General features: G+C 51.9%; 14 protein-coding genes, 1 long non-coding RNA gene and 3 other non-coding genes across 28 annotated transcripts in view; 12 read left to right on the top strand and 6 right to left on the bottom strand.

Moving 5' to 3' along the window:
* The window catches only part of ush1ga (Usher syndrome 1Ga (autosomal recessive)), a 6512-nt gene extending 5279 nt beyond the window's left edge, over positions 1–1233 (bottom strand). The window contains exon 1 of the mRNA XM_077618993.1: positions 711–1233. Coding sequence (XP_077475119.1) covers positions 711–874 — 164 coding nt within the window. The 5' untranslated portion in view covers positions 875–1233. The remainder of the gene's footprint in view (positions 1–710) is intronic.
* A 2043-nt stretch (positions 1234–3276) lies between these two features.
* On the top strand, positions 3277–8804 carry otop2 (otopetrin 2). The gene is made up of 6 exons (XM_077619729.1): positions 3277–3905; positions 3994–4130; positions 4203–4261; positions 5410–5624; positions 6036–6901; positions 7452–8804. The coding sequence occupies exons 1-6, from the start codon at positions 3446–3448 to the stop codon at positions 7620–7622; spliced, it is 1908 nt and encodes a 635-aa protein (XP_077475855.1). The 5' UTR covers positions 3277–3445; the 3' UTR covers positions 7623–8804.
* Positions 8805–9042: 238 nt separating this feature from the next.
* Positions 9043–12611, top strand: dnaja3a (DnaJ heat shock protein family (Hsp40) member A3a). Its single transcript, XM_077618031.1, has 11 exons — positions 9043–9304; positions 9729–9853; positions 9932–10015; positions 10091–10300; positions 10571–10723; positions 10828–10975; positions 11086–11150; positions 11597–11725; positions 11811–11926; positions 12013–12110; positions 12392–12611. Exons 1-11 carry the CDS (start codon positions 9061–9063, stop codon positions 12412–12414), a joined length of 1395 nt encoding a protein of 464 aa, XP_077474157.1. The 5' UTR covers positions 9043–9060; the 3' UTR covers positions 12415–12611.
* A 170-nt stretch (positions 12612–12781) lies between these two features.
* On the bottom strand, positions 12782–16852 carry hmox2b (heme oxygenase 2b). Of its 3 annotated transcripts, none has more exons than XM_077618034.1 (7): positions 16757–16852; positions 16203–16370; positions 15667–15769; positions 15470–15587; positions 14901–15392; positions 14284–14437; positions 12782–14130 (listed from the first exon to the last, which is right to left on the bottom strand). In XM_077618034.1, exons 3-7 carry the CDS (start codon positions 15735–15737, stop codon positions 14003–14005), a joined length of 963 nt encoding a protein of 320 aa, XP_077474160.1. In that variant the 5' UTR covers positions 15738–15769; positions 16203–16370; positions 16757–16852; the 3' UTR covers positions 12782–14002. The 3 variants fall into 3 exon arrangements, with proteins under 3 accessions (XP_077474160.1, XP_077474161.1, XP_077474162.1); XM_077618035.1 differs by having other exon boundaries at positions 16203–16270; positions 16757–16839; XM_077618036.1 differs by lacking the exon at positions 16757–16852 and having other exon boundaries at positions 12782–14127; positions 16203–16750.
* On the top strand, positions 16568–21197 carry tedc2 (tubulin epsilon and delta complex 2). Of its 2 annotated transcripts, none has more exons than XM_077618032.1 (10): positions 16568–17239; positions 17385–17508; positions 17914–17957; positions 18339–18687; positions 18817–18855; positions 18921–18999; positions 19082–19217; positions 19702–19797; positions 19927–20123; positions 20303–21197. In XM_077618032.1, the coding sequence occupies exons 2-10, from the start codon at positions 17405–17407 to the stop codon at positions 20444–20446; spliced, it is 1188 nt and encodes a 395-aa protein (XP_077474158.1). In that variant the 5' UTR covers positions 16568–17239; positions 17385–17404; the 3' UTR covers positions 20447–21197. The 2 variants fall into 2 exon arrangements, with proteins under 2 accessions (XP_077474158.1, XP_077474159.1); XM_077618033.1 differs by lacking the exon at positions 16568–17239 and adding an exon at positions 17271–17289.
* On the top strand, positions 17622–17695 carry trnat-agu (transfer RNA threonine (anticodon AGU)). Its single transcript has one exon. It is a non-coding gene; the product is annotated as a tRNA-Thr (tRNA).
* A 1709-nt stretch (positions 21198–22906) lies between the features above and the next one.
* Positions 22907–24683, top strand: LOC144088333 (uncharacterized). Its single transcript, XM_077618673.1, has one exon. The coding sequence runs from the start codon at positions 22907–22909 to the stop codon at positions 23471–23473; it is 567 nt and encodes a 188-aa protein (XP_077474799.1). The 3' UTR covers positions 23474–24683.
* Positions 24684–25888: 1205 nt separating this feature from the next.
* Positions 25889–33538, top strand: ccnf (cyclin F). 2 transcript variants are annotated; one of them, XM_077618030.1, is made up of 18 exons: positions 25889–26172; positions 26938–27089; positions 27164–27270; positions 27358–27425; positions 27730–27926; positions 28204–28257; positions 28381–28485; positions 28943–29020; positions 29118–29275; positions 29342–29506; positions 29586–29709; positions 30129–30309; positions 30446–30533; positions 31152–31251; positions 31310–31443; positions 31565–31725; positions 31860–32239; positions 32954–33538. In XM_077618030.1, the coding sequence occupies exons 1-17, from the start codon at positions 26160–26162 to the stop codon at positions 32207–32209; spliced, it is 2235 nt and encodes a 744-aa protein (XP_077474156.1). In that variant the 5' UTR covers positions 25889–26159; the 3' UTR covers positions 32210–32239; positions 32954–33538. The 2 variants fall into 2 exon arrangements, with proteins under 2 accessions (XP_077474156.1, XP_077474155.1); XM_077618029.1 differs by having other exon boundaries at positions 31860–33538.
* Positions 33539–33675: 137 nt separating this feature from the next.
* On the top strand, positions 33676–48040 carry abca3b (ATP-binding cassette, sub-family A (ABC1), member 3b). Of its 2 annotated transcripts, none has more exons than XM_077619355.1 (31): positions 33676–33952; positions 34705–34786; positions 36122–36368; positions 37815–37942; positions 38058–38223; positions 38370–38629; positions 38700–38816; positions 38890–39010; positions 39109–39282; positions 39387–39568; positions 39649–39795; positions 40459–40588; positions 40669–40823; positions 40884–41039; positions 41166–41376; positions 41530–41680; positions 41784–41882; positions 41954–42152; positions 42241–42547; positions 42618–42891; positions 42983–43187; positions 43272–43491; positions 43571–43729; positions 43869–44041; positions 44129–44272; positions 44477–44671; positions 44884–45071; positions 45160–45330; positions 45458–45666; positions 45743–45816; positions 46529–48040. In XM_077619355.1, the coding sequence occupies exons 2-31, from the start codon at positions 34733–34735 to the stop codon at positions 46658–46660; spliced, it is 5148 nt and encodes a 1715-aa protein (XP_077475481.1). In that variant the 5' UTR covers positions 33676–33952; positions 34705–34732; the 3' UTR covers positions 46661–48040. The 2 variants fall into 2 exon arrangements, with proteins under 2 accessions (XP_077475481.1, XP_077475483.1); XM_077619357.1 differs by lacking the exon at positions 33676–33952 and adding an exon at positions 34239–34522.
* A 435-nt stretch (positions 48041–48475) lies between these two features.
* LOC144088734 (cytochrome P450 2K1-like) lies at positions 48476–51253 on the top strand. The gene is made up of 9 exons (XM_077619358.1): positions 48476–48877; positions 48987–49149; positions 49310–49459; positions 49542–49702; positions 49774–49953; positions 50109–50250; positions 50323–50507; positions 50580–50721; positions 50897–51253. Exons 1-9 carry the CDS (start codon positions 48656–48658, stop codon positions 51082–51084), a joined length of 1533 nt encoding a protein of 510 aa, XP_077475484.1. The 5' UTR covers positions 48476–48655; the 3' UTR covers positions 51085–51253.
* Positions 51254–53636: 2383 nt separating this feature from the next.
* On the top strand, positions 53637–64841 carry LOC144088735 (SUN domain-containing protein 1-like). The gene is given in 23 exon segments (XM_077619359.1): positions 53637–53751; positions 54924–55021; positions 57540–57746; positions 58206–58456; positions 58542–58796; positions 58862–58999; positions 59082–59195; positions 59850–59933; positions 60240–60341; positions 60420–60539; positions 60635–60728; positions 60802–60851; positions 61049–61233; positions 61826–62064; positions 62067–62241; positions 62662–62738; positions 62822–62954; positions 63039–63296; positions 63398–63482; positions 63646–63761; positions 63841–64008; positions 64086–64178; positions 64574–64841. Coding segments are annotated over 22 exon segments (3147 nt in total). The 5' UTR covers positions 53637–53751; positions 54924–54938; the 3' UTR covers positions 64694–64841.
* A 3667-nt stretch (positions 64842–68508) lies between these two features.
* LOC144089078 (protein kinase C and casein kinase II substrate protein 3) lies at positions 68509–76258 on the bottom strand. 5 transcript variants are annotated; one of them, XM_077619929.1, is made up of 12 exons: positions 76175–76258; positions 75631–75720; positions 75305–75477; positions 72871–72941; positions 70832–70988; positions 70261–70496; positions 70033–70188; positions 69787–69962; positions 69416–69536; positions 69234–69307; positions 69079–69158; positions 68509–69000 (listed from the first exon to the last, which is right to left on the bottom strand). In XM_077619929.1, exons 4-12 carry the CDS (start codon positions 72931–72933, stop codon positions 68891–68893), a joined length of 1173 nt encoding a protein of 390 aa, XP_077476055.1. In that variant the 5' UTR covers positions 72934–72941; positions 75305–75477; positions 75631–75720; positions 76175–76258; the 3' UTR covers positions 68509–68890. The 5 variants fall into 5 exon arrangements, 4 of the variants coding, with proteins under 4 accessions (XP_077476055.1, XP_077476058.1, XP_077476057.1 ...); XM_077619932.1 differs by having other exon boundaries at positions 75305–75535; XM_077619931.1 differs by having other exon boundaries at positions 75305–75554.
* Positions 76259–76629: 371 nt separating this feature from the next.
* Positions 76630–77775, top strand: LOC144088850 (uncharacterized). The gene is made up of 3 exons (XR_013304949.1): positions 76630–76733; positions 77344–77399; positions 77605–77775. It is a non-coding gene; the product is annotated as an uncharacterized LOC144088850 (long non-coding RNA).
* LOC144089187 (small nucleolar RNA SNORD88) lies at positions 77183–77273 on the top strand. Its single transcript, XR_013305040.1, has one exon. It is a non-coding gene; the product is annotated as a small nucleolar RNA SNORD88 (small nucleolar RNA).
* Positions 77441–77530, top strand: LOC144089188 (small nucleolar RNA SNORD88). The gene has a single exon (XR_013305041.1). It is a non-coding gene; the product is annotated as a small nucleolar RNA SNORD88 (small nucleolar RNA).
* Positions 77776–78197: 422 nt separating the features above from the next.
* shank1 (SH3 and multiple ankyrin repeat domains 1) lies at positions 78198–98308 on the bottom strand. The gene is made up of 26 exons (XM_077619540.1): positions 97913–98308; positions 95492–95695; positions 95349–95420; positions 95051–95159; positions 94293–94447; positions 94060–94227; positions 93763–93879; positions 93597–93674; positions 93142–93208; positions 92902–93071; positions 92693–92817; positions 92437–92579; positions 92229–92342; positions 91916–91991; positions 87821–87903; positions 87622–87746; positions 87227–87362; positions 87084–87164; positions 86893–86901; positions 86729–86755; positions 86579–86635; positions 86267–86376; positions 85763–85883; positions 81944–85253; positions 80620–81480; positions 78198–79622 (listed from the first exon to the last, which is right to left on the bottom strand). Exons 1-26 carry the CDS (start codon positions 98306–98308, stop codon positions 79544–79546), a joined length of 6993 nt encoding a protein of 2330 aa, XP_077475666.1. The 3' UTR covers positions 78198–79543.
* A 5496-nt stretch (positions 98309–103804) lies between these two features.
* On the bottom strand, positions 103805–113744 carry kmt5c (lysine methyltransferase 5C). Of its 2 annotated transcripts, XM_077619539.1 has the most exons (10): positions 113157–113744; positions 112483–112735; positions 112104–112236; positions 111732–111897; positions 111361–111470; positions 111123–111286; positions 110611–110630; positions 110385–110521; positions 110138–110298; positions 103805–109707 (listed from the first exon to the last, which is right to left on the bottom strand). In XM_077619539.1, the coding sequence occupies exons 3-10, from the start codon at positions 112214–112216 to the stop codon at positions 104801–104803; spliced, it is 5778 nt and encodes a 1925-aa protein (XP_077475665.1). In that variant the 5' UTR covers positions 112217–112236; positions 112483–112735; positions 113157–113744; the 3' UTR covers positions 103805–104800. The 2 variants fall into 2 exon arrangements, with proteins under 2 accessions (XP_077475665.1, XP_077475663.1); XM_077619537.1 differs by lacking the exon at positions 112483–112735 and having other exon boundaries at positions 113157–113743.
* Positions 113745–114586: 842 nt separating this feature from the next.
* Positions 114587–121515, bottom strand: ppp1caa (protein phosphatase 1, catalytic subunit, alpha isozyme a). Its single transcript, XM_077618872.1, has 8 exons — positions 121321–121515; positions 121004–121102; positions 118700–118831; positions 118389–118619; positions 118207–118311; positions 117786–118009; positions 117584–117718; positions 114587–116971 (listed from the first exon to the last, which is right to left on the bottom strand). Exons 2-8 carry the CDS (start codon positions 121056–121058, stop codon positions 116855–116857), a joined length of 999 nt encoding a protein of 332 aa, XP_077474998.1. The 5' UTR covers positions 121059–121102; positions 121321–121515; the 3' UTR covers positions 114587–116854.
* Positions 121516–121896: the final 381 nt, after the last annotated feature.

Below are 121896 nucleotides of genomic sequence, written 5' to 3' on the forward strand. Positions count from 1 at the left end.
GCTAACAAATAAATAAGAGAACAGCGGGAATGGATGACCATTTTAGGCCGTATTCCTTGTTCAAGTTGTAACCTAAATGAAAAATAGCCCAACTTCTTTTTTTATATTTAACACCAAGTATCAAGATTTTTTTTAAACTCAATTTGGTAGATTTTGTGAAGGTGGTTGACTGAAAGAAGGTTAAACGTGCGCAATACTGTTTATTTAAATTTTTGAGGAAAAAAAACACCGCCAAAGTCATGTGGGCTGGTAGCCACTGAATTTGTGGGAATTGGATCAGAAAATTGGAGATAATTTCAGGTTTTTGCTAAAAATATGATTCTGAATGTCCAAATGTGACTTATCAGAGGGTGTTTTTTATGTGACTATTAGCAAAATGATGAATACTTGTGTCTTGAGGCTGGCATATAATTCCAAATAGTGAATGACTATTGAAAGGAAAACAATCCACACTTTGGATTTGGCAACACTCCTCCAGAATGTGGTTTTGGTTAGCCACAAAAAAACAAAGCAACTGCTTTACTCGCTTAATATTTTCAATGAAATGAACTCTGGGAGGGACACAACACATATTAAAGCGCTAATGATCGCCAAACCCGGTGTAAATTTGGTACTGGTCACGAAACCGCTGGAATGTAATGGGAGATTTGGCCAGTCCGATTCGGCAACCTCAGCCCGATTGGACTACCCATCCCGATTCGGCTACGTACCCCCTGGCCACGATGAGGCGCAGAGCCTCCAGGTTCCCGTGGTAGGCCGCCCATAGCGTGGGCGTCATGCCATCCTCGTCCGGTGCGTTGAGGTCCTTGCGAGTGGCCTCCTTCAACAGGTCCAGGTAGCCGTCCCGGGCCGCCTTGTGGTACCTGTCGTTCATGGCGACCCGTCAGTCCGCTCGGCTCCCATCGAGACCTCCACCGTCGCCGTCGCCGTCGCCGTCGCCGTCACCGCCGTTCCCCCTAACCCTAATCCTAACCCTCGCCCTCCCCCTCGCCCCTCGCTCTGACTCTTGCCCTCGCCCTCCCGTTCCCTCCGTCGCCTCATGGCGAACCGACGCTCCCTCGTTCGTTCGTTCGATCGATCGATCCCTCGGCGTCCAGACGTCCGTCCAGGTGTCCCGAGAGCCCGCTCGCGTGCACGCGCGCGCCCGCGTCGCCGGTATCCTAGGGACGCTGACAAGCGGGCGGGCGCGCGCACTCGCTCGCTCGCAAGGCAGTCGAGCGAGGACAGACCCCTCGTTCCAATCCAGCAATTAGGGCTGTCCCCATACTAGATCCAAATCGCGATATATCGCCCTGCTTTGGATCGCGATAGGCCCAATATTCGAAAGAACACCATTTCAAAGGGATCATTTGGGACCGGACTCTTTGCTAACATTTTTATGGCTTGATTAATATTGTTTTGGAGCTTTTACGTCTTTGCCTTGGATTTTAGAATCACTTTTCAATGTCTCTTGGTCCCATTTGAGTTATTTTTATGTTTTTGGGACACAAGGTGGATAAAATGTGGGCCTTTTTTCTTTTTTGGGAACGGAACACCACCGCTCCAGAGTTCTCTTTGTTCACATGTGAAATGAGCCAACCAGCCGGGCGCGTTTGGGTACTTCCTCATTGCGACACGCTCGAAAGAAAGAAAAGCGTCGGAGCATCTCGCGTTTTTTTCATTGTCTTCACTTTGAATCCGATCTCTCGCCTTCCCAGCATCAAGGAAGTGCGAAATCGCAATGTGGAAAAAGCACCCGCGTGGGCCTCACCCAAACAAACACCTTGCGCGATTGGTCCATTGAAACTCGCGTGACAATGAACGGAAAGCCACGGCCACTTTGCATTAAAAAGGCAAAAAAAAGCGTGGCCTTTTTGCGCTGCGGGGAGGATTACGTTCAAAACAAGAAAGCCGGTGTTGCCTTCAAGGGTGACTTTTGCAAAGAAATGCAAACGGGACCTTTGGGAGATTTTCTATCACGTTGAGATTGCCAAGTCAAAGGTCATGATAGGGCAGTCAGGGGTCAAATGTCCTCGTCCTTCCGGTTTCTGTCTGCCACTTGCAATTCAGCATTTATTTTTCAATTGACAGCTTATCTGATCGTCGCTAGGCTATTTATACACATTGATATTTGTCTCAATCTTCTTTTATTATCTCGTAAATTGGATTTCTTTTTAAAATGTCAGTTGTTTTGATAAAAATGGGGAAAACATGAAATATGTTATCTTTTCCTTTTAATGAGAAGGCAAAACAGTAACTATTCTATTTTTAGTGATTTATTTACGACAGAAAAAGGTAAACATTGTCCATTTTATTTGTTTATTTTTCTAAGTTATAGATTTTTTTTAAACATCAGTTTTTTTACATTTAAAAAATGTTTCTGTTAGAAAGGGAAACATTCCACATTTCCGTTTTTTAATCGATGCGTCTATATTTGAAAAAAGAAACCTTTTAAAAGGGAAAAAGAGTAAATATCTCTCAACTTGTTCATGGAACATGAAGTGGACCGTCACCATTGACTTTGGCGGGCTAGTTTTGGACCCCGGCCCGCCTCATGGACACCGGCCGGAGCAGCCAATGGCCAATTGGAATTTCCCAGCCGCAATCCCCAAATTTCAGCTTTGGGAAAAGACGTGGTGCGGCGGGATGGAAGCGCCTTCCGCAGAATTAGCGCAAAAAATCCATTTCCTGGAAAACAGGCGTTGAACTTTATGATTATTTTGCGCACAACAGGCCTTGTTTGGCCATAATAGGCTTTTCTCCTCGCAGCAGATTTATTGACCTTTATGGCCCCCGCGGCCATCTTCCGCAGGCCTATAAAAAGGGGCGGGGAAAGCCGGGCGTCCCACACTTGCGCTCAGGTCATCCTGCAGGTAAGACCTCCGACCTCCGCCTTCACCTTCTCGTCGGGAAGCCGTGGCTCTCGAGCCTTTTGATATTTTGGGGCTGGATGGAACAAATTTTGAAGAACGATGCAGGAGATAGTCCCAATTTCTTAAAGTTGGTCATTTTCAAGTTGAATCGTACTTTTTTATGATGTGAGTCTGTGATGAAATGCAGAAAAAGCGGCATTTTGACAATTGAAAATGTTTTTCCCCATTGAAAATGAATGCCACTTTTTGGGGGGATAAATAATAACAATAAATGGCGAGAGAACCTGCGCCGCTGAATTTTTGGAACATTGTGAAGTGCGTCCAAATTTTGATAGTGTGTTGCTTGATAAGGCCAGCCCCCCTCGGGTTCCGTCGTCGTGTGAAAATTGTGAAAATTTGGCAACGCGTGTCCACGGCAAAGCTTCAACAAAGACGATGGAAAAGTTTGAAGCTGGGCGGGTTCTTTCGTCAGACGGCGGGCGAGCTCGTAAAACCAGTCCCGAACGACGCCAGGCGAAAATCCGTCGGCTCGTTCGCTCGCTCGTTTGCTCACTCGCTTTCTCGCTCGCCTTCTGGTCGGGCAGAGAGCAACCATGTGCACGCTCGTTGACTCGTCGTTTCCTCGGCCAGAGATGTGCTTGAACAGCGGCTACCCGTGCCAGTGCCTGGATGGCGGAAAGCCCGGCCAGCCCGGCCACCCCGGCCACCCCGTCCAACCGTGCCAACCGTGCGTGGCGGCCAAAGGCGAAGACGCCCACCACTCGGCGCCCGAGCACCCGGACCCGGAGAAAAAAGCCAACCGGGAGCGAGACCGAAACTGGGGCTGGATCCTCTCGGGCGTCATCTTCATCAACATCCTGATGCTGGGGATCGCGCTGGTCAGCGGCAGCGCCTACCAACACGTGGACATCAGCCTGTCCGACCAGCAAGTCTTCCTGGTGGTGATCATCATCCTCACTTGCATCTGGATGGTCTACTACATCATCTACACGGCCAGGATAGAAAACGCCGTGGCGTACCGGGACCAGCACGCCGGGCCCGTCTGGCTCAGGGGTAGGTCGGCCCGGCCTCGAACCCGACGACTTCCGTCCGTCCGTCCGTCGTGTGTCGCGCTCACAAAAAGTTTTTGGGGCCGTCCCAGGAGGAATGGTGCTCTTCGGCCTCCTCAGCATCATCATGGACATCTTCAAGATCGGCAGCTACGTGGGCTACATGCACTGCGACTCGGCCATCAAAATCGTTTTTCCCGCCGTCCAACTTGTTTTCATCTTCATTCAGGTAAGAGAAGCGCCATTTTTTTTCCATCCGAGTCGCTCGGATTTGCCGCTCATTCGCCCAATGTGTCGGCAGACGTACTTCATGTGGGTCCACGCCAAGGACTGCGTACAGCTCCACAGGAACCTGACGCGGTAAGTCCCACTTGGACTTGAAGTCCTGCCTGAAAATGGCCAATGCCAACTCTTTACCTTCATTTCATTCTGTCTCATTAGAACTTTTTGCGTGTTTCCGTGTCACAGCTTTCCAAAAATGCTGCATTTTCCAGTGGTGGCTTTCATGTTGATCACGTGAATTTATACCACCATCGTTTAATATTACTACCAATTTTTTTATGACATTCTTCTTCGATTCATCCAAACAAAAAAACAAACCGAAAGCATTTCGGCAGAACGAAGAAGAGATGACGAGAAAATTCATGACGGTAACGCCAATCTGTAACTATTGCCGGCGTCGACTCTGGTTGGATGGCGTGAGCGCGGTTTTGAACCGGTTGCGTGACTCCACTCGTGTGTTTCCCCTCCGTTTGTTTTGATCGGATTCCCAAGGTTTGGCATGACGTAGGGCGTGAGAAAATTGTCAGCCCGTAAAACCCCCGGCAATGGTCTACCAGTCTTTCCAAAAAGCCTCGTAGCGGATTGGCACCGTAGACGTGGTGGCATTTTGGAAGGCGGTGGGATGGTAAAATTCAAATGCAAAAGGCAGTTGAAAGGTTCAGGCAGAAGCACTAATTAATCTCAAATAGTTTCCTTGGGAGTGCCTAGAACGCTAATAGGAGAATTCTTCGACACATTGTTTTTTTTATTGAACCTTTCTAGCTGTTAATTGATGCACTTCAACTCAAATACCATTAAATTTGACAGTCGTGCACCAGAGAAGCCTTCAATTTTGCTAAGTGTCGATTAGCTGGCGACCACTTTAGGGTGTAGTCCCGCCTCCCGGCCCCCCGGTCGGCCTGGCTAGGTTCCAGCGCCCCCGTCGCCCTCCAACAAGGAAGGTGATCTGACTGTACTTTGTGACTCAGAAGGTTGACTGGATTGCGAAAGTGGAAAATGTCAGAAGAAGCCCCAGGCAGAATAACAACGGTGACGACACCTCGTCACCGCGTTCCGGGAAGTCAAGTCCATCAAATGCTAGCCAGGACGCCATTGCGACATTGCATGGATTTTCACGCTCCGCTCCTCCTCCGCCATCTGGCGGAGGAGGAGCGTCGACACTCGGCGACGGACCCCGGCGTCCAATTGGCTGGATTTCAATGGAGATTGCGCTGGTCTCCTTTCAGGTGCGGCCTGATGCTCTCCCTCTCCGTCAACCTGGTTTTGTGGATGGCCGCCGTCACGGACGAGTCCCTCCACCAGACGGCGCACCCCGAGGGCGAGCACGGCGACGGCCATGGCGACGGCGGTCACGGCAACCACTCCGACGAGCACCACGTAGACGAGCACCACGGCAACGACTCGCACAAGCTTTACGGGCGGAACCTGTACATCAGTAAAGGTAGGCAAAGCAAGAGGAAGCCATCCCACTAATTAGGGTTAGGGGGCGACAATTGGGCCACGATAGGTGCCCCCTCCCGAGAGGGCAAAATGCCAGAAGAAAAATTCCGGCAGCCATGGACCCATCTGTTTTGACTGGGAGGGCTTGAATGAGCATCACTTCCTGTTGTTTTGGGGTCATTTACAAGTCACTTCCTGTTCTTTTTGACTCACTGTTGACTGACTATGTTTGGGACATTCCCCCCGTTCATTTTCTGTCCGGTGAGCCAAAGTCAAGAGGAAGCCACGCGAAAAGCCCCCCCAAATCAACAGGAAGTCGCTAGCAAGCGTGGCCCAAATAAACAGGAAGTGATCTGGTTGACACGTTGGGCTAACGCCTGGCTAACGCCTGGCCTTTCTGGTTTGGCGGCAGCGAGTTTCGGGCAGGACGAGTGCGAGTGCAGCCACACTTCCTGCGCCATGTTCAAAGAGGCCTACTTCTACCTGTACCCGTTCAACATCGAGTACAGCCTCTTCGCTTCGGCCATGGCCTACGTCATGTGGAAGAACGTGGGGCGCCTGGGCGAGGCCCACGACCCGCACGGCCACGGCCCCGCCCACAAGTTCCAACTGAGGGACGCGGTGGTGGGCCCGGTGGTGGGGGTCCTGCTGGTCTTCGCCGGCCTGGCCACCTTCATCGTCTACGAGATGGACATGAAGGAGGACAAGGCGGACGACCACGCCAAGAGGGACCAGGCGCTGCTCATCCACTTTGTGATCAACATCGTCATCATCAGCCTGATGCTGGTGGCCACCTTGCTGGGCGCCGTGGTCTACAAGCTGGATCGGCGGGAGCACGATTCCGAGAAGAACCCCACCCGCAGCCTGGACGTGGGCCTGCTGGTGGGCACCTCCATGGGCCAGTTCATCATCAGCTACTTCACCATCGTGGCCATGGTGGCGTCGGGGGCCCGGGGACACCTCAACAGGCTCAACCTGACCTGGGCCATCATGATGGTGCTCCAGATCGGCCTGCAGAACTTCTTCATCGTGGAGGGGCTCCACCGGGAGCCTTTCCACGAGGAGACTCACGAGCCGCCGCCGCCGCCGGCCACGGTGACCAACGTCTACGCCGTGGAGAGCTACGGCAAAGCCGGCGACGGCGACGACGCGTCCGGCGTGGGCTTCCGGACGGAGCTGGCCGTCTTCGGCCCGCTGGTGCACTACCCGCCCAAGCTCACCTGGAAGAGGCGGGTCCTCAAGGAGGTTTCCCTCTTCCTCATGCTGGCCAACATCATCGTGAGTAACGCCAAGACGCGTCCTAAACTTGAAAAAAAATCCTCATCATTTACGCAAAATGACGACATTCCCAAAAAAATACAGTGATACCTCGACATACGATCGTAATCCGTTCCGAGACTGAGATCGTATGACGAGATTCTCGTCACTCGAGCGGACGTTTTCCATTGAAATGAATGGAAAACAAATTAATTCGTTCCAGCCCTCTGTGCACAAGTATACTACATTACCCAGAAAGCCCTCTTTTTGCCCGCGCATGCGCGTTGTGCGTTTCCTGGTCGTAGGAGAAACTCGTCTGAATTGAATCTACGTGCTCGTAGATATTGTTATACACGAAAGATATGCAAAAAAGACAGTGCCATGGCCACCTGGCTTGGTCGCATCATGAAATTTTGATCGCATGACGGGCAAATTATTCGATCGAAATTTCCGCCGTAAGACGATAATTTTGTATGACGAGCGGTCGTATGACGAGGTACCACTGTAGTTGGAGAGAAAGTGAGCAGAAATGGCTAACATTTGCTCCTCGCGTTGTGCTTTTCTCCGCCAGCTTTGGATCATGCCAGCATTTGGCGCTCGGCCCCAATTCGACCACCCGGCGGAAACGGAATTCTACGACTTCAACATCTGGGCCGCCATTGTCAACGTGGGCCTGCCTTTCGCCATTTTTTACCGCATGCACTCGGTGGCCGCGCTGTTGGAAGTCTTTGTCATCTCGTGAGCCGACCGCTGGATTTGCTTTTTTTCCAATATGGGGGTGTCAGAAACGGATGCACGTTTTGGCGTGTATTTTTGGCTGTTTTGAACCATTTCTTGCAAGCCTGTCATGGCAACTTATGTTATGAAACACGACAGCAAGAGAAACTAAAATGACAGCCGACCGTATTTTAGATACAAATACAGGATTAACGATGAAATTACATCGCAACTAGTCTTTCTTTCTCAAATGTTTTGGCCCCGCCCACAAAAAAATCTCCAAAGGCCACAGATTTCTGCTAGCATGCTATCCGTTGTTGCCGTGTGAGCATTCTGTCAACATGTGTTAGCTAACTAGCTCGACATGTCACTAAAAATACGTTAAAAGTGTGCAATCCCTACATAGAATAACAATGAATGCAAAAAAAAAAGTGTTTTCAACACAGAATTGATCAGTGCAATCATTTTTTGACACGATCACTACTTAATATCCACTTTAATTAATACTGCTGCTATTTACTGCAATGCTATTTTGCTCTGACTCATCTCTTTCAAAGAGATGATTTTTTTTGCTCGTTTTACGCTATCTTGTGGGCTTCCATTTTTACATAGGCTTCCGTATCACCGGAAAAAGACTTGCGTACAACTAAATGATCATTTCTTTAAGACTGGGATAACTGGGAAATATTTTTCAGTCAGTCTGTATGATTAGTACCTGCTGGTTGGGGATCTGCTCTATTTCCCATTATCTTAACTCAGGGAAGCTTACCGCAGGTGAATTTAGGGACTCGACTAATTGCCATGCCGTTAATCGCAAAATACCATTCACACTCCTGATTTAAAGTGTTTACTTGACCTCATTTACACGAGAAAACCCATTCCTAGTACAGAAAAAACACGTCAACGTCTTGTTTCTGTGCCGCGTAAGGCTGACATGTAGCTGTTCTACCAATTTTTTTTCTTTGGTGTCAATGTGAAATTTGTGTTGATTTTTTTCTTTTTAAAAGACATTATCGTCCTGTGTTATAGTCGCGACTGATGTTATCACTGTAAATATTTTCAATTATTAGAAGTATTTCTATTATTGTGTGAATGTATTTGTGTGAGTGTAATATTCAAATGAGTAAACAAATAAATTAATTGCACTGTTTATAAGATTCAGCTCGTGTATGCAAAGAAAAATAAATAAAAATGATCATAAAAATGATTGCAGGTGGTGGGGATGGTTGTCTTTTTGAAATTGGTCATTTTGATGAAGCTACAAAGTTCATTTAGCCGAAGGATTTTTAAAAATCTCACCTTGTAAGAGGAGGAGGCTTCAGTTTTTGTGTTGTTTACGTTTTTTGTTCGGGCTAAAAAATATTTCAATGAAAAGAGGCATTGATAGCTTTGCAATATTAACAAACAACAGCAGGTGGCACAATTACACTCTCAACTCTGCTTGTATCAAACCACTTCCTGTCATGCGCAGTAGTCGGCAGAGCGGAGGAATGATGGCGTCTTCGGCTGCTCGCTGTTCCTCACGCTGGTTAACTGCGGTGGTTTCCTCCGGCCACCGGCGCCATGCGGCGGGCGCGGTTATCCCTCCCGCCCGTGGTTCCAGCCGGGGACTTTGCACCTTCGGAACCAGGTCGCTATGGACTGGTACCGGAGGGGTTTCGGCGTGTGGCGTGGCTGGCAAAGGGTTGACATTGAGAGGACTGCCGGGTAAGCGTTAGCATGATGCTAACTCGGGGGGTTTGAACATGGGCTAGAATTCTAGCCGTATTCCTTACGTCTTTATTGATATCATGACACCTTTTACGCGCTATGACAAATCTTTGGCTGTAAAGTTAAAGTAAAGCGTTGTTTTGCTTGTGTGGTTTCTGGGCTAAATGATCCCGGCATAGGTTTCTACATAATTATTTCATGCCAAAATTAAAATGTCACTACATTTACTGCTACTGCGATGTAGAATCACGATTATCCCTCGAAATAGCAACGCGACCATTTTCGATACAGGGGTCAGTAAATCTTTCGACTTTTTGTGGTATTCCTTTATTAAAGAGTGATCTCTTTTGAAAAGGATGTTGATGGGAGCATTGTTGGGATACAAAGTATGATAAGGATATATTGTCACCCGACTCCTCAGGTTTCAAAGCTCCCCTTTGCGCCTTTCACACGAGCTCCACTGGCAACAATAAGCAAGACTTCTACCAGATCCTTGGGGTACCTCGCACAGCAAACCAGAAGGAGATCAAGAAGGCCTACTATCAGGTGCGCTTTTGCCGGTTGCCTTCACCGCTTCCATTTTGACTCCTATTCTCACAACCTGAGCCTTTTGTTTTCTTCCAGATGGCCAAAAAGTACCACCCTGACACAAATAAAGACGACCCGAAAGCAAAGGAGAAATTTGCTCAGCTGGCGGAGGCATACGAGGTTAGGCCATCGTTTCTTTTTTTTCTTCTTTTTTCTTAAAACACACGAGCTTCCACGATTGTTCCGTTCTCTCAGGTCCTCAGCGACGAAGGCAAGCGGAAGCAGTACGACGCGTACGGCTCGGCGGGGTTCGATGCCGGGCAGGGCGGCGGCGGCGGGCGGCAGTACTGGTCCGGCCAAAGCGCCAACGTCAACCCCGAGGAGCTTTTCCGCAAAATCTTCGGGGAATACTCCGGAGGACGGGGATTCGGGGACTTTAACGCCATTTTTGATCAACCCCAAGAGGTCGGTGGCGTGCTTCTGCCATTTTAATATACCATTGTTGGCTTTTATTCATGCGTAGACCGTCTTGTTTTACCTTGTTTTGTCGCCGGTCTTTTGGTCGTCGGTCTTTTGGTCGCTTGTTGTCACGGTCGGAGCGACCAAAAGACCGGTCAACCAATCGACCGCACACGGAAATATGACACGCACAAGCCAAAAAGTGCATCATGAGGAAGAAAAAGCAAAATGGCCTCTTTGCTAAGACTTGGCGCTCTTTGTTTTTCCTCTCCACAGTACATCATGGAATTGAGCTTCACCCAAGCGGCCAAGGGCGTCAACAAGGAGATGTCCGTCAACACGGAAGCGTCCTGCCAACGCTGCGAGGGCAAGGGCCACGAGCCGGGCACCAAGGTCCAGCACTGCCACCACTGCAACGGATCCGGCATGGTAAAGTCCACAAAAGCTTTTGGAGATTTGGTCTCTGCCGCTCCCAAATATCTCCCCCTGAACGCCGTCGGCCTAACCATCCGTCTGCATTTTTCTCACGGCAGGAGACGGTCAACACGGGCCCGTTCGTCATGCGCTCCACGTGTCGACGCTGCGGCGGCAAGGGGACGGTGGTCTCCCACCCGTGCCACGCCTGCCGCGGGACCGGGCAGACCAAGCAGAGGAAAACCGTGGTGGTGCCCGTTCCCGCCGGTACGTGGCGCCGCAAAAATAGCATCATTTTCCATCCGGTCCCAACGGACCGGGCGCCCCGTGTCACCCGAACTCACCCAAAACCGTCTGTTTGACCGCTCGTCCTTCAGGAGTGGAAGACGGCCAAACTGTGCGAATGCCCGTCGGGAAGAAGGAAATCTTCATCACCTTCAGGGTAAGCGGGCGCCGACCACATTTCCTCTTGCGAGCTGCTTGACCTAACGAGGCCGGCGGGGGTGCCGGAGCTTCTCTCGGCTAACCGTGGGCTGGTGGTGTGGTACACTTTGAACCGGTTGTTAGCTAATCACGGGGCACGTAGACCAACAACCATTCACGTCTATAGACAATTGGGAGTGCTCAAATTCATATACATTTGTACGTGTCTATTTGTGTATTTATGTGAAAGAAATGACTCAAATTATATACGAGATTGGCTTCAACGCGTTCTCAGGTTTTCACTCCTGACCTCATGAAAAGGTATTGTTTAAATGATTAGCTCCCTCTAGTGTTAAAGATGAGAAGTGCAACAGAATGAGCTGAAATTGAACTTATTGTATTTCAATGTGATTTTGATTCCGACTTGTTCTAAATGGGTTGTGTTGAACTTGTTTGTGGTTTCAGGTCCAAAAGAGTCCGGTGTTCAGGCGGAACGGCGCCGACATCCACTCGGACCTCTACGTCTCTGTGGCGCAAGCCATCCTGGGGGGCACGGCCCGGGCCCCGGGCCTCTACGAAACGCTCAACATAGCCGTGAGACCATTATCGTTATTATTTTTTGACCGGGCGCGTCTCGTCTGCATGTCGATTTGACGACGCCGGGAATGTCTCGGGTCAGATCCCCGCCGGCGTCCAGACCGACCAGAGGATTCATCTGACGGGGAAAGGAATCGCCCGCGTCAGCGGTTACGGCTTCGGAGATCATTACGTCCACATTAAAATCAAAGTCCCCAGGTAAGACGCCAAAGACGGACGGGCAGAATAAGTGAGCGCTCTGCTCGCTTGCTTGGTCTCAAAAGCGCCCTCCCGCCCCCCTACAGGACGCTGACGGACCGGCAACGGGCGCTGGTCACGAGTTACGCCGAGGACGAGGCGGATGTGGAAGGAACGGTGAACGGCGTCACGACCACCGCCGCAGGTTTGTGCCAGTTGTCCACTACAACTTGGGCCTTTTCTGTAGCGCGTACCCTGACAAAGGTTGCGGGGGGTCCTGGAGCTTAGAGCTTATCCTGGCCGAACTACTACGGAATGTAGGTGGGGCACGCCTTGAATTGGTTGCCAGCCAATGGCGCAGTAGTATGCAGATGTCATTTATGTGTGCTTAGTTTTTGAAAGAGTGCAACTTGTGTTTTTGGACTCTCTTGAGCTAAGTAGTTAGCCATATCAGGTGATTGTGTTTTTTTCCCTTCCCTCTTGAAGGTAAAAGATCATTCTGGACATGAGCACTCCAGATGCCAATTTGTCTTCCCTCCCTCACCCTCTGTGCACACGTCCAAACGAGGCAAAGGAGGTGCGGCGCCGACCATCGGAAACGCTTCATTCATCCATTCTAAGACTGTCAAAGAAGGTGAACCAGGCAGTTTGCATACATGCGCGAATATACACAAAATACATTAAAGATTTCCTTGTCAGAACACATTGTGCTCGTCCCTTTGCTTACTTGGTAAACCTTGCATGCCACCTTTACTCTTGTCATGAAATTCATCATTTAAATTCAATTCAACATCTAAAACGTACAATTTTCTGCCCAGGTCATTGAAATGACACAATAAACAATAAATAACGTCGGTCACAGAAGCAAAGCAAAAATTGCTTTTGGGGTTTTATTTCACGATAGACAGTCTCGTTCAAGTTGTCCAGAAAGTCATAGTACACGTGTATAGTACAATATTCATGCAGACGTCTAGAAGCGTTTCACTTGTTGTCGAGAGAAAAGGTAAACGTTCAAAATGGTCAGGACTGGGCTTCAAATTCAAAGTGTGCCATTCCGACGTCTTAAAGGAACCGGCTGGGATCGGGATCGGGATGGGGAATCAATTCATCTTGGCTTCCCGCTTCCGCTTTCCGTTCCCATTCTTTATATATTTGTAGAAAAACAACCTCTTCTCATAGTAGTATTACAGTATTGGAAATATTTTCAAAAGTACTTTACATCCTTTGTGTTAAACACAGCAATCATTCAAACAATTGGCCGTTGCCACGGGATACCGCTTTGATTTGCTTGCATTGTTCCAAAATCGCGTGAACTTTTGCCACCATTGACGGCTATAGTAGACAAACTGCTCGTGTACTCCCCGCATTTGCATACATTTACTTGATAAAATTGAGCCAGATTTTTGTTGTTGTTGCCGCACATTAAGGCAGTTTCAAAGGACACAAGATTATATATTAGGGAAGGGAAAAAAAGCATTGCATTATTCACACGCATCTTCTTTCCTGAGTCAAAACGGAGACCCTGTACAGCCCCCCCCAAAAAACACATACGCATCGTGCATAGTATGTTTTACCAAGCAGCTTTGTGTGGCCATGCAGAAGGCCTACAGCACTTTTAAACCGTTGTTTCCATTGATTATTTGCCTTTTTTAAACAGTCATTAAAAAAACAAAGCTAGGTTTAAAGTCAAAGCTAAAACTAATAGTTTCAATTCTATTTACAAAAAGTTAAACTGTAGTCCTCACTAGAAGCAGAATGAGCTTTGAATGGCATACGACGAAAACAGTCGGGCAGTTTTTGGTTCCAATCCCCAAATTAAAATGGATCCCACCATTTCAAAAGCAAATACAATGTGATTGGGGAGCCTATGGGTTGAAGGGCAAAAGGAGCTGTAGCGCATAAACTTCAGTTACGAGAAGGTGGGAGAAAACCGGATGTGGGAGCAAATGGCGTCACGCGATGGAGGGATGGTGCGAAGTAAGGAGGTAGAAAAATGAAAATGTTGGCTTAGATGGGCGTTTTCCTTCAAATCCACACCTTGACTTTTTGGTCTCCTGAGAAGCTTTCCGGGTGTCCCGGCGGTTCCTCTGGCTCCCCTCACATGACGTACCAGGCCAGGAGGCCGGCCAAAAGGGCCACGCAGGTGGCCACCAGGAAGTGCCCGCTGGGGTGAGCCAGGACGGCCGCGGCCAGCTGACACGCCTGCGTGGTCCCGCCCGTCGCCGCTGAAACGTAGAAAGAGCCATTCAATGACTTTTCAACGTGTACAACGGCCTGGCTTATGTGAAACATTGCCGATGCGCCTCCTTTTTCTTTTGGAAATTTGGTCCCGTGAGGAACATCTAGCGGTGAAAAAGCACGAAATGGATGCGACGTACTCATTTTGGCAGCATAATAGGGGCACTTGCTGACGTCGCCTCCGGCGTCTCCGTGAACGGGCATTCCGCTTTCGGAGTCCTCCTCGTCCTCCTCTTCTTCCTCCTCTTCCTCTTCCTCCATGGCTTTGCCAATCTCCTCCAGCTCCTCAAAAACCTGACCAGACAGACGGCGTAAAACACGCATGATTAGAAAGTCTGCATATGCATCTACTGCCCATTCTGGATGTTTATTCTTGTCGATGGCGGAGCATATTTGGTCCTGTTTAGTTTTGGGGTACCCAAAGGTTAGCTTTCACATTTTGGCGATACGAGGTTCAGTTAATATGCTTGTTCCACAGCATGCTAGTTCATTTTGGGTCACTTCCTGCACATTTTGGATCATTCCCTGTTGTTTTGTTTCGATTGCTTTTTTGGGTCATTTCCTGTAGATTTGGAGGTGTTTTTTTCAGTCATTTCCTGTCGATGTCCCATCAAAAACGAATGGACCCATTTGATATCAATGGGGAGTTTTTGGGGACATTTTTGACAAAACCTAATGATTTTTGTGTGCCTGGATTTCCAGTACAATGTACGTTTAGGGTTAAGGCAAGAGGTAAGCGATGGGGGCGCGCCCTCACCTCCATGTTGAAGCGAAAGGCCTCCACGGCTTCTTCCACCACTCGCTTCTTGGCCTCGGCGTCCAGATCCAGCTGGTTCATGCGGCTGCGGTAGAGCTGCTTGAAGGCCTTGGCGCTGTGGATGGCGTCAAACTGGTAGAACTCCAGGCCCTCCCCCGTGGCGGGGAGCTTGAGGGCCCTCTGCGCCACCTTCTTCAGCACCTGGCCGCCGGACAGGTCGCCCATGTAGCGGGTGTAGGCGTGCGCCACCAGCAGGGCCGGCTCCTCCCGCCCCACTTGCCGGATGCGCTCCACGTAGCGGCGGGTGGCCGGGGAGCGCCGGATGCGGCCCTCCCACTCGCCGCCGTAGAAGAACTCCAGGTCGCGGGCCAGCGGCTCGTGGCGGTGCAGCTCGGCGGGGAAGTACAGCGGGGCCAAGTGCGGGTGCTCCTTGTTCCGTTCCATTTCCTCCTCCATGGCGCAGTACGTGTAGTAGAGGGCCACGGCGCCCAGCTGCCCGACAGAGGTCAGCGGCGGGTTTTTTCTCTGGCCCCCTCGCCGGGCCGCCGCCGTCACCGTCGCGCCCTCACCTTGAAGAGCTCCCGGCTGATCCGTCCCCGCAGGAAGTCCTTGACGAACCGGGTGTTCTCCGCCTTCTCGTGGACGTCTTTGGTGCCGGCGGCCAGCATCTCCGACAGATCCTCGGGTCTGGCGAGAGAGGGCGACGTTGCCGCGGCCTCAACCGAGACGTTCAAAAGAAGCGGAGATGTACGAGGGAGATCCTCACCTGAGGTTGTCCCCTTGCTCCTCGTGGACGGGTCCTTCTCCGTTGGACAGGCTCTCCGTGGCCGTGGCCATGATGTCTCGTTTGGGAACTCGGCCTAAGAAATCTTTACCGGATATGTGACAATGTCACATTCAAAAAGTGGTCACATTTGGACTTCTTTGCCCGGCGTTACGGCGCTCAAAAGTACCACAACGATGAATAATCACTTCAAATGAAGCCGTTGGCAAAAATAAAGAGGAAACGACAACAGGATGCCGCTTCCTTCGTTCCTGCTCATTTGGATTGACTTCTATACCTGTCATGGGCAGTAATAATACTATCGATAGTTCATTTAAAAAAAAAAAATCCCAGTTTAAGGAGTCTTACCCCATTTCAGTTGACTATAAATTGGATGTGTATTTATTTGTCTTCCTTCGTTCATTTTAGGGTACTAACGGGGTCACTCAAACAATGAATTGCAACATGAAGACGTAAAAAATCGTAGCCTCTGACCTTAACCCAGATTGCAAGCAGTTAAATCATCAATTCATATTTACCAAAGAGCCCAGGGAGGCTTTTATGGCCCGACTGGTGTTGTCGATGTCACCGAGGTTGCAGTGAAGATCTGTCAACGGATTGTGTTGAAAACAAGGGATCGGCGCTGGTTGACAAAAGTGCAAACTGATACGAGCAAGTCAGTCAGGTCAATGACACGCTCGATGATACTGGCACACACAAAAAAACAACAACACAGCAAACAAAAGGCCCTGTGTCATTTCACGCCGACTCCATGTGTCAGAGAGCTGCAATCGCGTCAGTTATTGTTCCAAAGAGGCTTTCAAAAGCCGTGGCTTAAACGCATGCGTATTGTTGTTTGTTTGTCAGAAAATCCTCGCGATGAAACGTTATTTGGAAAACAATAACAGCTAACTTGGCTTGCTAGCGGCACAGCGGCTAATTCCTAGCGAGCATTGGGGAAAGAAAGTTCCATTGGGAGTCGCTCGATGAATTTACAACAAGAATTGCATAGGACGTTGTTTTTGTTGACATGTCAAATTCCGATTTAAACGGCACAACGGTAGACGATCGGCGTAACGCAGTATATACTGACCTTCACTCACTGCGGCCACTACGCGTCGCTCGTCTGTGCGACGGCAGGCTAGATGCCCACGGCGCATGTCAGGCTCCGCCCCGATGCCGGTTTCGGCGGTCACGTGATGCAAACAACAAGCGCTTATGCGGGTGCTAATTTCCAACCTCGAAATGGTGCAAATGAGTCAAAATATTCAAATAAACACTTGGAACATTATGGCACGTGTTTAATGTCGACTCAAAAACAATGACCAGTACGTCGTACACGTCCAAATGTTATTTTATTTGACGGAGTCATTTATAAGGCTGAAATCTATGCATATGGAGTCAAACTCCGGAGCGCTAGCACCTCTCGCGAGAGTTGAGATACGTAGAAGAAACAAAGTCAAAATGTTTTTTTTTTATGTGGGGGAAAAATAGACTTATATTTTGTGAAACAGGCTCAACTCTTGGCCACGAGCAATGTAAAGAATGTCAATCACCACCGTCTTTTAACTTTTGGGTGAGGTTACACTTCCGTCTACGTCATAACTACGCGGGAGAAACCTCGAGGTCGATTTCAGACTAATTTAACATCAAATATAAGTAACCATGACACATTTGGACTCTTCTAATGGACTAATGCTGCTTTAAATGTTATTTTGAAGCTAACGCCGGTTAAAGAAACATGTCAGTGCTTAGTGCGGTGGAGGCAGCCATCAAGTTGTCCAAAGAAGAGCAGGCGAAGGTGAATGGCCGCATTCACTTTTACAAAGATTTACGACAAAGTCTGTAAGTACGATATGTTAGCTGACTGGCACTCATTTTTCATCTTTACAGTTTGGAAAAAGTGGGCTTAAGTTGTCGACTGTTGAATTCGCCCGAAAGCGTCAGTGCTGCCACTTGGCGCTGTGGCTTAGTTGGTTAAAGCGCCTGTCTAGTAAACAGGAGATCCTGGGTTCGAATCCCAGCAGTGCCTTTTTCATGTCGTCTTCAAGAATGAACCACGGACGTTTTAGTCTTCACGTTCGGCATGTTATTAGAAACGTTTCACGCTATCATGAAGGGAAATGCAATTTGAGCAAAGCAGAATCTTTACGCAACATCTTACAGTCATTGTAGTTTGAATTGTATTGAATGGATTTGTTATGTTTGTTGGCCTTATAGCATTGTAGAACTTGTTTCTTTTGCCCGCAGGACAGCTCCAGATGAACCAAAAGCCACCGACAATGCTGCAACTGGTAATTTCCCCTCTCGCATCACAGGGTTAAAGTATAATATGAGCATATACACATGCCACAGATGGATACAAGTCACATTTGGAGTCCAAATGGATTGAATATCGTTGTCTGTGGCAGCTACGGAATTAATGAACCGGTTGTTCATTTACTGTGAGCCGATAAATGTGAATCAATGAGGTAGGCTGCGTGGCATCGGAGACAGGAGAAAAAGAGGTTGTTTTTTCGGTGCACAATATTCAGTGGATGGACACCAGAGAGCAACAACTACTAGTTGGACACCGGAGGCCACTCTTTGAGGAAATACGCAAGTCATTAGATGGCGGCGCGCGAGCCTCATCTCTCCCCCGAACACGAGCTAAAAATTGACGTGTGTTTGTTCAGACTTGCCGACTTCATCATCCCCAGCGGAAAGGCGAGAAATCAAACTGCTGGAGCAAGCGTTAGAAAAGGCCCTGCACGTTCGGACCGGCCGAGAGCCCCCGAGGAATCCGGCCGCCGCGGCCCGGGGGAAGGGGCCGTCCGGCGGTGACCCTAAAGCGCCCAAAAAGCCCGGAATCTCCAGGTCCTCGGCGCCCCGCCTCGCCGGCGGGTTAAAGAACGGCACCGACGCAGACGCTTCGGCTCAACGACGGGCGCCCAAAAGCGGAAAAGCCACAGCCTCCGTTAGCTCGAGCGCCACGCAACGTCAGGCCCAAAGCGTGTCATCTCAAAAAGGAGAGGCGGCGACAACGTACGGACTTACTATTTTCATTCATTTTCCGAAAGTACTGCTTAGTGTCGTGGGATGCCGGAGTGGCGACGGGCATCTAACCGTCCCGACTCATCGGCCGCCATTGACCACGATTGACGTCTTTTTCAGATTGCGGAGCCCGATGCCCCCCGGTCGGATCTCTGCCAGGTTTGAACGCAACCGATGGGCCCAAACGCCGTACGTGGAGCCAAGTTGACTTTCTCTTTGGACAGAATGTGGGACAAAGTGAGCAGCTCTCAGAGGAAAGTGGCGCCCGGCAGGAGCGGCTTCGTGGAGCGAATGAGAGCCACGGTATGTCCTCCTTTGCGACAACGGCCCGGCCAGTAACTTCGGGTAAGTAAGTCTCGGCGCCATCTGTCCGCGCCGTCGGCAGTTTCCCGACGGCTGGCCTCGCGGGAGCCCGGAGAGGAGCGCGGCGCTGCTCGGCGACTTGACTCGCCGGGTGGACCGACTGGACCGCCGGTGCCGGACCGTGGACCGTCTGGGTCAGCTGAGCCCGGCACAAGCGGGTGAGTCAAACTGTTGGCCGGCCGCTTGGCTTTCCCAACGCAAAATGTCTGCTTCTCGGATAAAATAGGCGCTCGCTAAGCTAACGCGGACTGGAAACGCAAATGTACTTGTGTCCACGAAGTTCTTGGCTTGTACACCAGATGGGAGTTGCGTCTATTTCGGCGTTCTAAAGATGACCATTCTAATCCTCAAGCTTCCCAAAACTTGATCGTTTTATTTGATTAACGAAGTAACTAACAGCCAGCCTTAGTTTGGATATTTATGATGCCGTGAGCGCACCAAGCCTCGTCTTGCCAGAAACTGGGGTTGTTTTTAATTAACCTTGACTGTGTAGAGCGTGATTTACGTGCATCCGTTTGGAATTCCAATCAGGCCTTTTAAATTCTACTTTGGCTTACGAGCGTCCATTTTGAATTGGATTCCGACCTTTTTATTTCTACTTTGACCTTAAGACGACTTGTTTTTTTTTTTGAATGACTGCAGGGAGGCCAGAAGAAGACGGGTATTCCCGCCCAACGCTCCAGACCCTGCAAAAGACGGCCATGGAGCTGCGGGGCACGCTAGAGAAAGCAAAACAAGGTAGGCCAGAAAAATGGAGATTTCATTGGAGCGGAAATGATTTGGGGAAGTCTTCGCAGATGATGGGCGGGATTCATTGGATTCGTTCCGTAATTGGAGCCTCTCTCAATAGCCGTATTTTCCCACCAGAGTGGGAAGCGTGGGCCGAACGGCGGCCGGAAGGAGTCCCTTTTGACGCGTGGGACCCGCGCTGGTCCGCGGGCGACGCCCTCGTCGGCCGCGGACCGCCCGTGAGCGTGGCCTACGCCTCGGAGGACGAGCTGCGACGGCTGGAGGCCGTCAGGATGAGGGTGGCTCTCCTGCAGCAGGAGACGGACCTCCAGCAGGTTTGTCCCTTCAGATTCTTCCACTCGGAGCAAACATCAAACAATTTGGAAACGGCATTTTGAAGGGTTTGAAAGACAGCCCTAGCAAATTTAAGTTTAAGTGAGGTTTCCGCTGACTTTGACGATGTGTTCGAAAGCCCTGATTGATGGCGTTTCCTTTGACTCTGGTGTGGCGTCAGGCCCTGGTGGACGCTTTGGCCCCCGCGCTATCCTCCGGCCTCCCTTCCTCCGCCGAGCCCAGCGTGCTGAGAGACTTGTACTCCTTGCTGGGCGAAGGAGGTCAGCGCTTCCCCGCCGTCGTCCTGGACTCGGATTCCGACTGATCTGATGGTCGCCGACTTTTGCGTCTGGGAAAAAAACCCAACCCCGAATAAACGAGCATCGTTCCTTCGCCCTGGCTCTTTGCCCACTCGTCCGTCCGCCCGTTTCCGATGCCAACGCGTCCCAGGTGGACGGCCATTGGCCTCGAGCGGGAACTCAACCCGCACGCAAAAGTCAGGTGAGTGAACCACACACATTCGCCACAAGGCGGATGGGAACGTGAGGCCGTGACGTGTCATTTGAAATGTCAGTCGGGCAACGGCGCACAAATTAGCAAGCATTGACACTCACGCCAGCACGGTGCAAACATGTGCCGTATTTTTCGCACGACAAGGCGCTAGTCGGTGTGAATCTCATCATCCAGAGAAGTGGAAAAAAAACCCAAGTGGCATTGCAGCATTTGTAGGCGGCCATTTTTTGGGGAATGTATCCCTAAAAATCAGGAACAAACCAAGTATTCCTGGTCCAATGGAGAACGACATGCCAAGAAGGCCGCTGTTATCGCAACAACGAACGGACTGTTGACGAAACAACTGTTGAACTCTGGAAAAGTGCGGCTTATAGTCCGGAAGAAAGCGGTACATTTCTTATGCCTTCTTAGCCTTAGCTGGGCTTTAAACTTCAACCTAGACTGGGATGCCGGCGTGCTCAACTCGTCTCCCAATTAATGGTGGACCGTCATCAATCTTTACATTTTATATTCATGCTTTTGCAACAAAATAAAAATAAACGTCATTATTGGAGTACCCCAAAGTCATTGCAAAATACTATTGCCAAATGCAATTCACCATCTGCCATGTAAAAACTCATTTTCTCACCCAATGGGAGGCGAAGGAAGGGTGTACGTCGGGGGTTGGCGCCTGCCCGCCCGAGTCGCCATCGGGTCGGTTCGGGTCGGGCCCGGACAGACGAGGCGACAGGTGGCTCCGAGTTCAGCCAGCCGGACGTGGGTGTTTGGGGCCCGCCGAGACGATGCGGGCGGGGCGGCCATATGCCGGCCTCGGGAAATGCCAACATTTCCCCCCCCGAAAACTCTGTTTTCTGGACTGCGAGTCGCATTTTTGTCTCGCTTTGACTGGGCCTGCCCCAAATACTAAGGTTTCTTTGTATGTTTTTGCCCAGCGCTCGTCACCCTGAGATATAAAAACAACTGTTGGCCGCCAAGCGGAGACTAAAAAGAAAGCCACGGAAACCGAAAAGTTCCCTCAGGAATCCATGTTTTACGCTCGAACCGGTGGTTTTCTCCCAGAAAGCCCGTTTGCGCCTTTGTTTGGCTTTGCCTCCTCGAGAGTAACGGCATCGGCCGCTTAGTCACTCCAACCATCTGCTGGCCCGCATCGGGCCAGGCTTTGGTTAGCGGCGTTCCCCTCGTATCCCGCGGGAAGCGAAGCCGACAGAAGAAGACGCCATTTGCATACATATGAGAATATTAGCTCTCCAATGATCTCCCGCTATGGGCCTTTGAGGAGCTTTTATCTCATCACGATGAGACAGACAACGTCGGGTTATCGCTTGTTTTGCTGTCACGCGAGGTATCCACAACAGCAGAATGCCAAATTACGAGTCCGTAACTATCACTTATTTAGGTCTTTGCCGAGTAAATGCACCTTATGGAGAAGCACTACCAATTTCGTCATGCGCAGTTTCTGGGTGTGATGACAAGTAGGCTTTTGTTGTTGATGATGACGACAGGGCCTATGTCCCATTATTATTATTATTGTGGCCATTGGCTGTTGTGTTGTGGCTTGTTTGCAATCTTGTTTTTTTACAATTAGCCATCGTGTTGTGCGCAATTATTACCATTGGGGTTTGTGTTGCAGCTTATTTGCTTTCCTCTTTTTTTTCCAATTTGCAATCATATATAGCGGGATTTGTACTATGGCAATTTTTACTGGAGCTTTTTTCTTCCTTTTGCCAAGCGTTTCCACCTTCCACTCGTCTCGACACTTGTTTGCCACGGTGCATTTAGAGGAGACTTGAGGCCCTCGGAGGTTGCTTTTAATCTCCCATCTGGATTTCATCTGGCCTTTGCCCCGTTCTCCGCCGTCTTTCGACATTCTAAAGCTATTAGTGGGTTTCCTTTCATTTAGCAAGACGCGGCATGACCAGTGTTTGCGTGAGTGGGTGGGACGCCAGCGGGGGCGATCGCGCGTGGGTGAGAAGGCCCGGGTAGATGTCCACGTGCACCCCCCCCCCCTTCCGCTGCGCCGCTCTTCAGTTTACGAGCGACGGCTGACACACCTTTGTTATTGCAGCCCAGGGCGAGAGGGGGCCGCTGGGCTTCCCACGTATGGCACAAAGCCTTTGAAAGGAGGGCTGGCCTTTGCGGCACATCCCACTCCGTAACGTGGAAAAGACCACGGTCGCCGTGGAAGAAACGCAGGGAAGAAAGCTAGTCTCCCCTTCCCACTCTTCATCTTCCCCCGTCCTCTCCGATCTGACGTCAGCCGCGAGAAGGTCCAATGGGGGCGCTTCGACTCCCCCGGAGCCGCTCCTCCCCTCGTCGCTTTATATGCCAGCGGCCGCGGCGTCGGGTCTCAGCGCGCGACGTGCCGCCTCGGAGTCGGCGCCCGGAGAGACCCCGGTCGGGGAGCCCGCTCTCAGAGGCAACGTGCTGGGAAAGCTTCCCCCGCTCCGCTTTGGAGTCCAGTCGCCGGTCGGCGCTCCGCTCCGCCGAGGGCTTCCGGCGCCGATCCCGTCCGGGGCCCCTGGCGTGCCGGCCGCCGGAGGGCCGGTCCACGCAGGTCCCGGAGACGCTCTCCTCCTTGGAACGTCTGTCCCAGGCCACCGGGGGCATGGAGAAGTCTTGGTACCGTTGCATCTTTCCCTTCGGGATCATCTCCTTGGTCATCGGCGCGGCGGGCACGGCGGTGACCTACGCCTACCAGGACTTGCCCCAGACCAAGGTGGCGTCTCTGGTCCTGCTGGCCTCGGGGATCTCGCTCCTGCTGACGGCCGCCGCCTGCTGGACCGGCCGCCGGAAGAGGAGGAAGGAGAAGGAGGGCGGCGCCGAGCGCTGTCCGCCGTGAGATGGGAGGAAGGGCCGGGGGGCCTCGGAGGAACTCCGCCGACCCGGGTCCGGGAGTTGACCCCAATCGCCAGATCGCCTCCGCTCGTCCGGCCCGGGGGATGACGGACGGATCTGTTGGGTCCGGACCACCGTCCTCCTTTGGTTTTATCACGGGGTGTCCGTCCGGTGTCCAAACGGCCTCCGAGGAGACGCGGCCGAGGCGTCCTCCCCGACCAGGGACGGGTGACTCTCGACCCGGGTGGGAGCGGGGCAACCCGATCCGCCCGCGTCAGCGGACGCCGTCACTCCCGCGTCCTGTGACACCGCAGCAATGTGTCGGGGGGGTCGAGCTTCGACTTTTCTGACGCAATGGGAGAATGGAACACGCCGTCTCGGCTAACCGGGATCGTCACCCCCGGCCGATCCGGCCCCTCCCACCCGTACGTGAATGGAAAAAGGCTCGGTCCCGCTCGTATCTTTCCACTGGAACTCCCGCTCGCCCTTTTTTCCTCAAGCGACCCATCTCCATTCGGTCCCGAAGGAGATTGTCCGACTGGAGCAGAAAGGAACAAAGTTGTGGAAATAAGCTAGCCCCAAACGATGCATTTTCCTCTTTGGGGGGCGATGGGTGCTACACGCAGCATCTGGAAAGGACATTCTCTTGCTTGTGCTCTGATTTCCACACTTGTACTCTTTCACTTTCCAACTCAAGACCATGAGTTTTGGAAAGTATGTCAATTTTTGTCCCTGCTTATGCTGAACTGTAGTATTTCAAACATATCTAGGGCCCCCCAAAATCAGTCAGTTTATAAGTGACAGTTACATTTGAAATATTACATTGAGATATCCTCACAGAGGTTCAAATGTTATAGAAAAAAAGGCATCTTTTGCTTAACGAGTGTATTTGACAGGCAAGCTAAAAACGAACTACGACCGTCCGGTCTTATCAGCCCATAGACGGGACAAAGAGACCAGATATTTTTCTTCCTTTTGCCTTTATATATCAAAATGGAGGAAAAGTCTACCTCTATGCTCTGTGTTTTGGTGGGGGAACATTGTCATGTTTGTCCTTTTTACATTTTTTATTGTACTTTGGCACCCCCAAAGTTTCCTGCTTATGCTATCGGTCCAGATGTGCTTTACCCGCAGACTGTATATTTGGACTTTCCTGTTCCATGTGGGTGCCTCTTTTACAGTGGTGCAATTAAATGAATGTTCTGTTAAACACACGCTTGCTTCTTTATCTTCATTCATATCTGAATTGAAACTCTACTTTAGCAGCACTTTGTGTGCGGTCCAGATCAAAACTACTGCGAGTAAACCTCTCTCCCTGTGCTTTGAACTTTGGTTTGATGATTCTCTTGTAGTAATGTGCACTAAACACTAACGCAAGTTGATGCCGCGACTCGACGCGAACCGTTCTTAGCAGGCAGGAAAAATGCTATTGACTTGTCCATAAATCAATTAGAGTGGGCGCAATTTTTCTAGGCTGTGGTTAAATGCAGCAAATGACTCCCATTTCCCTCCAATGAGCCTTTTACTGGTCACTTTGCGTTTTCTCCAATGCACTGGGGCGGAGTTTCCATGGAAACTGTGGCCTCCACCGCATGGAGAATGTCACAGCCTCTGCCCACCTCAGGTCACTTGCTGAGTTTACGAGACAATTGGATAACAATACGCGCTGACAAGAATGACATGTCCAACACACCGACCATTTCATTATCACTTGCAGATAACCCGATTGTTCTTCCCCATTACACGTACGTTAACGTGAGGGATATCCCTTGCCCTCATGGCACACTTCAACCTTGTGTCACCTCAAATATGTTTACTCACCGTCAAAAATAATCTTTTTAAATCATCAACATGCTGCCAGCTCAGTCATGTACTTTTTCTAATCAGTATTAATGCTAATTTGATAAGGAGCCATTTTTTTTGTTATGACACATGATCAAAACTCCGTTTTTTTCTACTAAAGTAGACAACTTTTTGTGTATTACTTGGACATATTGAGTTCTCATAATTTTAACATGCTTTCTTGCTTTCTTGCTTTCTCGACTACTTGGTCAAGTTTAAAAGTAAAAAAAAAAACATTTGAGCTAAGGCAGTTTGACCATAGATAGCCGATGGTTTGCGCGTGTGTGTATCGCTTTAAATGCTGTACCTTTAAATCGTACTCTATTCGCGGAGCTATGTCTCCCACAGTCCTACCGAACCAGGTTGTTTATCAGTAGGCGTTCCCCTAAGTCAGATCAACCAATAGCATTTCCTCCTCGGCGAGCGCGTACTTCGAATTGTAATGACGCTATCCAGTCGCGTCGTGGTGTTTTGCAGTTTATACAAATCCGACCAATAGGAGTACTTTTAAGGGCGTTAGCCAACCCCGGGCGCTCTAGACACAGCCAATCGGGGAAGATGCCGTGTTTAAACTCTCCACGCAGGCGGTGCTTCAGAGAGTTTTGGGGCCTGACTAATTAGGGAGGACTCACGCTGGGATTTGAATTTGGCCAACAATTTCTAACACAAGTTATTTGTGTTGTTCTAACTTGGACTCGGAGCTATAATTTCACCACAAATTGTCTTTCGGGGTGTGTGTGTTCAAATATCTTCTTATTTGACGTCGTCGTGAGCAACAAATCGCTGCCTGATTGCTGTCGTGTAGCCGGTGTGAAGATTCAAGATACTCGACATTGAGTACTTCTGCAATGAAAACCGATGGTAAGTCATTTCCCTCCATAAAATATCAAATATAGGTTGGAAACTGTGTCAGCTATTACTTGTATAGATTTAAACTAGAAGACAGCTTCTTTGACAGAGTTAGCAACCGTTAGCTCGACCTGGTAAGCTAAATTGCGAATATTATCGCACGTTCGACCGACGTATTTAATTAAAACATGTCTCTACTGGACGTATGCGCTGTAGTGTAAAACTATACGTCGAGTGCGTGAAACTCTCATAATCACGCTAATTTTAAAATCTCCAAGGACAGCCACGGGAGGGAAATTTGGGCGCTCACTTGGTTTGACTTGTTGAGTTAAACTCATTCGACGCTCTGTAATATACATTTTTAAATACTTTTAAAGGTGAAAACAAAACTGCTTATTGCTTGAAAAGACAGTTTTCAAATGTGTCGTGTGACTGGGTTAGGGGGCAGAAAATGGCAATAAAATGCGAAAATAGTCTGCCCTCCTGCCACCAAAATAAAAAAGTCAAAAAAAAACAATGAAACACCAACTTTTAGCTGATATTGAGTGTTCATTGACTGCCAATGACAAGACTAGTTGTCCAATTCCTGTTGACTGGCAAGCGGCGAATCAACCCATGGAAAAGTACGGTCTTTATACCTTTCTAAAAGTGACATATTTTAAAACGAGATATCGATACTTGGCAGATAACCTGTTGGGCTTGAGAGATGTAGCTTAATACGCATTGCTGTGTTGTTTGCCAAAGTTTTATGGCACTAACTCCCGTTTGTGTGCGCAGTCCACTGCCGTTGCCCAAAATGCTACTCTGTTCTGGTCCGGAAGAGGGTCCGCCCGTGCACGTCCACAATCACCTTGCTGAGTCTTCCCCAAGAGGTTCTCCTCTGTGTCCTTCGTTGTCTGTCCGCCGAGGACCTGCTGTCCGTCAGGGCGGTGAGTCGTCATCGGCGTCCGGGGCCGGCGCGCCCCGTTGCCGGCCACCCAACCAAACTATCTCTCTGCTGCAGGTTCATTCGCAGCTACGTGACATTGTTGACAACCACGCCACTGTTTGGGCCCGGGCCAGCTTCCGAGACACTTGGCCGTCCCCTAAAAATTTATGGTTGTTTGAAAGGTAAAGAAGGACAGGAGTCCAAATGAGTTGACATGTTTGTGCCTCTGTGTGTGTTTTCCTTCCTCATATGTGAAATTTCTTTCACAGAGCTGCAGAAAAAGGGAATTTCGAAGCGGCCGTCAAGTTAGGGATTGCTTATTTGTACAACGAAGGACGTGAGTAAATGGGTTTTCTCTTCTACTTAATAATATACTGTATTTTCACGACTATATGGCGCATCGTATTTTTAGCCGCAGTGTCAGTAACGAGTGCTATTTCTGTATTTTAAACACACAAAGGACGCACCGTAGTGAAATTAGCCTTTTAAAAAATTGGAGTTCTACCATGCCTCGGGGCCAAAAATGATGGACAACATCAATCACGGACGGAATGCCGACAAAAGACAGCAGAGCATTTTCTGGAGAAATGTGCATTGCGCTTAAAGAGATTAAGATGGCGTCCCGCTCTCTCCCCGAACAGCGCTGCTGAGCGACGAGGGCCAAGCGGACGTGTGCGGCCGCAACGCCTCGCGCTTCCTGGGACTGGCCGAGAGCCTGCGCTCGCCCGCCGCCGACCCCTTCGCCTGGCTCTTCATCCGTCCGCCGTGGTCGCCCAACGGCAGCTGCTGCAAGGCGGTGGTCTTCGAACACCTCAGGGCCGAGTGCCGGCGGGACAAGGTAGGTTTGCCGGGCGTCCTCGCCCTGCTCTCGCTTTCTGTACTTTTTTGTTTTGTTTTTGCCATTGGAAATGAATGGGAGGGGCAAAATCGGAAACGTGAATTTTTGTGACGTTGCTTTGCAGAAAAAAAATCCCCACAATAATCAGTGTTCTAGTTCTCGCCGATGCTTTCGCGGCTGACTTTGCTCACTCGGCATCCATTTTTAATCCCGTCAAGTATCCCGTGAGTCTACTGGGACCTTTTTTGTTTTGATTTGACCATTTTTCTTTCCACAGGAGAAGAAAGCTCCCTTGTTGCACTGCTTGGCTAGAGTATTACAGCTATTTGACGTGAGTAAAAGGCTCTGAGCTTATCCGCTTTTCCCTCGTTTCTATTTGCCCTCCAATTGCATGACAAAGTAACTGATTAGATCAGTATCCCTGATGAAAACGCGGACTTTTTCCCATCCATAGGGGGAGGACAAACACCGGGAAGCCATATCCATGTTGGAAGAGGCTTCGCGTTGCGGCTGTTTGCAGAGCTCCTATCTCTTATGGGAGCACTCCCGCAAAACTGCCGTGAGTGGAACATTTTCACTAAATCGATTCATTCGACAGGGCGCCTTATAATCCAGTGCGCTTTATATATGGACCAATACTAAAATTGTTATCACGATAAAATAAATCAGTCGATAGGACAACTACGGCAAGCAGCCCCTGACTACTATTTTCCCGTAGATAAAGTACTGCGCAATGACTGCTGGGATATATAGTTTTTTGTTGTCAATACACCCAATGGATTGTGGCCTGGTGATCGGCATCAACACTAGCTATTACGGTTCGATATTCATCCATAAATAATATATATATGCCATGCCTGGCTGCGTCTAAAAGAACGGTGCGTCCTTTGTGTGTGTAAAATACAGAAATAGCACTCGTTATTGACACTGAGGCTAAAAGTACGATGCATTGAATAGTCGTGAAAATACGGTATGTCATTTTGTTTTATTTTGTATTTTTTTGGGTCTTTCCCCAGATGTCAGATCCAGGCAGGTACCTCCAGTGTGTTCGAACCCTGAGAGACTACGCCGCCAGGGGGTCCTGGGAGGCGCAGGTGTGTGTCCACTGCACGTCATTCGCTTCACGCGGCACTTTTACCATCTAGCGGCCACATGAAACAATCCCCGGACAACCCGCCCGTGTCTCCGCAGCTGTCCCTAGCCAAAGTTTGCACCGCCGGCAACCCGCTGGGTCTGGACCCCAAAGCCTGCGCCGGTTTGGTGTCGCAATTTTTCAGCGGTTCTCGGCAGGCGGAGCGCGGCGGCACCCACGGACATATCCTGAGGCGGGGCATGAAGGACACCATGAGGTATTTGTGGCGCCGGAAGGTTCCCCTTCCCACGCCGGGCCCTCCCTCACGTGCTCTACCGTGCAGATACATTCTGGTGGACTGGTTGGTGGAGGTGACCACCATGAAGGATTTCTCCAGCCTGGCGCTGCACGTGACGGTGGGCTGCGTGAACCGCTACCTGGCGCTGCGCTCCGTCCCCAAAGTTTGTCTCCAGCTGCTGGGGATCGCCTGCATGGTGGTTTGCACGCGGTGAGACCCTTTTCCAGGTTTTTATTTTTGTTTTGCTTCTTAAAGTCAACCAAATTGACAAGTCTTGTCTTCTTTGTAGCTACATCAGTAAGGATATTTTGACGATAAGAGAAGCCGTGTGGCTGACGGACAACACCTACAAGTACGAGGACCTGGTGCGGATGATGGGGGAGGTGGTTTCTGTGCTGCAGGGAAAAATCAGGGTGAGTGTGCCCTACTTTGGAGGCCGATGAGTCATTTTTTTTTATTTAAAAAAAAATACCCAAACTGTTCTAGAAATACTGATATACGCATAAGGTAAAAAAGCACCCTACCCCAAAGAAAAAACGAAATAGCTTTATTTGTCAGTTCTACACATGTACTAAAAAGAAGAAATAAGTTGTTTCTTCACATTTCCAAACAAGGACAGGACAAAAAAACATAAACCTGTCTATTCTAAGGTAATAATAAATTGACAGATGTAACATCTTGCATGGTCTGGTTATAAAATGAATGCAGAAATGAGTTTTTTCCCCCCCCTGGGTCCTTCTCAAGAGAAAAACCCAATTGCTTTCCGTGCAGCTAATAGTCTAAAGAGATGAGTTGATTTGAGCAGGCGGGTTCCTTCCTTCCTTCCCCCCAGACCCCGACACTGCTGGACTACGGCGAGGTGCTGCTATCCCTGGTGCCCCTGGAGGGTCGGAGCGTTCACCTCTTCGGCTACATCTGCGAGCTGTCCCTGCTGTACTCGGCGCTGGCCGCGCCACCCCCCGCCAAGCTGGCGTGCGCCGTCCTGCTGCTCACCAGAGCCATGCATCACTACGGTAACAATCTCGGCGGGGGTCAATTCACTTGGCACCGCCCAACACAGATAATACTATATACAATAAAACGTGAGGCTCTGCCGTAGCGTTTCCTATCACCTTTTTAACGGTTGTCGTTGCTGCCCTTTCCCTCCAGCTCCCGTATGGCCCAGCCACCTGACGGACTACACGGGCTTCTCCAAGCGAGACCTGTGCCAGCTTGTTGTGCTACTTCACGTCAAGTGGTAAGCCGCCCTGGGCCCGCCAATCCCGAAGCCGTGTCTCACGCCCGTGCTATTTTCACCAATCCCGATCCACTATCTGGGTGATTTTTTTTTTTACTCATTGAAAGGCACTTTACCTTTTAAGGGCACCGTTCTAGTGACTGTGGCTATTTGGAGCTACATTTCAAATTGGTAATATACCGCACCAGGTTAAATGCACCCTTCGCTAATCACGCGTGATTTATTCAAATTTAGTCGACTGGGCTCCGTTAGCAACGCGTGTTGATTCCACCCCTCTTGTTAACTCGTTAGCGGCCATTGATTGCGCTTGGCGTGTATTCCAATTTGAGCGGGAGGGGCGAATAACCTTACCTAGAGTGTTGCTTTAACATTTGGGCTAGCTATTGTATCACCAAATCAAACTCCTTTTTCTTTTTGGGTTACTCAAATTTGACCAAATTCGCTTGTTGACTAATCAATGTAATTCCCTTTAGTAAGTAATGACATTGATTGGTCGGTAAGCTCTCTCAACCAGGCTATACCGATGAAAAAGCATCAAGCTATTAACCTAAAGACCATATAGAGGTGGCCAAATGCTCATTTCACAGTTAATTGTTTTTCTCCAACTTGTTTTTCCAGTTTCAGCCAAGACACGCCCATCGATTACAGGCACGTGTCTCTGACCGGCGTCAAGCAGCGTTTCGAAGATGACGTCTACCAGAGCATCAGCACGGAGAAGGTAGGTGTTTTTCCTCGCTGGTTTATCCGCCAAGGCTTGAAAGTCCCTACTTTCCAAGGCCATGGGTTACAAGGAGCTGTGTCACATCCTGGAGATCCCTGAAGTGGAACCTCAGGCCGAGCCCCTCAGCCCCACCGCCCAACCCACGGAGATCCACGTCTTCCTCGCCTCGCCTGCCGGCACCAGTAAAAGGTCATTTGGGGGGGAAAAGGACGGACGGATGGACGTCCGATCCCGCACCGAGGGGACGGCGGGCGTCCGGAGCGGAGCGTCGGTTCCCGCCGCTCATCCAAAGCTTCCGTCTACTCCCAAGGAGGCGCGACGACGCCCCACGGGTCGACGGGGGCGGCCGGGTGACCACTCCCACCGCGGAGCTGTCCAATCAGGAGGAGGGCATGCTGCTGTTGGAAATCCGGGACTGGAGGCTGGATTCCATCTCCTCTGGCTACGAGACCAATCGCGACGAGAGCAAGGGTGAGAAAGATGGAGATTGAGTCCAAATCCTAAATGGCTTCAAAACCTCTTGCATCGTTGCTTTCAAACAAAAAGGGTTGCAGGAGATGAATGAATATCCAGTGAGACATTTCACGCGCTCTCCTTCTTGACAGATTCCACCATATCCGTCCCATCGGACGCCGGCGCGACGGACTCTCCTCGAGACCGAGACGCCTCGGGCCGGCCCGAGGGGGAACGACGGGTCCCGCGTCCCGGAAAACGGGGCGTCCACAGTTCGGGATACTCGTCGGTGCAGAGCGCCAGTTCCTCCTCGTCTTCCGGAATCTCGTGCCCTCTCGCTTCCGCGGACGGCCAAGCTCTTCCCTCGCCGGATATCTGCCTTCTGCTCACCGTGCACAGGACACTGGGCCACGCCGCCAAGCAGGTGAAGCGAAAGAACTCGGCGGCGCACGGCGTGGGCGAGCCGGGGACGGGAGGCCATCCGCCCGCTCGCCTTCTGTAGGTGATGTCGATATCCTCCCTAAAGGCCAAGGTAAAGCACACGACGACACCGCCGGGGAAAAGGGAAGGAGTGACGGCTTGATGTTTCTGGAGGGACCGAAAATGTTTTGGGTTTGACCGCTCGAACTTGGAATAGGAGCTCAACTGCGTTTTTTTTTTTTGGCGTTCAACGTTCTGCATTCAAGTGACACAAGTTGACCTGGCCTCTTTTGTCAGTCGTGCGTCATCGTGTAGACGGGTCTTTTAGTCCGTGGCAAAAAGCCAAACCATCCCAGTTTGGACCCAAGTCAGTCAGGCAAGGGATAAAAAGGATTTGCTTTGGGAATAAGAATTTGTGGACTGTTCCGTATCAAATGATGGATTATTGGTAAAAAGGGAAAACCAATAGAAACACTTATTGACATGATCTACAATATTTAAGTCAAGAAATTAAATACAAATTTAAAACAGATTTATTTAGCTATTGAGAGTGCAGTAAATAGTGGGAGGGGGCTCGAACCCAAAGTAAAACCCAAGGATGGTACTAACTCATCAATGAGTTAACCTGCTGTGCCTTCCCTTTAAGTGCTGATTGTCAGAGTACATTTTTGGATAAACATTTTGTTTGTTTACATAAAGCAGAACAAACATCTGGGTTTGTTTTCTTGAACCACCAGCTATCCTCAGGACCATTTTGTCTGAATCCAATAACCTCATTGGTGTGTTGCGGGCTCTGTGTAAAGCCCATCTTGTATTATTTTTCTAGGTTTTGTCCGTTTCCTTCAAATGCACTGTTGCTACAACGAGCGCATCTTGTATTTGCCGAACCACTGAAGAAGTACGCTGCGTGCCAAAAGTACTCCGTTACCATTTTCTGTTTGTAAAAGGAAAAACAAATAACTGTGAATTCTGAGTGCACTTGAGTCATAGTAGAAGCGCACTACTAAACGGATGCATTGAAATGTTATTTATGTTTCACCGTTATTCCATGGGTGAGTCATGACGCGTTAGCTTTCAAACTCTTAAATTTGATAATAATCTGGTTTGCAGATTTAACATTTAGCCTGGTTGTCAGACTGAGAAAATGCTGGCTGGCAGACTGAATTTTCAAATGTTCTTTTGAAATCTGTCAGTAGTTCAAATGGTTCTTGCCTGTGGTGTTTTTCTTTGATATATATACACACACATGTTCTTGTGTGTAAAAGTTGAACAAATGTCACTCGATGCTACTTGAAAATGTGCAAAGTTGGTCATTTCACACTAGGTGGCATTTTTTTTCTACCATACAGTACACTTGTATGCCTTTTTGTATGTTTGTTTGTTTGTTTTCAAATAAACTTGTCAATGTTCATGATTTGTTACTTGGACTTGATCTAAAACAAATACTTTAATATCGTGACGTTATCAGTGATCGACATTTAATCTTGTGCAATCGTACGTCCTGCTGTGAAGCGTAACCAAGCGGTCACGTGACCTTGCTTCCAGCGACGATCACGTGGTACGTTTTTGTTGACTATTCGGCTGTAATTTCACGATGTATCCGTGAGCTAGTAGTGCGCCGTCATCCCCTCCCTAGTAGCAGCAGCCTCGGAAGGCGTCCCGGGGGAAATGCCCATGCGAATGCTGTCGCCGGAGCTCCGGACATGAGGAAAAAGAGAGGATTAAAGCCCCCACGGATGGTTTTATGCTCCGCTATTTAAGACGACAACAGAGGAAAAGGGACAACCACCTTGCGCCGAACACCTGCCGAAACAACGACGTCGGGGTAATGTTACATTTTATTCCAAAATACGGTATATTTTGAAGGTAGAGACATGTGTGTTTACGAGCCGAATGGACATATATCCGCGAGACGCTACGTAATTCGGTGAATTTATTCACGTTTACCCTCAACTCCCATCTTTTATCAGGAAGACTGGGGAATTGACTAGCAGGCGTGGGGGCCAATCAAAGGCATTTAAAGCCGCGCTGTGCCAATCAGAGACGACAGAAGGCGGGGACCAGGAAATTGTATGCCCTCAAAGGCCTTACTCTTATTTCCTCGAACACCCGAACAAAGCGGATATTTATTAGATATTTATATGGTGGTGTTAAGGGGTTCGTTGATTCGTAAACGTTAAAGAAGGGTGGTTTGTTGTCCAATCAGGGTTGCAGCCAAGCCGTAGTGGACCAATTGGAGGTCGAAGGCGGGTCTAATGGCAACAAGGAAACGTTCACTTCTTGAGAATTTCATTATTTTTAGAATTCTAGTTTTAAAAAAGCACGCAACTTGCAAACAATATATGGTTTTTATTTAAGTGAGCGGGTATTGTTTAAATCAAACAGGACAATGAAGGTAAATGACTTCTTTTTTTTTTCTTTAAAGGCTTTGATTTATCGCTTTTGATTTTCTGAAACCGAAACTGACATGGCAAACCTGCATGCTATTTTGAATATGGTTTTCTTACCTCGCGTTTAATGGGGCGAAACCCGTGCTATGTCATTCATTAATCGTTACTTTTTTCCTCTTTTTCCTAGCCTGACTGGTGGCAATAAATTATCGATTATGGCTATTGCGCGGCAGTTTGGGCTCTTGATATGGAAAAACTACCTTCACCAGGTAAGTTTAAGAAAGGTGATGTTTTCAAGTCCCTAAGGACGTAAACGCTCCTGCAAATTGTACTTTCAGCCAAATTCATCCATCACACACATTGTAATGGAAATAACAACAAAATAATGCATGCCTTTTTTTGTAACTGGAGATCGAGTTGTGTTGAAAATGCTAACCGGTCACTGTTTTCTCCATTTATAGTTCACATCTTCTACTAGTTTTATTCAGAGATTTTTACAGGCCATCATTCCAAACGCAGCCACACAACTCCTAATCATAAAAGACAAATATATCCTAATCTACCTCGGCTGTAGATTCTTTTGACTCCCATGTAAAGAAGGAATTTGCACCCCCCCAAAACTGCTGTTTGCGTGCCAATCTTTGCTTAACTCTGAATGGTCGCCCTCCAATATCAGCTCCCGTTTGCACAATCCGACATTTATACGACAAGGGGCGAATTTGCCTTATTGTCGCGACTTCAAATTGGATCTCCAACTCCCCGTGGGAAGGAGAGAAAAAAGCCAATCTGGGTTGCTCGACAAACTCGGGTTGCATGTTTAAGCGCCCCATCTGCTTTGCTAATACTAATAATATTAGCAGACAACGGGCTGGCCTTCTCTCCAAATGCGCGGCGGTGGCGCCAGGCCGGAGATATCGGTTCCGCCAGCGCCAGCGACCTGAAGTGAGCGCCTTCCGGGCATCCGGAACCACTCACTGCTGGCCCGTTAAAATAAATACGAGGGATGTTAAAGGAAGCCAAAAAGATGTAGGTCATGTGAAATTTGGACGGGTCCAAAGAAGGGGAATTAACATTGATCCCAAGTAGCATCACATGAATACATTAACTTTGTTTGACTGAGGAGTCGTTGTGTCCGCTCATCACAAGAAAGCAATTACGGCCTTCACCAAAGTACTTTCAGAGCCTTTCCATTACAGACGATACATTTTTTTCCCCCCAAAAATGATATTTGCTTTTGTTCTCTCTTTTCACTGGTGATTACAAAGAAAATTATAACAAAAAATGGACAGGTAATGTACAGCTGGGTCCACACAATTCTCCCCTTTCTCCAAACACCAAAATGAGAAGGGATGTGCTTTCAGGTGGCGGGAGGGGGGGGGGTGCAGGAGCTTATTTTCCAGTTCACCCTAGGGGACACCCTAAGTCGGTGGCTAGCCAATGGCAGGGCACGAGGAGACGAGGACAACTAACCACACCGAGGGACAATTTGGAGTGCTAAATTAGCCTAGCATGGATGTTTTTGTCCCCGGAGAAAACCCACGCAACATCCAAATTCCACGCGGTCGGGACCGCATCTCCGCTGACGGCTCCGCTTGCCTCCGCAGAAACGTCAAATCCTGGTGACGCTGGCGGAGATCATCTTGCCGCTGCTGTTCTCCGGCATCCTGATCGCTTTGCGGCAGAAGGTGCCCTTCAAGGACTTCCCCAACGCCACCGTCTACCCCAGTTTGTCGCCGGACTTCTTGCCGCGATATTTCCTGCGCCGCCTGCAGCTGGCCTACGTGCCCGCCAACTCCACCGCCGTGCGATGGGTGGCGGAGGACGTGCGCCTCAACCTGGCCCTGCCCTCAGGTGGGTGGCGCTGGAGTGGCATCCACTTTTTAGCACGGCTCTATTCCTTTCCGGAAACGTTGTGCCGAAAAGTTGGAACATAGTTCCCCTGCAAAAATCCAACTTTTCCTGCTAAGAATAGCTTGTTTTTCTCCACTGCTAAAAGTGGCCACGCTTTGAGATAATAGTAGGTGTGGTCACAAGAAGCCATACCGGTTCCTCTGGAAAGCGCACCCCCGCTCTCGTTTTACAACTGGCTTTTGGCGCTACGAACAATTAGCCGACACCTCCCCACCCAACCGTGACATCTTTTCCACCCGACGCGGGCCGCCACGAGCGTGCCTTAAATGTGATAGGTCTGTAAAAACAGCTTCAGGAGCAGGTTAAGAAAGAGTGAGATCCATTTAAAGGAAATAGGTTTATTAGCAGACTGCAGGATATAGTATAGTTTCTATGACAACGACCAAACTCTGGGCAAAGTCTGATTCATTAGTGGCAAGTCTCCATGACAACGACCAAACTTTGACAAAGTCTGATGAATCGTTGTCAAGTTTTCTATGATTACGATGTTTCTATACTTACAAAAAATGATACAATATGAACAAGCAATTGCCAAGCGTCTTTGTCATCTTATCTTACAATTGTCTGGCATTAGTTCAAACCGTCGCTTGTGTATCTTCTTAGATGCTTATTTTTTGGGTCATGCCTTTATTGCGCCACCTTGTGAAATGTCCAATCTGATTTGGAACTTGCCACCACTTGCACCGGCGAGAAAGAAAGTTTGTTACTACTTGCATGGTCTTGAAATGAAACATTTAAAAAGCATCATTTAAAAAAAACGTGAAAAGAGAAGGATGGATTGTCGATGTAATAAGTAGCCGTTTTACTTTGGTGGCAAAGTCCAAAAGTGGCCTCAGATGGCCCAAAAAAAATGAACATTTTGGTATTGGTCTCAGGCTAAAGCACTTTTTCCAAGCGTCTTTGCTGAATGGCGGGCGCCTCGCATTGCTGCACGTGCGCACGATAAGCCCGTGGCAAATTCCTCTCGTCCAACGTGAGTCAATAGAAAAAGAAAGCCCATCCACCTTGGCGACCTTTGCCCACACTTGGTTTCCCAAAAGGCTTTGGATGGGCGATGGGCTCTTTGTCAATCACGGCTCACGTCCCGTTCATTTGAAGGTGACGACGGGTCATTTTCCATTCATTTGAACTGGCTTTCTATTCCCCTCTCGGCGACCCCAAATCGACAGGAAGTGATCGCTATGCAACGAGAAGGCATCCAAAATCAACCTAACGGAATCCAAACATTATTTCTAAATGTTTTTTTTGCGCATTTTTTTGCTCGCTGGGCCTGTCGCCAGACCCTTTGGACCTCATGGAGGCCGGCCTCCCGCTTAGTTTTACGAGCCGTGCCGGCCGGCGAAGGATTTCGTCGTTGGTTCTCATCATTTCTTTTTTTCCATTCAGTGCGCGGCTTCGAGTCGGAGACGCAGCTGGAGGACTTTGTGAGGAAGGACCCGTTGTCCGGCAAGCTCCTGGCCGCCGTGGTCTTCCAGGAGCCCTGTTGTGGGCCTGACCAACCGTTGCCCCTTCAGGTAGGAAGCGTCCAACCTCCCGTCCAAGGCGCCTGGGCCCGCTTCAAATCCTTCCGTCCCGCTCGATCAGCCCGTTTTATGGAGGAAGATCTGTCTGTCTGTATCTTTGTGGCAGGTCAGCTACCACTTGCGCTTCAGCTTCAGCCCTCGCAACGCGCCCGACAAAGAGCGGACGGAGCTGGACCCCAACAGCGACCTGGACTGGCACACCATCAGCCTCTACCCGCTTTTCCAGCTGCCCGGGCCCCGCGAACAGTACTACGCCGATGGCGGGACGCCCGGTGAGCGCCGCCAAATTAGATGGGATGGTTTTCACTGGGAGACGCTTTGGGCGAGCGCCCAGGGCCCAGTTGCCATGGCACCGCCCACTCGCCACTCGCCCAAAATATGCCCGTGTCCATTTTGCTTTGACTTTTGCTACGGCCAGGTTACTACCGAGAGGGCTTTTTGGCGGTGCAGCACGCGGTGGACCGAGCCATCATGCGGAGTCACAACAGCAGCGGCGCCGAGCGCCTCCTGAGCCGGAGCCGAGTGCTGCTGTCGCGCTTCCCCTACCCGCCCTTCCTGTACGACGTCTTCATCCTGGCCATCCAGAACCAGCTGCCCCTGCTGCTGGTGCTCAGCTTCACCTACACCTCCCTCAACATCGTGCGAGCCGTGGTGCAGGAGAAGGAGCGTAAGCTCAAGGTGGGTGTGGCTGGTGGGCGTGGCCTCCTCCTCCTCCTCCTCGCCTCCTCACCTTCTTCTCCTTTTTCAGGAATACATGAGGATGATGGGGCTCAGCAACTGGCTCCACTGGACGGCTTGGTTCCTCTCCTTCTTCCTCTTTCTCGCCGTCTCCGTCTTTTTCGTCACGCTGCTCCTCTGCGTCCGGGTGAGTGCAAATCCCACCGGCGAAGGCCCGGCTCACCGGCGGCGCCCGCTCACCGGCGTCCGCTCGCCGGCAGGTCAGCCCAAACGGAGCCGTCCTGAGTTCCAGCGACCCCACGCTGGTCTTTGTCTTTCTCCTCACCTTCGCGGTGGCCACCGTCAACTTCAGCTTCATGATCAGCTCCTTCTTCTCGCGAGGTGAGAGCGCAGGCGTTTCTTTTCCGTCCGAGGAGCCTCGCCCCCGTGGTGGCGCCACCGCCGAGGTGGGGGTCCTCACGTCTGTTCCCCGTCCTCAGCCAACGTGGCGGCGGCGGCGGGCGGCTTCGCCTATTTCCTCAGCTACCTGCCCTACTTGTTCCTGTGGCCCCGCTACGACCTCCTCAGCCACGGGCAGAAGGTGTCGGCCTGCCTCATCTCCAACGTGGCCATGGCCATGGGAGCGCAGCTTCTCGGGATGTTCGAAGGCAAAGGTGGGTCGCGAGGACGGACAAACTGACGGACGGACGGACGGACGGACGATCACCTTTCAAAGAAAGTGCACCAATCCACGTAAAAATGCCTCCATCCCACGCAGGCACGGGCGTTCGGTGGTCCAACGTCTTCGACTCGGTGACGGTGGACGACGACTTCTCCTTGGCCCAGGTGATGGGCCTGCTGCTCTTGGACGCCTTCCTCTACGGCCTGGTGGCCTTCTACGTGGAGGCCGTTTTCCCGGGAGAGTACGGCGTGCCGCTGCCCTCCTACTTCTTCCTGCTGGTACGTGGCCCTCGGGATGGGATCCGCTTTTTGGCAAGGGGGCGCACGCCGAGCCAGACGGGGCCTTTTTCCCGCCGCAGCCCTCCTACTGGCGCGGCGTCCCCCGCGTGGCCCCGCCGGGCGAAAAGGAGGACGAGGAGGACGCCGAAAAAGCTCTGAAAGGAGAATTCGTGGAGGAGGAGCCCCAAGGCCTGGTCTCCGGGATCAAGATCAAGCATCTGGTCAAGGTGAGCCCGTCGCTAAATGCGGCCAAAATGCTTTTACCGTATTTTCACGACTATAAGGCCCACATAAAAGTCTGAAATTTTCTCCAAAATAGACAGGGCGCTTTATAATCCAGTGCGCTTTATATATGGACCAATACTAAAATTGTTATCACGATAAAATCAAATAAATCCGTCGATAGGACAACTACGCCAAGCAGCCCCAGACTCTACTCTTTTCCCGTAGATAAAGTACTGCACAGTGACTGCTGGGATATATAGTTTTTTTTGTCAATACACCCGATGGATTGTGGCCTGCCGATCGGCATCAACACTAGCTAGCTACTTAACATACCTGTCAACCTCTGCCGATAACTGCCCTTATAAATGATTATGATTCCCCTTACAAACCCCCCAAAAACCTTACAAACACTGTATGACTCGTACGGTGTTTGTAAGGTTTTTTGGGGGGTTGTAAGGGGAATCATAATCATTTATAAGGGCAATTATCGGCAGAGGTTGACAGGTATGTGTTTGGCATAACTAACTCGTAGTTTCTGACAATACGACACACACGCAGCTCGTAGTCCACCATTTTAGTGGTCCAGACGCTTTTTTTTCATACAAGCACCACATACCGTGAGAAGAAAGCGGTCGTCCCAAACGTTGAATTTGTCACCACCACAGGAGTTCGGCACGGGCAAGAAAAGCCGCCAAGCCGTGCGGGACCTGACGCTCAACATGTTCGAGGGCCAGATCACCGTTCTGCTGGGACACAACGGCGCCGGCAAGACCACCACGCTCTCCATGTTGACAGGTGACGACCCGAAGGACGTCCCGGAGCCGGGGCCGGTGCCGACCGCTACTGACCGGCTTTTCCTCGGTCCGGCCGGGCAGGTCTGTTCCCCCCCACCGGCGGGAGGGCCTACATCAACGGCTACGACATCTGCCGGGACACGGCCCTGGTCCGCCGCAGCCTGGGTCTCTGTCCCCAACACGACGTTCTCTTCGATAACCTGACCGTCAAAGAGCACCTCCTTTTCTACGCCCAGGTAGTCGCTCGTGGCCGTGAGGGGGCCGCTCCACAGTGAGCCGCCATCTTTGCCTTTCAGTTGAAAGGCTTCTCCAAAGCCAAGATCGAAGACGAGGTGGAGCGGATGGTGAGCGTCCTCCGTCTGGAAGACAAGCGGAACGCCCGCTCCAAAACGCTGTCGGGCGGCATGAAGCGCAAGCTCTCCATCGGCATCGCCCTCATCGGCGACTCCAAGGTGCGGGGGGTCTGCGGGGTCGCGGGGTCGCGGGGTCGCGGGGTCGCGGGGCCGCGGGGCCGCGGGGCCGCGGGGCCCCTCCCTAAACCTGGCTCCACCCCCGAACGCCCTTCCTCCCGACGGCAGGTGGTGATGTTGGACGAACCCACGTCCGGCATGGACCCGTCGGCCCGGCGCGCCACCTGGGACCTCCTCCAGGGCGAGAAGAGCGGACGCACCATCCTGCTGACCACGCACTTCATGGACGAGGCCGACCTGCTGGGCGACCGCATCGCCATCATGGCCGGCGGCGAGCTGCAGTGCTGCGGCTCGCCGCTTTTTCTCAAGAACAAATACGGTGAGCACCCGCAGACTTTTTTCCCCCTCTTCTAATCCGACGCTCTCGTCACTCCGAGTGAAGAAAACGACCGACTTTGGACATTGGGCCCATGTTACGGGCGGGACTAAAGGAGATACTCCGATAAAATAAGGACGTGTGCGTTGCCGCCAGGAGCCGGCTACCACATGGTGATCGTGAAGGAAGCCCTGTGTAACGTGTCGGAGATCGGCCGCCTGGTTCACCTCTACGTCCCCAACGCCACGCTGGAGAGCAGCGCGGGGGCGGAGCTCTCCTACATTCTACCCAAGGAAAGCACCAGCAGGTCCGGCGCTCTTTTCCATCCCGCCACAGAATACGCCGACACGTCACGTGGCGCCGTTCGCGTCGGTCACGCGGCGTCCCGACTTGCGTTTTCCCTCCGTCAGGTTCGAGCTGCTCTTTGCCGAGCTGGAGATGAACAGGGAGGAGTTGGGCATCGCCAGCTACGGGGCGTCCGTCACCACCATGGAGGAGGTCTTCCTCAGGTCGGTGTCACCGCGGGCCCTCGTTTTCGCCGCCTGGCGGCGTTTCCTGAAAATGCTTTTCCGTCATTCAGAGTGGGCAAATTGGTGGACTCCAGTTTGGACATCCAAGCCATCCAGCTGCCCGCCCTGCAGTACCAACACGAACGGCGCTCGCACGACTGGACCACGGACGACGCCAGCAGCCTGAGCGGCATGACCGACGTCACCGACTTCACCGACAGCGGCACGCTCATCTCCGAGGACTGTTCCAACATCAAGCTCAACACGGGGGTGAGGCCACGCCCGACGGGTGGCCGCCCGACGGTCCATTCCGTCCGCTGCCTCCTGACCCGACGGGACGCTCGCTCTCCTCGGCCAGGCGAGACTCCACCTGCAGCAGTTTTACGCCATGTTCCTGAAGAGGGCGCTCTACAGCTGGAGAAACTGGAAGGTGATAATGGCCCAGTTCCTCATCCCTTTGGTTTTCACCCTGTTGGCCCTGGTGGTGGCGCGCACCCTGCCCGACCACAAGAAGGCGCCGCGGCTGGGACTGGAGCTGGCCCGCTACGGCCCCACCCGGGTCCCGGTGGGCCTCCCCCCGGGGACGGGCGGCCCGGCCTCGGAGCTGGCCGCCGCTTACGCCTCGCAGCTGCCGGCGCAGGACGGCCGGCCGCTCAACGTCAGCGGTGAGTTTGGAGCCGCGGCGTGGCGTCGGACCACCCGACTCGCCATCGACCCTCGTCCGCCCGCCCCCAGATCTCGGCGACTACGTCTTGGCACGAGCGGAGGAGGAGGGCGGTGTCTTCAACGAGCGCTGCGTGGTGGGCGCCGCCTTCCGCGGACGCGGCGACCACTTTGTCGAGGCCACGGCGTACTTCAACAACGAGGGCTACCACACGGCCGCCACGGCGCTCGCGCTGGTGGACAACGCCCTGTTCCGACTCCTGGCCGGGCCCGAGGCGTCCATCCGGGTGGCCAACCACCCGCTCCCGCGCAACCTGTCGGAAGCCGCCCGGAGCCAGCTCACAGAGTGCGCCAATCGAAGCCCTCGGTTCGGTTCGGGACGAGCGAGCAGACGGCGGCGGCGGAATGAATTGTGCGTCTCTTCTTTTTTGGCGCAGGGGAAAGACGGGCTTCGTCATCGCCATCAACCTGATGTACGGAATGGCCTCGCTGTCCAGCACCTTCGCGCTGCTGCTGGTCACCGAGTCGGCCCTCAAGTCCAAGCACGTGCAGATGGTCAGCGGCGTCTACCTGTCCAACTTCTGGTTCTCGGCGCTGCTCTGGGACCTGGTCAACTTCCTTTTGCCGTGCCTCCTCATGTTGGTGAGTGGGACAGCCCGATGGCCCACCCGAAGCCCGGCCGCCCCGGCGCTGACGCCCGTCCCTCCGTCCGTGTTCCTCGGCCAGGTGGTGTTCGGGGCCTTCGGCGTGGAGGCCTTCGTGGAGGAGGGCCGCCTGGTGGACGTTCTCCTGATGCTCCTGCTGTACGGCTGGGCGGTGGTGCCGCTCATGTACCTGCTCAGCTTCCTCTTCTCGTCGGCCGCCACCGCGTACACCCGGCTGACCATCTTCAACGTCATCTCCGGCACCGCCACCTTCCTGGCCGTCACCATCATGTCCATTCCGGGTGAGAGAGAAGGCGGGCCAAGCCAAGCCAAAAAAAAAACTAAAAATGACCACGACGACGACTTGTCCTTTTTCTCCAGAGTTGAAATTGCAGGACCTGTCCCACTTGCTGGACAAGGTCTTCCTGATCTTTCCAAACTATTGTCTGGGAATGTCCTTCTCTCAGTTCTACCAGAACTACGAGTTCATCACCTTTTGCACAGCCAACCCAGAAACGATGGTCATCTGCAAGATCCTTAGTAAGTTATGGGCCGGGGTTTTGGACCGTCGGGCTTTGGTCTTCACAACCCAAGCAATTCAAGCTGTCGAGTGTGTTGTTATTTTCAATGGGAAGCCACCACCACAAGCGTGCGTTGTTTTTCTCCTGGTCCTCGTTAGATATCACATACCAGAGCAACTACTTCTCCATGTCGGAGCCCGGCGTGGGCCGCTTCTTGGTGGCCCTTTCCGCGCAAGGCCTCATTTTTCTCACGCTGCTCTTCGTCATCGAGCTGCAGTGCGTCCGCTCGCTCCGGCGAGTCCTGGCCTCGCTCTGCCGGAGGCCCAAACGGGTACGGCTCGCCGACGGAGAAGGGCCGGCCGGGTCGGGCCGGGCCGGGCCGGGAGGGGACGCATGGTGATCTCCCCTTGTCTGTTAGTTTTCTTTCCTAGGAGACCCGGCGCCGCCGCCACCGCCGCCGGAGGACAGAGACGTGGCGGACGAACGCAAGCGGATCCTGGAGTGCCATCCCGTGGTGGAGTCCATGGTCGGGAGCCCGCTCGTTCTGCAAGAGCTCAGCAAGGTCGCCTGCCGCCGTTAGCCCTTAGCGGTTAGCGTGGGGTTCAAATTGGGCAAGACAAACCATTGGGATGCTCTTTTTTTTCCCTCCGCAATACATTTCCGAGTCATCCAGACGCGCCATGACGGACGGATCGTCGTCATCGTGTGACTTGACGATTCTTTTGTGTTGACAAAGTCATTTTTTTTCGTTTTTTGCGGACGTCAGGTGTACGGCGGCGGCCAAGCGCTGGTGGCCGTGGACCGCCTCTCCCTGGCCGTGGGCAAAGGAGAGTGTTTCGGCCTGCTGGGCTTCAACGGCGCCGGGAAGACCACCACCTTCAAGATGCTGACCGGCGACGAGAGCGTCACCTCCGGCGACGCCTACATTGACGGCTACAGCATCTTGAGAGACATCAAGAAGGTGAGTGAGTCCGGGCAAAAGCGGGACGGGGAAGGCTTCAAAAGTGGCACGGAATGGCCGGCGGGCCGGCCAATGGCGGGGCTCCAAACTGTCAATGTTATCTCATCGGCTAAGATAACGTAGACTGCATTCCACGGGAAGATTTTGGTGGCGGTCTGTCTCGGCCGATTCGGCATTTGAGCTCACGGGTTATCGACGGTGCGGTCCGACAGGTGCAGCAGCGCATCGGCTACTGTCCTCAGTTCGACGCCGTGCTGGAGCACATGACGGGCAGGGAGACCCTGAGCATGTACGCCAGGCTGCGCGGAATCCCCGAGAAGTACGTGTCGGGCTGCGTGGAAAACGTGCTGAGGTCGCTGCTCCTGGAGCCCCACGCCGACAAGCTGGTGCGCAGCTACAGGTGAGCGAGCCGGCCGGTTGCCGGCCGCCGAAAATGCCACGGACCCGTTTCGAGCGCTGTCCTACCGTGACCTCCCCCTCACGTACAGCGGCGGCAACAAGCGCAAACTGAGCGCCGGCGCCGCGCTCATCGGCGGACCTCCGGTCATCTTCCTGGACGAGCCCTCCACGGGGATGGATCCCGTGGCCCGGAGGCTGTTGTGGGACGCCATCACGCGCACGCGTGAGTCCGGCAAGGCCGTCGTCATCACGTCGCACAGGTGAGTGAGAGGGAGCTAAGACCTGGGGGACGACCCGGGCGGACCGTCGTTAGCGGCTAGTTTTTGCCGCCCATTCGTATGGTTTCCACGCTCTTGATTGGATCTGGTTATTTTTGACCCCGCCCAGCATGGAAGAATGCGAGGCGCTGTGCACGCGACTGGCGGTGATGGTCAACGGCCAGTTCAAGTGCTTGGGGAGCCCGCAGCACCTGAAGAGCAAGTTCGGCAGCGGCTACACCCTGCTGGCTAAAGTGCACGCCGACGCCGACGGCGAGGGCGAGGGCGGGGACGGGCGCCTCCGCCTCTTCAAAGAATTTGTCCAAAGCACCTTCCCAGGTTGGACAGACTTGACTTACTTCCTTACTTGCTTCCCTCCCGTGACTTGATAGGCCTTTTTGTCACCGGCTTACAGGAAGTCAACTGAAGGACGAGCACCAAGGAATGGTCCACTACCATTTGACGGACAGGACGCTCACCTGGGCTCAGGTAGAGTCCGTCCATGCCCACATCGGGAAGGCGCCATCAAAATGTTCTGTCCCAATCGGGATACATTCATAGCCTATATACCAGGGGTAGGGAACCTATGGCTCGGGAGCCATATGTGGCTCTTTCCATGGGTGCATATGGCTCGGGAGCCATATGTGGCTCTTTCCATGGGTGCATATGGCTCGGGAGCCAAATGTGGCTCTTTCCATGGATGAAAACGGCTCGGGAGCCATATGTGGCTCTTTCCATGGGTCCATATGGCTCTCCGCTAACCTGTGAGGTAAAATATGAAAATGAATGGTGAGAGAGCGGAGTCCCGAACGCACTAACAAGAGCATCATTGTGGCGTTGCCACTACCTCTAGCACCACTTTAATCATAATTTTGTTTTTTATTACACTTCTGCATGCATGATGTCATTGATACCGATTTATTAGCAACGTCATAAAAATGTTGTCAAAATAATTCCGAGACTTTTTATACTTAAAAGTGGTGAAAGGACAAAAAGATCAGCCATTTTCATGTAATTTTACTTTTCAATTCTGAGAATGGCTCTCAAGGAATAACATAATTTGAAAATATGAATTGTTTATGGCTCTCTCCGTCAAAAAGGTTCCCGACCCCTGCTGTATAGCATATGTACTACCCTGGCACTGGTTCAGATGGCTAATTTTTGTCTTTTTGCTCTTTTTTTTGTTTGTTTTTTTGGCTAGGTGTTTGGCACCCTGGAGGCCGCCAAAGAGAAGTACGCCATCGAAGACTACTGCGTTAGCCAAATTTCACTGGAGCAGGTTTTCCTCAGCTTTGCTCAGTTCCAACACTGCACGGAAAGGGCCAGGAAGTAAGCCCCTCCCTCCCTCCCAAAACTCTCCCCTCGCCTCCCCTTGCCTTCCCTTCCCTTCACCTATCCGTCCTTTCCCCCACTGCGACCGGTCCGCCTGTACTCAGCGCACCGCTCTTGCGTAACGGAATTTTATTCCGTTTTTTTTTTTTTTTTTTTTTAATGAGGTCAAAGGCAACGAAGTCATCGTTGTTGAAAATTGCGTCCAATCGCCTTTGTGGGTATCGGTGTCATGACTTAAATATCTTATTTTAAGACCTGATTATGTTTTAAAGCACCTTTTGGGTGAAGGGTGAATGAATGAATGAATGACCGTTTCATAAGTTAATGATTGTCGCACACCTTCAAGCCTTATCTAAATAGCGAGGGTTATTTCTTCTTGTTTGTTTTTTGCTTGTTTTTTTTTATTATTATTGCCTTTTTGTCCACGCCCCCAGTGGTTGTCAGGTGCAAAAAAAAAAAGGACAAAAATCATGTGATATGTGCGGAGAAGTAAGTCAGAGTGCACAGCCTTTTTGCACTTTGTTATGCAAGCCCGACTTGCTCTCGTAACCGGTCGCCCGCCGTCAATGGCGGCCGTCGGGAGCGGGCGCCGGCGTCGGTAGCGGTTCCCGAAACGTCGATCCGTTTGGTTGACTCCACCCGACCGCGACGGCGGCGCGAGCAAATGGAGAGTTTTTGCGCCGCAAATGTCAAATGTGTTTTAGCGTAGCCTAGCTCAGGGGTGTCCCGGCTTTCAGAAAAATACAACAATGCAAATACTTTTTATTTTTTAAACAGATCAAGTGATGGGGATTTTAAATGAAGTTCAGTTTTAACGGCTAATTCATTGCCGGCAATTTGTCCCAACTCAAGCCTCTTATCCCATGCTATTCTCTTGTGCGAGCCCCGGTTTGGACACCCCCGTAGCTCAGCTCGTCCAGACGAGTTGTCGTCGTCGTCGCCGACGCCGATTCTCGAAGCCTTCTTTGCACTTTTAATATTCCCATTCCTCATCGGCGAAGGGATCGTGACACCGCGCGCGGTCTTGTCGCCGCCGTTCGCCGTCATCTGCGCTTGAATGTATATTTAGCCAGCAAAAAAGAAAAAAATGGGCCGCATGAGATGCTTTTGCAGAAAACCTCCGACATTCCGCCAAAAGATCACTTAACCACTCATTTTTAAACGTTTTTTTTGTTTCCTCAAGTGTATTTTGCACACGTGGTGGCGTCCGCGTACGACTTGAATGAAAATTGTGTGCTTGTTGAAAGAAGGTGGCACTGCTGTACATGAACTCATTAAGGGACTATATTGATATTGATATGATTTGAACTGTACTCAACCGGCCGGCCTGTGTACGTGCTGTCGTCTTCCTTTTTGCATTAAAATGGCGCTCTGTGCAAAAGGGAGCAAAAAGAGGCTTTTCTCTCCGTTGAAAATATGCTAACTTTTTTCCAATCGTCATTATTATTAGAGTTTCTTGAAAGCTTCCCTAGAATCCGAAGATCTGAAACCCGGAAAACAAACACGTTAACGTAACAATGGAGGACAATGGGCTAAACGGGCAGCTGCTAATGTAAGTTTTCCAGATAACTATAGCCTATTTTTTTTACCTAGGTCTACAATGTCTTCTGTGTCTGCTTGCTACTGTCTTGCTATTGCAAGCAAGGAAATTTCCCGAATACGGGATGAAATCAAGTTCTAATCTAATCTAATCTAAAAAACAACAAGTTACCTGGGGTCAGAGAGGGAAAAAAAGAAACAAACATAAGACTTCTAGTCCAGGAAATACGGTATTTGTAACCTGATAAAAACAAAGGTCGCACTTAACGCTGAGCGACTGACAAGAAGCCGTTTCAACATTCTTTGTGAGAGCTTCCGATTGCTTTGTGGAGAGGCCTTCAGGTTCCTTCCCCCTCCACCTCCTCTCCCGCCAAAGCCGCCCCGGTGGGCGTGGCCGAGGGAGCCGTATAAAAAGAGGAAGACAAGCCGAGGCGTGGAGGTGTCCTCCCCTTCGACCATGGAAGGCCACCACGCATCGACCGCCACGGCGTGGGGCGTCACGGCGCCGCTGGCCTGCGCGGTGGCACTCTTCTTCCTCCTCTTGGTCTCTCGCCGGGAAGGCGGCGGCAACGGCAACGGCGGTGGCGGCGGGAAGGATCCCCCGGGGCCCCGGCCCTTGCCGCTGCTTGGCAACCTGCTGCAGCTGGATCTCAAGTGGCTGGACCGAGCCCTGTCCCAGGTCAATAAAAGGCGGAGCCTTCCGCTCGATCCGTCGGCGTCGTTACTCTTGACCTCGGGTCAATCAATGAGCCGGCCTTCCCTCTTTTTTTAACTCCTCCCACCGGCAGCTGTCCCGGCAGTACGGCTCCGTCTTCACCGTCTACCTGGGCACCAGGAAAGTGGTGGTCCTGGCCGGGTACCAGGCCATCAAAGAGGCCCTGGTGGGCCACGCCCAAGACTTTGGCGACCGCCACATCAACCCCATCTTTGAGGAAATGAGTGGCGGTCACGGTAGGAATTTGAAAGATTTTTCTCATTCAAACTCTGATGAAAATAGTCGAAATTGTCGTATTTTCCACTCAATGAATGCGTTGCACTTGTTTGGATTATACGCAGATAATGATCCCTATTTTTCCAAATAAAGGTATCGCTGTGGTTGTCTAATTTGCAGGCATTCTGTTCGCCAACGGGGACTCGTGGAAGGAATTGCGGCGTTTCGCCCTGGGCACCCTGCGCGACTTTGGCATGGGCAAACGACTGGCGCAAGACAAAATCCTGGAGGAGTGCCGCTACCTCCTTCCTGTTTTGGAGGCTCACCAAGGTGAGAGAGCGCGAGCGCCGTCGTTGGCGTCTCCGCGGACCCTGCAAATTGTACGCCAAGCCCAATGGCCGTCCGCCCTCAGGTCGGCCCTTCGAAACGACGTCGGCGCTCAGCCGGGCCGCATCCAACATCATCTGCTCCATCGTGTACGGCGAGCGCTTCGACTACGCCGATCCCCGCTTCGTGACCATGGTCAAACGCGCCAACGAAAACATCCGCGCGGCGGGTTCCGTTCAGATCCAGGTGAGCGAGCGCCTGACTGGCCTGGCCCCGCCCTCCAAAGACGCCCCCTTCCTGACCCCCCCCCCCGGCAGCTTTACAACATGTTCCCCAGGTTGTTTGGCTGGCTGCAAAAACGGCGCCTGGTGCTCAGCAGCCGAGACCAGAACATGGAAGACATTCAAGAGCTTCTGCGTCAACGCAAGGAAAAGCTGGACCCTGAAATGTGCACGGGGCTGGTGGACTGCTTCTTGGTTCGCCAGCAAAAAGAACAGGTTGGCCTGCGCCACCATGTCCGTATTTGCTATCCGGCCAAGAACGCAAAGTCTCTTTAAAAGTTAGAATAGTGTATTTTTTTAAAAGATTGTGCTTTTTGGGAGCGCTTTTAAAAAAATGTTTCTGGCAGCTGAAGGCCTTCTCGGTCCCGTAGGAAGCGGGCCTGGAGAAGAGCCACTTCAGCGAGGAGAACATGAAGTACGTGGTGGCCAACCTGTTTGCGGCCGGCACCGACACCACCTCCACCACGCTGCAGTGGGGCTTGCTGCTGCTGGCCAAATATCCCCGAATCCAAGGTAAGCGGAGAGCCGTCGCCGTGAACCCCCCGTGAGATAAAGGACGTGGCGGCCACGCGGGCCCACGGGTAGAGCGCATCCACGAGGAGCTGAACCGCGTGGTGGGGAGCCGCCCCGTGGACGTGGACGACCGCAAGGACCTGCCGTACACCAACGCCGCCATCCACGAGGTGCAGCGCTTTGCCAACATCGTTCCCATGGCCATCCTTCACCAGACCACCCGGGACGTCACCTTCCGGAACTACTTTATCCAAAAGGTTGGAATCCGTCCCGAGAGCATTACGTCTGACCTCCACCGCCGCTTTTGACCCGTCGGACGCCGATTGCAGGGCACCGTGGTGATTCCCCTGCTTTCTTCTGCCCTTTACGACGAGAGCCAATGGGCCGCACCCTACACCTTCGACCCCTCCCACTTCCTGGACGAGCAGGGCAACTTTGCCAAGAGGGACGCCTTTCTGCCTTTCTCTGCGGGTACGACTCCTAGTACAATTGACAAAATCCAAAATGTAGCAGAAGCATCCCACAATGTTCATTGGACACTCGTGGTCGAAACGACTTGACGTCTAGCGGCGTCCAAGGCAGTCAACGTGGAAAACGGTTGTCGACGTGCTTCCTCGGACATTCCGTTCTTTTCCGGTCGTTGCAGGTCGCAGGGTCTGTCTCGGCGAGGGTCTGGCCCGAATGGAGGTCTTCCTATTCTTCACCACCCTCATCCAGCGTTTCCGTTTCACTCCTCCGCCGGGAACGTCCGAGGAAGAGCTGGACCTGAAGCCGCTGGTGGGCCTCACCCTCAACCCGTCGCCTCACCGCTTGTGCGCCGTCGCTCGCCCTTGACGCGCCATTCAAATTGTTTTGAGGTGTGTGTGAACGTAAAAATGGATTTGATGTCTAAAATCGTTCCATGGCATTGATTGAGCTAAAGTCTACAAACAACAAAATAATCCAGAGGCATAAGGATATTGCAAAAAATATATAGATAATAAAAAACGTTTCCTACATTGAATTCAACATGTTGACAGGTTTGGACAGCTGCTGAGCTAAAGGAGAAGAAGCACTATTTAAATGACTAGCGCCCCCTAGACGGCAATGCAAGAGATTCTAGGTTGAATTTTAACTTTGTGCAATGATATTAACAGGACAATCTGGTTCAATCCCGTGCGACTGCGAGTTGCGCAAACAAGTTCAAATTCAACTTTACCGGAACTCCTGTAATCCCGGCATGAGCCACGAGTGGCGCTGTGGTGCGTTTGCGAATAGGGCTCGTTTTACAGTGCCATTGCGCGTGACACGGGGTGACTCCATTGCAACGGAAAATGTGGGCGCGTGCGTGACAGGCAGGCAGGCAGACTTGTCGCCACTCAAGAAAGCAGTCTTAAGAAACTTTCAGAAGACTTGGACTTTAAACCGGATCACCGGGATTTAAGTACAAGGATCCTTATTCACTCGGAGGGCGGACGTGTGAGTTTTGAATTATTTCATTTTTATTTTGTCGCTCGTGTCTTGACTTTTTGTATCTTTAGCGGCCTAAAGCACGCGCGTGATTAATCGAAACGGTTGCTAGTGTTCACTTGAAATGCTTTTTGAGGACTGCACTTAAATGCCCGTCGCACGATCGCGATTTCGTTCGCTGGCTACCAAGTTAAGCTAACCACAAGTTAAACGGGAGTTATTTGTTGATTTTAGTCGAACGTTTGCTCAAAGCCTCTGACTTGACTTTACGTGCGATCGCCCGTGCTTGTTTGCTATTTCTGTCCTGTGATCTTACGAAAATATTGGCAAAGCGAGCGGGGAACTATCTTGCGGCTTTGATCTTTGGCCAGCGCGCCTTTTACTGACGTCACATACGCCGAGTTTGTTGACACTCGGCGCCGGTAACCCACGCCTTTTCTAGCATAACGCGTTCAACTTTCTATTATTTTCTTTCTTTTTTTTAGTGATCTGCTACGTATTTAAAAATCGCCATGGTTTCTGAGGTATGTGTCACATTTCCAATCCTCACTGTATTAACTGTAAATACTGGTGTACGCCTTTAAGAGAGCGGGTTTAAATATAGACGCAAACACACACACACAGGATGGTGCTTTTGACAATTTTCTTGTAGAAACATTTCAGACATGGATATGAAAAGCATTCTTTTGAGCAAAATGGCTACTCTTAAAGATAATTGGGTCCTTCTATGGTTTGTCTTTTGATCAATATGATTCAATGGTTGCTTCATCAATGCATGTATTATTAACAGAGGATCGGAAGCAGGTAAAACTACATTGGGTTTTCAAAACGTCTTAAAATGCCCATTCCTGTCTATAGCAGCAATTGAGTTAAGGGCTCCTAGTAATAAAAGAATCCAGCCGTATAAAGAATGGTGACATTTTTTTTTACACATGTACTACATGAAGTTCAATATGTCATGTTCACTGCATAGTTAATGGAGAACCACTGGTCCAAGTGGCGCCATCTAATGCCAATGCCAAGAAGTGCAAAAAAAAGCTGAATTGAAGCTTCTTGTGCAGGCCGTGGTTCGGAAAGCTTTGCCAGAGTGCAGTTGAGTTGATCTGTATTGTGGTTTGGAGAGCGCCACCCCGGGCCAGCTGTCCACGGACAATGGCTTCTCTGTCCAATAGAGGAACTATAGCTATCTTGTGTGAGTGTGAGTGAGTGATGCAAACACAACAGCAACTGGTCGGATTGAATTTGCAAGTTTCCCAAATGTTGCCCCGCCAGTCTGTCAGCTGTCAGTCTCCCGTCAGCCCCCCCGTCAGCCCCCCCGTTCCCTCCTTCGCCGTCCTCCAATAGATTTGAAGCGACCGTGCCGAGTGGGAGGATCGGCGGTGGCAGCCACAGCCATCCTTGTTTGTGGCTTTTGTCCGCCCGGGAAGCCATTTTGGAAGACTCGGGTTTGTTTTGCTCTCCCCGTCCAACCCCCGGGCTTCGACTTTCACTTTTGTTAAGGAGCAAGGGAGTCCCCCGCCACCGCCCAAGGACGTTTTTGAACCATTCCCCTCCTCCGGATATCGTCCATTTTGGGGATTCGCTGTAGGATGACAAGACCACACACTGACTCTCTTTCTCCGGGCAAGTTGACGACCACTGCGCCTTCTTTATTCGAGCAGTCTAGGCTCCGATAGTAGTCTTATTAAAGCCCCCCCCCCCCCTCCCGTCCGCCGCAATTGTGGGTCAGCCCGGCTCGTCTAAATTTAGTCCGGCGGGAATGTTAGCCGTGTCGCTTGCTATCCGTGTGCAGCAGCTGTTAGCTTTAGCCGAATTGACGCCGCGCTGTTTTAGGCCGCTCGACGGCCTCGCAGGTGGTTTGGCTTAAAGAGACGAGTAAAGCTGACGTTCGGAGTTTGACACACAACACTTGACAGGGCGTCGGCACGAGGCACGTTTCGCCTCAATTCGAGTGCGTGTGAACGAGAGGGCGGCGCCGTTCAACCTGTTTCTGCGTGCCGTCTGCCATATTGGAAGCGCGTGCAGCAGCGATTATTCAGGTGGTTCGCTCGGGTGAGCGGTCGAATCGCGATTTTTTTGGGGGGTGGCGGGGGGTCTGGCCCAGCTTTTGGATCTTTCCTGCAGCTTATCCGTCTTTTGAGCTCAAGGGTCCCGATTTGAAAGAATTATGAGTCGGGATTTTCAGGGGGTGCCGGCCATCTGTTTGCGTTTGTGTCTGAAGCCAATGAAAAGATCCAAGAAAGCGTGAGTAAGTTAACAAAGGTCTTTCTGGTTGTGAGGGTTAGGATTTCCTGCCGTTTTGGTGTCTTTCTGGTTGCCTGCTGCGCTACAGATCAATTGGCATTGATGCTCCTAATGCTTAGCATCTTTTTTCTCTGGGCGTCAGTCATCTCCAGCTGCAAATTCAGGTTTTGGATTTTAAAAAAGTTCAAACTTTGCATACTAGCACTGCTTGTCCCGTCGCAATCAAAACAAGACGACATCCTAACCATTTGATGTTTAGACATTACTACCGAGTTGAGACGTAGTATTTTGTCCCCTTGACTTCCCTTTTCCATGTAAGAATAGCGTCCCTCCCGGCAGAACCCCACTCTCTTTAAGTTAGCAAAAGAAACGGTCATATTTCTCCATGCCTGGCTTTACTCGCCAAACGTTTAGTCACACGTCCAGCCCTATTTGTGGGCGTTGTTTTCGATTCACGAATGCGTGGCCTAAAGTGATTCTGTAAACTGAGCTTTGGCCTTTTTTTTTTCAGCCTGTATACGAAACGTTCCCCGGCTCGGATGGAATTTCAGCACTTTAACTGCCATTAGTGACAACACCTCCTTTAGAATGAGTTGTTTTGATCTAGGTCGTGAGTACAGCTTCCACCACCGTGAGACGGACAACTTTTCCCGCTCGTTTGCCTAGAGAGAAGAAGAAAAAAGAAGGCTAGGCTCCTCCCCTTGTTTTCATACGACCTTACTCTGTGCAAGTAGCTCGCACAAGTTGCTCGCTAGCTCCAGCCCGGAGGTGGCCCGTGGATCGCATCGCTGTATCCAGGCGGCGCTACCGTGTCTTTAATGTGGTCGATTTGAAGCCGAGAGACGGGTTGACCCAGCTTTTGCTTTTGTGTGCGTGAGCGTAGAAGTGAGATTGCGCTAATCCCACCCCCTCCCGGCAACGTATCGGCGTGGGCTGACCCCATCTATCTATCCCTTGCCTACCTATCCCGACTCTTGCAGTCTAAGCAAAGAAGAATGACCATGGATTTTTCCCAACTGCACACTTACACGCCGCCACAGTGTGCTCCGGAGAACACCGGCTATACCTACTCCCTCAGGTGAGACCCCCCCGGTGGCGTGGCTGCGACGGAGGCGCCCGTCGCCCATCTCGCCCGGCAGATCTGTTTTAAGGGGAAATGTTTTGGGGCTCGTCGTCGACGGGGCTCTGGCTATTTTGCATTTCGTGGGCAACGTCAATCATTTTTTTCAATAGGCTAACCCAGGGGTTGGGAACCTTTTTGATGGAAAGAGCCATAAACAATTCATATTTTTTAAATGTGAATCCTTGAGAGCCATGCTCCGAATTTAAAAGTCAACATACATGAAAATGTGTGCCTTTTTAGTCACTTCACCACTTTTAAAGTACTAAAAGTCTCTGAATTATTTTGACAACATTGTTACGTTGTTGCTAATCAATGAGTATCAATGAGAAAATCAATACAAAAGAGTGTAATGAAAAAAAAATGATTATAAGGCACTGGGGGAGTGTCAATGCCATAATACCAACATAATGCTCCTATTCCTGCGCTTTCTCACCAGCAGTTTCCATAGTTTACCTCACAGGTTAGCGGAGAGCCCTATGCACCCATCAAAAGAGCCATATGTGTGGCTCTTGAGCCATAGGTTCTCTACCCCTGGGCTAACCCCTTCCATCCATTTGTAGTGGATTATAAAATGCATTTTAAACGACCCATCTTTGGTTATTACCTGATTCTGATCCTCTTAGCAACTGAAGGTGAAATGAAAGCAAAAAAGGCAGTGAGCGACGTAGGTTGTCATAGGTAGGATTCTTGTGGGAACGCAACTTTTGCATTGCTTTCACGTCGAAAGCGTCTCTTTGACGGGGTCGAAATTCTCGCCGTGGCAGCGTTGGGGGCGTGGATGCTCTTCATACTTGATGAGACGGGAAGTGGGTCTGCGGTCTGCACTTCTTCAATTTAGTCCAAAGAACGGCTCAATCGCAAACCTGTCAGAATTTAACAAGAAAAATGGTTTCCTGAGAAAAGGAGTGTATTTAGATGGAACAAACGGACAAGTAGAAACTAAACTCGTTTTACCGGGAAGATCATTCTCATAAGTTGGGGGAAAAAAAGAAAAAAAAAAACACTCAAAGGTGAAGTGCCATTTTATTCAAGGTGAATTAATCAAGCCTTCAAGGCTTTTTTCCCCTTTATAAACCGGTTTAACTGAGGTTAATATAGTCGAGTGTCAAGTTTGCCTAAGACTTAAGACACTCAATTACTCCAAATTCTAAAATGGATTCAAATGTCTTTTTCGATGAATATCAAATGGTTCCCCAGTCTGGCGCCTAAGTGTCATTTGGAAGAAAAAAAAAAGGGGGCGGCCTATCATGATTTGAATCCGAAAGTCGGTCGGATTAAATTCATGTTGTCAGTCCACTTGGCTTCTGGAAGTTAAAGCCGAGGGTTCCGTGTGAATGTTGGCTTTTGGAGCGCCGCTTCGGTGACGCTCCGAGTGCCCACGGAGCGTGGGAAGGGAGGCCGGCCAAATCTGATGGTTGTTATTCCTGGAAGCAGATTATCTAGATGCCCGCGTCTGTGTTGGCCGTGCCGTATGTCTCTCTGTCCTTTACTTGGCCCGCTAATTCTATCTTGCAGGCCGGCAGTCCACGCAGACGGTCGGAAAGTGACGAGTCGCCGATCAGATGAAGCCTCCTTTGCCGCGGTTTAGCATTTCCGGGGTTGTGCTAAAAGTCCAACTTGTTTGCAGCCAGAGAAATGTTGTCTCATAGTCTCATTGTCTGAGGAAGACCCATTTATTGACAGATTGTCCACCAAAGGACAAACAGCACAACATTTGGCCCTTTGGAAATGGCTAGTTTTTCCTCTCTAATGTCGCTTTTGTCCATTTTGGTTTCATGAGACGGTCGTTGAAGCGACAAAAACGTCTTCAATGAATGTAAGCCTCGGACTCCAATTAAAAAACTATTGTTTAGCGGCAATAAAACAGTAGAAGGTGACATCATGCACATAATTGCATAGCTTTGGATCGGATTGCGGCCGGCGCCAGAGATGTACACGATTTTTGGCCACGCCCATTTTAAGATGCAGCCAATATTTTGGGCTGAGGAATCTCGTAAAACATTTTAACATGAAGTCTTTTGCTCCTGCTAGGAAGTGTCAGGAGAGTGAGATTAGCTGCAAAAAGTTGTTGAGGGAAAAGAAGGAAAGGCCTAAATTTGATAAAGCTATTTTTCCTCAATGTCTAGGGGAAAAAAACCAAGAAATATGGACTTTATTGTGAGTATTGGCACGGCTATTCCGATGTAGCCTTTCTGAAAGGCCTCTGGCAATTTGTAAAGCTAACCACGCTGCTTGCGCGGTGGGTGCGGCCCGTGACTCATCACTCTTCAATTTGCACCTGGGATGATGACACATTGTTTTTGTTTGCCAACTTGCCCGCTCTGCTCCGTCGTGTCGTGTGGCGGAGTCGGAAAAAAAATTCCACGGAATTGAGCGTCGCCATCGTGCCGGTTTGCCCGACCGGCAATTAATTCCATGGAATTGTTTTTTTTTTGGGTTTAACGGACTCAAAAGTCTCGTTTGCTCTCGCCAGCTCCAGCTACTCGACGGCGGCCTTGGAATTTGAGAAGGAGCACCGCATCGCTCCGGTGTACGAGTCGCCCAGGATGTCGCGGCGGAGCCTGCGTCTGCAAGGCCTCGCCGCTCACCACCACCACCACCACGCCAACGACGCCGTTCTGGATTACGCGCAGAGCCAGAGCCAGACCCAGAGCACCTATGAGACCAGAAAAGACTTGCAGTGAGTCTTCTTTTGGCTTCTCCTTGACTTATCCGTGTCCCAAATTGAAAAGTGTCCTTTTAGAAGACAAATTTGGCCCGGGAATCTCTTTGTTTCCATTTTAATGGTCATTCCCACAAAAACGATGCTTCAAAAAACACATGCAAACACAGTTTGTGACTGCCTAGCTAGCTAGCTAGCTAACTAGCCCATGATGCTCACACGACAACAAGAGAATAGCATGCTAGCAGCTCATTCTGGATCTTCTGTTCAATTTTTTATTCATTTTTTAAAATTGTTTTTGTGCAGGGCAGGTCACCTTAGAAAGCTAGACTTATTAGGATCTCATTTTTAAGCTTTTTCCTCTGCCTTTTTTTTTGTATGTCATTGTTCATGGTCTGCTATCGTTTGACCGTGGCGTGCCGTCATTTTTCACCGGCTGCCGTCCAATGATGCCATTTTAACTTTTGTTGCGTCCAGTGTGGTTTCGGGCCGGGCGGCGCGGGGCAGGAAACTCCATTCCAGTTCCAACACCATCTCGTTGTCCCTGAGCCAAGCCGACACCCCCAGGAAGAACCTCAGCTTCTCCGCCGTCAGCACGCCGATCGGCAGCAGCACCAGGCTGGAGGAGAGCCGCGTGGCGTCGTCGGGCGCCGGCCCCGCGGACCTGAGACACCGCACCTTCACCACCACCAGCACCACCACCACCACCGCCGTCGATGGCATCTGGGGTGAGTTGGTCGCCGAGGGAAACGGACGGTTTAAGCGCCATACGAGGCCAGCAATAAAACCAAAAAAATCGGTTGTCCTCCTCAGGCAGGATGTCCCACTCCGGACTGAGCTCGTCCAACGGCGGCGACCCGGGCGCCTCCACGTCGCACGCCGCCCACGTCAACGGCTACATCTGTCAAGACTGCGACTTCCATTCCTCGAAGGAAAACTCGTCGGCGAAAGCCTCCACGTCGTCGTCGTCGTTGCAGCAGCCGGCCGTCCGCGCCGACCCTTTCGCTTACCGCTCGTCATTTCACACCCGCACGTACTCCCGGGACGGCGGTCGCAAGAGCCCGGCGGGTAAGCGCGTCGCGCCGTGCGTCCCACCGTGCGCCACCGACCGACTGGTTTTGTCTTCCCCGCAGGCGTCGTGAGCTCCGCGTCCAGTACGTGCGTGCGCCTCGGCCGAAAAGTCCTGGCTCCCTTTGTCTTCATCTTCACCGCCTTATACGGCGGCGTTCTCTGGCTGCGCGCGTCCACCCGGGGCGGCGCCCAAAGCGCGGGTAGGCCGAGCTGTCCACTTAGGAAGGGTCCTGGCTTTCCTGACTTTCCCCACTTTGACACGCGACTCTCCGCCCGGCGCAGGCTCGTCGGGGGTCTTGGCGTCGTGCAAGGACTCCCTGAGACAAACGGCCTCGTCCAGTTTGTCGCAAGTGTGGTTCCTGAAGCACAAAATGATGGGCGACTCTCAAGTGCGAGGTAATGGCTCCTGATAGGGTAATCCTTAGGTTTTTCCCAAATTCACAATAAAAGAGGCATCTGAAGTCACATCTTTGTTTAATTCTTGCAAGAAGAGAATACATCCATCCGAGGCCTCCGGTCTAGATCATTCTTACAACTCGGGGTCTCTCTCGCTAATTTATTCATAAGATTTTAACGCCATGCCTCACAGAAGTCTAAACATATTTAGAGTCTCATAACAATTTATCACAGTTCTCAAAGCAATTGTAGGTCTGTCGAATCTTCCCAAGAGCGCTTGTTGTGAAACCATCTTCGTGCCCAAGGCCATTCCCAGTCCTCTTGATGCGAACCACAGTCATTACTTTTGCAAGAGATGTATTAAAATGCCCTTTAATGTCAATCACTCTTCGTTGCAAGCACATATACCGCATTTTCACGACTCAATGAATGACACATTCTAATTTTTTTTCCATATATAAAGCACACTGGATTATAAGGCGCCCTGTCTATTTTGGAGAAAATTTAAGACTTTTAAGTGCGCCTTATAGTCGTGAAAATACGGTAATATAATAATATTGATACACATCTATAATAATGATAAACCTAACAGCTCCCGCTCACATTTGATGAGCGTACCGATCCAAATAATCTTGGTTTGTGTGTGTGTTTCAGCTCACTCCAGTTACTGCGGGAGCATGAACGTCAAAGACCTCGGCACCGAAGACGCTTCGCATCTCAATCTGAACGGTTCTCTATGTAAGGCCCATTCCGTCGTTGCCACGTCAATGTTCTGTCAACGTGGCCGAGCTAGCGCAGATTAGCCTTTCTGGTTGTGACATCACTTGCTGGGGAAAAAAGAGAAAATAGGTCACCTTTTCTTATGACCTTTTAAATTTAAATGTTTGTTTTCTGTGCCGGATCACTTCAAAATTCACCAACCAAACATGAGCAAACTTTTTTTTTTGTCATTAACTTTATTTAATAGAATTGGGCATTTCCCTTAATGTATCAGTTGTTGTTTTGTGTATGGTTTTAATCCTATTTTTGGGTGATTTTATGCAGGCGACGATTGTAAAGGGAAGCAGTACTCGGAGACCCGCGACGTGGTCTGCGCTCGCTCTCCACGCTCGCGGGGGGCGACGCGGAGCCTCCTGCTTTCCGCAGGTCCGCCGCCGTTTTCTCTTGCGCCCACGCCACGGCCGTTTAGAAGGCGGGGCTTGACCCCGGGCCTCCGCGTTGCAGGTCACGTCCTCCTGATGCCGGTCCGTCACGCGGCGAGGGCCGTCGGGGCTTTGGGCTGGGCGGCGGCGCTCGCCACGCGCAAATTGCTGGCGCTGCTGTGGGCTCTGGTGACGGCTCCCGGTAGGTCACCTTTTCCCGCCGGACTCCTTCGATGTTATTGTTTCTATTTTTTGGAGATCCTGATCACCAGCCCCGTCTTGTTTTTGACCAATCAGTGACGGCGGGGCGGGGCCTCCTGTGGCTCGTCGCCAGCGGCTGGTACCACCTGGCGTCCCTGGTGTCGCTACTCAACGTCTTCTTCCTGACACGGTAAAAGCGCCGCGCCGCCGCCGCCGGCTCCTTGCTTTGTCTCCAAATAAATGAGGCGCAATGTGGCTTGTAGGTGCCTCCCGCAACTGTGGAAGCTCCTCCTCCTCCTCCCGCTGCTCTTGGGTGAGTTGTTAAGGCAGGACCGTCCGTGCCATCGACTAAATGTGAAAAGAGTTTTGAGTTGAAATGGATTGGACATTGCCAATGACTTTATTAGACATCTCAAGAAAAATGAGTCTGCTCTGAAAATGGTCATGTACGTGGAAAAAGTCCATCTTTGAAAAGGAGTGGCCATTGATGGGGTTGCTCTTGCGTTTCAGTTTGGTGGCTGTGGGCCTCGTCCGACGGTGGCGGTGGCGGCGCCGCCGCCGTCCTGCCCAGATACTCTCAGGCGCTTAAACTGGGCGAGTGGCCTTCCTTCGTCGTGGCTTACCTGTCCAAGTGGTTTCCGGCTTCTTCTTCTTCTTCTCCGACTGGGACCTCGGTGCCCCTTTCGCAGACTCCGGTAAGTGTTTCCCAAGCACTGTGAGAAATGGTCAGTCAGGTGTGCTGCGGGAAATTGCCCCAAATCATACAATGTAATATTCACAGAGAAAAATGATTCTGAATATAACCCGGAATTATTACAAGGTTAAAATCAAAATAGGATGAACGTTAAATTATAGCTGATACTATTACAAGATTCAAACAGTCACTTTGTTGCTTCATTTTACTCTGACGTAAAGTCTATGTGAGCGCAACAATTTTTTTCTTCCCCGTAATATTAGATTGAAGTCATATTTGGAGAAAAGTCAAATGATGCGATTAAAACATGACCTGACTTCTTTTTGCATTATGCCGACCAGAAGTTTTTCAGGGTCCGCACACTTTTGGTCAGTGTGAACAAATGAGGTTTGGGAATCATTTTGAAGCTTTATGTGATTTTTGGTGGTTAAAGTTTGATGAGAATGACTTGTGAATATAGGCGACGTAGTAAAAAAAAAACTAAAAAAAAACACACATACTAGAAATATGGATTGGTTTAAATTGATTCCAGGGCCAGAGCAAAAGGGCCTCTGGCAATTTCTCCACAAATGGTGTTTTCTTCTTTCCTTCAGCCGCCGCCGCCGCCGCTGGGGGCGGACGTGGAGGGCCTGGAACGTCTGGAGCGTCTGGAGCGCCGGCTGGCTCTGCTGTGGGAGCAAGTCCACCGCGGCGACCAGAGGCAGGAGCTCCGGCGCCGAGATATATTGGCCCGCTACGCCCACCTGAGCGAGACGCTCCGCACCGAGACGGACAAGGAGGCCCTGGGGGCGTGGGCGGCGGCCCTGCTGGAGGGCCGGCTGGGCGAGCTGAGCCGGGACCGCCAGCAGGTACGACGTCGTCGCGCCCGCCGCCGTCGTCGGCTCGGCCCCGCCCCTTTGACCCGGCCGTCCCGCAGAGCGATGAGGAGCTGAAGGTGCTTCAGGGGAGTCACGCCACGCGTTTGGACGGCTTGGAATCGCAGCTGGGGGCTTTGCTCGCCAAGACCCAGGTACGTGTCGCTTATGTTTTTGAAAAAATATGCACACAATGTTTTAGCTTTTGTTTTGTTCCCCCCCCCCACAAAATTTAAGACTAAATGACTGCATCCTCACTTGAATGTAAATTTAGCTTATGACTTGTAACAGCCTGCTTAGAAACCTTGATTGAAACCGGAAAACTTTATATATTATTTAAAATTATATATTATTTAAAAATAGCAAAAAGAAAGAGGTACAACAAAGTGTCGGTGGCAGCTGCCTCCTGAAAACTTGATATCAAAGAGTTTGACAGCGTTATTTTTTTGTCATTATAATGGTAAGACTATAGCATGTATGGCTGCAACACCACTTAAGGCTTTTTGAACTTGATGTTTTCACACATGACGCAAAGTTGAAAGGGACGAAATGTCTTCTATTTCCCTCTTTCGTAGGAGGTGGCGCAGAAGCAGAAGCAGGAGCCTCAACAGGAGCCGGACCGAGAGGCGGCCGTTGCTCTCGCCGCGCTCCGGTAGACCACTCGATCGCGGGGACGCTCTACAAAACGTCGATCCCACGCCGTCGAATCGCTCACGCGTGTCGTCCTGTCGTTAGCGCCGAGCGGGAGCGGGAGGAGCTGGCCCAGGTGCGGAGGCTAGAGTCCGACTTGGCGGCGATCCGAGAGGACCTGCGGGCCGTGGCGGCGTGCCGGGGACGCTGCGAGCAGCTGGGTCAGCTACGAGAGACGGTCAGACCGGAGCCACCTCGTACCGCCGCCGCCGCCGCCGCGTCCCCAGCGCCTCCCTTCACCGGCGTGTCCATTTTTCTTCAGGTGTCGGCGCAAATTCGGGAGGAGTTGCGGGCCGAGTTCTACAGCCGCGAGACGGGAGGCATGGCGTCCGAGGGCCTGGCGTCCGAATCTCTGGCGGCGTGGCTGGCCAAGCGCTACGTCAGCACGGCGGATATGCGCGCCTCGCTGGACGCCGTGGAGCAGCGAGTCCTGAGCGACCTTACGCTAAGGGCGGGTGCGGCCCAGTCCGTCTCGTCGTTGCCGCCGTCGTCGTTGTCCGTCGAGGGGCTGTCGGAAGAGGTGAGTCAAGGTTTTCATTTAGCGGAAACCCGGAACAAACGCTCCTTGGCTATGAAAAAGGGATCAAAACTTTTGTTTTGTTTTTTTTCCCCTCACCACAGCAGGTGAAAGTGATCGTCCAGAACGCGCTGAAGCTCTACTCTCAGGACAAGACCGGTTTAGCGGACTACGCTCTGGAGTCGGGAGGTAAGAGAAGAAAGAAAAAGAAATGAGTTAGTGGCGTTGGGATGATTTGGACTGCTAACTTTGACAAGTGCTCCAATGCCAACCAAGTTGGAGATGGCCATTTTGAAGGAAAATTCTAGTTGTTAAGCTAACAGTTTTGAGAACTTTTTTGCTTTTGTTTTAGGCGGCAGCATCCTGAGCACCCGCTGCTCCGAGACGCACGAGACCAAGACGGCGCTCGTGAGTCTGTTCGGCCTCCCGCTCTGGTACTTCTCGCAGTCGCCCCGAGTGGTCATCCAGGTGAGCGTGCGCCGCCGTCGCCGCCGATGACCCACCGACACCGAGACTTAATGACTGGGGCCCCCTCCTACCCGATCAGCCCGACATGTACCCGGGCAACTGCTGGGCCTTCAAAAGCTCGCAGGGCTACCTGGTGATCCGTCTGTCGGCCATCATCCGGCCCACCGCCTTCAGCCTGGAGCACATTCCCAAAGCCCTTTCCCCCAGCGGCAACATCAGCAGCGCCCCGCAGAACTTCACCGTCTTCGTAAGACATTTTGCCAGCGTGGCTTTCCTCGTTTGAACCTTGAACAAAATGCCACTGACCTTTTTCTGGCGAGTCAGGGTCTGGACGACGAGTACCAGGAAGAAGGCGAGCTGCTGGGACGTTACACGTACCGGGAAGACGGGGAATCGCTGCAAACCTTCCCCGTTCAGGTCGGTGGTTATTTTCACGGGTGTCCTTTAAAACTCTCGGCCCATGGGTTGCATAGGAGACAAAAGTTCCATTCACAGACGTTTATACAGGCTGTTCCGAAATGTATGAGCCCATTTTGTAGGTCAATCATTTTGACCATTTTCGTTGTAGCTACCTCAAATTTTCACAGCTTGTGGAGAAACGTTTTCAATTTTAGTGTGTAACATTTGGCATTTCTATCTTTTCGGGTTAACATGACACAGGGTGATACGTTAGCATTGCTACATTGAGGCTAATGGCGAAAGACACCTTAGCTCGCGAAACGCCAAAAAAGGACACATCATTTATGAGAGCAAGTGAAATTTGGCCGAGGCACTCTTTTTCCAACCTGTTTTTTCTTTTCTTTTCTTTTCAGGAGGCCACGGAGAAGAGCTTCCAGATGGTGGAGTTGCGAGTGCTGTCCAACTGGGGGCATCCCGACTACACCTGCCTGTATCGCTTCAGGGTCCACGGCGAGCCTCGTCCTCCTCAGTGAACGCGCCCGCCGGCCGGCAGACCTCGGCCACCCAAGGAGGAAACGGACGGAGACTTTGGAAACGTTGCACTGAAGGAGCTCCTGCCAGGCGGCGGGGCGCCTTTCCTACTTTGCCCCGCCCAGCCCAGCCCACCAGTCACCCTTTAAACACTACAAACCACTGAAGCGGGTGGGCGGGCACTTTCTCTTAAGGTCTTTTGTTCGTGAGCCAGTGCCATTTTCGCATGGACTCTTTTTAGCTCCCAATCTTTTAACATGCGCCGAGTGTAAAAATCACGTGCCTGGATCTCCTATGGGCAAACCATTCAGAATGGGAAAGTGGTTGGAATATTATTATTTTTTTTACCCTGTTGCCATTTACCTTGAACGAATGTAACGTGTAAATATATATTTTTGTCCAACGTATTTATCTGCTTTTTATCGACGGCGAGCCGCTGTTTTTATCTCCGTGTCATCCGCTTTGTTTGGGATGCACTGCAGGATGTGGATGGCCTCAAATGATGTACATAAAGAAAAAAGGTCCCCCGCAATTGTATTTATTAAGAGGTATAAAAATCAAGGACTACGCTTTAAGAGTTTATGCCATGTATAATTTGTGGAAAGCTTTTCAGTGCATTTTGGAAGCATCTTGTTTTATTTTTTTTAAGATAAAATGGATATTTTTGTTTTGTCAAAAAATGCTTTGGATGATGTTAAAATAAAGATTTTAATATTGAATGCAAGCCTTCACTCAAGACTTTCCTGTAAAAGACTACCATGTATAGTAAGGCATTTTTTTACATTTAAAAATGATTGACATTTTCTCCACTTCATATGCTTGAAACATTTAATTTTATAGTTTTAATGAACAAAAACAAGTATAAACACATCTGCCAGTTTTTGAGATGAATTAGACTGAGTACCAGTAACTGATAACCGGAAAATGATAAGGTTTTTATACGAGCGTTGAATGACAGCTCGAAACGGACCAATAAGTAAAGCGTCGGGCCACCAAACAGGAAGCAGCAGTGGCATGACGATAGCGTGACGACGACGTGATGACGTTGTTATAGGAAGGAAACGGACCAATCAAAAGAGGCAGAAAAACTGCCTCTTTTGTTCGGTGGCCGCTGGGTCCTAACGCCCGAGTCTTTTCGTTTTGCTCCGTTTTTGACTCGAAACGGACCAAGTCGAAAAATGCTTTCTCTGATCGGTGGCCGCCTGGTTTTGTTACCTATTGGTCCGTTTCGAGTTGTAAAATGCTCCCTCTGTTATATGGCCCCCGATTCCTAAAGGCCGACGTTTTATTTATTGGTTTGTTTCGAGTCGAAAACGGAGCAAAACGAAAAGACTCGGGCGTTAGGACCCAGCGGCCACCAAACAAAAGAGGCAGTTTTTCTGCCTCTTTTGCTCGGTGGCCGCTGGGTCCTAACGCCCGAGTCTTTTCGTTTTGCTCCGTTTTTGACTCGAAACGGACCAAGTCGAAAACTGCTTTCTCCGATCGGTGGCCGCCTGGTTTTGTTACCTATTGGTCCGTTTCGAGTTGTAAAATGCTCCCTCTGCTCGGTGACCCCCGATTCATAAAGGCCGACGTTTTATTTATTGGTTTGTTTCGAGTCGAAAACGGAGCAAAACGAAAAGACTCGGGCGTTAGGACCCAGCGGCCACCCAACAAAAGAGGCAGTTTTTCTGCCTCTTTTGCTCGGTGGCCGCTGGGTCCTAACGCCCGAGTCTTTTCGTTTTGCTCCGTTTTTGACTCGAAACGGACCAAGTCGAAAAATGCTTTCTCTGATCGGTGGCCGCCTGGTTTTGTTACCTATTGGTCCGTTTCGAGTTGTAAAATGCTCCCTCTGTTCGGTGGCCCCTGATTCCTAAAGCCCGACGTTTTATTTATTGGTTTGTTTCGAGTCAAAAACGGAGCAAAACGAAAAGACTCGGGCGTTAGGACCCAGCGGCCACCAGACAAAAGAGGCAGTTTTTCTGCCTCTTTTGCTCGGTGGCCGCTGGGTCCTAACGCCCGAGTCTTTTCGTTTTGCTCCGTTTTTGACTCGAAACGGACCAAGTCGAAAAATGCTTTCTCTGATCGGTGGCCGCCTGGTTTTGTTACCTATCGGTCCGTTTCGAGTTGTAAAATGCTCCCTCTGTTCGGTGGCCCCCGATTCCTAAAGGCCGACGTTTTATTTATTGGTTTGTTTCGAGTCGAAAACGGAGCAAAACGAAAAGACTCGGGCGTTAGGACCCAGCGGCCACCCAACAAAAGAGGCAGTTTTTCTGCCTCTTTTGCTCGGTGGCCGCTGGGTCCTAACGCCCGAGTCTTTTCGTTTTGCTCCGTTTTTGACTCGAAACGGACCAAGTCGAAAAATGCTTTCTCTGATCGATGGCCGCCTGGTTTTGTTACCTATTGGTCCGTTTCGAGTTGTAAAATGCTCCCTCTGTTCGGTGGCCCCCGATTCCTAAAGGCCGACGTTTTATTTATTGGTTTGTTTCGAGTCGAAAACGGAGCAAAACGAAAAGGCTCGGGCGTTAGGACCCAGCGGCCACCAGACAAAAGAGGCAGTTTTTCTGCCTCTTTTGCTCGGTGGCCGCTGGGTCCTAACGCCCGAGTCTTTTCGTTTTGCTCCGTTTTTGACTCGAAACAGACCAAGTCGAAAACTGCTTTCTCTGTTCGGTGGCCGCCTGGTTTTGTTACCTATTGGTCCGTTTCGAGTTGTAAAATGCTCCCTCTGTTCGGTGGCCCCCGGGTCCTAAAGCCCGACGTTTTATTTATTGATTTGTTTCGAGTCAAAAACGGAGCAAAACGAAAAGACTCGGGCGTTAGGACCCAGCGGCCACCAGACAAAAGAGGCAGTTTTTCTGCCTCTTTTGCTCGGTGGCCGCTGGGTCCTAACGCCCGAGTCTTTTCGTTTTGCTCCGTTTTTGACTCGAAACGGACCAAGTCGAAAACTGCTTTCGCTGTTCGGTGGCCGCCTGGTTTTGTTACCTATTGGTCCGTTTCGAGTTGTAAAATGTTCCATCTGTTCGGTGGCCCCCGGGTCCTAAAGCCCGACGTTTTATTTATTGGTTTGTTTCGAGTCAAAAACGGAGCAAAACGAAAAGACTCGGGCGTTAGGACCCAGCGGCCACCGAACAGAGGAGGCAGTTTTCGACTCGAAACGGGCGAATAAGTAAAGACTCGGGCTTTAGGACCCGGCGGCCACCGAACAGAGGAAGCAGTGGAGTGACGTCGACGTGCTAACTTGACGGTCTTTAAAAAATACCATGTTATATGGTAAAGCTATTTTTTTAAAATGACTATATAGTAAGGCTTTTTTTCATCACCAAAATGACTATGTATACTAAGACTTGATAAGATAATGTTGAATTGAATTGAATGCTTTTATTGTCATTATACAGTATAAAGAGATTTAAAGATATGAATATAGTAAGACGTTTTTTTCTTATAAAAAATGACTATGTATAGCAAGTATTTGTTTTTCTAACATAAAATGACTTTGTATAGTAAGACTATTTATTCTTACAAAAAATGACCATGTATTGTAAGGCTTTTTTTAAATGACCATGTATAGTAAGGCTTGATTTCTTTAAAAAATGTATAACAAGTATATTGTTTTCTTACATAAAATTACTGCGTATGGTAAGGCTATCTATTCTTACAAAGAAATGATTATGTATAGTACGGCTTTGTTTTTCTTTTAAGAATTGACCATGTATAGTAAGGCTTTTTTTTAAAAGCGTCCCTAGTGTCCATTTCACACGACAAACAAGTTACCCACACGTGTTGGACAGCAAAACCATTACAATAGTCCTACAATATGTTTTATATGAAAAATAACATCACCAGAATACTTTTTTTTATTGTTTTGTGAGGCAAAGGCTGTTTTTCCTGGAAAAAAAGGACCATGTAAAGTATGGCTTTTACGTGTTCCAAAAATGGCCATGTTTCGTAATGCATTTTTTTCCTACTAAAAACAGATTTGACTTGAGATTTGGGTTATTTCATATCTACTACATGTATAGGCATCCTTTGCACCTTTGAACCCGACACCCGGGTCTTCAGAACCGTCTGACAGCCCTGGTTGTACTTATTTGTGACAAATAAAAATAGTCTCCCCAAGTTAAAATGTTCACACATCTTTGGCTAACAGCTACCTTTTTTGTACAGCATTGTTTTTTTTTTAGTGAACAAATATCCACAGGAAAAAAATCCAAATTTTTGGGCTAAACCACCTCCACGTAATTAGCGGGATAAAGGCCTTCCAGGCCGCCGTCTTTCAGGCCCCGACACCAGCCTTGGTCGTCCTCGTCCTCCGTCTTCACAAACTCTTCCCCTGGAACGGAAAAGCCCGGGATTTCGGTGTCCACCTTGTTTTGACGAGGGTCAAACGCGGTAAGAATATGACACGCACCGGCTTTGAAGGAGAGCTCGTCCGTTTCCTGGCCGATGTAGTCGTACAAGGCTCTCACCCTCACGGCCGCAATTACGGCGCTAAAAAAACAAAAACAAACAACGTTATTGAACGTCCACCTCGTCGCTACTCGAACCGACGTCATTATTTTTGACCTCTTCTCTAACGGCGCTTTGTCCTCCTCGAGCACTTGCTCCCCCTTTTTGCTTTTTGTTTCGGGCGTCCATTCCTGTAACGTCAGTTCGATGACACAAAATATACCACGTGAGTCGGATCCCTGGAATTCACTTGACCTTTTTTTCAGCCGGGTTGGATTTTGGGGCGAGGGAGGGAGCACCTGGAAGTGCGGCCAGTCGGTGGGCATGCCGGGCCCGTGCGTGTTCTTCCAACGGCGGAGGTCCTCGTGCTCGTCGATGGCCGCCACCGTGTCGCGCAGGTGGCCGTAAGCTTCCTTCACCCTGCGCAGAGAGACATGGCCGTCATTTTGATGCGTCCTGGTGTCCAATTTCTTCACTTTTTATTGATTTATAATCATCCCTGAACACCGCCTGCGCAAGAAGCTCGAGTTCAGAATACATTTGTTATCACCGCTCCGCTTTAACACTAGATGAAGGTAGTCACTACAAGCCCATCTTTTTCAGCCCTGAAAACGACACGCCGGCGGTCGCAATGCTTTGACGTACGCCGCCGGCGACGGGGGGCGTCTACCTGTCGTTGGCGGTGACGTCCAGGTGCTTGTTGAAGGAGAGGAAGACCTCCTTGAGGAAGACCATTCTCTTGCGTTCCTCCTCCTGCGACTGCTCAAAGATGGCCTCCATCTCCTCCATGTAGCGAGGGGCGTAGCGATTGGTCTCCTCCAGCACCTTCTCGTAGCGGGCTCGCACCTGCGCGGGGACGCCGGCAGTTCATTTCCGAGCGCCTGCCCGCCCGGGGGGGGGCACTTGGGCTCCTCACCTTGCGGGTCTCCTGCTGGACCGCCTCCCGGTCCTCCCGAATCTTCGTCTGCTTGTCCGCCGCCACGTTCTGATTGGCTCTGGCCTGCGATTCGCGCTCCCGCGCGGCGTGCTCCTTGCGGCTGGCCTTGTGGTACGCCCGTCTGGCTTTGTCCAGCTGAGCGCACGCGCAAAACGACGGTTCAGGAAGCCGGAAAAAAAGATCTCGACGGGTTCAAAGACGGGCCACCTTTTTCAGACGTTTGGTCCACGGCTTTTGCGCCCTGGCGTAGCCCGTCTCGGCGTCCTGCGCCTCCTTGAAGCCCCCGAAGATCTTCTTGGCGAAGGCGTCCTTCTGCCAGCTCCGCAGCTTCTCGGCGTCCTCGGCCACCAGCGAGCGACAGACGGACGCGTGCAGGGACGCCAGGCGGTCGGTCGACGACAGGAACGTTTGCCAGGCTTTCAGGAGGGAGCCGTAAAGGGGGCCTTGGCAAAAGGAAGGTGGAGTCAAAGACTTTCCAGGACGCGTCTTGCGCCAATCCAGAGAAAAAGCAAACTCAGTTTGTTCGGCGGGCCACCACTAGATCTCCCGTGGGCCGTTCTGGTTTATTTTGGGCTCAAAAAGTTCACTTATTCGCGGCCATTGATGCCGCTATACGTCCAATCCGTTTGTACTGGGTTAGGGGTAAATGAACTGTCGTACTTGTCACATCCACCGCTCTAGACTACGTCGTTTTTGGTTTCTCAATACCTCGTACAGAACTGACAAGCTCGTGTCAATCAAATCAAATGACCCGGGTACGTTTGTCAGGGAGGCTTACTTGAATCCACGTGCGGCTTCCACTTGGTGCTCCACTCGCTGAGCTGCAGCGCGTATTGGCGCTCCACTCGGGCTCGCTCCAGGAAGCACGTGGCCAGGTCGCCGCACGCCTGAAACGCGTCCTCCGTCCGCCGTACCGTGCGCTGGTAGTTGCCGGGCTAGGAAAAACAAAAAAACTATAAAAAAAACATGGCATTGGTAGTTACAAGGGCGTCCGCCAGAGGGCACCAAAGGACACATATCAAGAGAGAGGGCACTTGGTGGATCTGGAGCTTGGACGCCACAATCCATCCAAAGTTTCCTGGCAACCTTCAACTATGCTAGCACTCCTTTTTAATGTCAACTGGACTGCCAGTCGCCTCTCACCATCCAATAACGGCAACTTATGGTGAAACTACGACAAATAGGAAGGCTACGAGGAGGAGGAGACCATCCGTTCCGGGCAAAATAAAAAGCGACAAAAGAATAGTTTGTAAAAACGAGAGAGAGAATGAGCGCGTTTACACGTGTGTGCACCAGAGTGTCTCTATTTGTGTGCGTCTTCCCTAAGCAGAACCAGCTGTGGAATCCGTTGGCGGGCCAACGGAAACAACGGGCCACAAAACCACTTGCAAGATGCTAACGTGTTAGCAACATCATTTTGGGAAACATGAAACGGAGCAAGTTCCTTGAAATAGCTCCTTTTGGAATCCATTTTCAAACGGCTCGCTTTGGCGTAAACGTCAACGATGCGGTCAATCGCCCTCGGTACCCTATTGGCATTTTGCCTTGGCGTTGAGTGGGCGCATTCAAAATATTGCCGCTACTCCAAAACTTGGCAATCAAGTGAGCGGGAACATGAAACACTTTGAAAAATTAGTGGTAGAAATGTGCATGACTGGACCTGGGCAGAAGAGAAAGGAGAGGAGAGGCCTACTGCCGCTCGCCTGCCTTTCAACCAACTCGCTCTGGCTAAGTGGAAACATAAAACAAGGGGAGCAGGGGGGAGGCGCTCTGGCGAACGAGCCGGGGGCCGCTCGGTGGGGAGTCCCTAATGAATGTGGCATTGGAGAAAAAGGCCAAATTTCTTTCCGCATCCAGCGCGGGGACAAAACCCGACGCGGAGGACTTGGCGGATTGGACTGCCATGTGAACTTTTGTGGAAGCGTTTGGACCACAAGTGTCAAAGTGGCGGCCCGGGGGCCAAATGTGGCCCGCCGCATCATTTTGTCCGGCCCGGGAAAGTCAATCATGAGTGCCGACTTTCTGTTTTAGGATCAAATTCAAATGAAGAGTATAGATGTATATTCCATTTCCTGAGTTTCCCCCTTTTAAATGAATAATTGCCATTTTTTAATCCATTTTTTCTGTTTTTAGTTCAAAAATCATTTAGTAACATCTAAAAATATATTTAAAAAAAAGCTAAAATAAACATTGTTTTAGATCTATAGAAAAACGGAATATTCAGGGCTTTTAATCCATTTATTAAAAAAAAATCTAAATATTATATTTAAAATGGTCCGGCCCACGTGAAATTAAGTTGACGTTAAAGCGGCCCGCGAACCAACCCGAGTCTGACACCCTTGGTTTGGACAGTCAAAGTGCAGATTCTGAACCACTGACTTTCCATTAAGGCGAGCACAAAGAAAAGCTTGTTGACTCGGACGGGACACTTTGTCATGTGTGGAGCCTCACGCGCTTCAATTGCCTCCTCTCTCCGTTCTTTGTTAAAGCGTGAAGTCATTCCATGGCTTGGACGTCTACAGCCGTCCATAGCAGACAAAGTGGTCATTTTTTTATGTTTTTTTTTAAACCGAAAGGCACCCTCCCTCCTTACCGCCCATGAGTTTATCGCTAGTAGACGTACGATCCATCCGAAGTGGGAAGGCGGCATCGAACGTTTGCAATTGATCATTTGCTGCCGACCCTCCCGCTTCGGTGGCAGACCATGAGGTACAAATAGGATTTAGTGAGTAACAAGTATTTTAGAATGATTTTTTTTCAAATATTGAGTGTGGGAAGGCAAAAAATGGCATCGGTGCCAGCGAAAGGTCAACGTACCATCCAAAAGCTGCGGTTGTTAGCGTCCTGGCGGTCATCGTCGGCTGGCGGCGTGGTGGACATTTCGGCGGCTGCGGGAGGAAAAGTACGCCGGGTTAGGGTTATTCAACGTCGGTGAGTTATTCAAATCCGTCGGCTAAAATGACGGACGGCCATTTTGGAGCGAGCGCCGCCTAAAAATAGTGCCCGTGGGAAGAGGCCGCTTCCTGTCTGGATCGGACGCCATTCCCACACTGGCTAAAACGGTGGCCGTTTTCTGGCACGGCCGCCGTGCGACCGATTGCGCTCTCCGACCAGCTGCTAATGAATGGCCACGTGTTTGAACCTTGACCTCTGCTTCCTGTTGGGCGGGGGCGCTGTTTCCCAAACAAATCCATTTTGTAAAATGAATTCTCTCGTCCTCCAAAGCAGTTCATCACTTGTAGACGTCCAAGCCATTTCAAGTGGGAGGGTTTGTCCCTTTGCTGCCACGCCTCCCACTTCAAATGGATTGGACGCCTGTCTCAGTGAATGGCAGCCAATGAGTTAACCATGCTAACATTCTCCATGATTATCATCAAGAGTAGCGCAACATCAACTTTAGCCCATATCACTACATTTGTGGACTAAAAAAAGTAGCGGCTCCTATGGGCAAAATGGCAATAGTTGCATTGAATACAATGGCATTACTTGAATTTGTCTGTGAGCCAATGGATGAAAATTTCCTATTTGAAGGTTAAAATATGTGATTTTGCGGCAATCTCGTCACGGTGGAAGCGGGCCTTGACGCGCATTCCAAAGCGCCGCTAATCAGCTTTGTTTTTCCTTCAAAGAGGCCTCCGATGATCCAACTTGAACCGATCATTAACATGCGTGGCTATTTCTTGGGGGCAAGGTCACTTCGGTGCTTTTTTGGAGGCCCCGAATAAGACAAAAAGTGCCTTCCAATAAATTCTCCCTGAGTTTACAACCTAGAAAAAAGTCGATGTGGAGCTTCCCGGCAACGGCTAAAAATGCCACGGCTGGGCGGGCAGGCGTCCGCGTCGCGTCGAGTCGCGTCTCCCCCAAAGTTTATCGACGCCCCCCCCAGCCATGACCCCGTTTTCATCTGTCAGACATAACTCGGAAAGCGTCTAGAAAATGAACGGCAGAACTTACATTCGACGTTTTCTGTGCGTCACTTTAACGGCGTTCCATGCGATCTTGTCTTTTCTTCTTCTTTTTTTTTGGGTTGCAACGTTTCTCCGTACGTTGCCGCTCCCAAAGCGTCCTCCCTTCCCTTTGGCTTTTAGCGCTCGTTGGATGAGTTGGCCTCCTCTTCCTCCTCCCTCCTCCCTCCAGAAGCCTAAACCACCCCTCTTCTACCTCTCGTTCTCTCTCGCTTTTTTTTCTTTTCTCCCCCAACGACTGGCAAACCTCCCCGCCTCCCCCCTTCACAGCTGCGGGACTGTCGTCTTTTTGTTATCCCGCTTCCGTACGCCGGCGTTGTTCGACGTAAATGCGGCATCTTTTAGCCATGCCGCCTTTTTCTAATTTTATGGCGCTGCAAAAGTAGCTCAAGTAGCTCAAAGCAGTACTTTTTGTAGTTGTTTTTGTAGCCCCTCAGCATTCTCCCCCCGCCAGCACAGCTGGAAGACGCATCCGGCCTACGTGTTTATACGAACAAGTAATGGCCCATTTTGACAGTAAGAAATTTACAACGCTTCCATTTTTACGGTCCGCCAGGATTCCTAACGTGTTTAACTCCTTCAGGACAGTGCTCACTACACTCAACATCAATTTAAAAAGTTAGCATTGGCCAAATTGGTGGACTGCCTACCCGGGTCACGTGTGTTAGGGTTAGTAAGAGTAATAGTTAGAAAAAGAAAGCTGATATCAAAAACACACTCACAACCTTAATTCTAAATAAATACCCTAGAGCAGGGGTAGGGAACCTATGGCTCGGGAGCCATATGTGGCTCTTTTGATGGGTGTATATGGCTCTCTGCTAACCTGTGTGGTAAAATATGGGAACCGCTGGTGAGAGACCACCTAAGTCCCAAACATACCAATGAGAGCGTCACACTGTGGCGCCGACACTATCTCTAGCGCCTTTTTAATCATAATTTTTCTTCATGATACTTTTCTGCATGCTTACTCTCATTGATACTCATTGATTAGCAACAGTGAAATAATATTCTTAAAAGAATTCAGAGACTTTTTTTACTTTCAAAGTGGTGAAATGATTAATAAATTGCACACATTTCATGTATTTTTACTTTTTAATTCTTAGTATGGCTCTCAAGGAATAATGTTTGAAAATATGAATTGTTTATGGCTCTCTTCGTCAAAAAGGTTCCCGACCCCTGCTCTAGTGGTACCCATTGAAGATCACTTTGCCAGGAATTCACGACAAGGGCTAAAAATTCCCGGAACTCCCGTGCCGTGTCTCCCTTAAGCGCGTGCTTTGTATTACCTCACATTTCGTGGCTCTCGTGCGGGCCCGACAAGTCGGAACTGGTCGCTCGGCAGCTGTCGCGACGACGACGACGCCCGCCGGACGAAAGCCGCAGTCGGCAGACGTTAATCCGGCCGTTAGTCATCCCTCCGTCGACACGCGGGAAACAAGATGAGACACACTGGGAAGTCCTGCGGTTAAAACAGTAGCAGATGCTCACAGACGCCTTTCAGAACGGGACTCACGTGCCTGTTAAATGGGACAACAGCTAGAAATTCACAGAACTTAAGTCATATGTTTTAGTCGTTATTTGTGGAGTATAAAAAAAAAACACTATGGCTCACCTGGTCTTGTTGATTGAACACCCAAACATTGATTGCTTTCGATGCCTCCCAGTCACAATGGATTGGATGTTTATGAGCGTCTTTGGCAACCTGGAAAAAATGCTCCAGCAAATTACACACGAGCCACCATTATTTTTTTTTAATTAATTACGACTGGTAATCATTTCTTTAGTGAAGCTTTAACTTTTCACGAATTCCATTTTATTTTGAATTACGTATTGATATTTTCTATTATTCAAGGTTTTTATTTGTATTACTTTTGAAATAATTGATTCCCACCCAACACAAAACAGAGCCCTCTATTCATTCATTTTATTTGAAACGACCTACTTTTATTGAACATCGTAAAATAAGTGCACTAGCTAATTACTCCACCTGGATGTCGAAAGAAAATGTTTCCATTTGGTGACCCTTTTGTTATCCTAGTGGCATTTAGCAGCGAATAAAGCTCATTTTCTAATGTTTTTCAAATAATTTCGTCTTTTCAAGAGTTAATTCTTGCAAATAAATGAAAACCACAAAAAGCAAATCAACTATTACTCACGTTTTCGTTTTTGTGGACATAGCTAACATGTCTACACTGCTAAAAACAAACGATTAGAATGCACGCGTGTCGTCGCAAAGGAAGTGACGCTATTCAACTTTCAAAATAATAGGTCAGCGGGTTTAAAAATGACGTTGCGTTCATAATAAATCGTCATGGTAGGTTAAAATGACGAGCCAAAATCGAAAACTTTCAACATTTTCTTTTTTTCCATGTAAATTGCTGAAAATAAAAACATTGCTAGATTATTTTTTTCCGTAGTTTTGATACAAAACGCAGATTTAGTGGTTTGGTCAGAACTGGCGGAGTAAACGACGAAATATTCGTAGTATTTGGAAGCTCTGCCTACATGAATATAATAACAATTTTGAGTTAACTGCAGTGCTAAACTAATCGATTTGTTTCACCTCTAACGTTACGAAGCTGTTGTACGCCTTCCTTCCACGCGGTGGCAGTGTAACATATCAATGTGACCGACCGGAAGTGAGCAGTTCCTTAAAGACGAAACAGGCAGAACTCGTCGTTCATTTCGGCTGCGTAATTCACGGGACTGCGCCAGGTGAGGGTAATCAACATCAAATTGCAAATTAAAAAAAATGTTAACGTGTAGTTTTAATCACGAGCACCTGTGACTCCACATGTTAAGTTTGTAGGAGTGTAATTTTATAAACGACATCTAAATTGTCAATGCGTGCTAAAATAGGCATAATTAATGTGTTGTTTAAGCCAATAAATCTAATAGTCGTTAATATATTCGTCATTATTAACGGCCGCGGAAACAATAAAGCGTCATTTATTGAACGGAATCTGGGCTTGGTGGGCCTCGTCGCACGTGGCTAGCATGCCAAGCTAACGTAGTCGATTCGACTTTTTGTTAAGAAATGTAACTTACGATGGTTTGCGCAGCAAAGCCACTAGCAAAACACGACAAATCGAGCAACACCTTGCCGGATTTGTCGTCATTTGTTGGGTATCCTTACCAGACAAATCCCGTTGGTTGCATTAGCAACGCTCCTGTGATGACTTGCACTGGGCTCTGAGACCACATGGCGAATCTGTGCATCTTTGGCCCTGACAAGCCAAAGTTTCTGAGGAGACTATTCCTGCCAAAATGGACATTTCCAAGCCGTGAACTCAAAGGGAATTAATTACGTTCATTTTCATTGCAGATCTTCATTTGGGATGAACCTCGAATGGCGAGTTGGGCAACTCTGCAGGCGTTGAGGTGAATAAAAATAGGAGCTGAGATTTAGTCTTTAAATGAACCATCTCGGTGATGGATTGCACTGGGCTCCGAATATTGCTGTTGACAAAAGTGCTCCTCTGCTCTTGACATGGCAGGGGTCTGAGAAGATGTTTTAAAAATGTTTTGTTTCTGTAAGGAGGCTTATTATTATCATATTTCTGAAGAATATTATTTTTCTTTGCAGGTTAACTCGTGATTTGGTCTGACAAAGAAGGACCGGAAAACGCGTCAGCAAGATCCCGGAGGCCACGTGACTGCTGACATATTTTGATAGGATTACATGCCCAAAACTGAATGTTTTTCTTTGGTTTCATCAATGAAATTTGTTGGCTGTAAATAAAATCAATTTGTTGAAGCTCCTGTTTCTTGACCTTTGTTCTCAATTGTCAAATTCCCATGATAAGCTAAGAAAAGCATTTTTAATGCAGCGTGCAACTCTTTAATGAGCTCGCTTCACTTAATATACGACAAGCAGACATTTAGTCTACTATTACTACATTTTGGGATTGTCACAGTAGAACCTTATTCCACTTTATAAATTATAACCTAGATCAGAATTCTTTCCTTCAGTGTTTTTGTTCTTTTGTAAGCATGATTGTCTACCACAATGACTGGCTGCCTGGCAATGAATACATAAACAAGTAACCCTAAAATAATAAGTTTCCCACATATACTGTATATAAAATTACAAACTTTTCCTACAATTTCATGCATCAAATTATTGTTACTAGTTTTCTCCAGCGAGATGAAAAAGTTGGAAAACAATCCAAGCGCATGTATCAAAACAATTTCATCATCTTTATTATAATTCTAACAATTTATCTCTTAAAACACTTTATATTTATTTATAGGAACGTGTATATGTATATCACATATACATACTGTATGTGTATATATATATGTAGTAAATTATCTTGCCATAGTTTGTTTTAAATATCTCTAAACAGAAAAGAACAAAATTTTGCTTTCTATGCAGTCAAGCCAAATCATTTACTGACCAAATATTTTTTCCATAATGTATGACATTGCTGTGAGAATTCTGTGGTGATGGAAGCAAGATGATTTTTGCATTAAAAAAAACATGCTGGTCAACAATAAATCAATCAATCTAAGACTCCAAACTGCATAGAAAGCAGAGGCGTTCATTGGAATAAACATATAATTTATCTTTTCATTTGGAAGACAAGAGATTGCGTATAGATCTTAAAACCACGTGAGCTTCGTTCGTCCTTATTGTTATTCTCCAAAGACGCAAAAAAAATGACGACAACAAATCCCCCAATGGGTCACGGATGAGAAGATGTGAGAGCCCTTTTTTCCGTTGGTTTTAAATCCATTGCAACTAGCGCTACGTCCTTAGCATTTTAGCGTCTTTTAGCGCAAACGGCGGCGTTAAACACTGAAACGTGCTCCGATGCAAAAATACTTTGCTGCTTCAAGCCTGGGAATAACAGTAAGGACGTCCCACGAAACGGGCCCCGCCCGCGGACCACTAAAAAGTCGGACCCAAAATCCCACTTGGAAAAGGAGTCCCCCGGGATCGGGAAGAAAGGGGGACATGGCAGTTCGTATCTAGGAAGTGGCTTTCCCGGACAGGAAGTCTTCTTTTTAAAAAAAAAATCCAAATGATCGACATAAATCCGATATCCCAGCGCATGTTGAGGCGGCTCGGGCATTTAGTCAATTCTCTACTATTGCCTTACCAATGAGGATCAAGAAAAAGAATCAGAGGTATCGGAAGGGTGGGAACGATACGCTCGAAGGGCGTGTTTTTTTTTCTTCCTGTTGTCAGTCCGGGCACTTGTTTATGCTACAAACACAGAGGTTTTTGGGGGGGGGGGGTCGCTTACAGTGAGCAGTCTGTCGGTTTGTCATTAAATGTGGATCACAGCGCTGAGGTAAGCCTGGAAATAAACTCATAGCTTTCGAAATCAAATCTGACGTCAACTCGTACCTTTCTGGGGTTTCAAACCCGTCCTTTGCTCGGTCCCGCTGTGCGTTCGGGTCGAGCGGGTCGCATACGGGTGAGGTGGTTGGGGGGGGGGGGGAGCCCTTGGTTGGTGGTGACACGTCCCGGTCGGTTGGTTGGCTTTTGGGAAGTCTTCCTTCCTCCCAGCGCCGGTTCAACTCCGACTCCCGTCGTCCACCCGGCCCTCGTCTCGGGGCGAGAGGACCGACATGGGGAAGGGGCTGCTGGAAAGCCTGGTGGGGGTGGGGGTGGGGGGACAGTCGCTGTTGGGGTTATTCTGGGATATATGTGAATATTATTCATGATATGTATATGAGCTTTATTTCAATTTGGGACCACTGAGCAAGCTCGAGGTCACTCTCCATGGCAGCTGGCTCTAGCTTGTTGACTTAACACCTCAGCGGGTCTGTTTACTGATCTGCGAAGGACTCTTAAATTGCTTTGACTTGGATTCCGGAAAATAGATAACCTTGTAATTGTTTTTGATTCGATGTCTTAAATTGGCAGGAGATGAATTCGGTCCTTTAGAATGTCACGGTGGCGATTACGAGCCAGGACCATTCTCACTTGCAAGTTAACGCCAGAGATGTGCCCGATGCCTTCCTTGTATTGTTTAGATCAGGGGTAGGGAACCTATGACTCGGGAGCCACATGTGGCTCTTTTGATGGGTCCATCTGGCTCTTTGCTAACCTGTGAGCTAAAATATGGAAATTGCTGGTGACAGAACTGAGATATTACATCTAGAACTGCTTTAATATTCATTTTTTTTGCAGTAGACTCTTATGGAATGCATCCTCTCATTAATTAGCAACAGCATAATAATCTTTAAAAAAATATTCAGTTTTTTCCACTTTAAAAGTGGTGAAATTACTAAAAAAAATAATTGAAAAGGCACTCGTTTACATGTATGTATTTTGACTTTTAAATTCGTAGTATGGCTCCCAAGGAATAACATTGGAAAATATGAATTGCTTGTGGCTCTCTTCGTCAAAAAGGTTCCCCACCCCTGGTTTATATTATATTAAAGTATACCTATTAATAAACCTATCAGTCGCCAAATGGGATAGTGTGAACATTATAGTGAAGTACCAATAGTCATAGAGTTAAAAAAAGGCAAGCATGCACAGTAGAAAAATGGAAACGTGTCTGAAATGCTACCAATTCGAGTCATCCCATCATGGATTTTTTGCATCCGAATTGGAGTCTATACGGACCGGCCGGCCACCTACCTCTCAATCACCGACCTCAGGGCCCGCTCGATGTTCATGCGGTGGCCCACGCGGGTCACGCCCAAATCCAGGTAGTCGTCTTTGGTGAGCGAGGGCAGGTGGCTACCGTCGATCTCGTTGTCCAGGAAGCGCTCGCGGTGCTCCGCCAGGTTCAGGTAGCCCAGCCAATCGGCCACGTCGTACTTGCTCCAGTAGGGCAGCGGCTTGGAGGCGAAGGGCTTGCTCGGGGACGGCGCCGCCGCCGGCAGGTGCGGGTAGCTCAGACACGTGGGCGGGGGCAGGGCCCGGAGGGGCGGCGACGACGTCCCCGACAGGAAGTGGGTGGGCGAGAGGGAGCGGGACATCACCAGGGTGGAGTTGGGAGGAGGGGGGGCCCCCGAGGGCGCGAAGAGGGGCGGCGAGGGCGAGAAGTAAGGCTCGCCCAGCGCGTTGCCGGGCGAGGGCGGGGTGATGGAGCCCCGCAGGTCGTACAAGGTGCTGTACAGGGGGGAAGTGGGCAGCAGGGGCAGGGACGAGGGCCTCGGGGGCCCCGCTTTGGGCCGCTCCGACGGCGAGATCAGAGGACTGGGGGCCCTCCGGCGCTGGAGCGCGTGGGGGTCGCGGTTGGGGATGAACTGGAACTCCAGGGCTTTGGTCCGGTACACCGGTCTGTGCTTGGGAGACGTGGGGTACGGCGAGTACGAGGGCGGGGACAGCGGCGAGTGGCACCGGGGGGGCTGGGAGGGCGACGCCGAGCGCCCCCAGTTGCCGTACTGGGAGGCGGCCGTCGGCGAGGGGCACAGGGAAGGTTGCGACAGAGAGATGGGCGACGGCGACTGGGAGCGGGCCAACGGGGGGCTCGGGGCCGAGTCTTCGGAGAACCTGCGGGGAACCAAATGGACAGAGTTAGGAGGGTCCCGGGGAAATGGGAAAAATCGGAAAAAACGATTCTGTATTGTCTACTACCACTTTACAAGCCACACCATTAAAGCCAGAGCCTACAAAAAGCTTGGTTCAGATGTCAGAAGTCAATGAAAGATTGCTCCAGTCTCGTCAAGTGCGACAGCTTAACCGTCACGCAGAGGTCTCCAAACCGGTCCTCGAGGGCCCGTGTGGGTGCAGGTTTTTGTTCCAACCCATCCAACACAAACAGTTTAACCAATCAGGTTAATCAAAAGAAGCACCTGACTGCAATCCACTGATTGCACTTCTACGATACCAGATTGGTGGAAAGGTTTCCTCTTCCAGGTTGGAACGAAAACCCGCACCCACTGCGGCCCTTTCTGGAATAGTTTGGGGACCGCTGACTCAACGGTTAACGGAGCGCCCCAAAAGCCCGTCGTACCTGTGTTTGCCGAGCGCCCTCTGGCTGCTCCAGTTGTCCTTGCTCCTCTGCTGCAGTTTGCCGCTCATCTCCGTCACGTTGGCCTTGGGATAAATCTTCTTTCCCTCCAGGAGCGCCCTGAACTGGCCCCCGCTCTCGCCGCCCATTTGCCCCCCGCCCCAGAGAGGCTTCATCTCGGGCGTGCGAGGGCGCTCAAAGTAAGGGGAGCTGGGACGCCCCAAATTCTGCACGTCCCGCATCCCCAAGGCGTCCCGGCCGCCCTCGTCCGCCGTCGGGCCGCCTTCCTCGGCCTCGTCGTCGTCGTCGCCTTCCGCTTCCCGCTCGTCTCGCCGCCTGTGAGAGAGGAAGGACGCGGGGGCGGTGCCCGTCTGTCTCGCCAGCTCCGCCCCTCGAATTCCCTCCCTAAAGCGGCCGCTCTTCGGGTAGGTGGAGGCCGCCGCCGCCGCCACCGCCACCGTGGCGTTCTGCATTTCAAAGCTTTGCCCGTCCAGGTAGCTCATGTACGACTCCAGAAAATCCCCGCGCTCCGCCGATTCCGCCGTCCCGCCGGCCGAGCGCCCGCCCAACCGCTCGCCACGGTCCAACCTGTCGGCACGAACGTTAGCCAGGATGCTGTCCAAGTGGTGGTCGCTGCTACTGCGGCTGTCCAGCTCTTCTATTCCCGAGTCCACCACCGTCTCCTGGGATTCTCCCTTCTTGGCGGCGGGAGGCGGGCGCTGGCGTTCCGCCGTCCGCTGGTGGGCGCCGTGGACGGGGGCCGCGTAGGGGGCCTGCTGCGTACGCTCGTGGTAGAGCGGCGCGCCGCTCCCGCTCGCGCCAAACGAGGCGGCGGCGCTCCGCGGGGGGGCGGCCGAAAGCCCGGGCGTGCCCCGGTAGGCGGGGGGCGGCGTCACGGTCGGCGGGGGGGTGGGCGACGAGCGCCCGGGAGCGTGGGTGCTGTTATACAGGTGGTGGGGATGGCCCACCGACAGAGGGCGGTGATAGGCGCCGGGAGGCGGCGGGGGCGGCGACACCGAGGGCGGCGGCGGGGGCCCGCTCGCCGACGGGGGCTGCAGGACGGAAGGCGAGTGGCGAGGAGCCCGGTTGGGCGACATCTGCGAGGGCGAGTGAGCCGACTGAGTCAGATTGGCCACCTCGCTGTCGTAAGACGTGAGGCTGGACGCCGTGGAATCGCCCGCTTGCGGCGAAGGCAGAGGCGCGTGCGAGGGAAATGCGCTCACGAACATTTCTTTCTGGGAAGGGGGCGGGGGAGGAGGTGGCGGCGGCGGTGGCGGGGGCGGAGGAGGAGCGGGAGCAGGAGCAGGAGTCGGCGCCTTCTGTTGGCTGAGGCCGGACAGAAGCCGGCGTTGCGAGTATCCCCGATCGAAGCTGTTGGCAAACTCTAATGGCGGCGGGAGAGGGTCGGCGTACACGAACTCGTCGTCCGCGTCGACCGACGGGGCGGGCGGGGGGAGGACCATCAGGCCGGACCCGCCGCTTCCGCTGGCGTTAGCCGTCTGCTGAGCGCCACTTGTTTCGTTGGGAGACGAGACGTACGCCTCGGTTTGATTGTCCATTCTGAGGAAGGAGGGCCGCCGAGGCGCTTGCTCGTTAGCGTTAGCGGCCTGTTCCGCCCTCCGCCCCCCGTAGCCGGCCTGCTCTTTTTCCCGGGAGGCCTCCCTCTCCTTAAAAAGCGCTTGATAGGGCTGCGACGGGTAGTGGCGCGTGTGCACCGTCTGGTCTTCCGAGAAGCGAACTCTCAGTCCCTCGCGAGCGCCGCCGCCGCCACCGCCGCTTTCCCGTTCTCTTTCGCCGGCACCGCCGCCGGTCTCGTCGGGCCAGGCGCCCCCTCGGACCATTCTGGGCGAAGGCGGGCGTCCCGCGGAAGCAGTGGTGGCCGCCAAGGAAGAGGAAGTGACCAAGTAGGAGCTGGAGGACGGCGCCGCCTGCGAGGGGAAGACCACGCTGGACATCTGGCGGACGAAGGGCCGCTCCGGGCCCCGTCTCAACCGGCTGTCGTCCCGCAGCGCGCGCTCTCGGGCCGCCAGGGCCAGGCCCAGCGGCGAGGTGGGGTCCAGGGCCTTTCCCGTCAGCGGGTGGATAAAAGTAGAGGAAGAGGAGGCGGCGGCGGCGGCGGCGGCGTAAAGGTCGGCGGGCACCGACTTGGGCTGATAGTCCAGGGCGGCCGAAGAGTACTCGGGTAGCCCGAAGGCCGGGGGCATGCTGCGGGCGTGATGGACGAAGGTGTCGGCCGAGAACATTCCCTCGTCGATGGACTTGGAGGGCCGGAGTTTGGAGGAAGACATTTCCGCTTGCGCGTTGAGCTGCTGCTGCGACAGGTGAGCCCGCGTCAGCGCTCCCGTCCCTTCGCCGCCGAGACCGGCGTCCTCGTCCGCCGACATGAAGAGAGAGGCGCTTTTCCGGCGGGCCTCGTGAAAGCGCTCGCGGTCTCGGCGGGCCGCGCCCACCACCGCCGCCCCGAACTGGCTGGTGAAGTCCAGCCCGTCCGGAACCCGCGCGCACGGCGGCGGCGGCGCGGGGACGGACGGCGGCGCGGGGGGCTGAGGGGCGTGCGCACCGCGCTGGCCTTTGGAGTCCTGGGTCTCCCCGGCGCCGGCGGGGGCCTCGGCCTCCACGCTGCTGCCCTGGCTGCTACGCCCGCTGCTGCTGGTGGAGGGCGCCTTGACGATGATGGTGGGGATGGGGATGGAGCTCTTCTCCACTTTGCCTTGGGCTGCGCGCAGGTCCTCCACCTTGGATTGTTTCACCAGGGGACCCTTGCCCCTCCGGGCGCCACCTTTGGGACCTCCGGCTCCGGTGGCGCTGCGCTCTAGCCGCTGTTGTTGCTGCTGTTGCTGTTGTTGCTGCGGCACGACGGTGGCCACGCCAGAAGGGGGCGCCGCGCCGCCGTAGCCCCTCCGAAGACCGGCGCCTTTGACGGCCGCCATGGGCTCTCCGCCGTAAGCCACCTTACGCGTGGCGGTCCTGATTTGGGGAGTGTGGGCCCCCACGTGGGAATAGAGGGCCGAGTGGTCCGCCGCCGCCGTCGTCGTCGTTGCCGTTGCCACCGCCGCCGCCACCGCCGCCCTTTCCCGCCCCAGGTGGGTGAGGTGCAGCGCCTGGGAGTAGGGCTGGTAGTAGGAGGACTGCGTCGCCGAGGGCTGCTGGGCCGGCTTGGCTCGCCAACCCAGGGGCGGCGCGGAAGAGAAGGGCGGCTCGGGCGGCGCCGTGGTCGGGGGCGGCGGGATGTCGTCCGGGCCGGGCACCGACAGGCTGCGGGCGAATTTCACCGACGGAGGATGCAGGAACTGCCTTTCCTCTTCGGGAACGCCTGGGAAAAGAAAAAACAGAGAGAGAGAAAGAGAGAAAGCTCACGAGTCAATACGCTGGGATTTCATGGGGACGACGACCCACACAGGACAACGGAGGACGTCCGTCTCCATCTACCTGCCCGTCTACCCTCCGCCGAGTCTGTCTGCAAGTCTCGTCATCTTATAAAACGTATGACAAAAATACTCTGGCATTTGTCCAAGTAATTGCATATAAAAGGCAAGCAAAGCGCCATTTCCTACCATGGTTTAAAAGCACTTGAGCAAAGTTAACAAGGTTCCAAGAGGAGATTTGCGCCTTGCGAATCCACAAGGCCACCCCGATAAATGCTCAAGTGTTAGCGGCTTGTCCGTTGCCATCCTTTTGATGGCACGGCCACACTGAAAAACACCACGGCGGCCACAGCCGGGCGGCGCGGATCCGGAGAACGAACGGACGGACGGACAAACAGACAGACGCACTGACTGACGGATGGACGGACGCACGGGTAGAAGAAACGGAGCGCCTCACCGATGGATTTCTGCCGCCGCATACCGTGCGGGGGGCCGTGCGGTGTGGCGTAGCGGCCCCGCTCGTAGGCCAGAACCAGGCCCGATGCCGCCGCCAGGCCGGCCTGATCCACGTAGTTGGGCTGCCAGGGCGGATGGCAACGTTTGGACGGGGGGAATTGGTGGGTGAGGTGAGGAAAGAAGGGAGGGAGGGATGGAGGGAGGACAACAACAAAAAGCAGCTTCAAACTAGGGGTGGGAACCACCAACACCACATCATTTGCGTCACGAGGCTCATGGTAAGAATAATAATAATAATAATAATGGGCATTCTCTGATATGACTTTTCCGCTGGGAATTCCAATGCGCTCAACAGCACCCAACGAGTTGATTTTGTGGCCTTTACAAGTCACTTAGTTTAGATTTTACCCCACTTACAAGTCCAATCATGTTGATTTTGTGGCATATACAAGTCACTCCCTGTTGCTTTTGGGTTGCTGAACAGAAAGGGTTGAAACGCACGCACCTCATTGGTATAGAAAGCGCGTCCCCGGTCCCGTTTGGGCCCCGGTCCTCGAGTGGCCTCATTGGTGCTGATTGTCTGCTGAGCCGCTGCAAGAATTTCATCTAATTTATCTGAGAGCGAGAGGAAGCCGGGAAAGAGGAAGAAGGCGAGGACAGAAGAGGAGGGAACGCACACGCCAATCAAACGGGAAAACGGGGAACCACGAGCCACGCCGGCTGGGAGGGGGGGGGGGATGAAAAAAGAAGGCCGGGACCGGGAAGGCCGGAAGGACGACGACCGACGGCGGCGGCTGCGACGGGGACGGCGCCTTACTCAGAGCCATCTGATAGACGGTCCGCTTCTTCTCAGTCACTTGCGAAGATTCCATTTCTGAGAGCACAACACCGCCCCCCAGAGTCAGCGTGCCCGGCCGTCCCGGATCGAGACAATTGGGGGGGGGGGGGGGGGGGGGGAAGAGATTACCTGACTTTTTTTTCCACGGGGCAGCAGCTGCCAGGAGGACAAAGAGGACAGCGGTGATGCGTTGGCGCCGTTGTTGCGCGGAATGCTAATCGGGAGCGTTCGGATGCAAATGCGGGAACGACCCACAAAAGTTGGCAAACAAAAGAAGAAGAAAAAAATCTCACCTCTTTCCACTGTTGAGACGTCGGGATGGCGAGATGGTGCCACGCCACGAAGCCAAAAAGATGAAAGTATTTGTCAAGGGTTGCCACAGCATTTGTTTTTCAAGCCAGCGCAAAGAAGCATGCACGCGTGCATGCGGTGGGCGGGCGGGCAGGCGGGCAGGCGGGCAATGGGCACGACGGGGCGGCTTCACCCATCTCCTCCAGCTCGGACGTCATGGACTTGGAACGCAGGGCGATGGCGGGCGCGCTCAGACGCTTGCTCTGCTGCGGGACTGCCAGGGAAAAAAAAGAAGTCGGCAAAGGAGGAGAGGAAAAAAGGTCAACTTTTACTTACTTTTCTTGCGGGCGCCCTCCTCCATGTCGGGGTTGCGCGTCACCATCACCACCTTGACCATCAGGCTGTTGCCGCCCTGCCGGATCATGTTGACCACCTGCCGGTGTCCCACCTTCACCACGTTCTGACCGTTGACCTGTCACGGACCCGACGCCTTTCATTACGCTGCCACGGCCTGGGAAGGAAACTAGCCAAAGCCACGTTATCCTAGCCCCCCCCCACGCGGGTCCGTTTCAACTCGACGGCGCTGGCCGTCGCTCTTCCCGCCATCGCGATCGGGAATAAAACGGACGCAAAGAACGCTACGGGCAAGTAGCCAAGCTATGTCACGTGAGGAAATCGGCGAGGAAGAAGCCGTTATTTAAAAAGGCAGGTAAGCGGAGAGCGCCGGCAACCTCGATGAGGAAGTCGCCCATCCTGAGACCGGCCCGCCAGGCCACGCCGCCCTCGTCCACCGACTCCAGGTACTGCAAAGCGGGGAAGGCGGGCGTCGGGGTGAACTCCTCGATGGGAGTCTGAGCTGCAAGACCACCAGCGATCAGCGCGCCGTCCTCCCGGGCGCCGTCCTCCCGGGCGCCCGCCGTCCCGCCTCACCTTTGGCGCCTCGCAGCACGAAGCCGAAGCCCTCGCTGTCCTTCTTCTGCAGGATCACCGTCTTCTCCTTGATGATGTAGTCGCTGGGGGGGAAAGAACGAGGGGTCGGTGACGTCGGGGCGGACGGGGGGCCATTTTACGAGCCTCCAAAGTATTTGGAGGCGGTGCCCCCAACCGTCCCACGTCTTCCTCCGGTCCAGATACGAGTGGTTCTTGGTCCCTGGTTTGGACGTTCCTTCCTGTCCGACCCTGAGCTGACTAGTTGCAACAGTAGAAGAGACTTCAAAATGACAGCAGGCCCTACTTTGGACAGCAATCCATCTAAAAGTCTGCTTTGGCCCCGCCCACAAAAACAACTCCAATCAGAAGATGACGAGACACTCAGATGCTGATTTCTGCTAGCATACTAACCAAAGCCATTCTCATGTTGCTATCTGGACATTGTGTCAACATATGCTAGCTAACAAGCTAGCTAGCGTGGTACTCTGGAGCTAGAATTGCTGGGGAAAAAGGCAGAGTTCCCTGTCCAATTCTTTTGGGGAGGTTCACTATGAAATGGTAAACAAAAAAAAGAGCCAGGTTGGAATGCCAAATTGGTTTTCCACACGCAATTTTGCAGTTTTACGGTGAATTTCTATTCATTCCGTAGCAGTACGTAACCGTAAAGGTGTTAACAAAATACTACAGCAAGGGACTGGAGAAAAGGCGCCATTTTGGGGACAAATCCATTCAAAAGAGAGATAGATAAGGAAAGTGACCTATCTTGCCCAAGTCTAGCCATAGCGCCCGCCTCTAGCACAGCTGAATCCAATCATCAACTCATTAGCTCGTGGTGTTTCACTCTCACTCCACCATTTTTTCTTTGAAAAAACACTTGAAAGCAGGAGTTATTAATACATGGCAACTTGAAATATACAGCGCCGATACAAAGACTCTTGGTTCGACCACCGTAAATCCTGCAAAAGTGGTGGGGGTCAATAAAATACACTCAAAGATGGACTGATAATTAGAAGGGAATGTAGGGAATAGGAGTTTAAATTTGATGTTTTTAGGGGGATGACAAATGACAACTTATAATTACAACTTCATTGCCTCAGAAATGAATAGCTCGCTTGATAATCCAACACTCTAAATTTATGTAGGATTTCTAGTGACGGTTGGTGGACCTCGTTGACCTCTCGTAACATTCGGCATCAATGAAACCCGCCAACAAAGCCATGAGACAATGGATAAATCAATCAATTCCACCGTGAAAGACACAAAAATGCTGAACCTTAAGGCCTCTAACAAGCTAACTGGCGTGCGAAGACAACACGTCTTAGTCCGTTCAAATTGGACGTTTATCGCAGCGGTTGGGGATCCATGAGTTAACGTCCATTTTGGGGGGAGGAAGGACGGGACCACCGTGTGGAACGGGATGATTGACGTGTGGTTAAAATCCAACCACACCAGAGAAATTCAAAGCTTCAGTTTGAGAAAAGAAAGAAAAGCGACCCAAATGGAGGTGGCAGGAAGAGCTGGCTTCCGACCGCATAAGCACATGCTGCGCTAAATCCATGCACGGCGAGACTGACGCACGCACGCGGCACGCACACGGCACGCACACGGCACGCACACGGAGGCTTGACACACGCATGTTTTGGCCATCCGGCGCACGTGCCTCACCAAAACACATCCGAGCGGCATTCTTATCGATCCCGCCGGACGCGAGAACGGATGGATGGATGGACGGACGGACGGACGGACGGACCGACGGCTACCTGTAAATGAACCAGATGCTTCGATTCATCGGGCCCAGCGTCGGCCAAGAGGAGGAGAGGGAGGCGGAGAGGGAGCGGGAGAGATCGTCCTCGCCGCGTGCCCCCGTCGCCATTTCCTCCCCTCCCGCTCCTTCTCGACGGTGGCGGGCAGAAGGAAAAGGCGAGGAGGAGGAGAGGAGGACAAGGAGGAGGAGAAGGAGGAGGAGGAAGAAGAGGAGGGAAGGAGGAAGAGGAGGAGGACGGGAGTGGGCCGTGCTCCTCCGGCCCCTTCATGCTTCGAAAGACGGCAGGCGGCGGCCGAGCTGCGTCGCAGCCGACGCAGCTCGGAGGCGGGAGGGAGGGAGCGAGCGAGCGAGCGAGCGAGCGAGCAAACGAGCGAACCAACGACCGTGATGCCAGGTGACCGCCGCCAGCGAGGGGGCGGGGCCTCTAGCAAAACACACACATTCACCTCGCTGCCGTCACACCGGTCCCATTCATAAAAAAATAGGAAAAAATGGTGACGGCCGTCCGTCGGCGAACGATGGGAAAGTGGCCCCGCCCACGGCATTATTGGGAGATTGTGTTTTGAAATTTCATTGACGACCCCATTAATGACCCCCCCAATAAAAGTATGTTTTGTACTACACCAAATGTTTAAAAGGTGGAAGAGCATTGTGTTGTGTTGTCTTCTTTGAAGGGCGACATAGCCATATTGTCAAAAGAAAGCAAAACCACTAAAACTAGCAAACTGATGAAAAGAAGCAAAAACGACAATGGCTGACAAGATAGAAGTTGACTTTTTTTTTTTACCCCAACAATGATGTCATAATCCCAATCAGAAAAAAAGACAAAATGTAAGAGTTGAAAATGTGATCCGATCAGATCCACCGAACCGAACTAAAAAAGAAAAGGGGCCAAGCTATTAATATTTGGCCGCGCGGTCCTGTCCCACTACGCCAACGTGCGAGGAATGACGCAAAAGGTAAGCCCCGCCCGCCCGGTCGATTATTCACGCGCATCCCATCCATCCGACCCTCGAGCTAAGCCACGGCACCCCGATTGCGCCTTCCCTTTCCTCCCCTTAAATCCGCTGCTACGTTAGCCCCTCCCTCCCCTTGGCGGCTCCCGATTGGCGGCCGGCACTTGGCCACTTTCCAGCCCGGCGTCAAGGACTCTGCAGTACGACAACTAGACTCCAAAGTGGCCTCAAACTGCCGCCGGCTTTGGACAACTGCCGTTTTGTTTTGTTTTGGGAAAAAAAGGGGGAGGTTTCTGCTACAAGATGTCAAACAAATTTTTCATTTGATATGCCAATTTGGATTTTTTTTTAGACATTGTTGAAAGCATACATAACAAACCTTTTAACAACTCATTGAAAAGATTTGTTTGTTTTTTTCTAACTGTTATTATTATTATTTTTTAATCCAATGTCATTGCGGTCTTTCTCCCCACCGACCGGCACGGACGCTGGCCACGGTCTGGCACGCCGTTTCCGTTTCCATCCAAGCGTCAAGGAGCGAGCGGGCAGTGTGACAATTGGACTATGGAGTCATATCAAAGCTCCATCTGTGTGGCGCTCTCAGCGCGGCCACGGAAATCTTTCAAGGCTAATTTGGAACAAATCCGCCACTCCAGATGAATTGGGATCCAATTTTGGGGCCTTGTCCTCCGCCTCCCCCTTTTTGTAGCACCATAAAATGTAACAAACTGCCAAGTTTGCCCCCCCAAAAATACTTTTTTGTGCTTTACTCCCCAAAAAGTGTTTCACGCCGCTTGAAATGGTGACCATCGCAAACAATGAAAATAACTGCACTCATTTAATTGTAAAAAGCAAGTTTAGCACTCAAATTTGGTTCTTTTTTTACCTTTCATAGTTAATTCACCCAAAACAACACAACCAGAATGGTAGTTTTCCAGTGCCGTGCTAGCTAGCACATATTGACAGAACGGTCAGCAGAATAGAAACCATATGGACAGCATGGTAGCTAGCAGACTGCAAAAATCACCTATGACAGGGTTTTGAGTGGGAGGGGCCAAGGAAACTAAGAAAAGACCAATTAGGATCTCATCCCTTTTAGCTTTTTCTGTCACTTTTCGCACGCCTTAAAACCACTTGATTGGTCGCTCTTGGCTGACCAGTGTGTTACAAAACGAGGCCGCCGCGACAAACGGCGTTCGGTAACGCGACGGCGACGGACAACGGGAGGCTCCCGAAACCAAGAAACAGCTGCTAGCTCCTCCGGGGAGAGCGCAAACCCGGTAAACCCGGTGGCGGCGGCGGCAGAAGAGGCACGAGCGATGCCGGCGGCGGCGGCGGCGGCGGTGGTGGTGGCACGGTCGGTCCCTCTCTTACCTGGGAGCGTCCAAGCTGTCGTACGAGCCCACCGTGTAGTGTCGGAATAAACGCTTGGCGCGCTCGCCGCGGCTCTCTGCAATCAAACGGAGGGAGGATCAGAATCAGCTCAGAGAAAAGGGTCCGGCTTTCACCATGGCGTGATGGCGTGAGGATGACGGGCGGCTGTCCTCCAGGTACAAGGAAATTCAAATACACATTTTTACACGGCGGAATCAAAAGTGCAACATCATGCAGCGTGAATTTTAGATTCTTGTGCGTAGAAGCTATTTCCAGGCTAATGATTATTATTATGATTTAAAATAAAAGTGACCTGTTCGTCCTTCTTGACTCCGAAGCATGACTTCCTCCACGCAGTCGGAGGGGAACCAGCCGGTGCGACCGCGGACCGTGCCCTCCCAGTAGCCGCCTTCGCCCACGCTCAACACTAGGCCAAAGCGAGAGCGCGGTCGGCCCCGCCCGGAAGGGGAAGGAAAGGAAGGGAAGGGAAGGGGGGGGCCGCCCGGGGGCCCGGCGCCCACCTTTGACCCGGTCGCCCTTGCCGAAGCTGATCTCCCGCTCTCCCTGCGCCGAGTGGGCTCGCGTGGCCACAAAGACGCGTCCCGGCACGGCGCTGTACAGCCGTCGGCGCTGGCCCGCCGTCTGCGCGCCGCCCCCGGCCGGCCTGGGGAGGGGAACGACGACGGCAACGACAACAATCGCTGTTATTGATTTGATCCATTTTATCAATGGACCTATGCAATAAATAAGGCCAAGGGCCAATGGGGGCGCTCTCACCCTTGCTTGCGACTCTGCTGCCGACCGCGGTCCTCCTTGTCGCCCGGGCGCCCCCGCGAGGGGGAGCGCGTGCGGGCCCCTCGGGGACTGCTGGAGCTGCGGATGGTCCCCGTGTGTTTGAATCCCTACCAAAAAAAAAAGGCGGGTCTGGTGAGACACGACTGGGCGGGCTGGCGGGCATTTGGAGCTTTTCGGACTTTGGGGCGCACCTGCACGGAGACGATGTTGGCGCTGAGCGTGTTGGGCGCCGCCATCCACTCGGGTATGTTCATGCTGCTGTCGCTGTTGGCGCGCAGGAAGGGCTGCGGGTGGGGCAAGCTCAGCGTCTGTGCGCTCTCTCGCCTCTGGGGGGCGTACTTGGGGGACTCCACGAAGGGAACTGAGGTCACAAGGTTAGCTGCCGACATTCCGGCTCAACGTGCCCCCCCCCCATTAAGTCAAAGACTGACCGACGTCGGCGTCCCGGTGGTTTTTGATGATCTCCCCCAGCTCGAAATGTCCCGAAACGACGGCGACCTGGTGAAATAACGTGGACACATTGAACACAAAAGGGGAAAATGACGGCGCTAATGACATTTTACACGGAGGGAACACATTTAGCACCAAAATCTGACCGTTTTTTGGGGTGGCCTCTTAGTTTTAGCAATTCTGGATGGAATGATCACTTCTCGGTGTTGACCGAATGCTAATATGACAACAAGAGAATGCTAATTGATTTCACGCTAGCAGCTGAATTTGGGCGTGACTTTGTGTTCGCTTGGGCCAAAGCAAGGCCTATTTTGGTCACTTCTTTTGCCTCCAAAATAGGGTCTGCTTTGAATTTGCAGTGCCCTTGAAATATTTTTAATATTCTTTTAAAATAAAATAAAAAATTATGTAATACAAATACAGATGAGCACGTGACCTGAAAGGGGGTTTGCCCACTGTTGTTTTTGGTCTCTTTGTCGGCTCCTCGGTACAGCAGGATTCGCGCGCAGCTCTCCTGGAGGGGGTGCCAGAGAGAAGATCATTAGGAGCCAGTCCTCGGTGGGTGACGCCTTCTCCGGAATGGGCCGTCGATGGTCGTGCACCTTGTTATATAAAGCGCAGATGTGCAAGGCAGTGTTTCCAGATGCATTCTGGGAAGTGGAATCGGCCCCGTAGAACAGAAGGTGCTCCAAGTGCTGAGAGTTGCCGTTCTGACACGCCTGCCAGGACATTTGAGAGAGAAAAAAAAGGAGGTTTACCACATCCTACTTGCACTTAAAAGACTACACTGACTCCGTCCGCTTTCTCGGCCATCCCGGCGGAGCAGTGCGACTCCGGCACACGATTGGCCGGCCAGACAGGCGCCGATCCCCGCCCCAACGTCCGACGGCGGGCCGCACCTGGTGCGTTTCGTCCCAGCCGTTCTCGTCCCTGATGCCCAGCTTGGCGTGGTGGTAGAGCAGCGTTTCGCAGCAGGAGGTGTCGCCCCCCGTCAGCACCGTGTGGTACAGCGGCGTCAGACCCCGCCGGTCTTTGTAGTCCGGGGAGGCGCCCAGAGACAGCAGCACCTACACGGGAAGTGACTTTTAACAAAACAAACAAAAAAGGAGGGGCCAGGCTTTGTGCGGCGTACCAGCAGGGCGATATGGCGGTGGCCTCGAACGGCCTTGTGGAGCGGCGTCAGGCCGTCTTTGGCGCGGAAGTCGATGTGGGCGCCGCCGTCCGCCAGCACGCGGATGGGCTCGCCGCCGCCCGGCTCGCACTGGACCGACAGCGACAGCGGCGTTTCTGGGGACGGATGCAAAGACAAAAGAATCATCCGAAAACTCGGACGCAAACATCAAGTCCACATTGCAGAGCTTGGTTTCCAAATGTCACATTGTAACTCATTCGACGCATTTTGCACCTTGTCAAAACGTTCAATGAGTGGCAAAGTAGCACGCTCTCTTTTCAACGACATTTGTTTTTTTAGCCGTGTAGGCGTGTGTTCGCTCGCTCAAAGTGTGAGTCATAGTAGATTTGCTGTTTGTTTGCTTTTATTTCTTTGCAAGAATTAACGATTGAAAAAAAAGGAAACTATTTGAAAAGCTGTAGAAAATGAGGTCATTTTCAGCTTTACTTTTGTACGCGTCATTGCTGAAGACAAAATCGGAAAAGTCTCTTTACCCATTGCAAAATGTGTTTTTTTTAAACGTTTGACACAGTTGGAAAAAACGCAGGCCTTCCCAAACACAAACACAAACACACACATGCACACACACGGGAGTTGACGGGAAGCGTCTGTCGCCTCGACACCTCGCCGGGCGGCAAATGGCGGGCGCCAACGCCACGTCACCCCGGCCACATTCAGCCGCGCCATCTAGCCAAGTGGGGGACTTGGCACTCACTCACCGCCGGTGTCGGCGTCCTGGAAGTTGGGGTCCAGGCCCTTGTCCAAGAACTTGCTCATCTTGTCAACGCTGCTGGTTTGGATGTAGTCCATGAATTTCTTCAGACTGGCCTGCAAAATCCAAAACCACACTCAAACGGAGTCACGTCCAAAGTTCCGAAGCGTCGCCCCTGCGATAGCGCATCTTTTCAAAAATGTATTTCACCCGGACGGATCTATTTCAAAGGCTTTCTGTCCCTTTCCACATTCCGTCCGTATTTCTATTTGGCGAAGGAGAAAGCGACGCCGCCCGTTTCTGACCTTGGTGTGCAGTTTGGCCAGCTGCTTCTCGTCCAGGTTGGTCTGCTTGTACACCCGCGTCTTGTAGCGGAACTGGCGGGAGGGAAAAGGGAAAAGGGAAGCGGTGTCGGCACCGCTCAAAGCCTCCAGTCCGGCCCACCCACCTCCAAGTAAGGCACCCCTTTCTCAAAGGACTGCGGGTAGTCCTTGAGCGGGCGCTCCTCCTCCAGGAACTTGGCGTCGTGGCCGTCGGCGGCCGGCTGGAACAGGCCGTAGTTGAGGACGTCCCGCAGCGACTCGGTCAGCGAGCACAGGACCTGCTGCTTGGCCTTCCACACCGTGGCGTCCGGGTCGAAGCGAAGGCATTTCTGAAAGAGACGCACGCAAAGCACACGGGATGACGCCGGCACCCCCCGACCCGGACCTCGGGAGAAAAGGAAAAGGCGCTACGCCGGCGGCAAAAGTGAAGATTGACATTGCATAGTTTTATTTTTTGATAACCAGTCCGGATGCATTTTTTTTCACGATAATCGTGTTTCGTCCCTAACTGATCTCATTTCCGGGACCAAGGATGGACCAAACCGAGCCGAATTGTCCGCGGCATCGTGTTACGTCATCGACGCATTGAAACCGAGGGACGAATGTGGAAGGAATGAGAAAAAAGGCCGGCGGGCAGGGCGCACTTTCCACTTCCGTGCAGTAGGGGGCGAGAGCGGGAGCGGGGGGGCCGCCGCAAGATGGCTCCCGTCCCGGCCGAGAAAGCGCCTCCGACAGGAACGGCTGGCGCGCGTGCGCCCGAGCAAAGACACGGAAGGAGTCAAGCGGAGGCCGGGCGAGAATGGGAAAGGAGCGCGGTTGCCGTGGCGACGGCACGTCAAAAGATTTGCGGACGCATGGCTTTGATTCTCCGCGGCTTTCCCGGTCGTTACCGCGGCAACCGCCTCACCGGCCCGACCAGCCTCTCGTTGCCACGGCGACGGCCCCGGAGACTCGGCTCTCCGGAGGGCGGGGCTTCCGGGCAAAAGACACGCCCAATTGGCCCTCTTTGCTGGCTCTCGGGTCCGTCGGGTCCGTCGGGTCCGGACCTCCCCTACTTTTCGTTTTCCACCTCCCTCTATCCCGATTGGACGCCTGTCGCCGTCAATGGGTTGTTTTTTGGTTCCCGGTTTTGCATCCTATGACCAAAGTTGAATTTGCCAACGGGAAAAAGCTTGTGCACTTTTTTTTTTTGCCACTGGAAAGCAAGAAGGCTTTTGATTGTTCTCCTTTGGATCCGGGACCGCTCGGAATTAGACAAAGCGAGTGGGCACTGCAAAATTGGACGCAAAGATAAGAACGGTAGCGAAGAAGGTGCTACGTGGGGAGCTTGGCTTTGCCAAATGCACTGAAAAAAAAAATCAAGGCAATCCAAGCGAGCATTTGAATACGCCAAGCGTGCAAAAAGGTTTGACATTTGGGCTCCAAATGGATTTTGTGTTTTGGGACGCCGGCGGGGGGAACTTTGACGACGACATATTTGAGGCTTAACGGCCTGAAAATGAGGTCAAGTTAAAGACACCGGCTGACTTTTACGAGGCCGTTTACGACTCCCGTGCGGCCGTCCCCGTCGGGGGCGCTAATGGCGGCAGCGGCGGTGTCGGCTCGTGCCTGCCAACCTCGCTTCACCTCTGCCCATTTGCCTCTCTGCCTCCCATCTTTCCCAAAGGGCCAATCTTTTCCGGCCTTCCCATTTGTCCGTATAATCAAGCCAATGTGAATTATTCATATCGGAATTTATTTCAAACGCTAGGGGAAAAAAAATGCGCTAGATCAATAATACATGACGCGCAGTGGCAAACATTAGTGGGCCCAGATCGCGTTGACTTGAATTCGGGCTGCGATTGCTTCGGTCTTTTCACGTACAATTTTCGGCCCAATGGAACACGGTCATTTTTTTTTTGCACGACGAACACGCGCCGTTGGGCCCAATGCAACCAGGGACATTCATTCGCAGCGCTTATCCTCGCAAGGGTGGCTCACGGGGGGTTCCGGAGCCTATCCCGGGACATCCTAGCTGGCCGGCCACGAAACGATCAACATTCACGCTTCATACATTTGAGCCAGAAATGCGAGGCGGACATGCTAACCGCTCTGCCGCCGCAAGACACCAAATGGTCGGTAGCGGAATTAGCGATCGGCTAGCAAAAAGTAGGACGCCGTCTCGTTAATACTCGTCCTGCCACTGGCTTCCAAGGTACTAGCATTGCTAACACGCTCACTTGACCCTGTCGCACCCCTATCGGACCTATCTTCCCTCCTCTTCAGTTTCTAAGACAACGGAGAGCTGGGGCTTCGAATCAGGATCTTTTTTTCTTCCGGCTAGCAGTCAAGCGCGCCTTCTATTCTAGTCCAAAAATGGCGGAGGGTCATGAATAAAAAGAGAAACGGGCGGAAACACTCCAAAGTTGAGCGCCGCCGTCAACGGTAGCCCACGACTGGAACCGGGTCGAACCTTTTTTGGATGGGCGCGCAAAGGTTTTGTGCGGTTGCCACGGTTACAGAGAGGCCAGCTGGCAAAAAGAAGCGGAAAAGCGTCGGCGTCTCACCGTTTGTTTGATGTCCGGAATGCCGATGCGGAACACCATCATGGCGATGTGGGCGTCCTCGCCGGCCGAAGAGCGCTCCTTTGGCCTCCGATGATGCTGCTGCTGCTGCTGCTGTTGCTGCTGCTGATTGGCCGACGTCGGCGGACGGGCCGAGTAAGGGTTGGCCGCGCGTCCCTGTTGGCCCTTGGTCGGGCGGCCGGGCCCCTCGTCGCCGCCACCGCCGCCGTTCTCCTCCCCCTCCTCGCCGTCCTCCTCTTCTTCCATCTCCTCCTCCCCCTCCTCTTCTTCCTCCTCTTCCTCCTCCTCCTCGTCTTCCTCGTCCTCCGCCCCGGGGTACGGGTGTCGGCTGTTTCCCAGCATCCTCTGTAGAGTAGCCAAAAGTAGCGTGACCTCCATAGAAAAGGATTCCAGTCAAAGTAGTCGTCGAAAAAAGTCCAAAAGTTACAATAACAGATGACAATGTCTGTTTTTTTTTAACATTGTAATAATAATTCTCTCATTTATGACGTGGCGCGGCCAAAAATGAAGCGAGTCGCAACGTAGCTGGACTTTGGCTCAAGTCAATGTAAAAAGCGCGGCACCGCGTTCAAACGGCTCTCTTTTTCTCTAAAAGTTACTGGGGGAAATAGGAACGGTCTCGCGGTCACCTCGGAACTCCGGGGCTCTCGCGCTGAAGGGCGTCGTCACGGCGATGGCGATGGCGAGGGAGGCGTCCACGTCATCCTTCCCGGGAGTCGGCGGGACAACTGGGCAAACAAAAAGGAAAGTTGCAAAAGGGTTAAATATGCTGTGCAATGGGATAGTTCTCTTAAAAGTAAACATCCCACGTTCAGACGTGAACACCTGGGGTCCACACGTGGCTGTTTTGGGGGGTTTGTTTGGTCAGGGGAGGGGCGCTTTAGGGTCGGGAAATAACAGTCACCAAATTAAAAGCAGTCAAAACCAAACTTGACACATAGTATCGAATTCCCGGTCAAAACGGAGGGAAGGAACGGCGCCCAAGGCCGACGAGGTCCGTCTTCATTTTGACTCTTAAGTAACGTCGGCTGTCCAAATGAGACGGGAGCCCGGCGTTGACGGCGCGGATCAAGAAAGCGGCGGAAACGCCAAAGCCGGCGCGCTAATCCGCGCCCGTCATCCGTCTCGGGCCAGCCGTCCAATCCCATTAGCCCCGCCGACCCTCCGCCGGCGGAAGGGACGGACGCTCCTTTTCAAAGGTCGTGAACCGGGATTAAGAGGGCGGCGGCTAAAACGGGAGGGAAGGGCCACATTTTGCCCGCGCTCGGGTGCCCGTCTATCTGGGACGCCCGCGCCTTCCTCGGGACACGTGAGCCAGCCAACGGGAAAGTTCCAGAGGACGCCGCGGCCCACTTTGACGCCGCCAAAAGTGGAGCGGACGATTTACGCCGTGGGGGGGGGGGGGGGGGGGTACGACGGGCGCCGAGGGGACCTTCCTCATCCTCAAAAAATTGAGATGAGATGTTTCCAATTGATAACAAGGTTTGTGTTTTATCGAATCATTTCAAGTCATTCTTGACAAAGAAGAGCTTATTAGCTCGGCTGGCCCACCCGCCTCCCGAACGGCAACGTCAAACATCGAGCGTCAGCTCGGCGGTCCCGGAAGACGCTCTCGGCGGACCCTGACTCATCAAAACCGTCCCGACAATAAACCCACAAGACTTCAGTGCCGCCAAAGACCGTCTCAATCGTACAAAACGACACCGCGCGAGATTAGCATCGCGTGGTAATAAGTGACGGGGGGCCCGCTTCAATGAGGAAAAGAGTGCGACTTATAGTCCGGAAAACACCGGATTTTTGGGTGTAGAATTTATGACGAGCACACACATTCCTTCGAATGAGCGACATATCTTCACATGTGGCGAATAGCAAACATTGATACAAAATTGGAGCCTTTCAAAGGCGCTAGGAGGTGGTGGCAATGTCACCAACAACGACGCTAATGTTATTTGTCATACACAAAACTCCAATCTGGGCAGGTATCGGGGTTACGCCCACTTTTTTTCTCGAGCAAACAGTGCGCCTACGGACAGATAGCATGCTAGCAGAAACGGGACCTTTAAGTCTTAAGATCAAGTCTTGACGAACAACCGTAAAAGCGAAGCCGGTCGGACGACCCGCTGCCACCAGCGGCCTCCGACCCGAATCGCCCCGGATTGACCCGACCCGACCGCCAAATTGTTCCCGTCCTCTGGAGACGGCGGTTCGGTCCGTGGAGAGCCGCCGCCGCCGCCCGCAAATAGCCTCCTAATTAAGGGGCCGGGCTCCGGAGGCGTCGGTGGGAACGAGGGCGGGCTTGGGGGGGCTTGTACGATCCGTTGGGGCCCCTCCCGGAAGCCAGCCGGCACCGTCGTCGCCGCGGGCGGCGACATATGAAGCGCTGTGAAATATTCACGCAAAACAGCGAAGACGGCCCCCTTTTTCAAGGCAACGGGGCCATTGTTTTTTTTCTTTTTTTTTCCCTCACGGGTCCGGGAAAAATGGGAGGCGTTTTCAACGAGCGCTCGTCAATAGTTGGCTTTTCCCGGGATGGCTCGGCGGCGTCCGAAACCCAGCTCGCCGCCGCGGCTCGGGTCTTTCCCGCCGGACCTGAACGGCGCCTGAAAAGATGCGCGCGCACACGTCATTCCGGCCCGGCTAAATATAGAAGCGGCGCTTCGACGATGCCGCGGAGACGCCGCACGAGCCTGGCGCTACCCCCCACTTTCGCGCAACCCCCCTTCGCCGCTCCATGGCGCAATTCTAAGAGCCATTTGGCGCCAACAATCTTTCCCTAAAGATGCAGACGGCCATCCGACCCCACGGGTCCCAGTTTGAAAAGATCCGCAAAGGTCTCCCAACAAAGAGGAACCCATAATAAAGAAATGAAAAAGAGAAACATGACAAGCTCCCGTTCAAAATCTACAGCTGTACGTTTTGAGATCACAAGCGGGAAAATAGAAAGACGCCTTTTAGTGGAATGGTTGCTGTTTCACGGTTAGACACGTCCCAATGATGAAGGCTTTTGAGTAGCCATCTGAAAACATCAGATTCGGATGGAAAAATGTTTTGCAATGGTCAGCGTGCGTTTCTTTTGACCATATTGCTGGAAATCTTACCACGTTGCTTATGTTAAATAATGAACCATTTTTCGACCAAAAAATGGCTCTTAAAGTACAGAATATTTCCCATTATCCTGTGTGAATTTTGGAATTATTTGGTTGGACTTTCTGCGTACGCCGTGGGGGGACGAATCCGATTGAGGGACGGCGGGCGGGCTTGATCAGCCACTTTTTTTAAAGAACGGCCGACCACGGTGCGCTAGCTAGCCTCACGCTTTTCGCTACGGCTAGCACTAACGGGCAAACTGGCAAGTAGGTCAGGTGGAGATGCAAATCAGGGGAGTCCAGAGGCCAAGGCGCAAATCTTCACGTGGCCTAGAAAAACCTGACTTCTCCTATCGATCCCTTCCTTCTTCCCTTTTCAAAGACTCTTTGAGACGAGCTCCCAATTTGCAAGGAGGAAATGGCGGCGTGGCGTGCAAGTAGGCCAGAGCGCCGAGGAGGCTCCCTGTCCCGGATGGCCGCTTCACCCTTTGGCGGGAGAGCGAGGCGGGCTAAATCCGGAGACGCCGCCAGTGCCGGCCAAAATAGCGGCAAATGGCCGGCTAAACGGGGGCGCTCGTTGCGTGAACGGGCCCGGAGTGGGCGCCGATAAAGTCGAGCGTCACGCCCCCGGCCTAACCCGGCCAACCGGCATGGGGAAACGGGCCGACGCCATACGGGCGGCTCCTCTCACGCGTCTTCGCCGGCTAAATTGCGAGAGAGGGTCGGACGTCCGCCAACGGATCCCGATTGAACCGGGCCAAAAGCGGACACTCCCATTGGAAAGGAACACGCACAAAACGTGGCACTTGAGCACCTGCTTGCATATTTTGGCCTTTGTTTACCCCCCTTTTGGGCCACTTGCTTTCAAATCCACTCCTATCGGAAGATGGACTGGCCAACGGAGGGGCGGGGCGGACCGTGCACCTGGACTTGCGGGAGAGGGGAGGGGCTTAAAAGCACGCCCGACACCGCGCCGGGATCTCTGCCAACGGATCCACTGGCTTACGGGTGTTCCTCACACCCCGTTTGCTCCTCCAACTGCTACGCTACGTCGAGTCGCACGGCTAGAAGTTTTGGGCGGGCGAGAGCACCCCGGTCCAAGCGGGGCCGCTTCCCCATTTCCCGGCATTTTTTGCACGTCGGAAGGGGCGCGCAGCCTCCGTTCGTCCGTCCGCCCGTCCGTCAAGTGAACGTGGACCGTATTAGCGGAGGCGCGCGTGTCCTTTCCTTTCTTCGGGAGCCCGGGAGCCTTTTTCCCACGGGGTGCTCCGGCGATGCCGGCAAATAGGGCGGGCCGTCCGTGGTGGTTCTCCCCCCCCCCACACCATTTACTGTACACGCTACGTGGGCGGGACTTTGCAGACGTGACAGCCGCTCCACGGCGCTGGCTGCTGCAGCATCTGGGCTGCCTTGCTCCAGGGCAGCCACCCTCCCTTGCTCAGACCAGCGCGTGAGCGAGCGAGCGAGCGAGCAGAGACGAGGCCGGGCGAGCTTCTTACCGCGTGTCGCCGTCGACGTCAACGACGATGAACGCCAAGAAGTCCGGAGGAGACGGAGAAGCGTCCGAGCCAGATGAGGAAAAAGGCTGGAAGACGGAGAAGAACGGAAACCGTGGCAACAAGGCTTCGCTTCTCTTCTCCTCTCTCTCTCGCTCGCTCTCTGACAGGAGCGTCGATTCCTCCTCCTCCTCCCCCGCCTCCCCCCCCTTCCTGCAGATGGGTATTCCCCCCCCCCCCCCCCCCCCCCACCACCAACCCCTTCTTATTTTTTCTCATCCGTCCCTCCCAGTCTTTGATGCTCGCACCGAGTAAGAGAATCGGAGAAAAAGCAGATTAGCGGCACCACTCCAACGCCGCGGGATGGATAGACTCCATTTCTGCTGCCTGCGACGCTTATCAATAAGCATGTGAATATTATATTGAATATCTAGCAAAAGGAATCGTATCATTCTCAGAGAATCAAAGTTGGTTGGGGGGAAAAAGCCCATGTTTTAACAACCCATTTTTCCAGATGACTCGTTAGTTGCCATCGACAACAGACTGTTACAAAAACGTTTGTACACGGTCCATTTGATACTATATTCATGGTCAGACGACTGAAACAAAAGTTGGCAGAAAATGTCCAGTGACGTCAAGAAAATCACAACCAAGATAGCGTCCAAATGTCCCGTAGAACTAAATACTGAAACCCTACCGTTTCCTGTACTGTAGAGATGTATAATACGCACGATAGAAGTACTCTCCGTTTAGCAATTTCAGAGGCAATGCAGTGTTTGGGTGACTAGCTCCATCTAGTGCTGAAGCGGGGGAATGCAAGAGTGTGGAGGCTAAACTCAAGCTTCTGGTGGAGACATTTGGCCGCATAACAAAGGGGTACCCGGGCCGCAGGTTGGACACCACCGGCCAATCCACGGCCTTTTAATTTGAACGTCAACGTCGACCCCGTGAAGAAAAGGCTGGCTTACCTTTCAAGAGCGGGACTCCCTTTGGGGCCATCTGTCAATCAAATATGGCCGCTGCCTCTGATGCAAGAGGGAAATAACTGAAAGAACAAAATTATATTGGAGTTATTATTATTATTTTTGTAAACCACATTTCTATGTACGGTGTCGTCTCTTGCCTGGTCCGAGCTTTGGGACGATGGGACGATTTGGGGCCAAAACCTGTTTGTCCACTGTGGGCGACCAATCATTTGTCTAAACTCTACATGGTAAAAATAGGAAGACTGTGTTTTTAATCATAGTCACATGGACGACATTCAGGAATCAAAACAGGTCCAGAAGCTAAAATATGAAAAGGAGTCTTTAATCATACAAGCTACCATTTGTACATTTCTACAGCAAACTTTCTTTTCTAAGCTTTGTGAAGAAGGAAGTAGAGGGGAGGGGCTTCATCTCAACTTTTCAACCAGCGGGTGAGAAATTAAATACAAAGTTGTGTGTCATCATAGTTATGGGATTTGTCATCCACACGCTGGATTATCGCCCCATTCAATTAACGGTCAAACATTTAGTCCTATCAACAATTCAGACCAAGTATAAATTAGCTTCAAGCACCATTTTGTTTCAAAAAGCACAACCGGGAAGAGTTCAAGATCACCCAATAAATAGACGAGGAAGGAAGGAAAGAAGGAAAGAAGGAAAGAAGGAAGGAAGGAAGGAAGGACGGCCGCCGTCAAAAACGCAACCTTTCTCAAAGACAACAAAGGACAAAACCGCTGGAAAGATTGTCACCGTTTGCCTCTCAAATAAGGCTGACAAGGTTGACCGGACCGCCGAGAGGACCCTCCGGATCTTCACAATTTGGGTCAAGGGCTCTAAAAATCAGGGGGAAGAAGGACAGGGGTTCATGGGATAATGTCAAAATCGGCTACTCCAGCTCGCTCCAATTGGGAAATAAAAACAGAAGTTGCCGCCTCAACATGATGATGAGCGCCAAAGTCTGAGCGCACGGGAAGGCCGGCCGAGAATTTGGGACGCATCGGCCATCGCGGACCGAGTCGCGGGCGTACAAAGAGCCAGAGACACAATGGTGGCTAGCGAAGGAGTCCTCCTTCGCTAGCCACCATTTTTGCTCTTTGCGAGAGTGAAAATGGTGGCTACCAAAACAATCCTCCTTTCGTAGCCACCATTTTCTCTCTTGGTCTTTGTTGGGGGGGGGATGGGGGCTCGTAGAAAAGACAAGAGCTGCCCTTGAAAAAACTGCCACAGTTGGACCGTCAAAGACAAGTGACCGGGCCCGACGCCAGAGTAGCGGCGACCGAGCCGGCCCCCCGAAAACGTCCGTCAGTCCGAGTACTGGAGGTCCAAGTCCACGTTCCCGTCCGTCACCACCAGCCTGACCCTCTTGGGCTTGGTGGAGCTCCCCGATTGAGACGCGGCTCCGTAGTGCGGCGGCGGAAGCGGCGGTGGCGCGTCCTGATGCTCGCCCGACTGGTCCTTCTTAAAGTGTTCGTCCGGGCCGCCCCCCTTGTGTCCCGAGAAGAAGGAGGGCGGCTCGGGGGCCAGGGAAGCGCAGGACTCCAGGACCAGCCGCCCCTGCGTGCCCGAAGGTTCCATCAGGCAGTGGTAGGTGTAGTTGGCGGGGCCCAGCCCCACCCCCAACCCCGGGTAGCCCTCCGGCCCCTCCCTGAGGCCCAGCGTCAACGAGTGGTCGCCGCTAAAGTTGAGTACGTAGGGGGGTCCCTGGGGGGCGTACGGGAAGGAGGCGCCCGGGTGACCCTTGCCCGCCGACGACGACGAGGGCGTGCCTGGCGGCGTGCCGTTGATGGTCTGAGGAGGAGGAGGAGCGCCGTGGTGCGCCAACGGAGAAAGCGACGAGGCAAAACTCAGGTCAAAGGGATCCTGGCCGGGGTGGTAACACGTCGCCATCTTGTCCGGGTCGGGCCCGCCCAGTCTGTCCTGTTTGGAGGCTTTTTCTTGCGGGGACGAGTAGCCCTCTTTGCAGGGGAAGAAGAAAGGTCTGGGCAGGTTGGAGAAACTCTTGTACGCCACGTCCTCGTGCCTTTCCGGGGCCGCCTTGCTCCGGCCGAAAGACGCCGCCGCCGCCGCCGCCGCCACGTGCTTGCCCGACTGGAGGCCGGGCCTGCCCGGGTTAGCCGAGAGGGCCGAGTGGCCCTGGTGGCCCAGTTGGCCCAGGTTTCCTAGGTGTCCCAGGTGTCCTAGGTGTCCCAGGTGTCCCAAGTGGCCCAGGTTCGCAGCCGAGAAGCCGCCTTTGAGGTTGCGGTGCTGCTCGTCCACTGCCTTCTCGGCAGATTTGCCGGCGTAGCTCCTGGGCGCCGCGTACGAGTTCTGGCCCGGGTTGCCGCCCTGGAACTTCAGGACCCTGTGGATGACGCTGGAGGTCTTCTCCTGGGAATTGAAGGGATTGTCCGCATGGTTGCAATTTCTTCCGACCAAGAGTTGGGAACCCAGGAACTTGTTGCCCAGGGGAGACGCCAACGCCGACTTGGCTTGGGGGAGGCCTCCTCGCTGGGCGCTCGACGGGCAGCCGGAAAAAGACGGGACTTGCTTGGGAACGCTCACGCGGTGGAAGGGCCCGTGGGTTTTCAGGGTGCACGGCGCTTTCGGCTGGCCGACCGCTTTGCCGTTTGAAGCAGACGGCGAAAAAGGATGGGGGTTTTGGGCCAGGGCGGCGGGGGCGCCGAAAAGGCGATGTTTGCTCGGGGGACCATTCGAGTCTTCTTTCGACGACTTGGTTCCGGGGGTCTTGCTCGGCGGCCCGTCCCCGGGCGCCGGCTCGGGGTGGCCGAGCGCCGAGAAACCCGAGGCGGCGACCTGGGGCGGGATCCGGCCGGGGGCGTTCCCGGCCTCGCCGTCCGGGGGGCCCGGATCGCTCCCGGGCGGGAGGAACCCGGGGAAGAAGGGCAGCTCTTCGCCGGGGAAGGCGTTTTCGGGACTCGGGGGGCCCAGGTAAGGCGTCTCCGTGGTCCACGTGTCGGAGGGGCTGTGCGAGAGGGGGCTGCTGAAGGGGTCGGCGGGGGGTTCCAGCGAGCACAGGTCAGACGGCGAGGAAGGGAGCATGTCCTGCGGCTGGTCGTAGCCCTCGAAGTTCAAGCACTGGAAATCCAGGAGGTCGTCGCAGCAGTTGGCAAAGTTGGGCTCGCCGGGGAGGATGTTCTCCGCGGCGGGGAACGGGGGGGAGTGGCCGGGGGGCTGGACCGAGGAGCCGGACGGGCAGGCCGTCTTCTCCAGGATCTGCGAAGAGCACAGGCCCTCGTACAGTCGGGAGAGGCTCTGGTCGATCTGCTGGAGGGACTGAGCCAGGCAGGCGCCGGGCGCTTCCGTCAAGGTGCCGGACTTGGCGGCGGCGACGGTGGCGGCCAAAGTGCCGGATTTGCCGGCCCCGGCCAAAGTGCCGGACTTGCCGGCGGCGGCCGCCGCCATTCTGTTCGGCTGCTTCTTCCAGACGGCGTCTTGCCTCTCGCCGGACGCGCTCTCCGGGCGCTCGCTCACCGGGGACGACAGGGAAAGCGGCGACAGCGACAGACACATGGACGGCGCCTCGCTTTTAAGGAGCGCCGGGTTGGCGTTGGCCTTGGGATTGGACGGGGACGGCTCCGCTCGGACCTTGCTCGGCGTTTGCCTGAGCCAAGCAAGGCCGTGGGGCTCCTTCTTGGGCGCCTCCGTCTTGACCGCGGGCTGCCAGCGCTCCTCCTCCTCCTCCTCCTCCTCCACGTCGTCCACCTCCCAGATGTCCTCCACCTTTCGGCGGAGTTTGAGAACGGGCAGAGGACAGGTGCGGAAATGAGAGCACGACTCGGCTTTGGGTCGCGGGGCGCTTTCAAAGAGGCAGGAGCTTCTGGCCGGGCCGTCTTCGCTCTTGGCCGCCGGGAGCAAAGAAGGGGTCTCGCTGTCCATTTTGAGCGGCGCGAGGCACGCAGCCAAACAACTCTCCCGGACGGCGCCGTCTTCTTCCTCCACGTCCGGCTCCGGCTTCGCCAACGGGCCGGCGGCGGCGGTGCCGCCGCCGCTCCTCCTCCTCTTCTTCCTCCTCCTCCTCCGCCTCTCGCCCCGTTTCTTCAAGCGGAGCAGTCTGCTCTTGGACCTTTTACTGGCCCGCACGTGGGCCTGGGCCGCCTGCATCTCCACGCTCAAGACCGACACGGAGTCCATGATGGCTTTGAGGGGATCCTGGACGAATTGCTGGCTCTCTTCCGTCTTGGAGAGGACGGAGGCCAGGCCCCCGCTCTGCATCTCCCACACTTTGCCGCCGCTGCGCTTGAAACGGATCCGGAAGTTGATCCGGGGCTTGGCCTCCTCCACGTCGCTCAGTTCCCCGACGGACGCTTCCGACAGGGAGTCGGCCTCGGGCTTATTCTCCGCCCGACGGAGGTCGGCGTCGAGGCCGAGGACCTCTCGGCCGCGGTCCCGGTCCCGGCCCTCGGCCTTGGAGCCGAGGGCCGCTTTCCCGAGAGGAGCCCCGGGAAGCCGGGAGCGAAGCACCCGGGCCGCGCAGCTCTGCCTGGTGACCCTGAGCCTGACCCGGGCCGGCGGCGCTTTGCCTTTTCCGCCGCGTTTGACGGCGGGCGCCGGACGACGACCGGGTTCCCGCTTGACGGCCAAGCGGGAGACTTCTTTCCGGGCGGCGGGCGAAGGGACGCCGGCGCCCGGCTCGGGCTCCGCCGAATTGCGGAAAGTCCGCTTCTTCAGAGGAATGTTGGATTGCGTGGCGTCGTGGTGCTGAGCGTGCGGAGCGGTCTGACCGCCGTCGGCCCCGATCGGAGACGGGGGGAGAGGTGGCGGGTTGAGGCGGGAGGGCGGCGCCGCCGGCGGCTCGCGGGCTCCGTCGGGAAGGACCGAAGCCGTCTCGGCGCTCTTGGACTTTAACTCGGCTTTGGTCTTCACTCGTCTGGCCAAATTCTGCTGCTGCTGCTGCTGTCCGACACTCCGCCCCGTGGCCTCGGGGGGGTCGACGGACACCGGAAGGGGATTCTGGGTCGGGGCGTCCGACGGATGCGGCTCCGGCTCACTCACATCACGCGTCTTCCGTTTCTTTAGACAATCGGTCAGAAGGACTTTGGCCCGCTTCAGGACGACTTCCTTGCTCAGGTGGTGCGCTGCTTGACTTGGCGTAGCAGCTAACTCTTTTACGGGATTGGCTGCCTGGAGCCCTTGCGTCCGATTCTGTCTGGTGGTTTTGACGCAGGGCGCCGTCTTAATTGCGGCGGCAGCGGCAGCGGCGGTGGTTTTCCTCTTCTCTTTGGCCGCTTCCATTTTGTGGTTCTCTGGTTGCGTTTCCTCTTCTGCCACCGTCTGGATTTCGATGACCTTGCTCTTGCACTCTTCCCGAAGCTGGGACACACTTGACGCACTCGAGGCCCGTCGCTTCTGCGCCGTTCTCTTATCGATGGCCCGAAAGAACATTTCCCGGACTCCTCGGGGGGCTGCTGCTGCGGCGGCGAGGGGGGCCGGGACCGGGGTCGGGACCGGAACCGGCGTCGGAGTGATTCGCTTGGCTGGGGTTTTCTGGGGCGCCAGCGGTCTGAGGCCTTGAATCTGCCTCATCTTCCCTCGCAAATCCTCCTTAGCGTCCGGCTGGTCCACGCCTGCCCGTACCTGCTCGCGAGGCGCCGAGATCCTAGTGAGGCGGACGGTGAGGTATTGCTTGAGCGCCAGTGCCGGTGTCGGTGCCGGTTTGTCCGGAAGCGTCTCGCGGGGTGCCGGGACGCTCGGGGAGACGGCGGCTGTCGAGCTCTCCGGCGCCGTCCTCTCTTGCTTTGTGTCGCCCGAGGCTTCGACGGGACGGCCGACCCCGGTACCGGCGCTGCCGGCGCCTCCGATCCTGGATGAGCTCCTCAGGACGACGCCTCGGACGGGCGTCCCGTCGGGGCCGGCCCGCCCTCTCTTCTTTCCAAGCAACGCACGGCGGAAACGCCCGCCGCCGGGCATGGCCTTGGGCTCGGGCGCCTCCAGCCGTTGCAGGAGGGCCCTCTCCTTGCCTTTGGGGTCCTTGCAGGCCAGCAGAAAGTCCACCGAGTGGCGCCGCACCCTTATTCTCAGGTCCCGGATCACGAGCTGCCACGGGCGTGGCGGCGGCGACGACGCCGGCGGCGGCTGTCGTTCCTTTCTGATACGACCCGCTTCGGAAGGCCTGCGGTTCTGTCGCCTCCACTTATTGGCCTGGCTCCACTTTCGGTTCTTCAGAGCGTTCTTCCGCATTTGATGAGTGAAGGAGTTCCTGGAGGGGATTGCTGGAAGGGGAAAAAAGGCCAAAGGTCAGTGCAGGGTCCCAATACAATAGGACCTTGACTTAAAAGTGGAATTCTTGAGGAGACCCGGCTCGTCGCTCACTTTCATTTGGTATTGATTTAGGCGAAAGGGACAATAATGCCATGAATTAATATATATATATATATATATATATATATATATATATATATATATTTTTTTTTTTTTAAATCTTAAATGAATGCATCGTTTGACTAGCCGTCTGTGTGCATCTGCCGGATTATTACAATCCAAAATTTGGATGTATAGCCGCCTTGCAATTCAAATTTTGGAGAGAGACGCCGAGCACAATGAAAGGGCGGAGCACTCGTTCGCCAAGGTACGCCGTACACGGCGGATATCTTTTGGGTGGTGGCGAGCGTAAAGGAAGCCCAAATCCCAGAATAAGGATACCTGAGTGTAATCCGGGAAGAATGGGCCTGGAGCTCAGGTGTCCCTTTTCTCGCTGGTGGCGAAGGTAGCGCTCCCGGAGGCGGTACTTCTGGCCCACGGGGTCTTTTGTTTCCTCGCATTCCGCCTGCTTCCCTCTGTGCTTGAAGTGACCTTCCCCCTTTCTGCCAGAGAGTCAAGACGTGAGACGTCGGTCGAACGTCGTCATCGAGTCTGTCGCCGGGCGGGGCGGGGCGGGGCGGGGACTCACTTCTCGCAGGTGCGGCATTCGCACATTTCGTTGCCCTCGCCAAAGAAGCTGGCGCCGTAGTAGCACGTGATCTCCTCCCCAGGCGAGATGGGTCGGATCACCTCCACGCAAGCGCCGTTCTTCTCCCCGGGGAGGAACTGCGAGCAAACAAAAGATGGGTGGCAATTATTGTCCCCGTTAGACCTCCCCGCGCTGCGTTGGGTTTAACCGACGAATGCTGGCTCACCTTGCAGTTTGGCTTGCAGTCTGGTAGAGAACAGAAAAAAAAAAAAAAAAAAGAAAAGAGAGACAAAACGGGATTAGGTCAAGCCCAAATTCAAGTCCCATAACATTCAGCAAAAGCTGCTTATTGTCTGAGTCGTCAGCTCGAGGAATGATCTCCACGGAATCAGAAATAAATCGATTTTCGCTCAAGCGTTTGATTTGTGTCTTTCCGTCAGAAACATGTGTTTGGGTGTTTTATGCTTTTGCTCGGGTGCACTCAAATGTCAAATAAGGGAGCTTTGAACGGCAAATTTTAGGATTAAACACAATACCTTTGTATTGTCTTTGCCGGTAGAAAGAAGGTAAGGTAACATTGATTTCTGACTAAAAGTAACACTTCCTTCTAAACGCAATGAAGGCCCAAAGGCAGTAGAGGGCGCCACGTATTGGGATCTAAATGGACAATAGTGAAAATAGGAGCAGCTGGATCCAAAGTGATTTTTGTTGGCTCGTTTCAGTGTGAGACCGACTGACCGTGGTTGATGAAAGCGGCGGGTCCCAGCCACAGCTGAGCGCAGCGTTTGCGCGTGGAGTACATGACGCTGAAGTCGTTGACTCCGGCCCGCAGCACGGCGCCGTCGGCCGGACTCAGCTCGGCGATGCAGCCGAGGAGGACCTCCACGCGCTCGCCGGCGAACCTGTTTGCCGCCGACAAAGACGCCGTCAAACCCCGGCGGAGGCGGTGGGGGTGGCGGTGGAGGTGCGGACGTACCAGTGCCTGGTAGAGGCGATCTTGGCTCCGTTGGTCTCCGAGGAGTAGCGGTCACATGACTCGATCTTGATCCCGCTGTCCAGTAGGAAAGCCCCCAGGTAGCGGTATACCTGCGGGCGAGATAACCACAAGAAAAGTGAAGGGAAGCCGCTCTTCCAGGGTTCTTGCAAGTTTCCACAAGTGAAATTGGAGGCTGTTCAATAGCTTCTAAGAATACAATTTCGTGGGAAAAAACATGGAAATGATCCAGACCAAGCCTCAGCCTAAAAATCACTTCACCGTTGAAGACCTTAATGACACGGTCGTGAATTGGATGCTTTATAAAGGAGCCGGGGGGAGCCAGTTTCGACGCGAACGAGAACGGTACGCACGTGCTGCCTCAGGAGCTCCTGTCGGTGGCTTCCCAACGCGTCAAAGTAGTCGCCGGCCAGCTCGCCCACCGTCAACGCTTCAAAGGTGGCGTCAAAGTCGTGCGTACGTTGAAAGCGCAGCAGCGTCTCCTTCAGGTTGCCCCAGCGACGCACCTCCGGCGGAGGGCTGCGCGCAAACAAAAGATGACAAATGAGCGCGACGGCAGTGGACCAGATGAGGAATCACGAAATGGCTTCAATTCCAAAATGGCAGACATCGTGCGCATCAATACTGCTTTTCATTTTCAAACCATCATAAAAAGCAAGCTCATTTTTCATGAATTGAAATTTCAAAAAAAAATAGTTGGTGGTGGGCTCAAAAGGCCACATTACCTGATGTTCATTTTATGGGTGCTGAAGCCCAGGAGAGGGTCCAGCACCAGGCTAGTGGCCAGGTCATCCGTCTCACACAGCTCCTTCACACTCATTCTAGTGCAGCCGTCCATGGCCTCCCACCATCAGCATGCTGAAAACGATGACACGGTAGAGTAACAAAACAGAAGGCGAGAAAAAAAGTTACATTGCGGAACGCAATATCAGCCATTGGAGGTCAACAAACTCCATCAAATGTTAGGATTGCATTCATCTTGCCCAACTACTATTGAGCACTGACAAGATTTAGGCCATGGATTTCACTGTGGCTCTCCAAAGATGTATAATGAAACTTTTTTTTTAACGTTCCCTTTTTGCTTTCCATCCTTTCCTGCCTCACCTGTTTATTCACGCATTCTTCCATTCTGCCTGGCTTTTCCTTTTCCGGCTTCCCGGCTCACGACTATCCTTCCTTCCTTCCTTATTGTGGCTTGGATTGGCTTATTTTTTTTCCTCCTTCTTGCCTTTCTGTCTTTTCTTAGCCACGCGTTTTTGTTGTGAATCTTTCCTTCGACTCGTCTGCCTTCCTGACATTGCACTAGAATCCACATCCTTTGTTCTGGCCTCAAACCCTTAGCCAATATTGACGGTACCTGCGAGAAAATAAAGTTCATTTGAAAAGTGCCCGGTACTCGAACGGAGGTCCTTCCGAGGCTTGCCCCCAACTTAACTACGCGGTGACCCGCGACAGAAACAACTTTGACACCCTACTGAGTGTACAATTGAGCAATGTAAACTGGACAATGAAACGAAGCTAGAGCGCGTCTTCGCGTTAAAAAAGGGGGGGAAAAAAAGACAAAAAAGTGCCACAACAAGGGGCCATAATGTATCAACGAGTACATGACTGACAGGACGTAGCGCGTTAGTTTAGAAATTAGCTTGTCATATGTAATAGGTACAGTACTGTCTATCTCTAGCTAGCTGCATCTCGCTTTCTCGTCCGCATCACACAACGCGTACGACGGACGTCGCGAACGTCCAAAAGCCCGGCGGGGGCGGCGGTGGACGGCTTACCTGGGAGTCTTTTCGGGTCGACGAAACAAGGAGCGTCGGGTGGAGGAATGAACCTCAAAAAATGCAGCTTTGGACCCGGGCGCCTAGCCTAGCCTAGCAACATGCTACCAGGCGAGCTAGCAGGCTAGGCTAGCTTCTCGTCCCAGATTACTCCAACACTTCTGGAATGTTATTGCAACGCGGCGAGCAAATATCGGCGATTTCATTTGAAAAGGCAAACAATGACTTTTGCTGCCGTTTCTCTCGCCGCCGCGCTGCTAAAACAACTTTAGTCCGTGGAGTTACAAAATAAAATATATTTATAAAAACAAATGAATTAAAAACAAAACAAAAAAAAGCTTTGCCACTGGTTGTAAAAGTTGATGAGCTACATTGCACCGCAACCAAACATGTCCACTTTGCCCACAGGCGAAAGCATCCGTTGGCTTCAAGGTCAATCTGGCAAATCAAAAACAGCTGACCGGCATCCCAGGCGTTTGATTGGTTGCTTTGCGCGAAATGAGGCGGGACTCACCCACACGACACAAGCGGGGAAGACCTCGTTTGCGACGATGCCGATGGCCCAATCTGGCGTCAATCTGCCAAGCGGCGCCTTTCATTGGCCCATGAAGGTCGAGTGGCCCCTCTTTGTAAAATGTTGACTTTGGCGAGGAGCGCATAAATACATACTACAGTACAGTGGCCTCTTTTTGGGAACACTGGAATATTTTGACCGCTCTCGCCCCCTCCTCCTCCTTCTCAGCAGTGCTGTGACTGAACAAATAAATAAATAAACATGCGCCACCAATAAAGGAGGCTTGTTCGAGGAGTACAAAACGTTCCATTGGATTAACCGTGACGTATCGTCGAAATGCAAATAGGCCAGCGTTGCCACTTTTGGCTGGATACAAATGTAGTCCTAATGTAAATATGATTCAGATAAATCGTTAAAAATCGATTAACCTTCCCAGACTGGCCTTTAGATATCGAAATTCATTACAAAATATAGGTTTAGACTAGAGAAAACAAAACGAGTGCAATACAGTCAACGGTGGTCTCTCAATTGCATTATTTAACACATCTAGCGTATTTTTTTTTACACTATAAAGCATAGCACATTATTCATGACCGAGCATAGGAGCACCTTAAGTGCAATTTTGCATCAATGTACTTTGTCATTTGTTCTTCATCATTTAACAATGTAATTATCATTCTCTTATTCATTTATCTAAATCTTGCTTTTTTATGGGTTTGACAAAAGATGCTTCAGGCACTTAGTTGGAGCAGTACAGTCCAAAAATTAGATTAATCTTCATGAGGCACCGTACATGAACTAAAAATTAAAAATTCATAGCCTAAAGCTAAATGAACTACTTGCATTGCGGACATGTTCAACAAATGTGAGCAACAACAACAACAACAAAATAGCCACCAGACACCAATATACAAAGTCTATGTATATATATTTTTTTTATTTCTATGCTTTTTAAAGAGAGAAATTGCAAAGGAGGATTGAGAACTACTGGTAAAATTAACAAACAAACAGAACATTATTAGTTTCATGTTTCTCTCTTTTTCTTTAAACATGGGAATAATCTGATCTGTTGCGCTATCACATCCAGTCAAAGGACGTGCTTGGTGCAAAACATCCCTGATCCGTTCCTTTAAAAACTAAAACAATCCTACATCACAGAGAGATACATTTGTCAGTAAAATAATATGAAAAAAAAAAGATTAATAACAACGGTGTAAAAAAAAGAAGAAAAAAAAGCAGATTTCTGTACAGCAATGAAGAAAATATGGTAGTGGACTCATGTGGCTGTCTTGGAAACTTTTGATTTTTAATCCATCACCAATTTATTTGTGAGACTAAAATTGTGAGCATTCTCATCGCTATGGGCAACATCCACTTGTCACTCAAAGTTTTTGTGTCATGAATCGACGTACGTTGGTGTGATTTGCGTTTTTCCTGAGTTCTCTCAGAGGATGGCTGCGGGACGCGTGTCGGTCGCCAGACAAAATGGAGGACACGGACGTACGTTGGCCAACCTTTCGATGGCCGAGGGGGGAGGAAAAAAGGGGGGGGGGGGGTGGGGGGAGAAACCCTGACAGATATGTTCCCATGTGGAGCCACACCCTGTTTTCCTCGTTATTGGTAATTCCGAGCGACTCCTTGCACGGGATCAACGTGAATAATGTCTATGGCTCTTGTTATCCAACGACCACCCCGCCCTTCCCAAACAAAACGCACGAGCAAAAGACACCACCGGCAAATCTCGGCGTCTCTCGAAACCTCTTTCGGGCCGTGTTCAGACTTGTGCTCGGGTACTCTCAAGTGGACCGCAAATAGGTTTTTAGTCAAGCTCAGGCATTTGCCACTCCTCAAATGTCAATCTGCGGAAAAATTGAAACGGCGTGAATGAGTGGACTTTAACCCTTTTGAGGCCCATCGGGTCCAACTTAAATGGACCGGACGGCGGCAGGGTTCAGTCGCAAGCCGACCGTCTAATGTCGTGTTCGCACTCGCCGTCACGTTAAAGTTAGCGCTTGCGGTCATGATAAACTCGGCCTCCGCTCGATGAGAAATGGCTGCAAGCACGACTCGGGAAAGCCAAATGCCACTCGGCACTCCTAGTTTGGCACGCTTGCGCTCTGCTTAGCATTTACACCATCATTTGAAACATTTTGGGGTAAGAACACCTTGGGTCACATTTTGGCCACCCCATTTTCAGCCCAAAAAGTCTGCTGGTATACAAAAAAAATGCGTCAAGTTTGTTTTCCAAGACAAGAAAAGCTTCCAAAATGTACTTGTGGCTTAATATTAGCAAACCGTGCAAGAGTTGGTCCATATTGCTCCTCTTTCAAGTTGGGATTCAAATCAACAGGGAACATTTTTCTTGTCGTGAAACTTGGACCAAGTTGGAGATTTTTTTGAATACAAAAGTACTCCTTTCTGGCCCGCCAACTTTTGTTTAATGAGCTAAGCAATGACAAAAAAAGCACACAGATGCCATACCATCGTTTCTAGTGAATCGTTGACATGTTTTTTAAAAAATTTAAAAAACGGAGGCTCCATTTTAGATGCGTAAATTTAAAAACATGATGCAGTGAATCACGTAACATTGACTTTTTGGAGGACACCTCGGGGGGGCTTTAGACAGCGACTGACTTATTTGAACCCATTTATTAAACACGAGTAAAAACAAATATGAATTTTAAAACGCAATTATGGGCGGGCAAGCGGGCGGCGTATATACGGACAAACGACGAACCTCAAGCGTGAACACGACCCAAAGCCGCCGGGTCCGTTTATGGTCTCACTTGGCTCGGACGGGCGGAGATTCTTTAAGACGATCTCGCCCGTCCGCCTGCTCCTATTTGGTATTACGAGTCCTTTTTCCCGTGCTTACATTTGAATTTTTCATCCTAGAAAAAGGACAAAACGTCACTTTAAAATATCTACAAAACGACAAAAAAGTTTCACATCTTAAAACGCTTCTTTTTGAATGCCCGCGCAGGTGCGCCACGCCACGTAAAAGCCCCCCGCCCCGCCCCACCCACCCAAGCCAGCGAGCCGTCGTCTTCAAAAGACGCCTCGCTCAGAACGGGGAGAAACCAATGAGTGAAATGTACATGGAAGAAAAAGACGTTTGGGAGGGAGGAGAAAGTGAAAAGGGAAAAAGCAGGTGGAACGGGGGCGGAGGAGCCCGCGGCGGGGGTTATTTCTTAGCCTTGGCGGCCTTGGCAGAATTCCGCGGAGGGGTGACGGGCCTTCCCGAACCCATGCCGGCGCCGCTGCCGTAAGGGTACAACTTCTTATCCGCCGGCTTCAGAATCTGAAATGTAAAGGGGAAAAAAAAGGAGTGAGCAAGCGCCTAGTCAAACACGTGCGCTGCAAAAAATTATTGATGATTTCATTTCTTGCCAACCAATTTTGATTACGGTCCATGACTGTTTGCAGGTGTACTCAAGTGAAATGAAGGTGGAGGAATGGCTGTGACACTGTTGTACAGTAGGGGGCAGTATGCAAGTGATGGTTGCTTCTAATCTGTCATTAATTCAACCGCTGAGATGCTAAATTTGGCTAGAGTCAAGTTGTTGTTTTTTTAAATTGGTGCTACATTCTCGATGGAAAGAAACACGGCTACATTTTTGGTTCAAGAATATATACATGAGAATTTATGTATGCACGTTGCTTACAGAGAAAAAATTCAAACAGCAGGTCTTTTTACATTTGAATGAACATGATTTTTTGTTTTATTCTCGGAATGTTTATTTAACTAAACACGTGTTATGTACTGGGAACAGTACATTTGTCATGAAAAATGATTTTTGAAGGAAGTTGTCTTTTTTTTTTTTGGCTTTACTTCACATGTTATTTATATTACTTGCTATTAAGTTGTGAAGGTAATTGCAAAAAAAAAAAAGGATAATGGGCTCTAACGCACCTGGAAGGAGCACATGAGCGTCTCGTCCACGCTCATCATGGCGCCGGCGTTGTCGAACTCTCCACAATAGTTGGGGGCGGAAAAGAGAGTAACCAGTTGCCTCTTGGCAAAAAACTCGTAGCCGTCTTCAACCACCTGCGGAGACGGAAGTCCGACGGGGCGGGTCAGGTCAGGTATCGGGCCGACACGGCGCCGAGCTCACCTGGTGCGCCCTGCATATGAGGTCCATGTCGTGCTTGTGTAGGAACTTGGCCACCACGTCGGCGCCGAAGGTGAAGGAGACGCCGCGGTCGTTCTCGCCCCAGCCCAGGACGTCCTTGTCCGGGTCGGCCCACAGCAGGTCGCACAGCAGGCCCTGGTCGGGCACGTCGGTGGGCCGCATCACCCGGCGGATCTGCTCCATGGACTGCAGGTCGGGCGACAGGCCTGTCAAAAATCAGCAGGCACCGTCCAATGAGAGCCCTCATTCGGACGCTAACTCAGAGCCCAAAAAGTAGCAAACGGCTTAACGAGATCCTCGTAAGTCCTTCTTTCTACGTCCGCGTGAGCTAGCGTGCTAGCCGTAGGCCAAAGTCTAAACGCGCGGGTCGTCTACGGAGCTCGAGCATCGCACGCGCGTCTACCTCCGTGACAGCAGAAGATCTTCTCGTCGACGATGGCGGCCACGGGCAAGCAGTTGAAGCAGTCGGTGAAGGTCTTCCACAGCTTAATGTTGTACCTCCGCTTGCCTGAGAGGAAAAGAAAAGATGAGACGAGGAAAGGCGGGAGCGAGCGAGCCCATGCGCTTCCAGACGGCGCCCCTCACATTCGTCGTAGAAGCCGTAGATTCGATTGATGGAGGCGCACTCGTGGTTGCCGCGCAGCAGGAAGAAGTTCTCCGGATACTTGATCTTGTAGGCCAGCAGCAGACAGATGGTCTCCAGGGACTGCTTGCCACGGTCCACGTAGTCGCCCAGGAACAGGTAGTTGCTCTCCGGAGGGAAGCCGCCGTACTCGAACAGTCGCAAGAGGTCGTAGTACTGCCCGTGGACGTCGCCTTGAGGACCAAAACAAAAATTTAAAAAATGCCAATGTCAATCGGGGTGGGAGTGAACGGGGTCGGCGTGCGGGCCTCACCGCAGATTTTCAGGGGCGCCTCCAACTCCAGCAGGATGGGCTGGCTGAGAAAGATCTCGCGAGACTTCAAGCACAGGCACCGGATCTCGCTCTCCGTCAGCTGCACGTTCTTCCCGGGACGAGAGCCCTTGACTGGAGGGCACAAAGCGCGGGCGGAGACGTCAATGGCACCGTTAAACATTTAGGTCAACTCGTAGCCCCGGAGTTGGGAGAGAAATTAGGCGGGCCATGCCACAAAATGCGCCACCAAAAACAACGTCTTTGGCCCCGCTGGTAGAAAGACGCCGGGGACATCTAATGCCATCAACGGCGCCGTAAAAATATGTCGCTCTTGATTTTTGGGGCCGCTCTGGCCCGTCCGTCCGTCTGTACGAAGGACGCGCCAACTGGCGAGCAGGGGCGGCCGCGATGCGCCGTGCGACATCTCACTCCTCCCACACACCCGCTATGTTGCTTTATGATGGACATGGTCCCACTCTGCGCTTTGGAGAAGCCACAGCGCGGCGGCAATTGGTCCAGTCAACGGAGGAGAGCAGCTACTTAAAATGGAGGCCGGCCGTAGATAGCAAAAGAGGGCCCGACTACTGCAGCGTGTCCTCCTAAAGCGGGATTAAAAGGCAGTTTAGACACCACGCGGCTAACTCGGGAGCCAGGCGCGCCAGGAAATGGCCGGCTTATCTGACACACAAACAGCGAGCTGCCAAAATCAAGATACCCGGCCGGCTAAGAGTGGGAACAAAAGACGCATGCGCTTTTTGCCACACTAAATCCACGCCGTAGCCGTGAATTGCTATTGCTAGCACAGACACATCTTTTCAAGGTGTATAAAAGAATGATCACCAACTCCCAAAAAAATGCTTGCTAGATTCGTCTTCGAACTTTAGACTAAGAGCAAGGCTAGTTGTTAGATTAGACGGAGAAAATTAAGATGTGCGTACATCTAAATACGAAAGGAAATTCGCACCGACAGTCAAAAACAAAAAGACCAGTTCAACAATAGGCAAATCTTACACGGATCTAAAATTTAAAAAAAAATCCCACGTTCTCGAGTCACTGGAGTGCAGGCGTAATCCACTTGAAGGAGTTACACGTTTAATTGGCTTGTTGACAGACATTCAGGCAAAAGTGATTACGGCATAAATGATCGTTGACCATAGATGGATGGATCTGTGGCCGATTTGTGTGCAAATCAACTTACGCTTTGACATGGCGCAATAGAAACAAATGACAGCCCGTTATGGTAGGCAATAAAAAAAAGAAAAACGGAGACGAAAGGTCACCGGGGTTATGTAATAGCATGGAAATACTGCCACTATCTGCCTTGTTTGTGCATACACAAACACGTCTCAGCTGCTCCGTCTGCAGTCAAAGTCAACAGTGGATAATGAGCGCCATGCTTGATTTTTTTGGGCCATTTCTTCTACCAAATAATCAAAGTCACCTCCTTCAGATCAACTCCATTAGGACAACATTCATTCATTCATTCATTCATTTAACCTACACACGCCACAAAGTCGCTATACGCAATCATTTATTACTGCGTACCTTACAATATGGGGATACAACAATTATGGAAACGCGGCTAAGCAAATTAGTGTGCATAAATAATACAACTCATAAAAAAGGGGGGAAAATGCTATTCTGCTCCTCCTGCCGTGAGTCAAAACAAGGTTAACACTAAAAAGGATATTTGCTAGCAACCGGCCCGTCTCTATGACCATATCCATATCTTGTCACATTCCCAACTTGATTGTCGCCAATAAATGCACATTGACATTTTTAACTCGCCAGTTTCTACTGAGGGATGGCGGCAGCAGAACATTGGTGTACGTCTCGGTTTTTGTGGTTTTTCTGAGGGGTTGGAAGCGACGAATGACATTTCAAGGCGTGGAATTATCCACGATAGCAGTTTTTGAAGAATGCAAGGCACCAAAGAGTGTCTAAAATCGAGTTTACTTGCTTTTGGGCTTGACTAAATGGAGCACACAAACAACCTGTGCATGTGTGAGCTTGTGACAAATCTCGAACACTTGATGAGATTTACGATTGCGTTACTGTCCTCGGGCTTTTCCTTTATCGGTTACACAATCGAGTGAACGACTTACAGACACGGAAAAAGACACAAACACTACTTGAACTCCGAGCCATTTTAGGCATTAGAATGGAACAGACATTATTGAAACACTTGACTTTGACCAAGGAAAATGCCTGTGTGTCATTGGGTAGATTAAACTCCACTTCACTTCAATTCACACTCCATTTTCACATAAGCCACAGATTTTCAGTCGTGCGTGGCAGTCTCACCTTCTAAAAGACGCTGAATGATCGAGTCGATGTTTAATTTGTCCGGCTCCGCCATTTTCTGTTGATTCTCACACGAGCTCGGCGACTCCCGTTTGGCACCTTCAAATTGTATTTAAGGAGAAACAAGAAAAGCACAATATCACCCACTATCCGTTCGAACAAAAGAGCCTCGAAATACTCAAATGACACACCGTTAAGATAAGGAGTGTCTCGCATTACTCATTGCCTCATTCCATTCACACTGAGCTGACGCTAGCTAGCTAGCTAGCACTTAGCCGAGCTTGTCACATCCAAACAAGAGGCTCGCATTGTCCTACCTTATGTGGTTAACAGTCCTCCCAGCCTGTCGGTAACACACAAAAATTCCCCTGAGCTCCACCGCGGCTTCTACCCTGGCTTAGCTCGGCTCGGCCGGTTCCCCTCTTGCTCCGGGAACTTGAAACGCAGGCCGTCGTAGCCGCCGCTCGGACTCGGGCTCGGCTCGGGCTCGGAGTGTCTCCCCTCCAGTCGGCTGTCTTTCGTCAGAGAGGGCCCGCCCACGTCACGCGCTTCTCAAAAGGCCATTGGTAGAGACGGACTCCATTCCGGGATGGGATTGGCGGCAATTTAGTGTCCGTCCTACTTAAACGTCCCGCCTTCTCGAGTGACGTCTCGGCAAAACTCGAAAGGGCGCCATCTTGCGTGTGCCAAGCAGATTGTACCAGCTTCGGATGATTTTTTTTCCACATCAAAGTTGACACTTGTGACGCGGTCTGACGCGAAAGAGCCCATCGTGACGGTGACGTGTGCGTTTTGAAGCTATGAGGCATATGACATCACCGAGTGGGGTCTAATTGGCAATTATCAACAGTTTACATGTGTATTTTTCCTGCAATGTCAATGGCATGGAGCTA

Source organism: Stigmatopora argus, chromosome 14 (genome assembly GCF_051989625.1).
Source record: "Stigmatopora argus isolate UIUO_Sarg chromosome 14, RoL_Sarg_1.0, whole genome shotgun sequence".
NCBI classification, from domain to species: Eukaryota; Metazoa; Chordata; class Actinopteri; order Syngnathiformes; family Syngnathidae; genus Stigmatopora; species Stigmatopora argus.

Coding starts and splice junctions, on each gene's coding strand:
- otop2 (XM_077619729.1), top strand. CDS start 3,446: ATGTGCACGCTCGTTGACTCGTCGTTTCCTCGGCCAGAGATGTGCTTG. Junction 4,262..5,409: donor CTCCACAGGAACCTGACGCG/GTAAGTCCCACT, acceptor GTCTCCTTTCAG/GTGCGGCCTGATGCTCTCCC. Junction 5,625..6,035: donor GAACCTGTACATCAGTAAAG/GTAGGCAAAGCA, acceptor GTTTGGCGGCAG/CGAGTTTCGGGCAGGACGAG.
- dnaja3a (XM_077618031.1), top strand. CDS start 9,061: ATGCGCAGTAGTCGGCAGAGCGGAGGAATGATGGCGTCTTCGGCTGCT. Junction 10,016..10,090: donor AGCTGGCGGAGGCATACGAG/GTTAGGCCATCG, acceptor CCGTTCTCTCAG/GTCCTCAGCGACGAAGGCAA. Junction 12,111..12,391: donor CGTCACGACCACCGCCGCAG/GTTTGTGCCAGT, acceptor TCCCTCTTGAAG/GTAAAAGATCATTCTGGACA.
- hmox2b (XM_077618034.1), bottom strand. CDS start 15,737: ATGGCCACGGCCACGGAGAGCCTGTCCAACGGAGAAGGACCCGTCCAC. Junction 15,588..15,666: donor GAGCAAGGGGACAACCTCAG/GTGAGGATCTCC, acceptor CTCTCTCGCCAG/ACCCGAGGATCTGTCGGAGA. Junction 14,438..14,900: donor CCTTTCGCTTCAACATGGAG/GTGAGGGCGCGC, acceptor CTGTCTGGTCAG/GTTTTTGAGGAGCTGGAGGA.
- tedc2 (XM_077618032.1), top strand. CDS start 17,405: ATGTCAGTGCTTAGTGCGGTGGAGGCAGCCATCAAGTTGTCCAAAGAA. Junction 17,958..18,338: donor CACCGACAATGCTGCAACTG/GTAATTTCCCCT, acceptor GTGTTTGTTCAG/ACTTGCCGACTTCATCATCC. Junction 18,688..18,816: donor AAAGGAGAGGCGGCGACAAC/GTACGGACTTAC, acceptor CGTCTTTTTCAG/ATTGCGGAGCCCGATGCCCC.
- LOC144088333 (XM_077618673.1), top strand. CDS start 22,907: ATGGGGGCGCTTCGACTCCCCCGGAGCCGCTCCTCCCCTCGTCGCTTT.
- ccnf (XM_077618029.1), top strand. Junction 27,426..27,729: donor TTATTTGTACAACGAAGGAC/GTGAGTAAATGG, acceptor CTCCCCGAACAG/CGCTGCTGAGCGACGAGGGC. Junction 31,252..31,309: donor AGAGCATCAGCACGGAGAAG/GTAGGTGTTTTT, acceptor CTACTTTCCAAG/GCCATGGGTTACAAGGAGCT.
- abca3b (XM_077619355.1), top strand. CDS start 34,733: ATGGCTATTGCGCGGCAGTTTGGGCTCTTGATATGGAAAAACTACCTT. Junction 38,224..38,369: donor CGCCGATGGCGGGACGCCCG/GTGAGCGCCGCC, acceptor TGCTACGGCCAG/GTTACTACCGAGAGGGCTTT. Junction 45,072..45,159: donor AAGCTGGTGCGCAGCTACAG/GTGAGCGAGCCG, acceptor CCTCACGTACAG/CGGCGGCAACAAGCGCAAAC.
- LOC144088734 (XM_077619358.1), top strand. CDS start 48,656: ATGGAAGGCCACCACGCATCGACCGCCACGGCGTGGGGCGTCACGGCG. Junction 50,251..50,322: donor CAAATATCCCCGAATCCAAG/GTAAGCGGAGAG, acceptor GCCCACGGGTAG/AGCGCATCCACGAGGAGCTG. Junction 50,722..50,896: donor CTTTCTGCCTTTCTCTGCGG/GTACGACTCCTA, acceptor CGGTCGTTGCAG/GTCGCAGGGTCTGTCTCGGC.
- LOC144089078 (XM_077619929.1), bottom strand. CDS start 72,933: ATGTCCACCACGCCGCCAGCCGACGATGACCGCCAGGACGCTAACAAC. Junction 70,497..70,831: donor GAAGCCGCACGTGGATTCAA/GTAAGCCTCCCT, acceptor CCTTTTGCCAAG/GCCCCCTTTACGGCTCCCTC. Junction 69,159..69,233: donor AAAGCGCCGTTAGAGAAGAG/GTCAAAAATAAT, acceptor TTGTTTTTTTAG/CGCCGTAATTGCGGCCGTGA.
- shank1 (XM_077619540.1), bottom strand. CDS start 98,308: ATGGAGGTCACGCTACTTTTGGCTACTCTACAGAGGATGCTGGGAAAC. Junction 87,165..87,226: donor GGAGGGCGCCCGCAAGAAAA/GTAAGTAAAAGT, acceptor TTTCCCTGGCAG/TCCCGCAGCAGAGCAAGCGT. Junction 81,481..81,943: donor AGGGCGCTCGGCAAACACAG/GTACGACGGGCT, acceptor GGTTCCCCGCAG/GTTCTCCGAAGACTCGGCCC.
- kmt5c (XM_077619539.1), bottom strand. CDS start 112,216: ATGGACGGCTGCACTAGAATGAGTGTGAAGGAGCTGTGTGAGACGGAT. Junction 110,631..111,122: donor CGCCGCTTTCATCAACCACG/GTCAGTCGGTCT, acceptor GTTCTCTACCAG/ACTGCAAGCCAAACTGCAAG. Junction 109,708..110,137: donor TCTTCCCGGATTACACTCAG/GTATCCTTATTC, acceptor TTCCCCTTCCAG/CAATCCCCTCCAGGAACTCC.
- ppp1caa (XM_077618872.1), bottom strand. CDS start 121,058: ATGGCGGAGCCGGACAAATTAAACATCGACTCGATCATTCAGCGTCTT. Junction 118,620..118,699: donor GGCGCCCCTGAAAATCTGCG/GTGAGGCCCGCA, acceptor TTGGTCCTCAAG/GCGACGTCCACGGGCAGTAC. Junction 118,010..118,206: donor GATCTTCTGCTGTCACGGAG/GTAGACGCGCGT, acceptor GATTTTTGACAG/GCCTGTCGCCCGACCTGCAG.